At 48.7% G+C, this 144,179-nt stretch overlaps 2 protein-coding genes across 4 annotated transcripts; both read left to right on the forward strand.

The window, feature by feature from the left end:
* Positions 1–5,535: 5,535 nt before the first annotated feature.
* clptm1 (CLPTM1 regulator of GABA type A receptor forward trafficking) lies at positions 5,536–65,815 on the forward strand. Of its 2 annotated transcripts, none has more exons than XM_085973456.1 (14): positions 5,536–5,643; positions 20,286–20,413; positions 22,114–22,237; positions 27,296–27,454; positions 31,985–32,102; positions 32,356–32,441; positions 32,535–32,655; positions 42,403–42,647; positions 49,164–49,257; positions 51,298–51,488; positions 52,457–52,552; positions 55,544–55,679; positions 58,410–58,577; positions 64,937–65,815. In XM_085973456.1, exons 1-14 carry the CDS (start codon positions 5,602–5,604, stop codon positions 65,098–65,100), a joined length of 1,872 nt encoding a protein of 623 aa, XP_085829582.1. In that variant the 5' UTR covers positions 5,536–5,601; the 3' UTR covers positions 65,101–65,815. The 2 variants fall into 2 exon arrangements, with proteins under 2 accessions (XP_085829582.1, XP_085829583.1); XM_085973457.1 differs by lacking the exon at positions 5,536–5,643 and adding an exon at positions 16,213–16,326.
* Positions 65,816–98,389: 32,574 nt separating this feature from the next.
* Positions 98,390–109,162, forward strand: LOC147096814 (potassium channel subfamily K member 13-like). Of its 2 annotated transcripts, XM_085973459.1 has the most exons (3): positions 98,390–98,993; positions 107,045–107,442; positions 107,569–109,162. In XM_085973459.1, the coding sequence occupies exons 1-3, from the start codon at positions 98,639–98,641 to the stop codon at positions 107,932–107,934; spliced, it is 1,119 nt and encodes a 372-aa protein (XP_085829585.1). In that variant the 5' UTR covers positions 98,390–98,638; the 3' UTR covers positions 107,935–109,162. The 2 variants fall into 2 exon arrangements, with proteins under 2 accessions (XP_085829585.1, XP_085829584.1); XM_085973458.1 differs by having other exon boundaries at positions 98,391–98,993; positions 107,045–109,162.
* The last annotated feature ends 35,017 nt before the right edge of the window (positions 109,163–144,179 follow it).

Consider the following 144,179-nt stretch of genomic DNA (forward strand, 5'->3'; position numbering starts at 1 on the left):
GATGTGGGCATCGCTGGCAAGGCCAGCATTTATTGCCCATCCCTAATTGCCCAGGAGAAGGTGGTGGTGAGCCGCCTTCTTGAACCGCTGCAGTCCGTGTGGTGAAGGTGTTCCCACAGTGCTGCTAGGGAGGGAGTTCCAGGATTTTGACCCAGCGACGATGAAGAATCGACTGATATATTTCTAAGTCAGGATGGTGTGTGACTTGGAGGGGAACTTGTAGGTGGTGGTGTTCCCATGCGCCTGCTGCCCTTGTCCTTCTAGGTGGAAGAGGTCGCGGGTTTGGGAGGTGCTGCCGAAGAAGCCTTGGCGAGTTGCTGCAGGGCATCTTGTAGATGGTACACACTGCAGCCACGGTACGCCGGTGGTGGAGGGAGTGAATGTTTAAGGTGGTGGATGGGGTGCCGATCAAGCGGGCTGCTTTATCCTGGATGGTGTCGAGTTTCTTGAGTGTTGTTGGAGCTGCACTCATCCAGGCAAGTGGAGAGTATTCCATCACACTCCTTACTTGTGCCTTGTAGATGGTGGAAAGGCTTTAGGGAGTCAGGAGGTGAGACACTCGCCACAGAATACCCAGCCTCTGACCTGCTCTTGTTGCCACAGTATTTATGTGGCTGGTCCAGTTAAGTCAATGGTGACCCCCAGGATATTGATGATGGGGGATTCGGCGATGGTAATGCCGTTGAATGTCAAGGGGCGGTGGTTAGACTCTCGCTTGTTGGAGATAGTCATTGCCTGGCACTTCTGTGGCGCCAATGTTACCTGCCACTTATCAGCCCAAGCCTGAACGTCGTCCTGGTCTTGTTGCATGCGGGCATGGACTGCTTCATTAAAACTATGAACGATGAACTTTCAAGCTTTGGGATATAGTACATGAGGGTTTTATTGTAAGCTGTTAGCTGGGGAATTTCACAATGAATTCTCACACAAGTTGGTGATAGTTACTCGAACCCCAGGTCACATGTGAATAGAGCATGTGGATGGAGTTGGTTCCAAGTAACAGAATGGATGGCAACCTGGCTATGTAACAGAAAACATAGCAACATAGAAGATAGGAGCAGGAGTAGGCCATTCGGCCCCTCGAGCCTGCTCCGCCATTCAATGAGATCATGGCTGATCATCCAAATTCAGTACCCTGTCCCTGCCTTCTCCCCATATCCCTTGATCCCTTTAGCCTTAAGAAGTGTAGTGGGTTAAAGGTAGTTACTCCGACAGGCGGAAGGTGAGAAGTGGTGCTCCACGGGGAAAGGTGCTGGGACCACTGTTGTTGACCATTTACGTAAATGATTTGGACTCGGGAATCGGAAGTACAATTTCAAAATTTGTGGATGACACCAAATTGAGGGGTATTGTTAATACTGAGGAGGACACAAAATACAAGAAAATATTAACAAACTTGCAGAATAGGCGAGTAAATGGCAAATTAATTTCAATATAGATAAGTGTGAGGTGGCGCATTTTGGTAAAGGAATAAGGAGGCTACTTACACCTTGGAAAATAAGAGACTAAATGGGGTAGAGGATCAAATCGATCTAGGGGTACAGATACACAAATCACTAAAAGTAGTGACGCAGGTTAATAAGGCCATAAAAAAAGCAAAAAAAACACGGGTCATATTAGAGGGCTAAAACTGAAAAGTAGAAAAGTTATGTTAAACTTGTATAGAAACTTGACACCACACTTAGAGTACTGTGAACAGTTCTGGTCTCCATATTATATAACAGATAGAGGCACTGGACAGGGTACAAGGATGATACAGGAAACTTTCTGCTATCCGGCACCGACAGGACCGAGCTGGTGCCGTTAGATCAAAACTGCCGTAGAAACCAGCGCTAATGTTAAAACATACGGAGCTCAGAGCTCCGTGTGAAGCAACAAACCCTGTTGCTTAGCAACAGCTTCAAAACAGTCGGCGCAGCTTGCAAGCGTCTAGCTGAAGCTGTTGCTTAGCTACAGAGACGCTTGCAGAGCCAGGACTGGAGAAAAGAAGCAACGAAAAGAAAAAAAACTTATCTGAACCGACTCCTGAATTTTGCCGGTAGCTAGACCTTTCCGGACATTTAACCTCCGGATAAACGAAAGTTTCCTGTACTACCTCTCAGAACAAGCTGGTACTCTTTTCTAGAACAGAGAAGGCTGAGGGGGTAACCTGATGGATGATTTTAAGATTATGAACAGGTTTGATAGGGTAGACGTAGAGAATGGAAGACTGCAACAAAATACAAGAAGACATTAACAGATAGGCGAGTAAATGGCAAATGAATTTCAATATAGATAAATGTGAGGCGGTGCATTTTAGTAGAAGAAATAAGGAGGCCACCTGCCCTTGGAGGAGACCAAACCTAGGGGACATAAATATAAGATAGTCACTGATAATAGGGAATTCAGGAGGAACTTTGTTACCCTGAGCGTGGTGGGAATGCGGAACTCGCTACCACAGGGAGTGGTTGAGGTGAACAGCACAGATGCATTTATAGAAACATAGATAGAAGATAGGAGCAGGAGTCGGCCATTCGGCCCCTCGAGCCTGCTCCGCCATTCAATGAGATCATGGCTGATCATCCAAATTCAGTACCCTGTCCCTGCCTTCTCCCCATATCCCTTGATCCCTTTAGCCTTAAGAAATATATCCAACTCCTTCTTGAATATATTTAATGAATTGGCCTCCACCGCCTTCTGTGGTAGAGAATTCCACAGGTTCACCACTCTCTGGGTGAAGAAATTCCTCCTCATCTCTGTCCTAAATGGCTTACCCCTTATCCTTAGACTGTGACCCCTGGTTCTGGACTCCCCCGCCATCGGGAACATCCTTCCTGCATCTAGTCTGTCTAGTCCTTTTAGAATTTTATAAGTTTCAATGAGATCCCCTCTCATTCTTCTAAACTCCAGTGAGTATAAGCCCAATCGACCCAATCTCTCCTCATACGTCATTCCTTCAATGGACGGTCTGGTCATTTACCTCTTGGCTGTTTGTCGGACCTTGCTGGGACCTTGGTCCAGAAAAGGGTAAGAGAAAAGAAAAGTTCTTGAACTGATGGCTTTTAGACTATGGGGAAAGAGCGGGGGAGTGGGGCTAACTGGATCGCTCTTCAAAAGAGCCGGCGCAGACTCGATGGGCCGAATGGCCTCCTTACGTGCTGTACTAATTTATGATTCTATAAGTGGCTATTGAGGCAGAGACAACAGCATCATTTCAAAAGGGAAAGGGTAAATATCAGCGAGTTAAAAGATGACTAATTATAGATAGGATATTGGGGTGTTACATCTATTACTATCAGTTACTGCAGACTATTAATATTTCACCACCAGACATCCCAAAGCACTTTACAGCCAATGAAGCACTTTTTTTGAAGTGTAGTCGCTGTTGTGTTGTGGAGTATTTTAAACCAACACTCGACACAAGGTTTTAGATCGTTATTCAAATGATCTCTATTATACCGGTGGGGAGACGATCTCTACTGGCGCACCAGGAGACTTCTCCGCTGTTACAAATTTTAAGCAATCTTTCATACACTTAATCATACAAGCTCAGCCTTGTACACTGTGATGAAATATATTCCATTCATCACTGCCTGTTTTCTGTGTCTTGTAACTGCCTGCTTTCTGTGTCTTTTCCCTTCCCCCAGTCCTCATGTATTATGTATTGGAATGTGCTGGAATTGGTTGTGTGCAGGGCTCCGCCCATACCTGGCTCCTTTGTAATCTAAGTTCAGTCGGGCATCAGCCTCCTGAAGGAAGACATCTCTCTATTTTACGTGTTATGTTCTGAGTTAATAAAAGCCTTACTTTTGTTCTGCTAACTTCGAGTCTCGGAATAATTGAGGCACATCATACACGATTCTGTTACACAGTTTTAATTAGCCTAAGGCTGATTGGCTAATTCCCTGTCTCGCGTCACATAACCGTTCGCCTATATTTTTTTCTAACTTGTGTCACATGATCTCACCTGTTGTTTTATTTTGTAACCTTTAGTAAAACCACATGTCTGCATTTCTGTCTCGCTGTGTCCCATGTGGTTTTACTTATCTCCAGGTTCCACAGTTTGTGGTTAATTATAGATAGTGCTTCTGAGCTAATTTCATCTAATCTTGAAAAGCATTGAGACCTTGTGGTCAGCATGTCTGAACTATCTCCGCCATTGCTGCTTAGTGAGCAAGCTGCATTGTTAACCCCTTCATTTCTGAAGGACACCGATGTCCCACTTCAGTTGTAATGTAGGAAATGCGGCAGCCAATTTTCACACAGCAAGCTCCCACAAACAGCAATGTGATACTGATCAGAAAATCTGTTTTAGTGATGTTGACTGAGGGATTAATATTGGCCCCAGGACACCGGGGAGAACTCCCCTGCTCTTCTTCGAAATAGTGCCTTGAGATTTTTTACGTCCACCTGAGAGAGCAGAAGGGGCCTCGGTTTAATGTCTCATCTGAAAGGTGGTACCTCCGACAGTTCAGCACTGCACTGGAGTGTCAGCCTGGGTTATAGATTGTGAGAAGGGGAAGTGCAACGAGACCTGGGTGTCCTTGTGCACCAGTCGCTGAAGGTAAGCATGCAGGTGCAGCAGGCGGTTAAGAAGGCAAATGGTATGTTGGCCTTCGTAGCGAGAGGGTTCGAGTACAGGAACAAGGATGTCTTGCTGCAGTTGTACAAGGCCTTGGTGAGACCACACCTTGAGTATTGTGTGCAGTTTTGGTCGCCTTATCTGAGGAAGGCTGTTCTTGCCATGGAGGGAGTGTAGTGAAGATTCACCAGACTGATACCTGGGATGGCAGGAATGACGTATGAGGAGAGATTGGGTCGATTGGGCTTATACTCGCTGGAGTTCAGAAGAATGAGAGGGGATCTCATTGAAACTTATAAAATTCTAACAGGACTAGACAGACTGGATGCAGGAAGGATGTTCCCGATGGTCAGGGAGTCCAGAACCGGGGGTCACAGTCTAAGGATAAGGGGTAAGCCATTTAGGACAGAGATGAGGAGGAATTTCTTCACCCAGAGAGTGGTGAATCTGTGGAATTCTCTGCCACAGAAGGCAGTGGAGGCCAATTCATTAAATATATTCAAGGAGTTAGATATATTTCTTACGGCTAAAGGGATCAAGGGATATGGGGAGAAGGCAGGGACAGGGTACTGAATTTGGATGATCAGCCATGATCTCATTAAATGGTGGACAGGCTCGAGGGGCCGAATGGCCTACTCCTGCTCCTATGTTTCTATGTGATTAAGTATATCTAGAGTGGGACTTGAACCACACAACCTTCTGACTCAGTAAGCAACTGATCCACTGGCTGCCACGCTGTTTCTCTGCACCCTTATATGATTGAAGCAAGCAGGAGGTTAACAATTCCTGCTAACATGCCTGGTTGCATGAGCTTTCAGCTGCTCCTCATTTAACTGCGAAAGGGATGACTTGCTGCTGGACACTGGGTGGTTTCCGCCAGTATGAAAGATGGCGGCGGGGAGGGGGCGGTCCCTAACTGCGCACACGGGAGGTCATGTGACAGGAGATCCCGTTTGACCCGCCGCCGAAAATCCCGTTTAACCTCCCGCAGCAACCGAGATCCCGCAGTTAGTTTGCGGCGGTGGTTGCGAGGGGCGAAGATGGCGACGCTGGAGAGCGAGGCGGCGGCGGCGAACGGCGAGGTGAGGAGAGGGTGGGCGGGCTCCGGCCGGCTTCCCCCTCACCCTCGACAGTCTCGGCTCAGGGTAGGGAAGAAGCCGGCCTCTGGTAACCAAGGGCCCCGGGGTGACGGAGTGAGTGAGTGAGTGAGGGAGTGAGGGAGTGAATGAGGCCTCGGCTTCTCCCAGGCAGCTGGGCCGGGCCTGGCCTGTGGACACTCGCAGCCTGCGATTCCGGCCCTTCACCTCCAGCCCGGGATGATGATGATTTTTTTTGTGTTGGGAAGGGAAGGCCGGAGCTGTCGGGTTTGCCTCCCCCCCCCCCCCCCCCCCCCCCCATCCATCCCTTGTCTTAATTCTAACAGGACTAGACAGACTAAATGCAGGAAAGGATGTTCCCGATGGCTGGGGAGTCCAGAACCAGGGGGTCACAGTCTTAAGGATAAGGGCCACGATGTGGAGATGCCGGTGTTGGACTGGGGTGGACAAATGTAGGCAGTCTCACAACACCAGGTTATAGTCCAACAGCTTTATTTGAAATCACAAGCTTTGGCAGCGCTGCTCCTTCGTCAGGTGAAGTGAAGAGAAGCATATAGGCACAGCATATATAGTCAGAGAATACTGCCCGATGATTACAGTGTTCTCTGACTATATATGCTGTGCCTGTATGCTTCTCTTCACTTCACCTGACGAAGGAGCAGTGCTGCGAAAGCTTGTGATTTCAAATAAAGCTGTTGGACTATAACCTGGTGTTGTGACTTCCTACATAAGGATATAAGGGGTAAGCCATTTAGGACAGAGATGAGGAGGAATTTCTTCACCCAGAGAGTGGTGAACCTGTGGAATTCTCTACCACAGAAGGCAGTGGAGGCCAGTTCATTAAATATATTCAAGAAGGAGTTGGATATATTTCTTAAGGCTAAAGGGATCAAGGGATAAGAGGAGAAGGCAGGGACAGGGTACTGAATTTGGATGATCAGCCATGATCTCATTAAATGGTGGAGCAGGCTCGAGGGGCCGAATGGCCGACTCCTGCTCCTATCTTCTATGTTTCTATGGTCACCTGTCCTAATATCTCTTTATAGGTTTGGTGTCAAATTTTGTTTTGTTTTATAACACTCCTGTGAAGCACCTTGGGATGTTTTATGTTAAAGCACTATATAAATACCAGTTGTTGTTGTTGTCGTCTGTGCTGAACTAGCACCTCAATCAGCTGGAGCTGCAGCTTCTGTGGACTACGGATAAGGGGTAGGCCATTTAGGACAGAAATGAGGAGGAAATTCTTCACCCAGAGAGTGGTGAACCTGTGGAATTCTCTGCCACCACCTTTGATGGCCTAGTCCATATTAAAACAAGGCAGTTGAGGCCAGTTCATTAAATATATTCAAGAAGGAGTTAGATATATTTCTTAAGGCTAAAGGGATATGGGGAGAAAGCAGGGACCGGGTACTGAATTTGGATGATCAGCCATGGTCTCATTAAATGGCGGAGCAGGCTCGAGGGGCCGAATGGCCTGCTCCTCTCTTCTATGTTTCTAACTCGCACCGAGTCCCGTTCACCCATCGCCCCCTGTGCCCGCTGACCTACATTGGCTCCCGGTTAAGCAACGCCTGGATTTTAAAATTCTCTTCCTCGTGTTGAAATCCCTCCATGGACTCGCCCCCTCCCTACCTCTGTAACTTCCTCCAACCCCTGAGATCTCTGCGCTCCTCTAATTCTGCTCTCTTGAGCATCCCCGATTTCCATCGCTCCACCATTGGCGGCCGTGCCTTCAGCTACCTAAACCTCTCCTCCTTTAAGACGTTCCTTAAAACTGACCTCTTTGACCAAGCTCTGCCCTAATACCTCATGTGGCTCGGTGTCTGATAACGCTCCTGTGAAGCGCCTTGGGATGTTTCCCTACGTTAAAGGCGCTATATAAATACAAGTTGCCGTTGTGGCTATTCTTCGTGCGTGAGACTATACAGTGAGGGTAATTCATGAGAAGGGAGGAGCGCTAACACTGGTCCAGTCTTCACCCAGTAACCACATGTTAATGACGCTTCTATAAGCATACAAGTTGTGAAAAGGTGACTGAGGCGAGGAGGCCACCGCAGCCACACTGCTCGGGCTGAGGCTGCTGAGGTGAGAGGCCCTCCATGAGTCCCGAGTAGGACAGGTACCCGAGTAGCTTCAGTGTCAGTCGTGGCTCACTGGGTAGCACCCTCGCCTCTGAGTCAGAAGGGTTGTGGGTTCGACTCCCACTCCAGACACCTGAGCGCAAAAATCTAGGCTGACACTCCCAGTGCAGTGCTGAGGGAGTGCTGCACTGTCAGAGGTGCCGTCTTTCAGATGAGCCATTAAACCGAGGCCCCGTCTGCTCTCTCAGATGGTCTTAAAAGGGAGGGAGAATCAACAGCACCCCGTGAAAAATATGTGAATGTACATGGCATCATTGGATTTTACATTCTGCGAAAGGTAAATGTTATATTAAAAAACACCTGTACATTCACCAGCGCTGTGTGTATTAGAGGATAGATTATGAATCCCGTCAGTTGGATTTTATCTCATTCAAACATAAAATTCTAACAGGACTGGACAGACTAGATGCAGGAAGGATGTTCCTGATGGTCGGGGAGTCCAGAACCAGGGGTCACAGTCTAAGGATAAGGGGTAAGCCATTTAGGACAGAGATGAGGAGGAATTTCTTCACCCAGAGAGTGGTGAACCTGTGGAATTCTCTACCACACAAGGCAGTTGAGGCCAATTCATTAAATATATTCAAGAAGGAGTTGGATATATTTCTTAAGGCTAAAGGGATCAAGGGATATGGGGAGAAGGCAGGGACAGGGTACTGAATTTGGATGATCAGCCATGATCTCATTGAATGGCGGAGCAGGCTCGAGGCCGAATGGCCTACTCCTGCTCCTATCTTCTATGTTTCTATGACGATGACTTATTTATACTCCACACCATCCATGGGTTGCAAATAATATCCCAAAGTGTTGATAATCTGTTGTTTATTTGTTTTGAAAGCAACAAGATAAAATCGTTTATCAAGATCGTTTACCAGCTGTGGCTCAGTTGGTAGCATCCTCGCCTTGGTGAGGCCTCGTCCAGGTGGATGTAAAAGATCCCAAGGCACTATTTTGAAGACGAGCAGGGGGAATTCTCCCCGGTGTCCTGGGGCCAGTATTTATCCCTCAATCAACATCACTAAAACAGATTATCTGGTCGTTATCACGTTGCTGTTTGTGGGAGCTTGCTGTGCGCAAGTTGGCTGCCGCATTTCCTACAGTGACTACATTTTGAAAAGTACTTCAAAGTGCTTTGGGATGTCCGGTGGTCATAGAGGCATAGAGTACAAAAGCAGCGAATTGATGCCACACCTTCAGAAACAGAAACACAGAAGATAGGAGCAGGAGTAGGCCATTCGGCCCTTCGAGCCTGCTCCACCATTCAATGAGATCATGGCTGATCATCCAAACTCAGTACCCTGTCCCTGCCTTCTCCCCATATCCCTTGATCCCTTTAGCCTTAAGAAATATATCTAACTCCTTCTTGAATATATTTAGTGAATTGGCCTCCACTGCCTTCTGTGGTAGAGAATTCCACAGGTTCACCACTCTCTGGGTGAAGAAATTCCTCCTCATCTCTGTCCTAAATGGCTTACCCCTTATCCATAGACTGTGACCCCTGGTTCTGGACTCCCCGACCATCGGGAACATCCTTCCTGCATCTAGTCTGTCCAGTCCTGTTAGAATTTTATAAATTTCAATGCGATCCCCTCTCACCTAGTTAGGCCTCAGCTGGAGTATTGTGTCCAATTCTGGGCACCACACTTTAGGAAGGATGTCAAGGCCTTGGAGAGGGTGCAGAGATTTACCAGAATGGTACCGGGGATGAGGGACTTCAGTTATGTGGCGATTCCAGAGAGCTGGGATTGTTCTCCTTGGAGCAGAGAAGGTGAAGGGGAGATTTAATAGAGGTGAGTGGTTTTATTAGAGTCAATGAGAAACTGTTTCCACTGGCAGGAGGGTCGGTAACCAGAGGACACAGATTTAAAATAATTGGCAAAATCTGAGGAGAGATGAGAATTTTTTTTTAATGCAACAAGTTATCTGGAATTCACTGCATGGAAGGGTGGTGGAAGCAGATTCAGTAATAACTTTCAAAAGGGTACTGGATATATACTTGAAAAGTAAAATTTTCAGGACTGTGATCAGAGCAGTGAGAGTGGGACCAAATGGATCGCTCTTTCAAAGAGCCGACATAGGCACGATCTTCGACATGATCCCAGCGCAGAGTTAAATGACTGATATTACAAGAGGTCCTGCACAGCCTCAACCAACAAACCCCCAGATACAAACCGGTTGTACTCAAATGTGCTAAGTGAGATTAGAGTGCAGCGCCGACAGTCACGAGTGAGTGAATGAATAAACAAGAGTTCCTCGATTGGAAGTGAGCCAATGTGGTAAATATTTCAGATAAGGTGAGAAAACAAAGCCAGGTAACTATAGATCAATCAGTCCTGGATCAGTAATTGGCAAAATAATGCAATTGATTGATTTTTCTGTATGGAAGTAGGAACAGGAGGCGGCCATTGAGCCCCTCGCGCCTGTTCCGCCATTCAGTGAGATCATGGCTGATCTGCGAGCTAACTCCATGTACCCGCCTTTGCCCCATATCCTTTAATACCTTTGGTTAACAAAATCTATCAATCTCAGATTAAAATTAACAATTGATCCAGCATCAATTGCCGTTTGCGGAAGAGAGTTCCAAACTTCTACCACCCTTTGTGTGGAGAAGTGTTTCCTAATTTCACTCCTGAAAGGTCTGGCTCTAATTTTTAGATTATGACCCCTAGTCCGAGACTCCCCAACCAGCGGAAATAGTTTCTCTCTACCCTATCAGTTCCCCTTAATATCTTGCAAACCTCTTAACCTTCTAAATTCCCGGGAATACAACCCTAGTTTGTGTAATCTCTCCTCGTAACTTAACCCTTGGAGTCCGGGTATCATTCTGGAGCTGCACTCCCTTCAAAGTAACCTGGTAAATGGCTGAATGGGGAATCCTGCCTGATTTCATTGAGAATGTGACATGTTGGAAAACACCATGCTGTGGTATCGGTAATCTTTTCAGAGAGAGGTTTTTTTGTGAAAGGCTGCTACACAAACAAGACAGTGGCAAGGCTTGGAGGTAGATTAGGAATTGGCTGACCGCAAGGAACCAGTTGGTACTAATTCGGGAAAAAAATGTAATGTGTCGAGTGCCCCGGGACTGAGGCTAAAGCCCCCGCTGTTTCTAGTTTACATAGACAACCTGGTTTCCGAAATAATGCCAAGTTTGGACAATATTCACAAGTGGGCAGAACTGTGGCAGCTGAAATTCAATACCGCCAAGTACAAGGCCTGGCGAAGTAGAGGAATTAAGTGTGGGTTAGACTTAATGAATTGGGTTGAACTAACTCGGGGAGAAGCTGAAAGATCTGGGAATGGCCGACTCAACATCTATAACGTCCAATCCATAGCAGAGCAGCAATCAACAGGGCAAGTAGAATATTGGGTGAAGTTGCCAAAATCTGTAGCGTGTACAAAGCTGTGTGGCTCTTCAGTCAGGCTGCACCTTGATTGCTCAGCTTAGGCCACATAACAGTGGAAGTGCTGTGGTGCACAGCGTCCCCACCGAAAGCACGACGTTCAGTTTGATACGTACGCTGCTCTACCTCACCACCACCTCGCTCAAACCCTCCACTGCCTCGGATTGTCCGACATCCAGTGTTGGATGAGCAGAAGTTCCCTCCAATTCAATATGGGGGAAAGTCGAAGCTATTATCTTCAGTTCTTGCCATAATCTCTGTTCCTCAGCCACCGACCCCCCATCCCTCTCCCTGGCCACTGTCTGAGGCTGAAGCAGACTGTTCACAACCTTGCCGTCCAGTTTGAACCTGAGCTGACCCTATATCCTCTCCATCACCAAGCCCGCCTACTTCCACCTCTGTAACATCGCCCTTCTCCACCCCGCCTTAGATCAGCTGCTGACCAAGCCTGTTTGCAACCTTGGTGTCATTTGATCACGAATTGAGCTTCCTACCTCATATCAGATCTATCTTCACCTTCGTAATCTCGCCCGTCTCCGTCCTTACCTCAGCTTATCTGCTGCTGAAACCCTTATCCATGCCTTTATCACCTCTAGACATGACTCTTCCAATCCACTCCTGGCCGGCCTCCCTAGTTCTACCCTCCAAAACGTGTGCTAACTCGCACCAAGTCCCCCTTGCCCATCTCCCCTGTGCTTGCTGACCTACATTGGCTTCCAGTTAAGCAACGCCTCGATTAAAAAAATCCTTGTTTTCAAATCCCTCCATGGCCTCGCCCCTCCCTATCTCTGTAATCCCTCTAGACCTCTGCGCTCCGCCTATTCTGGCCTTTTGAACATCCCTGATTTTAAATGCTCCACCATTGGCAGCCATGCCTTCAGCTACCTAGGCCCTAAGCTCTGGAATTCCCTCCCTAAACCTCTCCACCTCTCCTCCTTTAAGACGCTCCTTAAAACCTACCTCTTCGACCAAGCCTTTGGTCATATATGGCTCAGTGTCAAATTAATTTTTTGATAAAACTCTTGTGAAGCGCCTTGGGATGTTTTATTACATTAAAGCCGCCACATAAATACAAGTTGTTGCTGCTGAAACCCTCGTTCACGCCTTGGTTACCTCTGGACTCGACTATTTTAAAGCCCTCCCGGCCAACCTCCCACCTTGAGCTCATCCAAAACTCAGCTGCCCGATTCCTAACTCGCACCAAGTCCCGTTCACCCGTCACCCCCTGTGCTTGCTGACCTACAGAGGCGGAGGCTGTGTCTCGCTCCGATTACTTGCAGGACAGGTACCCATTGCATCCTAATTCAGTGGGCGCTAGGGGGCTATGGATTTTACACCGGGCTGCAGACCGCTTAACGGTGTACGTGGCTCGTGAACAGAGAGCGGCTGCCTCCGAGAAGAGAGTTGCTTCTTTTGTGCCAAACGCTTCTTTCCCTCTCTCAACAACTCATCCCACCAAGATGTTTCAAAACTGTGGAACTCGTTCATCCAATCTTTCCTCCTCCAGAAACCTGCAGGCTTTTAAAATTCAAACTCGACATCACCTAATCTGATGAAGGGTCCCAGACCTGAAACATTAACTCTGTTTCTCTCTCCACGGATGTTGCCGGGCCTGCTGAGTATTTCCAGCATTTTCTGTTATTTCAGATTTCCAGCATCCGCAGTATTTTGCAATTATATTAGTGTTTGGTTCACTGCCACCTCTCTACTTGGAATGCCTACCTTGAAGAAGTTCTGCTCTTCTCTCCGACGGGAGTTCCGTTTATCTATTCAACCTTGTTCATCTTCATTGCTTTCAGTTTCCCTTCTCGTTTTTGACCAGGTATCTGCCAAGACTCGGTTTCACAGCCACATCTCTCTTCTCAGTAACTGTCTCTGGTTCAGAGTGGTTCTGACGAAGGGTCCCAGACCTGAAACGTTAACTCTGTTTCTCTCTCCACGGCTGTTGCCTGGCCTGCTGAGTATTTCCAGCATTTTCTGTTATCACCTAATCACTTCCTGATTTGACTTATCTTCTCTTTCTCTCTTCAAGCCTCGGTCCTGACTGTAATATGGGGCCCAGCCCTTGAGCTCAAGCCCGTGAAAAATTGCAAATTACTTGCACGTCTCTTGGACAGAATACTGTCTTATGATAGACAATCATCTCTCATCTCTAGCCGTCAACCTCTCTCCATTGCATTCTCATCTCTGTTCTATCAATAATATTGTGGCCGTGCATTATGTTCTGCTGAGTTTTCCCCTCTTGATGTCCCCTAAGCTCTATCCTATACACTTCATTCTCGCTGCACCCTAATTGTGTTGAAATTAGGATTTGTTGCAGTTTCATCAGAACATAGAATTAGGAGCAGGAGTGGGCCACACGGCCCCTCGAGCCTGCTCCGCCGTGCGGCCCTTCGAGCCTGTTCCGCCATTCAATAAGATCATGGCTGATCTTTGACCTCAACTCCACTTTCCCGCCCGATCCCAATATCCCTCGATTCCCCTAGAGTCCAAAAATCTTTCGCGCTCAGCCTTGAATATACTCAACGGCTGAGCCTCCACAGCCCTCTGGGGCAGAGAATTCCAAAGATTCACAACCCTCAGTGAAGAAATTCCTCCTCATCTCAGTCCTAAATGGCCGACCCCTTATTCTGGGACTGTGACCCCTGGTTCTAGACTCTCCAGCCAGGGGGAAACAACCTCTCAGCATCTACCCTGTCAATCCCCCCCCCTCAGAATCTTATGTTTCAGTGAGATCACCTCTCATTCTTCTAAACTCCAGAGAGTATAGCCTCAATCTCTCGTCATAGGACAACCCTCTCATCCCTGGATTCAATCTCGTTAACCTTCGTTGCACCGCCTCTAAGGCAAGTATGTCCTTCCTCGGATAAGGGGAACAATACTGTGCACAATACTGTGGGCTCACCAAAGCCCTGTACAATAATAGTCAGACTTTCTTATTCTTGTACTCCAACCCTCTAGCAATAGAGGCCAATGTGCTAATTGCCTTCCTAATTGCTTGCTGTACCTGCGTGTTAACTGTGTTTCCTGTACGATGACACCTAAATCTCTCTGAACACCAACACTTAATATTTTCTCACCATTTCTATTCTTCCTACCAAAGTGAGTAACCTCACTTTGTTTTCTCTCTCGCTGTTTTCAATGCTGGTGGTTTCTACAAGATGATTTCTCTCCAGACAGTAAAGCGATATGGTCTATTCTCTCTCATTTTTAGCAGCGAGACCAGAGTTTCTGCGCTGGTTTTCTGGGAGTTGTTATGACCGAGTGAAAGTCGAGCTGGAACTTTCACCTCCACTTCGCACACGTTGCCAAGGCTGTCGACTTCCATCCTGGCAAGATTCCACCCTTCCATCCCTGCCTCGATCCTTCTGCTGGACGCGTCATCCGTGCTTTCACCGCCCCGAGGATTGATTCCTCAAACTGTCTCCTCCCTTCCGTCAATCACAGAGCTCAACTAATCCAGGGCCAGGCCGTCTGCTTTCTCCCCTCCTTGTAATCTGAGCACGTGTCGCATGTATCCACACCGTCCTACATTACAACAGTGGTGACACTTCAGAAGTCCTTCATTGGCTGTAAAGCGCTTTGGAACGTTCTCGGTCGTGAAAGGCGCTATAGAAATGCAAGTCTCTCTCTCGGGTCTTTTTCCATTCCTCTGACTCTGGACTTGCGCTCCAAGCCTCTGCTCCCAACATTGGAGCTCGTTGGTGTTGCTTTTTCAAATTCTTTTCTAGAAACACATTGCTACCTTTCGATCACTCTCCCTCCCTTCAAAAGCCTTCTGAAAACGTACTTCTTGGATTGTGTCCTTGGTCTCTCTTTCCTGCTTCTCACCAGTTGCTTTTACTTCCTGCTCCCCGTGTGAAATTGAGATGTGAGGAGTGCTGTATAACAACTTGCCTTTATAAAGGAGACATTAGGACAAGTGACCTAAAGCTCGGTCAAAGATGTAGGTTTTAAGGAGCGTCTTAAAGGAGGAGAGAGGGGCGGAGAGGTTTAGGGAGGGAATTCCAGAGCTTGGGGCCTAGACAGCTGAAGGCACGGCCGCCAGTGGTGGGGCGAAGGAAGTGTGGGATGCACAAGAGGCCAGAATAGAATAGGAGGAACGCAGAGTTCCTGGAGGGGGTGTAGGGCTGGAGGAGGTTACAGAAACAGGGAGGGGCGAGGTCATGTACGGATTTGAACACGAGGATGAGAATTTTAAAATTGAGGCGTCAAGTGGACCGAGAGCCAATGTAGGGCGGTGAGCACGGGGCTGAGGGACGGTGCGATTTAGGACACGGGCAGCAGAGTTTTGGATGAGCTGAAGTTTATGGAGGAAGGGAGATGGGAGGCCATCTGGGAGTGCGTTGGAATAGTCAAACCTGGAGTTAACAAAAGCATGGATGAGGCTTTCAGCAGCAGATGGGGTGATAAATCCAAGAATCTACATAGAATGCACAGCACAGAACCAGGCCATTCGGCCCAACGGGTCCATGCCGGCGTTTATGCTCCACTCGAGCCTCCTCCCACCCTACTTCATCTAACCCTATCAGCATAGCCTTCTATTCCGTTCGCCCTCATGTGTTTATTTAGCTCCCCTTAAATGCATCTACGATTTGCCTCAACCGCTCCCTGTGGTAGCGAGTTCCACATTCTAACCACTCTCTGGGTAAAGAAGTTTCTCCTGAATTCCCTTTTGGATTTATTAGTGACTCTCTTATATTGATGGCCCCTAGTTCTGGTCTTGCCTGCAAGTGACAACATCTCTATGTCTACCCTATCAAACCCTTTTATAATCTTAAAGTCATAGAGGGTCAGCCTTCTCTTTCTAGAGAAAAGAGCCCCAAACATTTTAATTAAAAGATTAAATATAATTTTATCCATTTAATTCTGGACCTTTTTAATACATACTGGATCACTATCAGTGACATGAGTGCACTGCCATTATTGAAAGAATTCACACTGATTTATTTTACAAGGCAATACCAAGGGTTCTGAAATCTCTTGTTGATTCTTCAATTTGTAGATCAGTAACACAGGATTTCACCAGAATGATACTGGAGCTCGAGGAGTTAAATTATGGGGACAGGTTACATAAATGCAGCTTGTGTTCCCATGTGTTTGGAAGATTGAAGGGTGACCTGATCAAGGTATTTAATGTCAAAAAGGATTTGATAGAGTCGATACGGAGAAATTATTTTTCTTTGGTGGGAAAATCAAGAATGGGGGGGACATAATCTTAAAATTAGAGCTAGGCCGTGGATCCCTCTATCGTGCAGGGTTGTTCTCAGTGTAGATTCACACTCCCCAGTCCTGCAGGGTTGTTCTCAGTGTAGATTCACACTCCCCAGTCCTGCAGGGTTGTTCTCAGTGTTGATTCACACTCCCCAGCCCTGCAGGGTTGTTCTCAGTGTAGATTCACACTCCCCAGTCCTGCAGGGTTGTTCACGGTGTTGATTCACACTCCCCAGTCCTGCAGAGTTATTCTGAGTGTGTGGTGTATGCGTCCTCTTGTTCTGATTGAGGAAGTAGCATTGTGCAAATCTGATTATTAGAGAGGTTAATCAAAACGCAACTAGACGAGACGGTGGGAGAGCTAGTGCAGTAGAGAGATGTGCTTTAGGCTAAAGAAAAATCTTTCTTTATCCCTGATTTTTCTTGTTAAGTTAAGACCAGAATACAGCCTTGAAATTGCTCCCATATATCTGATTTTACAAACTACTTGCAGCACAGAAACAGGCCCAATAGATCCGTGCCAGTGTTCATGCTCCACACGAGCCTCCTCCTACCCTTCTACATCTCACCCTATCTGCATAACTTTCTACTCCTTTCTCCCTCATGTGTTTATCCAGCTTTCCCTTAAATGTATCTATACTATTCGCCTCAGCCACTCCCCGTGGTAGCGAGTTCCACATTCTCACCACTCTCTGGGCAGAGAACTTTCTCCTGACTTCCCTATTAGTGACTCTTCTATTTATGGTCGCTAGTTCTGGTCTCCCCCGCAGGTGGAAACATCTCTACGTCTACTCTCTCGAACCCCTTCATCACCTTGAAAGGCCTCGATCGGGTCACCCCTCGGTCTTCTCTTCTAGAGAAAAGAGCCCCAGTCTGTTCAATCTTTCCTGATGGGTCTGACCCCTCAGTTCTATATTTTGTTGTATACAGAGAGTTCCTGCAAAGAGTTTGATTTCCTCTTTTGCCCTTTATTTGCTGGTTGGTATTGTGGCCTGTGCACTTTGTCTGTCATGACTGGTGAAATGGGCCTGCAATGACTGGTGAAATGGGCCTGCAATGACTGGTGAAATGGGCCTGCAATGACTGGTGAAATGGGCCTGCAATGACTGGTGAAATGGGCCTGCAATTGAACCCAAGCGGGAAGTGATTGATTTTTGGTGGGAAGAATAAGCAGAGGCGATGTAAACTCAATGGTCCCATTTTAAAGGGGGCGGGGTGCAGGAACACAGAGGCCTGGGGGTGTACATACACAAATCTTTGAAGATGGCAGGACAAGTTGAAAAGGCTGTAACAAAAGCTTTATCAACAGTACCATAGAGTTCAAAAGCAAGGACTTTACGTTAAAGCTTTACAAACCTTCTTAGGCAGTCCCTCGGAACCGAGGATGACTTGCTATGAGTTCTCAGGTGACTGATGAGTCCAATGCGGGACCTACAGTCTCTGTCACAGGTGGGGCAGACGGTGGTTGAAGGGGCGGGTGGGTGTGGGGTGCTTGGGTTGACGTGCGCTCCTTGCGCGGGTTGACGTGCGCTGCCTGCGCTTGGCTTCCGCTTGCTCCTGGCGAAGAGACTCGAGGTGTTCGGCGCCTTCCCGGATGCTTCTCCTCCACTTTGTGCGGTCTTGGGCCAGGGATTCCCAGGTGTCGGTGGGGATGTTACACTTTTTCAAGGAGGCTTTGAGGGTGCCCTTGAAGCGTTTCCTCTGCCCACCTGGGACTCTCTTGCCGTGTCGGAGCTCCGTGCAGAGCGCTTGTTTTGGGAGTCTCGTATCGGCAATGCAGACAATGTGACCCGTCCATCGGAGCTGATCGAGCGTGGTCAAAGCTTCGATGCTGGCCTGAGCGAGAACACTGACGTTGGTGCGCCTATCCTGCCAATGGATTTGCAGGATCTTGCGGAGGCAGCATTGGTGGTACCTCTCCAGTGCTTTGAGGTGCCCGCTGTACATGGTCCATGTCTCTGAGGCATACAGCAGGGCGGGTATCACTGCTGCTCTGTAGACCATGAGCTTAGTGCCGGGTTTGAGGTCCTGGTCTTCAAACACTCTCTTCCTCAGGCGACTGGAGTAGTGTGGCCAATGTTCCCTGTAAGCTGCACTTTGTTCTGCGTGACCTGTTTCTTTTAATGCTTGGTCCTTTTAAATTTCTGCGCATGAGCAGTATTTCCAATGTAAAGGCCGGTGAGCAGCCTGCGCGGGACCTTTCCCATTAGTGCGCGGCCTCGCAGCTTAGAGGGAACATTGATTGTGGCCAGTTCTGGGCACCACACTTTAGGAAGGATGTCACGGCCTTAGAGAGGAGGCAGAGGAGCTTTACTGGAATGGTACCAGGGATGCGGGACTTGGAGAAGGGAGCTTTGTTCTCCTTACAGGGGAGACGGTTAAGAGGAGATTTAATAGAGGTGTTCAAAATTCTGCAGGGTTTCGATAGAGTAAATAATGAGAAATTGTTTCCACTGGCAGGAGGGTCGGTAACCAGAGGGCACAGATTTAAAGCAAAAATACTGCGGATGTTGGAAATCTGAAATAAAACCAGAAAATGCTGGAAACACTCTGTATCTGTGGAAAGAGAGAGAGAGAAAAACAGTTAACGTTTCCGATCTGTGACCTTTCGTCAGAACTGGCAAAAGTTAGAGATATAATAGGATTTAAGCAGGGGCAGGGAAAGGGGGGAGGGGAGGAAAGAACAAAAGGGAGAGTCTGTGATAGGCCGGAGAGATTAAACGACAAAAGGGATGATTGTACAAAGCAAAAGGAGATGATAATGGGACAAGTAAAGAAACAAAAGATGGGCCTAGAAGAGGTGTAAATGGGAACGGCAGAATCAGCAGCAGCCGCCCGTAAAAAATGGGAGTAGAGGTTATGGTCTGAAATTGTTGAACTCTGTGTTGAGTCCAGAAGGCTGTAAAGTGCCTAATCGAAAGATGAGGTGCTGCTCCTCGAGCTTGCGTTCCGATTGAACGTAATTGGCAATGAATTTTATTTACTAAAATATTTGACTCATGAATAAAAAATTGCGTCCATCCAAATTTGAGTCTATTCTGAGATGTGAACACCATCCTGTGAATAAATTAAAAGAAACTTCTTAAAGAAAGACTTGTTTATTATATAGGGGTTTTCATGATCTCGGGACGTCCCAACGCCCTTTACTTTTGAAGTTTACTCACTTATAATGTAGGAAACGTGGCAGCCAATTTGTGCACAGCAAGCTCCCACAAGCCACAATTAAATAAATGACCAGATCAGCTGCTTTAGGTGTTGGTTGAAGGATGAATACTGGCCAGGACATCAGGGGGAACTCGCCTGCTCCTCTTCGATTAGTGCCATGCGATCATTTACGTCCACCTGAGAGGGTAGACGGGGGCCTCGGTTTGGCGTCTCATCCGAAAGATGGCCCCTCCGACTGCGGCGCTCCCTCCCGCTGGAGTGTCAGCCTAGAGTTTGTGCTCAAGTCTCCGGAGTGGGACTCGAACCTGCAATCTTCTGACTCAGATGAGAATGCCACCCACTGAGCCACAGCTGACACTACGCCCTTTGTTCCATGGATTTGTGTCAATTCAATTCAATTTTTATTTGTCATATATGCAGCAGACATATGTACTGCATAATGAAATGTTGATTTTTACGAGTAGGGGGGTAGAAGCTGTTTCGAAACCTGCTGGTACGAGACCGTATACTTCGGTATCTCTTACCGGACGGGAGCAGGGCGAAGAGGTGGTGGCTGGGGTGGCTCGCGTCTTTAATGATTCTCAGGGCTTTCCCCCGGCACCTCTCGGGGTAGATATCCTGCACAGCAGGTAGTTTAATTCCTATAGTCTTCCCCTCTTGGTTGAAGGGTAGCCTATTTCTATAACCTGTTGATATTTGTATCCCGCAGGTCAGCAGTGAGGTGGTTGCTGATGGGCAGGTCCAGGTATCGGAAGGTAATCAGGTCGAGGCACAGCCACCGCAGCAGCAGCAGCAACCCCCCAATGCCTGGCAAGTGATAAAAGGCGTTTTATTCAGGTGAGGGCTACATGTTCAGAAATATTTGTGCCACGGAAAGGATATAATGAAGATTCACTGGAACACCACCAGGGCTGAGGGTTTATAGTTATGAAGATAGATTTGTAAAACTAAAAGTTGATGGGGTCGATAGAGAAACTATTTCCGCCGGTGGGCCATGTTCTCTAATTTTTTTGGCGTCACGCAACTCCTTTAAGGGCAGATAGAAACTATTTCCTCTGCTGCGGGAATCCAGAACAAGGGGGCATAGCCCTGAAATTACTGTAGAGCCAGGCCGTTCAGGGGTGAGGTGAGAAGAAGCACATCTTCACACAAAGGGCAGTGGAAATCTGGAACGCTTTCCCCCCCCCCCCGCCCCAAAAAAGCTGTGGAGGCTGGGGGTCAATTAAAAATTTCAGAACTGAGATTGATAGATTTTTGTTGGGTATTAAGGAATACGGAACCAAGGCGGGCAGATGGAGCTAAGATGCCGATCAGCCACAATCTAATCTAATTCAAGGGGCTGAATGGCCTCCTCCTGTTCCTATGTTACAACAGGTTTTGAGAGGCTAAGTCGTTTCTATTGTTTGGTCAGTTGGTAGCAAGGGAGCATGGACTCATCAGCAGAACGGCGGCGCAGGAAACATAGAAACAGAAGATAGGAGCAGGAGTAGGCCATTCGGCCCCTCAAGCCTGCTCCGCCATTCAATGAGATCATGGCTGATCATCCAAGTTCAGTACCCTGTCCTTGCCTTCTCCCCATATCCCTTGATCCCTTTAGCCTTAAGAAATATATCCAACTCCTTCTTGAATATATTTAATGAATTGGCCTCAACTGCCTTGTGTGGTAGAGAATTCCACAGGTTCACCACTCTCTGGGTGAAGAAATTCCTCCCCATCTCTGTCCTAAATGGCCTACCCCTTATCCTTGGACTGTGACCCCTGGTTCTGGACTCCCCGACCATCGGGAGCATCCTTCCTGCATCTAGTCTGTCTAGTCCTGTTAGAATTTTATAAGTTTCAATGAGAACCCCTCTCATTCTTCTAAACTCCAGCGAGTATAAGCCCAATCGACCCAATCTCTCCTCATACGTCATTCCTGCCATCCCAGGTATCAGTCTGGTGAATCTTCGCTGCACTCCCTCCATGGCAAGAACATCCTTCCTCAAATAAGAAGTTAAAGGACATTTTGCACAGAGGCCATTGGAACATGGAAGGCTTTACTGCTAGTGGCTGTATAATTTGAAAGGGAATGGCATAGCAATTGAGAAGGATGAATGGAGGACACCTGGAAAGAATATGACCTCCTACCTGAAACAGCGGTAGAAGCAGAATCCCTCATAGCTTTTAAAGGGGAAGTAATTAAATATTTGACGGTTAAAGGGAAAGGGCAGGAGACTGGGCTAAAGTGCTCTAAGAGCTGGCACTGGCAAGATGGGCTGAACAGAGACGTTTCCTTTCTCCTATTTAGCGGCCCACAATATACTCCCCAGCAATGCTCCCTTTTAAGCTGTGTAGTCATCTGGAGCTCCCACACAGCCGGCTCACTGGCTTTTAAGTGCAAAAACCGCGCATGTGCGGATTTCTGAATGGGCCGCACGTTGCTCCCCAGTGATGTGACTGATTGTAGAAATGCAAGCTATTGTAGGAGTGGTGTGTTGAAATTCTATTTTTATCCCTTGTTTTACTGAATAGCTTTTTAAAAAAAAATTCTATTTCAGGATTTTCATCATCTGGCTGATCAGCAGTTGGTTCCGTCGTGGAAGTGCGCCTCCGGAGCAGAGCGATCCGACCACAACAGTGCGGCTTCCCAGCCGCAATCTTTTCCCAAAAGACACACTTATGGTAAACGGCAATTATTTTCTGAATCGTTCCCCCCCAAAAAGAAAATAACCGTATGCAGAAAATGCTAGTGCCCGCATCTGAAAGAAAAAGCGGAATCTTTCTGCTGAAGAGCTCCACTTGAATTCTTGACCCTATCGTCTGGGTGCTTATTTCCACCATTCTCTGCTTTTAGTTCTGATCTCAAAGGGGAAAAATGGAAGACCTGCGATTTATGCCGCACCTTTCATGACCCCAGGACGTCCCAAAGCGCTTTAACAGCCAATGAAGCACTTTTGGAGTGTAGTCACTGTTGTAAAGTAGGAAACGCGGCAGCCAATTTGCGCACAGCAAGCTCCCACGAACAGCAATGTGATAATGACCAGATCGTGGCCAGGACACCGGGAAGAACTCACCTGCTCTTCTTCGAAATAATGCCACGAGATCTTTTACATCCTCGTGAGAGCGCAGACGGGGCCTCGGTTTAACGTCTCATCCCAAAGACGGCACCTCCAACAGTGCAACGCTCCCTCAGCACTGCACTGGGAGCATCAGCCTAGATTTTTGTGCTCAAGCCTTGGGAGTGGAGGCTTGAACCCACAACCTTCTGACTCTGAGGCGAGAGTGCTGTCAACATGAGCTATGGCTGCACCTGGGCCTTGCTGTTTGCCATTTACGTGTTGATGTGTGGGTTCTGCAGGGGAACAGTGTTTGGACCCTAAATAACAACAGAAAATACTGGAACAACTCAGCAGGCCAGGCAACATCCGTGGAGAGAGAAACAGAGTCAACGTTTCAGGTCGAAACCCTTCGTCAGAACTGAGAAACACAGGAAATGAAACAGATTAAAAGGCCAGTTTGGGGGCTGGGAAATGGGGATGAAAGAACAAAAGAGAAGTGAAGAGACATTTAAGAGGTATTCAAAACCAGACGAGATGGTGATAGGACTAGTGGAGACAAAAGCCGGCTCTAGATTAGGTGTGAAATGCGCTGGCAGAATGGGAGACAGCTGCCATGTGGAGAGAGAAAAAGGGGGAAGGGCCAAAACAAAGGTGTGGATAAAAAATATATAAAAATGTAATAGGGGCCGAGGTTATGATCTGAAATTGTTGATTCTAATCTACCCGTGATAAATGTCCCGGAAACCAAAAACAAATGAACGATCCCATTCGTTTTTCTTGCATGCTGACTCCTGTTTACCAGACCGTGCCTATCTAGGTTTTTCCAGAATGCCTTCTAATCCTTTACCCACAACAGATGTGGTGATGTTGAATTTGTACAAGGCATTGGTAATTGGTAGAAGGATTAGAGGGACGTTGAGACCTTGTTTCACCCAGAGGGTGGTGGGGGTCTGGAACTCACTGCCTGAAAGAGCATCTCCACACCATGAAAGAGTGCTAGAGGCAGAATCCCTCCTCGCATTTGAAAAGTACAGGAAACTTTGGTTTATCCGGAGGTTAACTGTCCGGAATGCTCGAGCCACCGGCAAAAATCAGGAGCCGTTTCATTAAGTTTTTTTTCTTTTCGTTGCTTTTTTTTCACCAGTCAGGCTCTGCAAGGTCTCGCTGAAGCTGTTGCTAAGCTACAGAGATGCTTGCAAGGTACGGCCAACTGTTTAGAAGCTGTTGCTAAGCAACAGGGTTTGTTGCCAGATACGGAGCTCAAAATCTCCGTATGTTTCAACATTAGCACTGGTTTGTCCGGCAGTTTTGAAGAGACGGCAACAGCTCAGTGCCGGATAGCGCAAAGTTTCCTGTACTTGGATATGCACTTGAAGTGCCATAACCTACAGGGCTACGGACCAAGAGCTGGAAAGTGGGATTAGGCTGGATAGCTCTCTTTTGGCCTGCACAGACGCAATGGGCCGAATGGCCGCCTCCCGTGCAGGCTGAAAGCGAGCTCTCCAGCCTATTCCTATTCCTGTGATTGATTGGACCACAGTTGGAGTACTGCAGTTCTGAACGCCACATTATATTCCAGCTGTGGAAAGGGTAGTGTTAGATTCACTCAATTGAAACCGGTTGTGGGAGGTGGAGTATTTCTTGGTTTAAAGTTGCGCGTGTCACTGCACACCAGTACTGCACTGGTGTGTCAGTCTCGTTGATATACTGATGTCCTGGAGTGGGGTGTGATTCCAAGGGAAGAGTGCGACCAACTGAATCAAACTGACACTGCAGGAGAAAGATTATACACACTGCGCATAACCTGGAAGTAAAAACCAGTAATAAAAAAACAGAAAATGCTGGAAATACTCAGCCCGTCAGGCAGCATCTGTGGAAAGAGAAACAGAGTTCACGTTTCAGGTCGATGCCCTTTCGTCAGACCTGCTTTTTGCCACTGTCGGGCAAGAGAAATTAAAGCTATAATTAAACAAGAGTAGAAACAGAAAGCTGAGACAGCTCGCTAACATTCTTCAGCCAAGCATCTTGCATATACAGTACTAAGCCCAAGTTCACAATGGGGGAAAAATGACAAAGTCTGTATCTCCATAAGTTGTCAATGATGCCTCAATAGCTCCCATGTGACCTCTTCCGTACCATTCCAGGTGCCTTGCTAGGCGAATGGGTTGGTCTTTTTCCCCACCTCAGTCTATTTTTACATTAGTTTATGAGTGATTAGTGTTAGTAGTCAAGCTCCTTCCTCCTCTGGTTCACAACATGTTTCGAGTAAGCACGAAGAAGTTGCAGTGGGTACCATAGAAACATAGAAGATAGGAGCAGGAGTAGGCCATTCGGCCCCTCAAGCCTGTTCTACCATTTAATGAGATCATGGCTGATCATCCAAACTCAGTACCCTGTCCCTGCCTTCTCCCCATATCCTTTGATCCCTTTAGTCTTAAGAAATATGTCTAACTCCTTCTTGAATATATTTAATGAATTGGCCTCAACTGCCTTGTGTGGTAGAGAATTCCACAGGTTCACCACTCTCTGGGTGAAGAAATTCCTCATCTCTGTCCTAAATGGCTTACCCCTTATCCTTATCCTTGGACTGTGACCCCTGGTTCTGGACTCCCCGCCATCGGGAACATCCTGCATCTAGTTTGTCCAGTCCTGTTAGAATTTTATAAGTTTCAATGAGATCCCCTCTCATTCTTCTAAACTCTAGCGAATATAAGCCTAATCGACCCAATCTCTCCTCATACGTCATTCCTGCCATTCCAGTATCAGTCTGATGAATCTTCGCTGCACACTCTCCATGGCAAGAACATCCTTCCTCAGATAAGGTGACCAAAACTGCACACAATACTCAAGGTGTGGTCTCACCAAGGCCCTGTACAACTGCAGCAAGACATCCTTGTTCCTGTACTCGAATCCTGTCACTATGAAGACCAACATACCATTTGCCTTCTTAACCACCTGCATGCTTACCTTCAGCGACTGGTGCACAAGGACACCAGGTCTCGTTGTACTTCCCCTTTTCCCAATCTATTGCCCTTCAGATAATAACCTGTCTTCGCCACCGAAGTGGATAACCTCGCATTTATCCACATTATACTTGATTTGCCATGCATCTGCCCAATCCCCCAACCTGTCTAAATCATACTGGAGTTTCTCTGCATCCTCCTCACAGCACACACGCCCACCCAGCTTTGTGTCGTCTGCAAACTTGGAGATATTACATCTAGTTCCCTCATCTAGATCATTATATATAGTGAATAGCTGGAGTCCTAGCACTGATCCCTACGGTACCCTACTAGTCACTGCCTGCCACTCGGAAAAAGACCTGTTTATTTCAACTCTTTGCTTCCTGTCTGCCAACCAGTTCTCTATCCAAGACAGTACCTTACCCCCAATCCCGTGTGCTTTAACTTTGCACGCTAATCTCTTATGCGGGACCTTATCGAAAGCCTTCTGAAAGTCCAAATACACCACATCCACTGGTTCTCCCTTATCTATTCTACCAGTTACATCCTCAAAAAATTCCAGTAGATTAGTCGAGCATGATTTACCTTTTGTAAATCCATGTTGACTTTGTCCGATCCTGTCACTGTTTTCCAAGTGCTCTGCTATTACATCTTTTATAATGGACTCTAGCATTTTCCCCACTACTGATGTCAGGCTTACCGGTCTATAATTCCCCATTTTCTCTCTACCACCTTTTTTAAATAGTGGGGTTACATTAGCTATCCTCCAAGCCATGGGAAGTGTTCCAGAGTCTCTAGAATTTTGGAAGATGACCAGCCATGCATCTACTATTTCTGGGGCCACTTCCTTAAGTACCCTGGGATGTAGATTATATGGCCCTGGGGATTTATCGGCCTTCAATCCTGTCAATTTCCCTAACACCATTTCCCTACAAATACTGATTTCATTCAATTCCTCGTTCCCATTAGACCCTATGTTCCCCGACATCTCTGGGAGATACGGAACAGATTTTATTGATCAGCCCTAACTGTATACAGAGAGTGGCGTTTTTTGGTTTCTGCATCGTTCGACTCTGACATACTGTTGAAAACAATGATCCGTTAACCACCATATTTTGACTCCACCAAAGGAAAATGTCATCGGTAAGACTGCATGATGTATCTATTCCCAAACCCTTTGAAAACACACTATTCATGAAAGCAGTTTGCAGTTGTTTAGTTCAGAGCCCCAAGACTTCCTGACGACCGTAATGAACATCTTTGAAGTAAAAACATCGCCAACTGCTATCTGTAGCTAATGGATTCCCTCCTACCCCTGTTTATTACCCTAAAACTAAAGTTACATTTTATTACCTCAAAACTACACATTAACCACTCATGGGTGACATCATTACTAACACTTATTCCCTTCCGCAAGTACTTTACATCTCAGAAAACAGGCAATGCATTTTTTTTGCGACACTTCAGCATCATCCTGTTTATATGGGAAAGCCTGTTAATTCAAGTCGCAAAGAAGTTTGACTGTTAACCCTTAACTCCCCAAGATGTCCAACATGCATCTCTCCAGGATGTCCAACAATAATAGTTCAGTGGTGACCGGCAGTTTAGATGTATTGCACAAATGTCTAGATTTTGTTTAACGGATCTGAGTTAACTGATTTTTATCATTCCTTGCACTTTACATTAATCCAAAATGCCTCCTTTTTTTATCCTTGCAGGACCTGCGTGTTTATATCACAGAGAATGAGCACTTCACAGAATTTAACAACACTGTTCCGCTTTTCTGGGAGCACCTCGATCTGGTGTACGGAGACTGGACGAGTGGAGAGTCCGGGACTGGATGTTACGAGCATTATGGAGAAATAGAAACAACGGAGGTATGAAAACTCTGCGTTTGGATATTTCACGGCAATCTATTTTAAAGTAAACTCGAAAGCCCCGGGAATGACCAAATTGCCTCTGTTCTTGGGCTAGTAACGCTTGAGCCTAGCGTTCACTGTCGATGATACCGGCAGGTGAATGCATTGTAAACTGGAGGTCATCCAAAGCTCTGCCCGTGTCCTAACTCGCACCAAGTTCCGATCACCCATCTCCCCTGTGCTCGCTGACCTACATTGGCTCCCGGTTAAGCAACGCCTTGATTTTAAAATTCTCATCCTTGTTTTCGGATCCCTCCATGGCCTCGCCCCTCCCTTTGAGGTGTACAAAATTATGAGGGGCATAGATAGGGTAGATAGAAAGGAACTTTTCCCCTTAGTAGATGGGTCAATAACCAGGGGGCATAATTTCAAGGTAAGGGGCAGGAGGTTTAGAGGGGATTTGAGGAAAAACTTTTTCACCCAGAGGGTGGTTGGAATCTGGAACTCGCTGCCGGAAAGGGTGGTAGAGGCAGGAACCCTCCCAACATTCAAGAGGCATTTAGATGAGCACTTGAAACGCCATAGCATACAAGGCTACGGACCAAGTGCTGGAAAATGGGATTAGAATAGACAGGGCTTGATGGCCGGCGCAGACACGATGGGCCGAAGGGCCTCTTTCTGTGCTGTATAACTCTATGACTCTATCTCTGTAATCTCCTCCAGCCCCACAACCCCCCCGAGATACCTGCGCTCCTCTAATTCTGCCCTCTTGAGCATCCCTGATTTTAATCTCTCCACCATTGGTGGCCGTGTCTTCAGCTGCCAAGGCCCTAAGCTCTGGAATTCCCTCCCTAAACCTCTCCGCCTTTCTTTCCTCCTTTAAAACGCTCCTTAAAACCTACCTCTCCCTGCCCTAACTTCATATGTCGCTCGGTGTCAAATTTTGTTTTATTACGCTCCTGTGAAGCACCTTGTGACGTTTTACTATGTTAAGGGTGCTATATAAATAGAAGTTGTTGTTGTAAGGTTTTTGGACATTTTAGCGAAGAGTTTCCTCATGCTCACCACTAACGATCGCTCCAGTCAGCAAGCTCTCACTCCATGAACCAGAATGAGCCTTTAAATTCCATATATGGATAGATGTGGTGAGGACAGGGGCCAATAAGAAACCCATGTGTCCTTGTATTCAGTTGACTGGATATAGAATGTGCCCATATGCGATCCCCTAAACTTTGGAAAGCAGTGGAATAAGTGTTCTATTAGCCTCTAAACTACCAAACCGATTTATCAACAAACTAGCCCTAATTAAATGGACATAACAGCAAATTTACTGTAATGTACAGAACATAAATATTCCTGCATGAAATTTACCCCTTTACAATTCGAGATGCTTTTGGACAGTGTAACGCTAAATGCTTTGTACTTGAACAGGCATTAACGTATTTAAGACCAACCATCGTTTCATTTGCAGCAAGCTACAGACATGCCATCTTTGTTCCTGTACTGATGTGTATCAGCCAGACCAGATCCAAAGTACAATAGATGCACACAATTACTTCTAATAATATTTAAGCACAGAAATTAAAAAAGCATATGGGATCCTGGGCTTTTATAAATGGAGGCATAGAGTCCAAAAGTCAGGAAGTTAGGCTAAACCCACATAAAACACTGGTTTGGCCCCAGCTGGAGTATTGTGTCCAATTCTGGGCACCGCACTTTAGGAAAGTCGTGAAGGCTTTGGAGAGGGTACAGAGGAGATTTACTAGAATGGTTCCAGGGATGAGGGAATACAGTTCTTGGATAGACGAGAGAAACTGAGGTTCTCCTTAGAGCAGAGAAGGCTAAGAGGAGATTTGATAGAGGTGTTTAAAATCATGAAGGATTTAGATAGAGTAAATAAAGAGAAATGGTTTCCAATGGCTGAAGGATAGCGAGAGGACATAGATTTAAGGTGATTAGGTGACATGAGGAAAAACTTTATTACGCAACGAGTGGTTAGGATTTGGAATGCACTGCCTGATAGGGTGGAGGAGACAGATTCAATCATAGCCTTCAAAAGGGAATTGGATAAATACTTGAAGGAGAAAAATTTGCCGGGATATGGGGAAAGAGCAGGGGAATGGGACTAACTGGATTGCTCTTCGAAAGAGCCAGCGCAGACTTGATGGGCCGAATGGCCTCCTTCTGTGCTGTACTATTCTATGAAATTAATATTGGCAATATCTGCAGATGAATGTTCAATGCATTCACATGACTTTACTATGTCCTACCTTAAAACAAGATTTTAACTGAGCTTACGCCTTCACTACAATATTGGAAAGCGCTTTCCTTCCCGAGTGTGGCTTTCACTTTGTCTTGTGTCTTGCCTGCGTTTAGTTTTTCTCGCTTCCTGTTGCTACGTAGATACATCAGTTTTCTTCCATTTAGTCTCCCTTATGTGCATTTTCTCAGAGAGCGAGAGAGGTTGAACGGAGTTGGAGGTGATGTGCACAGCAAGCGAGTGAGATACAAACTTGAACCTGGGGTTAACAGCAACTGCTGCTGTACGACCAAGAGTTTCCTATTCTACGTACATAGGAACAGGAATAGGCCATCCAGCCCCTCGAGCCTGCTCCGCCGTTCAATTGGATCACGGCTGATCTGCACCTAAACTCTACTTTCTCGCCAATGTTCCGTATCCCTTGATACTCTTACCTAACAAAAATCTATTGATCTTGATCGCGAGAGTTCAGAATGCCCTGGCATCCTCAGCTGTTTAGGAGAGAGTTCTAAATTTCTACTACCCTTTGTGTTTAAAAAAAAAAAAAAAAAAAATCTTCCTGATTTTCGCTCCTAAATGGCTGTCTCTAATTTTAAGATTGTCCCCTTGTTCTTGATTTCCCCCCCCCCCCCCCCCCCGTCAGAGAAAATTGTTTCTCCGTATTTACCCTATCGAATCCTTTTTAACATTTTAAACCCCTCGGTCAGGTCACCCTTCAATCTCCTATACTCGAGGCAATACAAACCTGCCCTCAAACACTTTGAAGATGTGGTACTAATTCCCCATTGTGTAGCAATGTATTATGGTAATGCAGGTTATTATGAACCCTGTTAAAAACGTTCCATCAGGAATCTGCAGCATTCCTTTAGAGACTTTCGGCAGTTTGAGGATTGATTGTTATAGTTAAGAAGGGTTTAAAATGTTGTTACTTTTAATCTAATCTCCAAATATATTTGCAAATGATGGAGAATGTAAAAGAAAGACTTGCATTTCTATAGCGCCTTTCGCGACCACTGGGCGTCCCAAAGCGCTTTACAGCCAATGAAGTACTTTTTGAAGTGTAGTCACTGTTGTAATGTAGGAAACGCCAATTTGCGCACAGCAAGCTCCCACAAACAGCAATGTGATAATGACCAGATCATTTTTTTTAGTGATTGAGGAATAAGTATTTTCTAGGACACCGGGGAGAACTCCCCTGCTCTTCTTCGAAAGAGTGCCTTGGGATCTTTTACGTCCACCTGGACGGGGCCTCAGTTTAACGTCCCATCCGAAAGTCGGTAGCACTGCACTGGGAGCGCCAGCCTAGATTTTTGTGCTCAAGTCCCTGGAGTGGGACTCGAACCCACAACCTTCTGACTCAGGCGAGAGTGCTACCAACTGAACCATGGTCGACACCCATCTTGATAAACCAGTTTACCTTGTTGCTTTTAAACTGAATGAGTAATAGATTATCAATGCGTTAGGATATTATTTGCATCCCATGGCTGGTGTTGAGCATAATATCAGCCAACTGACCGGGACCTTGGAGTGCACGTCCATAGATCCCTGAAGGTCGCAGGTGGTTAAGAAGGCATATGGGATACTTTCTTTTATTAGCCGAGGCATAGAATATATAAGAGCAGGGGGGTTATGCTTGAACTGTATAAAACACTAGTTAGGCCGCAGCTAGAGTACTGCGTGCAGTTCTGGTCACCACATTACAGGAAAGATGTGATTGCACTAGAGAGGGTACAGAGCAGATTTACGAGGATGTTGCCAGGACTGGAGAGTTTTAGCTCTGAGGAAAGATTGGATAGGCTGGGGTTGTTTTCTATGAAACAGAGGAGGCTGAGGGGAGACTTGATTGAGGTGTATAAAATTATAAAGGGGCCTAGATAGAGTGGATAGGAAGGACCTATTTCCCTTAGCAGAGAGGTCAATAACCAGGGGGCGTAGATTTAAAGTAATTGGTAGAAGGATTAGAGGGGAGTTGAGGAGAACACTTCTCACCCAGAGGGTGGTGGGGGTCTGGAACTCACTGCCTGAAAGGGTGGTCGAGGCAGAGACCCTCATCACATTTAAAAAGTCCTTGGATGTGCACCTGAAGTGCCGAAACCTGCAGGGCTCCGGACCAAGAGCTGGAAAGTGGGAGTAGACTGGGTAGCTCTTTTTTTCAGCCAGTACGGACACGATGGGTCGAATGGCCTCCTCCTGTGCCGTAAAATTCTATGATTTATAATCTATCCTCTTGGTGCTGGTGAAGATGCAGGTGTTTTTTTATTAAATAATTTACTCTTTTCTTTGTACAGAATGTAAAATCCAATGGTTCCATGTACATTCACATATTTTTCACCAAGAGTGGGTTTCATCCAGACCCCATGAGGAAAGCAGAGTACAGGCGCCTGGCCACCGTGTCCACAACAAGAAGTAAGCAAAAGTACCACTTCAGTTATTCTCTTTCTAGTGCTGTTGCCCCGACGTCACTGACTTCTGGTTAGTCCTGGGCCCTGCTGGGATCGATGAATGCCGACTGATCCCGGATTTTTCCTGGGTTTGTTACTGTTACTGGAGTAAGAAACCCAGGAACTCTTGCAAAACACTGTACTGTTCACAAGCTGGTGCTGTGCATAGCACTCGTAGCCGTTGTTCCTCAGTTAAGTGTCTGTATGTTTCACAATAGTGTTGAACAAATACAAGAGGAGGAAGTTTCAAAAGACAAAAAATCTTCTGACTGGGCAGACAGAGGCTGATCCTGAAATAATTAAGGTACATTTGAAAGGTCTTGTGGTCGATTTAGTGAAAATGACCAACATTCGATGCTGTGTAATGACGTTATCCACCCATGTTCTTTTTCTGCAGCGAGCTGAAGACTTTGGGCCCGTTGAGATCATTTCCCACTGGCATCCAAACCTCACGGTCCATATCGTGGATGATCACACAGCATGGGCAATGGGTGCAGTGCCACCTCCTCTCGACCAGTGTAAGTGACTAATCCTCGCCTCGCGACTTTCTCGTGGTTCGTTCTCCGAAAAGAAAGACAGACTTGCGTTTCTATATCGCCTTTCACCACCACCGGACATCCCAAAGCGCTTTACAGCCAATGACGAACTTTTTGAAGTGTTGTCACTGTTGTAATGTAGGAAACGCGGCAGCCATTTTGCGCACAGGCAGCCTTCGAAACAGTGCCGCGGAATCTTTTACCTCCACCCGAGAGGGCAGACGGGGACCTCTGTTTAACATCCCCTCTGAAAGACGGCACCTCCGACAGTGCAGCACTCCCTCAGCATTGCACTGGGAGCGCCGGCCTAGATTTTTGTGCTCAAGTCTCTCGAGTGGGACCTGAACCCACAACCTTCTGACTCGGGCGAGAGTGCTGCCCACTGATTCACGGCTGACACTATGCTCATTATGGTTATCAACCATGTGGTGGCGTAAAGATCGTTTTGCAACTGTATCCTGCAGCTCAGTTATGCTGTGTTTTTGCGCCACCCTCGATTTATGTTTCAAGGGACACGCCTCTATGAAATAAACCAGTGTTAAAGAAATAGTAATGTGGAAAGAGCATGGAAAACTGCAATGTCCAGAATGTTCAGTTCCTGGAACAACTCTGCGCCTGGTTTTAATGGTGATTTCCCTCCTAGTAATTTGAGTTCAGGGCACTGAAAGATGGGATTTGACTTTTTTTTAAATTTGTTTATGGGATGTGGGCGTCGCTGGCAAGACGAGCATTTATTGCCCATCCCTAGTTGCCCTTGAGATGGTGGTGGTGAGCCACCGCCTTAAACCGCTGCAGGATCACCGAGGCGAGCAGTGGGTCTGCGGGGTGCAAAAGTGCGCTGTGAAGGTACTCCTACAGTGCTGTTAGGGAGGGAGTTGCAGGATTTTGACCCAGCGACAATGAAGGATCGGCCGTTATATTTCTAAGTCAGGATGGTGTGTGACTTGGAGGGGAACTTGGAGGTGGTGGTGTTCCCGTGCGCCTGCTGCCCTTGTCCTTCTAGGTGGTAGAGGTCGCAGGTTTGGGAGGTGCTGTCGAAGAAGCCTTGGTGAGTTGCTGCAGTGCATCTTGTAGATGGTACACACTGCAGCCACGGTACGCCGGTGGTGGAGGGAGTGAATGTTTAAGGTGGTGGATGGGGTGCCAATCAAGCGGGCTGCTTTGTTCTGGATGGTTAATTGAGCAGCTGCAAGCACTGGAGTCAGCAGTACAAATTACATTCAACAACAACAGAGGACTTGCATTTATAGAGCACCCTTTAACGTAGGAAGAAGTCCCACGGTGCTTCTCGGAGGCAAAAATATTTTTTTTAATTGTTGCTGGGCCGAAGAAGCAGAGATTAAGGGTGGTGAGCAAAAGTGCAGACAGAGGTGGGCTTCAAGGAGGGTTTCGAAGTCGAAGGTGGAGCGGCGGAGGTGTTTAGGGAGGGAATTCCAGGGCATTGGGGCCTAGGCTGCTGAAGACAGTCCGCCAATGGTGGGATGGAGCGAGGATGGGTGGGATACACAAGAGGACAGGGTCAGGAATGGAGAGTTTAGGGTAGGGCTGGCGGAGGTTACAGAAGTCAGGAGGGGCAAGGCCACGGAGGGATTTGAAGACGGATGAGATTTTTAAATTTGATGCGATGGTGGACTGGGAGACAGCGGGTAAGTATCGGAATAGTTGATTGTGAAGGTGACTGAGGCTCGGATGAGTCTTTGAGTGGCGGGGGGGGGGGAAAGAGTGGAGGCAGGTGATCTTACAGATGTGGGAGTAGGCGGGCTTTGTGATGGGGAGGATAAGCAGTCAAGAAGTTCAGTTCGGGGTCGAATAGGATGCCAAGGTTCAGTCTGGTTCAGCTTGCGATAGTGGCTGGTGAGCTGGGTGGAGCTGGTGGCAAGGGTGCAGAGTTTCTGGTGGTTGGTGGGGGGGGGGGGGGGGAGGTGGGTGGTGATGACGAGCAGAATGGCTTCACTCTCCCCAATATTTAGCTGGAGCAAATTGTTGCCCATCCAAAACTGGATGTTTGACCAGCAGTCTTGACGGCACAGAGCTAATACAGGAAACTTTGTGCTATCCGGCACCGACGGGACCGAGCTGTTGCTGTCCCATCAAAACTGCCGGACAAACCAGCGCTAATGTTGAAACATACGGAGATTTTGAGCTCCGTATCTGGCAACAAACCCTATTGCTTAGCAACAGCTTCTAAACAGTCGGCCGTACCTTGCAAGCGTCTCTGTAGCTTAGCAACAACTTCAGCGAGACCTTGCAGAGCCTGACTGGTGGGGAAAAAAAAAAGGAAAAAAACCACGGCTCCTGATTTTTGCCGGTGGCTCGAGCATTCCGGACAATTAACCTCTGGATAAACCAAAGTTTCCTGTAGAAGGGAGGAGAGGTAGAACTGGGTGTCCTCAGTGGGTGTGTGTGGGAGAGCTGGCACGATGTCTGCAGATCATCTTGCCAAAGAGATGCCCAAGGGAGCCTCCCAAGGTGGTGATGCAGATGCGGGAAGAAAAGCCATTGGTGCAGGTTATAATTGGATAGATAAAAGAGCAATCACACGAGGGCTGGACAGTGGAGGAGGATAGTCTAGTTGACCGTGTCAAAGGCTACAGAGCAAACGAGGAAGGATAATGCACGTTGGATACAGTCACGGAGAATGTCGTGTGTGTGACTTTAGTTGGGGCTTTTTCAGTGATGTGGAAACCTGATTGCAGAGATTAAAACAGGAAGTTGCGGTAGATAATGATGGCAAATTAAAAATAATTTTGGAGGCATGGTACATTTGGATAATTATATTCTGGTTTAAGTTTAAAACTTTTTTTAATGTAATTGTAGGGTTCTGCTTTTGTAGCTCAGTGGGAAGTGCATCACTCATTGTGAAACTGAGCCATGCAGATCAGTAAGGTCCCGTGCATGATAAACCCATCATCTGGTCATCATCACATTGCTATTTGTGGGGTCTTGCTGTGTGAAAATTGGCTGCTGCATTACAACAGTGACTTGACTTCAAGGTACTTAGATCGGCCATGAACATAAGAAATAGGAGGAGGCGTCGGCCCTTCGAGCCTGCTCCGCCATTCAATGAGATCATGGCTGATCTTCTACCTCAACTCCATTCACCGGCCCTATCGCCATATCCCTTGATGCCCTTACTAGTCAGAAATCTATCGACTTCTGTTTTGAATATACCCAATGACTGAGCCTCCATAGCCCTCTGGGGTAGAGAATTCTAAAGATTCACCACCCTCTGTGTGAAGAAATGTCTTCTCATCTCAGTCCTGAATGGCCTACCCTTTATCTTGAGGCTGTGACCCCTGGTTCTAGACTCCCCAGCCAAGGGAAACATTCTCCCAGCATCCACCCTATCAAGCCCTGTAATAATTTTGTATGCTTCAATGAGATCCCCTCTCATTCTTCTGAATTCAAGAGAATACAGGCCTAGTTTACTCAATCTCTCCTCATACGACAGTCCCACCATCCCAGGAATCTGTCAAGCGCTTTGGGATGTCCTGAGGTCGTGAAAGGCGCTATATAAGTTCGTTCTTTCGTTCTGTTTCATCCCAAATCTGTGCTGAGTCAATTGATCTCGGCTCGGCAGCAGTGGAATCCTCCAATTAGCAGCACAGAAGGCACAGATTTGACCCGTTGCACCTGTGGCCCATCTTAGGCCCTCACCTCATTTGTTTTATTTTTTTATTTATCTAATTCCTTTTAAACGCTACAGGAAACTTTGTGCTATCCGGAGGTGAGCTATCCGGCAAACTGGAGCCACCGGCAAAAATCAGCAGCCGTTTTTTATTCTTTTTGGTTTTTTTGCTTTGTTTAAACAGTCAAGCTGTGCAAGGTCTGTAGCTATAGCAACAGCTTCAGCTACAGAGCTTGCAGGCCACACCCGAGTGTTTAGAAGCTGTTGCTAAGCAACAGTGTTTGTTGTCAAATACGAAGATAAGAATCTCCGTATCTTTCAACATTAACTCTGGAGAGTACGGCAGTTTTGAGGCAACGGCAGCAGCTCGGTCCCGTGGGTGCCGGATAGCGCAAAGTTTCCTGTATTATGAATTCTGCCTCCCAACGCTCTTTCTGATGGGGTGTCCAAGGCATTGCATTTATATATTTTAAAAAATCCTCTTAACCTCTTCTTTTTGCTGATGATCTTAAAGTTGTGCCCTCTAGCTCCCATCTCGCTGACCGATGGAAATGGTTTTTCCCTATTTACCGCATCAAAACCCTTCATAATATTGATCACCCCTATCAGATGTCCTGCTAACCACCTCTGCTCTAATGAAGAAGTGCCACCGTTTCTCTAATCTCTCCTCTATAACTAAAGCCTCTCCTCCCTGAAATCATTGTGGTGCCTCCTTTCTGCACCACCTTCACGGCCTTGGCACCCTTCCTAAAATTAGGGCACGCAAAACTGGACACTGTATTCTAACTGTATGATTCGGACAGGTTGGGCGATAGGGCAGATGCAGTTTAATGTGGATAAATGCGAGGTTATCCACTTTGGTGGCAAAAACAGGAAGGCAGATTATTATCTGAACGGCAATAGATTGGGAGAAGGGGAACTGCAACGAGACCTGGGTGTCCTTGTGCACCAGTCGCTGAAGGTAAGCATGCAGGTGCAGCAGGCGGTTAAGAAGGCAAATGGTATGTTGGCCTTCGTAGCTAGAGGGTTTGAGTACAGGAGCAAGGATGTCTTTCTGCAGTTGTACAGGGCCTTGGTGAGACCACACCTTGAGTATTGTGTGCAGTTTTGGTCACCTTATCCGAGGAAGGATGTTCTTGCCATGGAGGGAGTGCAGCGAAGATTCACCAGACTGATACCTGGGATGGCAGGAATGACGTATGAGGAGAGATTGGGTCGATTGGGCTTATACTCGCTGGAGTTTAGAAGAATGAGAGGGGATCTCATTGAAACTTATTAAATTTTAACAGGACTAAACAGACTAGATACAGGAAGGATGTTCCCGATGGCGGGGGAGTCCAGAACCAGGGGTCACAGTCTAAGGATAAGGGGTAAGCCATTTAGGACAGAGATAAGGAGGAATTTCTTCACCGAGAGTGGTGAACCTGTGGAATTCTCTACCACAGAAGGCAGTAGAGGCTAATTCATTAAATATATTCAAGGAGTTAGATATATTTCTTAAGGCTAACGGGATCAAGGGATATGGGGAGAAAGCAGGGACAGGGTACTGAATTTGGATGATCAGCCATGATCTCATTGAATGGCGGAGCAGGCTCGAGGGGCCGAATGGCCTACTCCTGCTCCTATCTATGTTTCTATATTCAATGATTTGCATAGGTTTAGTATTTTTTTTGTACTTGCCGCCCCTGTTTATGAAACCTAGGAATCCCATGTTTTACTGCAGTTTTAACAACTTGTGCTCCCACTTTTAAAGATTTGTGCATCTGTTCCCCTAAGTTTCCATGCACTCAGTGTTCCTGGGCTGGGGTGGGGGGGAGAAGGCAGCCAGCGTTCCTGTTTCATATCACTGTCCCGTGATCTCATTGAAACATGTAAGATTCTGCGGGGGATTGACAGGATAGATGCTGAGAGGTTGTTTCCCCCTGGCTGGAGAGTCTAGAACTCGGGCATAGTTTCAGGATAAGGGGTCGGCCATTTAAGACTGAGATGAGGAGGAGTTTCTTCACTCAGAGGGTGGTGAATCTTTGGAATTCTCTGCCCCAGAGGGCTGTGGATGCTGAATCGTTGAGTATATTCAAGGCCGAGATCTTTTTGGACTCTAGGGGAATCGAGGGATATGGAGATCGGGCAGGAGAGTGGAGTTGAGGTCGAAGATCAGTCATGATTTTATTGAATGGCGGCGCAGGCTCGAGTGGCCATATGGCCGACTCCTGCTCCTAATTCTTAGTCACAAGCTTTTCAGCAGGGATCGTATCGATACCTTCTCTGGTCGAGAGGCATCAGTCGCTCCATTAAGCACTTATTAATTGAAGTTGACTCCCACTGCCCTAAATCTACTTGTGCGGTTGTGGGACCCAGGAGTGTAAGAATGAAACTCCCTTATGACCTGGGCTGCATTTCGGTGCCTTAAGCACATGTATGCCTTCAATCTTTCCGAAGGGGGCTGTGTTAACACTGGATGAGGCAAAGTTTGGTTCGAATGATAAACTGCTTTATTCCACAGTAGGTAAAATGCACCTAATAATGAGATTGATGAGAGCACCTTGGATATAATTGGTACAGCTTTAGTTCACTTACTGTTAACATCAGCAAAGCGAGAGTGCGTGCACACTCCGGTGGGTAAGCTAACTAATCTAACTAACTAATTCCCAGTCGTTTGCCTACTGACACACAACCCAGCACGGGGCTATTTTGGTAAGCAAACCTTCTTTCAACAAGATTTAGCTTTTTATATTTTTAAAAAACTGCATCTTGGCATCGCTTACGTTGAAGTCCTTTCCGTGACCAAAGAAACCCAAACAGTGATGGGCTCGGTTGAAAATTCTGCCAGCACTTGCTATCGAGGCTCACATGTAAATGACCACTTGGGTAGGTCAGTGCCTTCAGGAGAGGAGGGAGGGGAAGTGTTACTGTGTTGTCAGAACCCTGGAGAATGGTACCCAAAAGGCTAGAGTTGTGGAGTGTTTGCTTTGAGTAGTTGGTGTACACTACAGTCAGAGTAAAGTTTGTTTGTTTGTTGGTGTCTGTACAGCATTCGGCCAGTGTCTCACCTCCTGACTCCGCAAAAGCCTTTCCATCACCTACAAGGCACAAGTCAGGAGTGTGATGGAATACTCTCCACTTGCCTGGATGAGTGCAGCTCCAACAGTACTCAAGCTCGACACCATCCAGGGCAAAGCAGCCCGCTTGATTGGCACTCCATCCACCACCTTAAACATTCACTCCCTCCACCACCGGCGCACTGTGGCTGCAGTGTGTACCATCTACAAGATGCACTGCAGCAACTCGCCAAGGCTTCTTCGGCAGCACCTCCCAAACCCGTGGCCTCTACCACCTAGAAGGACAAAGGCAGCAGGTGCATGGGAACACCACCTCCAAGTCACACGCCAATATGCCTTGTAAATATATTGGCCGTTCCTTCATCATTGGGTCATAATCCTGGAACTCCCTCCCCAACAGCACTGTGGGAGTACCTTCACCACAAGGACTGCAGCGGTTCAAGAAGGCGGCTCACCACCACCTTCTCGAGGGCAATTAGGGATGGGCAATAAATGCTGGGCTTGCTAGCGATGCCCACATCCCATGAACGAATAAAAAAAAAAAAAAAAAAAAAAAAAAAAAAAAAAAAATTCACACATTAGCACGGGACAGCAATGTTAAGTAAAAGGTTGGTCATTCCTACTCGGGCTACAGAACGACGTCTAATATGGTTTGTACTAAATGTTAACTACAGTACTGCTTTCAAAGAAACATTGATTTTTCCTGCATGACTGAACTGTCCTTTGGACTCTGAGTAGAATAACAACATTCAGCTGATGTGGCAGACCATGCATTGGTTGAAAAATATATTCAAATACAGCTCTGATGGCCCACAGCACCGAATCAATCAAATCGAAAACTCTCCGACACCCGAGGGAGTGGCCATAAAAAGCATATCTTAAACTGAGAGAGGTTTTCTCATGATGTATAAGTATATGTACCATAAGTGATGTAAAAAGACTACTGAGCCCTTGGTTTGCATATAGAACAAGGCTTTAATCAACTGTTTCACAACCAGGAGATTCTAGTTACATCACTAGTTCCTGGTTACAGAAACATCCTGAGCAAGCTGGGCCCATGCCCGAGTATTTATACTTTCCTTGGACGGCGCCACCAGCTGGCCACCCAGTGTTACTTCATGAGTCATGATAAGGTTCATGACAATAAGTATATATTCTCCTTTAGAGCAGCGAAGGTTAAAGGGAGATTTAATAGAGGTGTTCAAAATCATGAAGGGTTTTGATGGTTTCCACTCGCAGAAGGGTCAGTAACCAGAGGACACGGATTTAAGGGAATTGGCAAAAGAACCAGAGGCGAGATGAGAGATTTTTACAGAGCAAGTTATGATGATCTGGAACACACTGTCTGACAGGGCGTTGGAAGCAAATTCAATAATAACTTTCAAAGGGAAATTGGATAAATACTTGAAGGGGAAAATTTTACAGGGCTATGGGGAAAGGGCAGGGGAGTGGGACTAATTGGAGAGCTCTTTCAAAGAGCCGGCACGATGGGCCGAATGGCGGCCTCCTGTGCTGTATCATTCTGTGTCTGAAATTGAGTATATAACACCGTGACCGATTTGGTAAGTCACTTGAGCATGATGCGGCTTGTGCTACTGAATAGCTCATTTTTCCATTATAATGTCACAGTTGGCCCTTTGTCTCTACTTCCGCACAGAAGATGCAGAATGCTAATCTGTAGTTTCAGTGAAACAATTTGGCTGTCCTGTACAGGCAAAAATAATGTATATTTGCAAACAAACTTGCATTTATGTAGCGCCTTATCACATCCTTGGGGTGTCCCTAAGTGCTGCACAGCCAATTACTTATTTTTGAAGTGTAGGCACTATTGTTATGCACGTAGCTTAAGTTCTACAAATAGCACATGAAATGGATGACCGATTTAATGTGATGGTTGAGGAAGAAAGATGCCAGGGGAACAGCTGCTCTGCTGTAGGCAACGTCTTTCCCCCCCCCCCCCCCCCCCCAAAAGCTGCGCTGCCTGCCTCCCCCAGTGCGGGGCCCATTCAAAGTTTTGCGCACGTGCGCTATCTACAGTGGAAAAGCCGATGAACGGCATGCGCGGGACCTTGCAGATGACTGCGCGGTCATGCAGCTTAGCGGTAACATTGGCCGCAGGATCTTTTGATATCCAGCTGACCAGGCCGACGGACCTTGGTTTAATGTCTCATCCGAAAGATGCCATCTTAACAATTTAGCGCTCCCTCAGTGCCAGCCTAACTTGACCCACACCCGTCCGACTAAAGGGCAAGAGTTTTACTAGCTGAGCCAAGGTGACCCTTGCAAGCTTATTTCCTGTCCCTGTGACAAGTTCCAAAGTGCTGTGCATTAAGCCTGAATTGTTCCAATTGATTGGGAAGTAATAATATCACATGTTTGTGTATGTGTCATGACTTGAATGGAATCCAAATGCAGTAATTATATCTGTTGCCTCTGCCGGCTTATTCCTGTTTCATGTGTTTGAATGGAATTTATAGCTGGGATAGCATTTTAAGACTTGCATTAGCCATTTTTTTATTCATTCATGTGGGTGTGGGTGTCGCTGGCAAGGCCAGCATTTATTGCCCATCCCTAATTGCCCTTGTGGTGGTGGTGGTGGTGGTGAGCTGCTGCCTTGAATACAACTGGGTGGCCATTTCAGAGGGCAGTTAAGAGTCAAACACATTGCTGTGTCACATATAGGCCAGACCCGGTAAGGACAGCAGATTTCCTTCCCTAAAGGACATTAGTGAACCGATCCGATCGTTTCATGGTCACCATTACTGATGCTAGCCTTTTATTCCAGATTTATTCAGATTAATTGAATTTAAATTCCCCAGCTGCCGCGGTGGGATTGTGAACTCATGTCTCCGGATCATTAGTCCAGGCCTCTGGATTACGAATCCAGTAACATAACCACTCTGCTACTGTTCCCCTGATGGTGAGCCTTTTTCATATAATGTGTGAGCGTTAGTGCAGTGAATCCAGGGATACCTGGAGTCTGTGTTCTATGGAGTGACGTTTCATTTGGGACCTGTTTTAATTTTTTTTTATTCCCCACAGACGTGAAGTTTGACCCCGTCAGCGGTGATTATTATCCAATTATTTATTTCAACGATTACTGGAACCTGCAGAAGGACTACTTCCCCATCAACGACACCCTGGAGAAGCTCCCTTTGCGTATGACCTACTGCCCTTTGTCGCTGTGGAAATGGCAGCTGTACGCTGCGCAGAGCACCAAGTCTCCTTGGAATTTCTTGGGAGAGGATCTGTATGAACAACCAGATGAGGAGCAGGATTCAGTGAAGGTTTCTTTTTTCCCCCCCCCCCCCTCATAATATCCAATATAAGTGATGTTGATCTCCATTCTATTCGTCAGCCTGATTGTGGAGAACCTGGAGTATCTGTTGCGATATCTAGCCCAGTAGCTGCATAGGAGCGTAGAAACACGAATAGGCCATTCAGCCCCTTGAGCCTGGTCCCGCCCTTCTCTTAGATTGTGGCTGATCTGTACCTCAGCTCCCATTTACCCGCCTTCTCTCCATATCCCTTGATACCCGTACCTAACAATAATCTATCGATCTCAGTCTTGGAAAATTTCAGTTGACCCACAGCCTTTTGGAGAGGAGAGTGCCAGATTTTCGCTACCCTTTGTGTAGAAAACGTGCTTCCTGATTTCACTGCTAACTAGCCCAGCTCAGATTTAAGATTATGCCCTCTTGTCCCCCTGCCCTGAGGAAATAGTTTCTCTGTAACTACCCTATCAAATCCTTTGATCATTTTGAAGACCTCTATTAGATCACCCCTCAACCGTCTAAACTCCTGGGAATACATTCCAAGTTTATGCAACCTGCCCTCATAATTTAACCCTTGAAGCCCCAGTATCATTCTGGTGAATCTGTACTGCACCCCTCCAAGGCCATTAGCTTTTAGCAATTTATATACATGGGCGCCTAAATTCCTTTGCTGCTCCTCCTCGCCATCAAGAAAAAATTCTGATTTGTCGGTCTTGGATCCAAAGTGGATGACCTCCCATTTCCCCACATTGAACTCCACCTGCCATAGTATACTGCTACTCACTGAATCTGTCTGTATCCCTTTGTAATTTTCTGTTCCCATCTGCACAACTTTCTGTGCCGCCTTCCTTGGTGTCATCTGCAAACTTGGATATACAGCTCTCTTTTCCTTTAGCCAAGTTGTTAATGTGGTGAAAAGCCGAGGCCCCGGTACAGATCCCTGAGGAACTTCACGTGCCACATTCCACCAATCAGAGAATGTTCCCTTTATCCCGACTCTCTCCTACCTCCCAACCAATTACAGGAAACTTTTTTTTATCCGGCACCGACTGGACCGGCGTGGTGCCGGTTGATCAAAAAGTCCGGATTACAGAGAGGTATACTTACTAAGGTACAAGAGCCCCGTACACGGCCACAGATCCAGGCGTCCCTGTTGCATGGTCACTAATATGAAGTAAAACTTACCTGAACCTACTCCTGAATTTTGCCGGTTGAGAGATTTCCGGTTATTTTAGGTGCCGGTAAAGAGAGTTTCCTGTACCAGTTTTGGTTGCTACTGTCGGTATATTATTTTGAAACTAGGCCTGGTAGATGCTCGTGGCTTCGATGGGGAATACACCATTTGGTGTAATACTGTGATGAGCAGAGTAATCGGAGATTCGATCCCCAGTCCGGACAGAACTCCATACGGATCAATTGACCAGAGCATTCCTGAACTGCTGAAGAGTAGCAAAAGATCACTCCGGATCCTCGTTTGCAATCACTATCCAATGAGCACTCTTATTATTTAAAAAAAAAAAAAAAAGCACTTGTGCGCAATGTTCCCTATAAGCTGTGCTTTGTTCTGCGCGGCCTGTTTCTTTTAGTGTGCGACCTCTTTAAATTTCCACACATGCGTGGTATTTACAATGGAGAAGCCGGTGAGCGGCCTGCAAAGGGACCTTTCCCATTAGAGGGAACTTTGCTTGTGTGGTTATTGGGTGAAGACTGGATCAGGAGTAGCTCTCCTCCCTTCTCACTCCTCATGAATGACCTAATTACCCTCACTGTATAGTCTCGCGCATGAAGAATGGCCACAACCACAACTTATATTTATATAGTGCTTTTAATGCAATAAAACATCCCAAGGCGCTTCACAGGAGTGTTATATAAAAAAAATTGACAGTGAGCCATATCAGGAGATGTTGGGGCAGATGACCAAAAGCTTGGTCGAAGAGGTAGGTTTTAAGGAGCGTCTTAAAGGTGGAGAGGTTTAGGGAGGGAATTCCAGAGCTTGGGACCTAAGCAGCTGAAGGCACGACCACCAATGGTGGGGCATTTAAAATCGGGGATGTTCAAAAGGCCAGAACAGGCGCAGTGCAGAGGTTTAGGGGGGTTATAGAGCTGGAGGAGATTACCACGATAATTGGGCAAGAGTACTGCAGTACCCCTCTGTACTTGTACCACAGTATGAGTTGGTGCTTTGAGGAGGAGGGTGGAGAAAAGGAGGGGAGAAAACTCTCTTTCTGGCCCATTCACCACACCACCAAAGTCTAGATAATTCCAAGACGTGGCCATAAAAGCAGCTGCCTCCAGAGATATTTGTAATTCTATCACTTTCCCCGTCTGTGGAGACGTATCATTTTGGAGCTCTGCCCACAGCAGAGAACAACTCCGCTCTTGCAGCCATGGGACTGTGGGCTCCATTCAGCATTTTGTGCATTGACATCTTTACTGGGCCTGGATACTAATTGCAAAGCATCTGAGCTCCAGTGCCAGCTGATGCTGCAGCAGCCCCTAGCTAGTACTGAATACAAATGAGATGGTTTCCCCAGCAAGGTTCTTTTAAATGGAGAAGGGGGTGGAGGGATTATCATTAAATGATTTGCTTTCATTTGCTTTTCAATTCCTTTCCAAAAGAAACCACTAATTGATTGGACAAGGTGTTGCCTCAGTAACGTAAATACCAGGAATTGATGGGGAACTTCCCTGGTCTGTGTTTTGGTATCTTTGCTATAGTTATGTTTACTATTAGATAACTTGGAAAATGCTTAACGGCATAGATTTAAAGTACAGGAAACTCTCTTTTTACCGGCACCTAAATAACCAGAAATCTCTCTTAACCGGCAAAATTCAGGAGTAAGTTCAGGTAAGTTTTACTTCATATTAGTGGCCGTGTAACCGGGGTTCCTGCACCTGTTGCCGTGTAACCGGGGTTCCTGCACCTGTTGCCGTGTAACCGGGGTTCCTGCACCTGTTGCCGTGTAACCGGGGTTCCTGCACCTGTTGCCGTGTAACCGGGGTTCCTGCACCTGTTGCCGTGTAACCGGGGTTCCTGCACCTGTTGCCGTGTAACCGGGGTTCCTGCACCTGTTGCCGTGTAACCGGGGTTCCTGCACCTGTTGCCGTGTAACCGGGGTTCCTGCACCTGTTGCCGTGTAACCGGGGTTCCTGCACCTGTTGCCGTGTAACCGGGGTTCCTGCACCTGTTGCCGTGTAACCGGGGTTCCTGCACCTGTTGCCGTGTAACCGGGGTTCCTGCACCTGTTGCCGTGTAACCGGGGTTCCTGCACCTGTTGCCGTGTAACCGGGGTTCCTGCACCTGTTGCCGTGTAACCGGGGTTCCTGCACCTGTTGCCGTGTAACCGGGGTTCCTGCACCTGTTGCCGTGTAACCGGGGTTCCTGCACCTGTTGCCGTGTAACCGGGGTTCCTGCACCTGTTGCCGTGTAACCGGGGTTCCTGCACCTGTTGCCGTGTAACCGGGGTTCCTGCACCTGTTGCCGTGTAACCGGGGTTCCTGCACCTGTTGCCGTGTAACCAGGGTTCCTGCACCTGTTGCCGTGTAACCAGGGTTCCTGCACCTGTTGCCATGCAACAGGGACGCCTGAATCTGCGGCCGTGTACGGGGCTCTCGTACCTTAGTAAGAATGTCTCTCTGTAATCCAGACTTTTTGATCAACCAGCACCACGCCGGTCCCGTCGGTGCCGGATAATAAAGAGTTTCCTGTAATTGGTAGAAAGATTACAGGGGAGTTGAGAACTTTTTTCCACCCAGAGGGTGGTGGGGGTCTGGAACTCGCTGCCTGAAAGGGTGATCGAGGCAGAAACCCTCATCGCATTTAAAAAGTACTTGGTAATGGCCCTTTTCCCCCCACCCCCCCCCCCCCCTCCCAGCCCGACACTGGTCTTCAGCACGTCATATCAACGGCAGAAAAGCAATGAAGTGGAAGTGAAAATATTGGGGGTAACTTCGACTTTGGGCGATAGCGTATAACAGCCGATACTGAATCAGTCGCCCATTTTACACCTCTCCTGACTTTCATTTTCATCGACTTCAGTCGGGAGAGATGCATAACGATGTGGCTGATCCCAATGTCGCCCCTTTTACTAATAAATCCAATAGGGAAATCAGGAGAAATTTCTGTTAGAATGTGCAACTCGACAGGAAGTGGTTGAGGCAAATAGTTTGGATGCTTTCAAAATGAAACTAGACGAGTACATGAGAGAAAAGGGTATAGAAGGAAATGCTGAAAGGCTGAGTTGAGCCAGATGGAATGGGAGGAGACTCGTGTGGAGCATAAACCCCAGCAGAGAGTAGTTGGGCCGAATGGCCTGTTTCTGTGCTGTATATTCGATGTAATGTGCACTTGAAATGCTGTAACCTACAGGGCTACGGACCAAGAGCTGGAAAGTGGGATTAGGCTGGATAACTCTAGTTGGGTCGGCAAAACAGGATGGGCCGAATGGCCTCCTGTGCCATAAATGTCTATGATTTTCCCTTTAACATTGACTTACGGCTAAATCCTCCAACCTTAACTAAACCTGTAAGTAACTTTGGGCATTAACTCTATTGCAAAGATTAGCGTGATCAGAATCTTGTGAGCTACTGTAAACTCACAGCATGCCAACAGATCGCCAGACGCTTTGCCCAATGTCGTATTTCCACACGACAAGTTTAAAAACTGCAGCAAAAATAGTAACTGCATTTTTTATTTTAACACATTGTACCAGAGGAGAAATTTGCAGCGCTATGGGGGAAAGAAGCAGAGGAGTGGGACTAATTGGATAGTTCTTTCAAACAGCCGGCACAGACACACTGGACTGAACGGCTTCCATCTGTGCCGTATGATTCTTTGATGTTTGCATGTCTGGAGTTGGTCAAAAAGCAGTCAGAATTTAATGCATTCTGCCATCTCTTGTCAGTTTGTTTCATGATGAGAAAGAAAGATAAGGATTTGTTCAGTGACTTTCTGTTGCAATTACGCTCCCATTTTTAATAATTTTTTTTGAAACCGTCAATGTTGTATCCATGTTTCTTGGCTCTGCTCTACTCATTAGAAAAGGCTGGGGCTCTTTTTCTCCCTAAAGGAGAATGCTGAGGGGTGACCTAATGGAGGTCTTTAAAAATTCTGAAGAATTTTGATAGGATAGCCGTTCAGATGTTTCCACTTGTGGGGGGAGACCAAAACTAGGGGCCATAAATGTACGATAGTCACAAATAAATCCAATTGGGGATACAGGAAGAGCTTTTATTTTAACCCAGAGAGTGGCGAGAATGTGGAACTCGCTACCACAGGAAGTAGTTGAGACGAATAGCAGAGATGCATTTAAGGGAAAGCTAGATACAGGAAACTTTTTTTTTTATCCGGCACCAACCGAACCGGCGTGGTGCCGGTTTATCAAAAAGTCCGGATTACAGAGAGGTATAGTAAAAGGTACGAGAGCACCGTACACAGCAACAAATCCAGGCTTCCCTGTTGCTTAGCAACAGGTGCAGGAACTCCGGCCACAAGATCCAAGCGTCCCTGTTGCTTAGCAACAGGTGCAGGAACCCAGCCACAAGATCCAGGAACGGCCACTAATATGAATTAAAGCTTACCTGAACCTACTCCTGAATTTTGCCGGTTAACAGAGATTTCCGGTTATTTAGGTGTCGGTAAATCGAGAGTTTCCTGTAAGTACATGAGGGAGAAGGTTATGCTGATGGGGTCAGATGATGTGGGTGGGTGGAGGCTCGTGTGGAGCATAAATGCCGGCATGGACCAGCTGGGCCGAATGGCCTGTTTCCGTGCTGTACATTCTATGTAACATAACTATATCCAAGTGTGAATATCAGCTCCATAATAAATGTATATAGTTAGGATTTGGTTCCCTTTCCATCTGAAAATGTTACCAGCTTCTATTATTTCCGATGACGCGTATAACTGCGAGGTGCCAGCCCTGGCTCAGTGGATAGTCCTCGCTCCGAGTCAGAAGGTTGTGGGTTCGAGTCCCACTCCAGAGACTTGAGCACGTAATCCAGGCTGACACTCCCAAGTGCAGTGCCGAGGGAGCGCTGCACTGTCTGAGGTGCCGTCTTTCGGATGAGACATTAAACCGAGGCCCCCTCGGCTAGACGTAAAAGATCCCACGGCACTATTTCAAGAAGAGCAGGGGAGTTCTCCCCGGTGTCCTGGGCCAATATTTATCCCTCCACCAACAGCGCGAAAACAGATTATCTGGTCATTATCACATTTGACCTTGCGGTCACTGCACTTCAAACTCCACTTCAAAAGCACTTGATTGACTGTAAAGTGCTTTGGGACATCCTGAGGTTGTGAAAGGTGCTATAGAAATGCACATTCTTTCTCTAGATTGAGGAATTAATGCAGTTGTAATTTGGGTTTGCAGTGGTAAATTATTCTTAATAGTTTGTGACTTTGAATAGCGGGGTAAACATGTTAAATTACAAAATGACACATCTTGTATTGTTAGGACAGTTTTCTATTTAATTTCTAATTTATTATTTGATTTTTTTCCCCCTCTATTCTCTATTCTCTAATGACAGGTTGCCTTATTGGAAACCAACCCGTATCTCCTCGCAGTGACTATTATTGTGTCAATTGTACACAGTGTGTTTGAATTCCTGGCCTTCAAAAATGGTGAGACATAACTGTAATTGTTTTACACTTATTTCCTAATTACAGTCTAACCTGCTTGTCCATTTGAACGCTATCCAGGCAACAATGTCCCTCTCCGTTCACTCAATACAACGATGACCTGAAATGCTCGCCTTTTGCTATTGCCCACCAGCTGTGTTTGTGCTGTGCTTTTGCAGCACTCCATCACATCTGTTTTGCAGACCTCCTTTGTCTTGCCTTTACAGGGTTTGGACATAGAAACATAGATAGGAGCAGGAGTAGGCCATTCGGCCCCTCGAGCCTGCTCCGCCATTCAATGAGATCATGGCTGATCATCCAAATTCAGTACCCTGTCCCTGCCTTCTCCCCATATCCCTTGATCCCTTTAGCCTTAAGAAATATATTCAACTCCTTCTTGAATATATTTAATGAATTGGCCTCCACTGCCTTCTGTGGTAGAGAATTCCACAGGTTCACCACTCTCTGGGTGAAGAAATTCCTCCTCATCTCTGTCCTAAATGGCTTAACCCTTATCCTTAGACTGTGACCCCTGGTTCTGGACTCCCCGGCCATCGGGAACATCCTTCCTGCATCTAGTCTGTCTAGTCCTGTTAGAATTTTATAAGTTTCAATGAGATCCACTGTCATTCTTCTAAACTCCAGCGTGTATAAGCCCAATCGACACAATCTCTCCTCATACATTATTCCTGCCATCCCAGGCATCAGCCTGGTGAATCTTCGCTGCACTCCATGGTATTATGTCCGTGTGTAATTGAGACACGGACTGCAGGAGTTGGTTACAACAGGTCTTTACTGAGTGGAGACAAAACTGGAACTACTATCCAAAGTTACTACACAGGCTTATATACAGGGGTGGTCACTACTGGTACTGCAGTATACAGGGGCTGCAGAATATAGTTCCTTCTGCAAAGTACATACACTACACATGGCAAGAACATCCTTCCTCAGATAAGGCGACCAAAACTGCACACACTACTCAAGGTGTGGTCTCACCAAGGCCCTGTACAACTACAGCAAGACATCCTTGTTCCTGTACTCTAACCCCCTCGCTACGAAAGCCAACATACCATTTGCCGCCTTAACCGCCTGCTGCACCTGCATGCTTACCTTCAGCGACTGGTGCACAAGGACACCCAGGTCTCGTTGCACTTCCCCTTCTCCCAATCTATTGCTGTTCAGATAATAATCTGCCTTCCTGTTTTTGCCACCAAAGTGGATAACCTCGCATTTATTCACATTATACTGCATCTGCCATGCATCTGCCCAATCACCCAACCTGTCCAAATCATCCTGGAGTTTCTCGGCATCCTCCTCACAGCACACACATGTTTGTATTCCGATTACCATAGATACATGGTGAAACATCACGCACCTCTACCTCTGCCCCAGCAGAGATCAGCTAATTCATACCAGAGATCAAAGCTAGGACCTTCCTAGAATGTAGGGTTCAGGCAATCATTGGAGAGAATCGCTTAACCTTTGGAGTAGCTAAGAAATCCTAAAAGTTGCAAACTCCTGATAAAGCTGCTGTCTTTTTCTGCCCCTAGCTTGTGACACTACTTCGTTGTATTAAAAGCTCACTGTCTGCAGACTCTTAAATTGACACGAATGATGTCGGAACTGAGGCGACAACTATCAGGAAAGACTGAACAGGCTGGGGCTCTTTAGGGGTGATCCAATAGAGGCCGTCAAAATTATGACGTGGTTTAATTGGGTAGACGTAGAAAAGATGTTTCACTTGTGGGGAAGACCAAAACTAGGGGCCATAAATACAAGATAGCCACTAATAAATCCAATCGGGAATTCAGGAGAAACTTCTTGACCGAGAGTGGTGAGAATGTGGAACTCGCTACCACAGGGAGTAGTTGAGGCGAATAGCATTTAAGGGAAAGCTAAATAAAGACATGAGGGAGAAAGGAATAGAAAGTTATGCTGATGGGGTGAGCTGACGAAGGGAGAAGGCTCGTGCGGGGCTGAATGGCCTGTTTCTCTGCTGTACATTCTCTGTAAATTGACCCATGCGACCTATTTATTTCTCAGACATTCAGTTCTGGAACAGTCGTCAGTCCCTGGAGGGGCTTTCTGTGCGTTCGGTGATTTTTGGTGTCTTCCAGTCTGGCGTGGTCCTGCTGTACATCCTGGACAATGAAACCAACTTCGTGGTCCAGGTCAGCGTCTTCATCGGCCTCTTGATCGACCTTTGGAAGATCACAAAAGTCATGGACGTGAAGGTAAGAATATTCTCTTCCACTCCAGGGAAGAGTTTTTAACCGCTGCTTTGCGGAAACACTATTTCAGGGAGCGAGTTGTCAGTCTATGGAACGGGCTCCCGAGAGAGACGGTGGAAGCCGTTTAGTGTTGATGCATTCAAATGCAAATTCGATAGAATTCTTTCAGAAAGCAATATTTTGGGATGCAATCGATGAGTAACTTGGGACATGACAAGTTAAGTGTGGCAGGCTCGGGGGGGACAGGTGACGGGGATTTTCCTTGCGTCGTGTCTGGGTCTGTTGTAGACTAATTGATAAAGATTGATTGCTGTGATTGGTCAACAGCTCCATTGTCATTGTAACGTGTGACTACCAGGATGGTCGAAGGCGAACTCGATAGACCGTGGTCACCTCGCAATCCAGATTCTTTTGAAACCCATGGCAATGTTGAATTATATTGCAGCACGTTTAATCCAGTGTGTGTTTTAATATTTTGTATTTTATAATAAGCCACGAACTATAATGAGATTATTCAACTGTAAGAAATTAAGCTGATAGCAGCCCATCGTGTGAACCATCATTATCCAAAGAAGCGGTACAGATATTGCAATGATCCCCGACAACATCCCCAATCTAATTAACTCTCCAAGGAAGATGGTGAAAGAACCAGCAAATGAATGAAACGAGTGCTCTGCAACATCCCGTTGTTGTGGCTCCCTCGTGTTCCCTGGTTGTGAGAGAGCGCGAGAGCTCGGGTCAGGTTGTAATCCTATTCAGAGCAGTGGCTCAAACGATTGCTGTTTCTTTCTCGCGCGTGTAGAAGTGGTTTGTAGTTCTACACGGTCCTAGAATTCTGCACGCAAGGATTGGTGAGAGCTTAACCATGTTTGGACAAAGTGCTCGGAGAACAACTAGCTTTCCTCCTCTTTAAGACTCTTGTATCCTTTTGAAGTTATTGTAGGTAATGGGATCAACTTTTTTTTTTACAGTTTGACCGAGAAAATAAAGTGGCAGGAATCTTCCCACGCTTGACGATAAAGGACAAATCGACATACATACAGTCCTCGACTAAAAACTATGACGATGTGAGTATGAAGCAGGGCTTGAAGCTGTTGAATGTAATTTAAGAATATACGAACTTCCAGAGTGAAGTAAGGCCCATTTACATTCTTACCTTGGTAACCTGTTCCCAACTCTATCCCCAATAACTTGTTTTAAATGCGGGAGAGTCACCTTGGAAGAAAATACAGATTCTTGGTAGATGCTGAGAGGTTGTTTCCCGTGGCTGGAGAATCTAGAACCAGGGGGCACAGTCTCAGGATAAGGGGCTGACCTTTGAAGACCGAGATGAGGAATTTCTTCACTGGAATTCTCTACCCTAAAGGACTGTTGAGTATATTCATGACTGAGATCGATCGATTCTTGGACTCTAGGAGAATCAAGGGATATGGGGATCGGGCGGGAAAGTGGAGTTGAGGTTGATGATCAGCCATGATCTTATTGAATGGCGGAGCAGGCTCGAGGGGCCGTACGGCCGACTCCTCCTAATTCTTGAGTCCAGTTTGCAGAAATGCAGAAGCAAGTGCTCTGGGTCAGATCGAGAATTAAGTGGAGAACGTTGGTCTGGTCTGAAGACTGTTGCTTGTTGAAATTGTTGAACAAGTTGCTTTGCCTGGAAACTGACGGAGTTGGGGGAAGAGGAATGTGGAGCTCCTACACGCTCAAAACAACCTCCTGCTGAAACTCTGCAGTACCAACCAGCTTGCTGCCATGTGGCGTGGGAAGTGGAAGCCACAGTAATCGGCAGTGTCAGTATCGAAATATATCTAGCGCCTCATCCAGGCAAGTTGAAACTGATGCATCATCTGGACCAGGCGTGCCCGTCGAGAAAGAGACGGGTGCCCTTCAGCATCCCAGGGTGGACCCAGTGTCTCCTGTTATGGCTCCCTCGTGTTCCCTGATTGCAGGAGAGGGGTGAGGTTGTAATCCTGTTTAGACCGGTGGCATTGTCTTGACACTGCAAAGAACTGATTTGAGGCTCTTGACAATTGTGGCCATTTCTGCCTCCGAAGTGAAGAAGTTGGCTTTGGCCTACACCAGTTTACGTCAAAGTAGTTCCAGCAAACTGGGACAGTTTCCAGGGTTTGCTGTTCAATCCTCCCTCTCTACCTCGCCAATAAATCCAATAGTGGATTCAGGAGAAGCTCCCTTCCTCAGAGTGGCGAGTGTTCAACTCGCTACCACGGGGGGGTGGTTGAACCGAAGAGAACCGATGCATTTAAAGGGAAGCTAGATCGGTACATGAAGGAGAAGGGAATAGAAGAATATGTTGATTGGGTGAGGTGAAGTAAATCGAGTGGGAGAAGGCTCGTGCGGAGCATAAACACCGTTACAGCCTGTTTCTGTGCTGTAAATTCTATGTACAGGAAACTCTTTTAACCGGCACCTTAACCGGAAATCTCTGTTAACCGGCAAAATTCGGGAGTAGGTTCTGGTAAGTTTTACTTCATATTAGTGGCAGTTCCTGGATCTGTGGCTGTGTAACTGGGGTTCGTGCACTTGTTGCTAAGCAACAGGGACGCTTGGTCTGTGGCCGGAGTTCCTGCACATGTTGCTAAGCAACAGGGAAGCCTGGATTTGTTGCTGTGTACGGGGCTTTCATACCTTTTAAACTATACCCCTCTGTAATCCGGACTTTTTGATAAACCGGCACCACGCCGGTCCTGTTGGTGCCGGATAATAAGAGTTTCCTGTACTTTTTTTTTTTTTTTCCCCCCCCCCCCCCCCCCCATTTAGTGTTGTAAATGTATCTTGGGAGAATAATAGATCTCCCATTTCCCCAAGATGATTGGATAAGGTGAAGAGTTATTGTAAACAAGCAGCGTAGGTTTTCTATTCATGCTGTGGATTTTCAGTGATGTTCCACGCCAAGAGGGATTTGGCAAATCTCCCGTTCTCCTTTTTGTATCTAAAAGAAAAGAAAAGCCTGGATAGTAAGATTTCCTTTCTTGTGCCCGTTTGTAAAGCTCTTGTCATTTGGGGTTCATAGAACCATTGAATAGTACAGCACAGGAGAAGGCCATTCGGCCCATCGAGTCTGCACCGGTTCTTTCAAAGCGCAATCCAGTTAGTCCCGCTCTTCCCCCAGATCCCTGCAGTTTTTTGTCCAAGTATTTATCCAATTCCCTTTTGAAGGCCACTATTGAATCTATCCTCCGCCCTCTCAGGCAGCGCATTCCAGATCCTAACCACTCGCTGCGTAAAAAAGTTTTCCCACATGTCGCCTCTGGTTCTTTTGCCAATCACCTTAAATCTGTGCCCTCTTATTGATCCTTCAGCCATTGGAAACAGTTTCTCTTTATTTACTCTATCTAAATCCTTCATGATTTTAAACACCTCTATCAAATCTCCTCTTAGCCTTCTAAGATTCAATGCAGATCCACAATCCTTTAAGGTACACCAGTTTTTGTTTTTTTAATTCATTCATGGGATGTGGGCGTCGCTGGCAAGGCCGGCATTTATTGCCCATCCCTAGATGCCCTGGAGAAGGTGGTGGTGAGCTGCCTTCTTGAACCGCTGCAGTCCGTGTGGTGAAGGTACTCCCACAGTGCTGTTAGGGAGGGAGTTCCAGGATTTTGACCCAACGACGATGATCGGTGATATATTTCCGAGTCAGGATGGTGTGTGACTTGGAGGGGAACTTGGAGGTGGTGGTGTTCCCATGCGCCTGCTGCCCTTGTCCTTCTAGGTGGTAGAGGTCGCGGGTTTGGGAGGTGCTGCCGAAGAAGCCTTGGCGAGTTGCTGCAGTGCATCTTGTAGATGGTGCACACTGCAGCCACGGTGCGCTGGTGGTGGAGGGAGTGAATGTTTAAGGGGTGCCAATCAAGCGGGCTGCTTTGTCCTGGACACTGTCGAGCATCTTGAGTGTTGTTGGAGCTGCACTCACCCAGGCAGTTATTGTCACCGATTATAATTGTGCTACAGATAGCTTGCAAAACTGCTCTACCCAAAGGCAGTTAGTTTGTTTGACGAGGTTATTAGATGATTAACAGTGGATACTTTAATGTTCTTTTCAGATGGCTTTTAAATATTTGTCCTGGATTCTGTTCCCACTGTTGGGCTGCTATGCTGTCTATAGCCTATTGTATATGGAGCACAAAAGCTGGTATTCCTGGGTATTGGGTATGCTCTACGGTTTCTTACTGACGTTTGGTGAGTAAAAATGATTTGCAAAAACTTTCTCTCGTAGCTGTAACAGACTGTAGAAAATCTCTGATTTATCTCATTGAAACATAAGGTTCTGAGGGGGATTGACAGGGTAGACGTTGAGAGGTTGTTTTCCCCCTGGCTGGAGAGTCTAGAACCAGGGGGCACAGTCTCAGAATAAGGGGCCGGCCATTGAGGACTGAGATGAGGAGGAATTTCTTCACTCAGAGGGTGGTGAATCTATGGAATTCTGTTCCCCAGAGGGCTGTGAATGCTGAGTCGTTGAGTATATTCAAGACAGAGAGCGATAGATTTTTGGACTCATGGGGAATTGAGAGATATGGGGATCGGGCGGGAAAGTGGAGTTGAGGTTGAAGATCAGCCACGATCTTATTGAATGGCGGAGCAGGCTCGAGGGGCCGTGTGGCCGACTCCTGCTCCTATTTCTTATCATTTAAAACAAGTTTAGCTTGAATTACTGATTTCAACTCCAATCTATCATCCAATCATAATTGGTGAGTTAATGCTACGACTGACGACCAATGCTGAATCCCACATACGGATTATCATTTATTAACCACTTTCCAGTGTTTAATGTTGCGTCTTGAGGGTGGGGGAGGGAAAGAAAGAACTCGGAGGTGTACACACTATATGGAGAGAAGCAGCTTATTTCAATTTGTTTCAGTCGAGTCTTGTGTCACTCAAGTGTTGGAATCTTGTACGGTTTGAATACAAGACTTGAAACGTTATAAAATAAATGGGGTTTTATAGAGAATATTGCTGAGGTAAAGTTGGTAACTTGCGTTGGTAAAGTGCAGCCTAGCATGCAAGTAAGGCGTAAGAATAGGAAGGTCCCAGATTCTGATCCCAGTCTGCATTTCCTGATCGTGATGGGATGTTGAGTGGCCTCACAGGTACCTGGGATAAGGAGGGAAGAATCGGCCAGAGGCCTACACTTGCTGAAAAACCTGTTCCATCTCCAACTTTTTCCAGTTCTGCCGAAGGGTCATCGAGCCGAAACGTTAACTCTGTTTCTCTCTCCACAGATGCTGCCCTGACCTGAGTATTTCCAGCGTTTTCTGTTTTTATTTCAGATTTCCAGCATCCGCAGTATTTTGCTTTTGTCTTGTACCGATTGCTGTCCAGTGACCTATGCTGGGAAGTACACGAGACGCAATCCATGGTATCGGCACTGTTTATAACAGACAGGCATCAATAGCGCTGTGTACAAATCTACATTCATTACTCCCTGTGTAAATGTAGAGCTGAGGCTGGGTCCGGTCTAAGAGCAGCTTGTGGTTTTTGTTTTCACCTTCTATACAACATAAATATGTCAGGAACACCTCGTTTGGAGGATGTGAACAAGACCCAGCTGTGGATTACAGAACCTGGTCATGAGGTTCCAAACTCTTTAAGCCATTAATGTGTCCAGCCATTTTGAAAGGCGTAAAGGTGCATTTAAGAGAAATATGGAGGGGAGGGATAGATCATGAAAGCATGGTGGTCCTGGATGAAACCGAACTGAAAGTGCTGGAGCATTTTACAGACGGTCGCTGAAGAGATTCTGTCAAAAGGCAGCGAGCAGCTTGCTTAATGTATCCGGTTAGTTAATTTGCAATCTGAGCCCAGCTTGGGTTTGGTATGTTGATAAATTCCTGGTGTGCAGCAGCTCTAGGACAGAGAGTCCTGAAGGATATGAGGCCTCTGCAGGAGCAGAGAACAGCCGGACTGCAACTTTTGGTTCGTAGGCTGGGTGGGGCGGGGTGGTGGGGTGAGAGAAGAAGGTTAAGGGAAGATTTAATAGCAGTGTTCAAAATCATGAGTTTTGATAGAGTAAATAAAAAGAAACTGTTTCCAGTGTCAGATGGGTCGGTCACCAGAGGACACAGATTTAAGGTCATTCGCGAAAGAACCAGAGGGGAGATGAGAATTTTTTTTAACGCAGCGAGTTGTTGTGATCTGGAACGCGCTGCCTGAAAGGGCGGTGGAAGCAGATTCAATAGTAACTTTCAAAAGGGAATTGGACAAGTACAGGAAACTCTTTGGTATCCGGCACCAACGGGACCGGCGTGTTGCCGGTTGATCAAAAATTCCGGATGACGGAGAGGGTTATCTACCGAGGCTATTTTTAACAGAGAAATTTTTAAAAATCAAGAAATGTGCAGTATACAGTAATTGGGTACTCGCCTACAGAATGTTGTGTTAAATGGATGGTGGAAGATGCTTGATTAAGTACAGTACTGCCAGTTGAGGGTAATGCAATGCAGTGACTACCAGCAGCGTGGGAGACACACAGTACCCCTGTAAAATGGCGGGTCGGAAGAGACTCCCGGCAGCGCGGGAGAGTCAGACTCCTGTTACAGGGGTATTGAGGTGTTCCGACTTCCGACAGCGCCAAGAAGCCGAGTAGTGGCAGTTTGGAGAACTACCCCCACTGACTAACTCGGCCACCGCGGGAGACTCAGACTCGGTAATATTGCCGGTTATTGAGGTGTTGTTTTCGGCGCGAGAATTTTGCCGGTTAATAGAGAATTCCGGATATTTAGGTGCCGTTTAAACGAGAATTTCCTGTACTTGAAGGGGAAACATTTGCAGGGCTGTGGAGTAAGCGGGTGAGTGGAGCTAATTGGATAAAGATCTGACACAGGCATGCTGGGCCGAATGGCCTCCTTCTGTGCTGTATCATTCTATGATTCTAAAGGTCGTAAATATCTATTTTGTGTTTCCTTCCTCCAGGGTTTATAACGATGACACCACAGCTATTCATTAATTATAAGCTGAAGTCAGTAGCCCATCTCCCGTGGAGGATGCTCACCTACAAAGCATTAAATACCTTTATTGATGATCTCTTTGCATTTGTTATCAAAATGCCAATGATGTACAGAATAGGATGTTTGAGAGATGGTAAGTGGTTGAATTAAAATCTATAAATGAATTCATTGAATAGCCAACCCTTTTACACCCCCCTCCCACCACACAGACTGAGAAGGTGAGAAAGTCTCGTGCTGTCCCAACTAACGGGCATTAATGTCACACCTGGAGTACTGTGTGCAGTTTTGGTCTCCTTACCTAAGAAAGGATATACTTGCCATAGAGGGAGTGCAGCGAAGGTTCACCAGACTGATTCCTGAGATGGCAGGACTGTTGTATGAGGAGAGATTGGGTCGGCTAGGCCTGTATTCACTAGAGTTTAGAAGGATGAGAGGGGATCTCATTGAAACGTATAAAATTCTGACGGGGCGAGACAGACTGGATGCAGGGAGGATGTTTCCCCTGGCTGGGGGGTCTAGAACGAGGGGTCACAGTCTCGGGATATGGGGTAGGACATTTAGGACTGAGATGAGGAGAAATTTCTTCACTCAGAGGGTGGTGAACCTGTGGAATTCTCTACCACAGAAGGCTGTGGAGGCTCAGTCACTGAATATATTTAAGAAGGAGATAGATAGATTTCTAGACACAAAGGCATCAAGGGGTATGGGGAGAGAGCGGGAATATGGTATTGAGATAGAGGATCAGCCATGATCATATTGAATGGCGGAGCAGGCTTGAAGGGCCGAATGGCCGACTCCTGCTCCTATTTTTCTGTGTTTCTAATGCAAGTTTCACTTGTGTGGCATTACTTTCAGTGTGAAGTAAAACACCCCTTGTGATTTATCGGCAGGAGGGTCATAGAATTCCCCGCTCTATGACTAGATGTACAGACTGCTGATGAGCTACCTTTTGGTATTCGAGTGCTGGAGGAGAGAAGTACTTCAGTGATGACATAGTGTCCTTTTAAAATGAGGTTGATCGTGTTGGTGACTCGGGCTTGCGCTGGTTTGCTGAGGAAAAAACAAGGATGCATTTTTGCTTGGGGTGTTCAGACTTTAGAACCTTGCTGTACTAGTACATAGGTCTGGGTACCACGTATTTAAAGGAAGTTCACCAAATTGATTCCTGGGATGAGAGGGTTGTCCTATGAGGAGAGATTGTGTAGAATGGGCCGATACTCTCTGGAGTTTAGAAGAATGAGAGGTGATCTCATTGAAACATACAAGATTCTGAGGGGGGATTGACAGGGTAGATGCTGAGAGGTTGATTCCCCCTGGCTGGAGAGTCTCGAACTAGGGGGCAGAGTCTCAGGATAAGGGGTCGGCCATTTCAGACTGAGATGAGGAGGAATTTCTTCACTCGGAGGGTTGCGAATCTTTGGAATTCTCTACCCCAGAGGGCTGTGGAGGCTCAGTCGTTGAGTATATTCAAGGCTGAGATCGATAGATTTTTGGACTCAGGGAATCAAGGATATGGGGATCGGGCGGGAAAGTGGAGTTGAGGTCGATGATCAGCCATGATCTTATTGAATGGCAGAGCAGGCTCGAGGGGCCGTATGGCCGACTCCTGCTCCTAATTCTTATGACAGTAATTTTAAGGTGGAGGAATTCGAAACTTGGCTCAGAATAACGCACAACATAAATTTTAAAACCACGTCAAATGATATAGGGGCAGATCACATGACAGCACAAGTGACCTTTGCCACCCATTCTGAAAATAATTCTTTCCACCCCTATTTTCAAGCTGATCTTTTATACTTCTCTCGAACTTCCAACTCCCTCTCGTTTGACCCTCCACCCGCCATGACACCTCTGCTGCTGTTGACCTGATTAAACCATTCACTTACCCTCCACCTTCTACCTGCAGAACAGTCACCATCTCCCATTCCCGTTGCTTCCCTCAGTACATCCCGTATCTCGACTCCCTTCAATCTGAAGGATGCAAACTGAAGCATAGCTGGCGCATAACCCGCCTTATTAATCGCTAGACCCAGATCGACCATATCTAGCTTTACTGCGCCTCGCATTCTTCTGCTAAAATCACCTACTATTCCAAAAATATCCTGGGGGTGGAAGGACAACACTAGGCTTCCCTCCATGACTAACCATCTCCTCGAACCCCATTCTGACCACCCCGCCATTTGCCTCCAATACCACTGAGGAAGTCACGGCATATTTTCTGTAGATCTACACTCCTTCCTGCACTCATAGAAACATAGAAGATAGGAGCAGGAGTAGGCCATTCGGCCCCTCGAGCCTGCTCCGTCATTCAATGTGATCATGGCTGATCATCCAAATTCAGTACCCTGTCCCTGCTTTCTCCCCTGATCCCTTTAGCCTTAAGAAATATATCTAACTCCTTCTTGAATATATTTAATGAATTGGCCTCAACTGTCTTCTGTGGTAGCTCTGATGAGGTGGAATCTGTATGGGTAGAATTGAGAAATACTAAGGGGAAAAAAACATTAGTGGGAGTGGTATATAGACCTCCAAACAGTAAGGCGGAGGTTGGGGATGGCATTAAAAGGGAAATTAAAGAAACGTGCAATAAGGGCACAGCAGTCATCATGGGTGACTTTAATCTACATATAGATTGGGCCAACCAAATTAGTAACAATACTGTGGAGGAGGAATTCCTGGAGTGTTTACGGGATGGTTTCCTGGACCAATATGTCGAGGAACCAACCAGAGATCAGGCCATCTTAGACTGGGTATTATGTAACGAGAGAGGATTAATTAGCAATATTGTTGTACGAGGCCCCTTGGGTCGGAGCGATCATAATATGATCGAATTCTTCATTAAGATGGAGAATGAAGTAGTTGACTCAGAGACAAGGGTCCTCAATTTAAATAAAGGAAACTACGATGGTCTGAGGAGCGAGTTGGGTAGGATTGATTGGGGAATGTCACTCAAAGGGTTGACGCTGGAGAGGCAATGGCAAACATTCAAAGACCGAATGGATGAGCTACAGAATTTGTTCATCCCAGTTTGGCATAAAAATAAAACAAAAAAGGTGACTCAACCGTGGCTAACAAGGGAAATTAGGGATAGCATAAGACCCAAGGAGAGGACATATAAATTGGCCATAAAAAGCAATAATCCTGAGGATTGGGAGCAGTTTAGGAGTCAACAAAGGAGGACAAAGGGATTAATTAAGAAAGGGAAAATAGAATATGAGAGTAAGCTAGCAAGGAACATAAAAACTGACTGTAAAAGCTTTTATAGATCTGTGAAGAGAAAAAAATTGGTGAAGTCAAGCGTAGGTCCCTTGCAGTCAGAATCAGGGGAATTTATAATGGGGAACAAGGAAATGGCAGACCAACTAAATACATACTTTGGTTCTGTCTTCACAAAGGAGGACACAAATAACCTCCCAGAGATGCCGGGGAACATAGGGTCTGATGAAAGGGAGGAACTGAAAGAAATCAGTATTTGTAGGGAAATGGTGTTGGGAAAATTGATGGGACTGAAGGCTGATAAATCCCCAGGGCCTGATGGTCTACATCCTAGGGTACTTAAGGAAGTGGCCCTAGAGATAGTAGATGCATTGCTGGTCATCTTCCAGAACTCGATAGACTCTGGAACAGTACCCATGGATTGGAGGGTAGCTAATGTTACCCCACTATTCAAAAAAGGTGGTAGAGAAAAAGCGGGGAATTATAGACCGGTAAGCCTGACATCGGTAGTGGGGAAAATGCTAGAGTCTATTATAAAAGATGTAATAGCAGAGCACTTAGAAAGCAGTGACAGGATCGGACAAAGTCAACATGGATTTACAAAAGGTAAATCATGCTTGACTAATCTACTGGAATTTTTTGAGGATGTAACTGGTAAAATAGATAAGGGAGAACCAGTGGATGTGGTGTATTTGGACTTTAAGGCTTTCGATAAGGTCCCACATAAGAGATTAGCGTGCAAAATTAAGGCACATGGGATTGGGGGCAAGGTATTGACTTGGATAGAGAACTGGTTGGCGGACAGAAAGCAAAGGGTTGGAATAAACGGGTCGTTTTCCGAGTGGCAGGCAGTGACTAGTGGGGTACCGCAAGGATCGGTTCTAGGACCCCAGCTGTTCACAATATATATTAATGATCTGGACGAGGGAATTGGATGTAATCTCTCCAAATTTGCAGACGACACAAAGCTGGGTGGGAGGGTAAGCTGTGAGGAGGATGTCGTGAAACTCCAGTACAATTTGGACAGGTTGGGTGATTGGGCAGAAACATGGCAAATGCACTATAATGTGGATAAATGTGAGGTTATCCACTTTGGTGGCAAAAACAGGAAGGCAGATTATTATTTGAATGGCAATAGATTGGGAGAAGGGGAAGTGCAAAGAGACCTGGGTGTTATTGTGCACCAGTCGCTGAAGGTAAGCATGCAGGTGCAGCAGGCGGTTAAGAAGGCAAATGGTATGTTGGCCTTCGTAGCAAGAGGGTTCGAGTACAGGAACAAGGATGTCTTGCTACAGTTGTACAGGGCCTTGGTGAGGCCGCACCTTGAGTATTGTGTGCAGTTTTGGTCGCCTTACCTGAGGAAGGACGTTCTTGCCATGGAGGGAGTGCAGCGAAGATTCACCAGGCTGATACCTGGGATGGCAGGAATGACGTATGAGGAGAGATTGTGTCGATTGGGCTTATACTCACTGGAGTTTAGAAGATTGAGAGGGGATCTCATCGAAACCTATAAAATTCTGTCAGGCCTGGACAGACTACATGCAGGAAGGATGTTTCTGATGGCCGGGGCGTCCAGAACCAGGGGTCATAGTCTAAGGATAAGGGGTAAGCCATTTAGGACTGAAATGAGGAGGAATTTCTTCACCCAGAGAGTGGTGAACCTGTGGAATTCTCTACCACAGAGGGTGGTGGAGGCCAGTTCATTAAATATATTCAAGAAAAAGTTGGATATATTTCTTGAGGCTAAAGGGATCAAGGGATATGGGGAGTAGGCAGGGACAGGGTACTGAATTTGGATGATCAGCCATGATCTCATTGAATGGCAGAGCAAGCTCAAAGGGCCGAATGGCCTACTCCTGCTCCTATCTTCTATGTTTCTATGTAGAGAATTCCACAGGTTCACCACTCTCTGGGTGAAGAAATTCCTCCTCATCTCTGTCCTAAATGGCCTACCCCTTAGCCTTAGACTGTGACCCCTGGTTCTGGACTTCCCCGCCATCAGGAACATCCTTCCTGCATCTAGTCTGTCTAGTCCTGTTAGAATTTTATAAGTTTCAATGAGATCCCCTCTCATTCTTCGAAACTCTAGCGAGTATAAGCCCAATCGACCCAATCTCTCATACGTCATTCCTGCCATCCCAGGTATCAGTCTGGTGAATCTTCGCTGCACTCCCTCCATGGCAAGAACATCCTTCCTTAGATAAGGCGACCAAAACTGCACACAATACTCAAGGTGCGGTCTCACCAAGGCCCTGTACAACTGCAGCAAGACATCCTTGTTCCTGTACTCGAACCCTCTCGCTACGAAGGCCAACATACCATTTGCCGCCTTAACCGCCTGCTGCACCTGCATGCTTACCTTCAGTAACTGGTGCACAAGGACACCCAGGTCTCATTGCACTTCCCCTTTTCCCAATCTATCGCCGTTCAGATAATCTGCCTTCCTGTTTTTGCCACCAAAGTGGATAACCTCGCATTTATTCACATTGGGCAGATGCATGGCAGATGCAATATAATCACCCAACCTGTCCAAATCATACTGGAGTTTCTCGGCATCCTCCTCACAGCACACACGCCCACCCAGCTTTGTGTCGTCTGCAAACACTCCTTCCTGCACTCTAGTCTTTAAACTCTCTGCACCCTACCAGTGGTGCCAGAGATTTCAGCTGCCTCGGCCTTGCCCTTTGGAACTCCCCACCCGAGACATCTCTACACCTCTGTCCCTCTCTAACTTTCTCAAGTCCCGCATTTGCTCCCAAACCTTCAATCATCCCTCCAAAGCTCTCGTTACTGCTCCTCTTGCAAGCATTCTGTAAAGTGCCGTAGGCATTTTGTACGTTAAATGCAAGTTTGTCATAATGCAAACTGCAGCTTGTTGCATCAGTATGATCTTCCCTGTGAAGTCTTGCATTTCTGTAGCGCCTTTCACAGCCTCAGGACGCCCCAAAGCGCTTTACAGCCAGTGGATCACTTTTGAAGTGTAGTCACTGTCGTAATGTAGGAAACGCGGCAGCCAATTTGCGCACAGCAAGCTCCCATAAACAGCAATGTAATAATGACCAGATAATTTGTTTTTATGGTGTTGCTTGAGGGATGAATATTGCCCAGGACACCGGGGAGAACTCCTCTTCAAATCGCGCCGTGGGATCCTTTATGCCCACCCGAGGGGGCCTCGGTTTAACGGCTCAATCCGAAAGACAGGTCAAATCCCATTGTGGCTTTTTGAGTTTTATCACCGTCCGAAATAAAATGCATTTCTCCTTTCTTTGAAATTAGACGTGGTATTCTTCATCTACTTGTATCAGCGCTGGATCTATCGAGTAGATCTCAGTCGAATGAATGAATTTGGGACAAGCGGAGAAGAGCCCGTGATGTCAAAAGATAATAGTTCCCCGAAAGCTCTAATGGAGAAACCGGAGGAAGAGAAAAAAAATGATTAAATGAAAATCTTTGTATTGTCATGATTTTAACGTTTCACTGACGAGGCAAGAGTGAGACCATGGACTGTAATAATCAACTTCCTGATTTTTGTATTGATATAATCCTGTTGCAGATGAGTGAATTGGAGTCCAGGTTAATGTGCTGTACTGTATTTGTTCTGAAACATATCTGTATTTAAGTATGATAACTTTGTAATCATTGTATTCCATTGTGGAATATTTGGTACATTTAAATTGCTAATAACGTTTAAATTGCAGCCATTTGTCGAAAGGCAGCCTCCGTTCACTTAGGGGTGGGGGGGAAAAGCTTAACAGATTCTAGAAATAAAGATTCTATTCCATTCATCCGAAATTCCGATTCCTGTTTCAATAAACACGCGCGTACGTTCATTTATTAGCTGTGGCACTAATTTTGAAGCACGATATGTTAGACTCGCCAGTGAATATTTGTTAATGGTTTAATCCAATTGCATTAAAAAAGAAGTTTTCGAAAAAGTGTTGGTTCCAAAGCCATGTAATGGCTGCTGCCTCTGACGTCGGAGGGCGTTCCTGTGCAGAATGCCCCATTGTGAATATGGTGTTTATTTCTAACAATAGAATCCATTCAAAAAAAATGTTTGTTGGAAACTACTCTGCCGGTGCTCGCACTTCGATATTTACTTGTGTCCAAATTGCAGCACCGTAATAAACGTAGCGGTTAGTTGATTTAAAAACACTTCCTGCCTCTGGTACTTTTTTCCATCGCCGAAGAGTTTTCTTTGAGACGGCTGCATGGGAGCCGCACGGGATCAGACCCCTTCTCTTCCCCCCCCCCCCCCCCCACCCCCTTCAAGCTTGAGCGTTGGGACCAACCCTCCCTTTCCCACTGCCCCAAGCGAGGGAACCCTCTTCTACTTTCCCTCCCACTGTTCTCCTCCGACTGCGCACAAGACCGACCCGAGAGAGGGACCACCCTCCAGTCTGATTTGGGAAAACGGTCCACTCCACCGCAGCCTGAACGAGGGACCACCGCCCCCATCTCTTACACTCAGCCTGAGCACGGGACCACCCCATTCTGCCCCTGGGATGGGGCAACGTTGGAACAACACATTCTACCCTTTGGCTGTGCTGGGTTCTGGATAACCCTTATCCTTCACTTTTAATACAGGCTTGTGGACTCGCGATAGAGACGTCTGATAATTATATATAAACACATGAATACAACCCACTACATGCAGTGTTTGAGATCAACATCAAATCTACTCGTGAACCAAGAACTCATCGGACATCGTAATCACATTCTCGCAGTAGTCTCATCAAAACTACTTGGAGTTCCTAAAGGGTAGTAGCTTTTATTTGGTTATTTACATAAGGTACACACATTCTGTGCAGTTGTATGAATAGAACTGCGTTTATGTGTTCAACCATAAATGTATTTTGATGCTTTGGCAACATAAGATGTACCTTATCATGCCAATAAAGCGATTTGAATTTGAATTAATGCGTGAGTATTCGTGGTTAATATTTAAGTGCGTTCGTCATCGCACAGATCACTGCCCCTTCGCACATGCTCATTATTGTTTATTCTCCAGACATTCCACACGCATGAATAGCCATGATTGTCCTGCAGAATCTTCACTCCTTTATCGCTTTCAATGTTTACCACAGAGCGGCCTAGTCTTCAGTCTCATTCCTGCTGTTCACCAGATGTTCTGACCTTGGTCCAGCAATTATATACATTCCATTCTCAGCCATCCTACTAACTACTTGGTCCAGTATCTTTGTGTGTCCAGTGTGTGAGTTAATCTAATTTATCCCTTAACCACTGTCAGTTTCTACTTAAATGCCTACATGCTTCTAACTAGCTTACTGATCCTTACACATTTGTTTTTTCATTTGTTCCTGGGATGTGGGTATCGCTGGCAAGGCCAGCATTTATTGCCCATCCCTAATTGCCCTTGAGAAGGTGGTGAGCCGCCTTGAACCGCTGCAGTCCGTGTGGTGAAGGTGCTCCCCACAATGCTGTTAGGGAGTTCTAGGGTTTTGACCCAGTGACTACAAAGGAACGGCCAATATATTTCCAAGTCAGGATGGTGTGTGACTTGGAGGTGGCGGTGTTCCCATGTGCCTGCTGCCCTTGTCCTTCTAGGTGGTAGAGGTCGCGGGTTTGGGAGACGCTGCCGAAGAAGCCTTGGCGAGTTGCTGCAGTGCAACTTGTAGATGGTACACACTGCAGCCACGGTGCACTGGTGGTGGAGGGAGTGTATGTTTAAGGTGGTGGATGGGGTGCCAATCAAGTGGGCTGCTTTGTCCTGGATGGTGTTGAGCATCTTAACTGTTGTTGGAGCTGCACTCATCCAGGCAAGTGGAGAGTATTCCATCACACTCCTGACTTGTACGTTGTAGATGGTGGAAAGGCTTTGGGGAGTCAGGAGGTGAGACACTCGCCACAGAATTCCCAGCCTCTGACCTCTTGTAGCCACAGTATTTATGTGGCTGGTCCAGTTAAGTTTCTGGTGAATGGTGACACCCAGGATGTTGATGAAGGGGGATTCGATGATGGTAATGCTGTTTAATGTCATGGGGAGGTGGTTAGAATCTCTCTTGTTGGAGATAGTCATTGCCTGGCACTTGAGTGGTGCGATGTTACTTGCCACTTATCAGCCCAAGCTTGAATGTCGTCCAGGTCTTGTTGCATTCGGGCATGGACTGCTTCATTATCTGAGGAGTTGCAAATGGAACTGAACACTGTGCAGTCATCAGCGAACATCCCCATTTCTGACCTTAGGATGGAGGGAAGGTCATTGATGAAGCAGCTGAAGATGGTTGGGCCTAGGACACTGCCCTGGGGAACTCCTGCAGCGATGTCCTGGGGCTGAGATGATTGGCCTCCAACAACCACAACCATCTTCCTTTGTGCTAGGTATGACTCCAGCTAATGGAGTGTTTTCCCCCTGATTCCCATTGACTTCAATTTTACTCGGGCTCCTTGATGCCACACTCGGTCAAATGCTGCCTTGATGTCAAGGGCAGTCACTCTCACCTCACCTCTGGAATTCAGCTCTTTTATCCATGTTTGGACCTAGGTTGTAATGAGGTCGGGAGCCGAGTGGTCTTGGCGGAACCCAAACTGAGCATCGGTCAGCAGGTTATTGGTGAGTAAGTGCTGCTTGATAGCACTGTTGATGACACCTTCTATCCCTGTGCTGATGATTGAGAGTAGACTGGTGGGGCGGTAATTGGCAGGATTGGATTTGTCCTGCTTTTTGTGGACAGGACATTCTTGGGCATTTTTCCACATTGTTGGGTAGATGCCAGTGTTGTAGCTGTACTGAAGCAGGCTGGCTTGAGGCGAGGCTAGTTCTGGAGCACAAGTCTTCAGCACCTGCCCCTGGGGTAAGGTTCAGTCTCGTGTTGCCCGTGGGGTGAGGTTCAGTCTCAATATGCCCCCGGGGCAAAGTTCAGTCTTATTCTGCCCCTGGGGTAGAACAGGGTTCTGTCACCTGCCGGCGGCCGGAGTTGGGGCGGGGTGGCAGGCGCGGGGTGGGGGAGTGGGAGGTGCAGGCGGGAACGACCTGATTGGCGCCACTGAGCTGCCGGCAGGACCAGGCCTCACCATGTGGGGCGCCAGGGAGGGAGCAGCAATCAGGAGAAAGCCTTCGAGTCTTTTCGAAGGCAGGTCAATGTCATGGGGCAATAATGATGTTTATCTGGTCTGTTATTTCATAGGATTACACCGGATATACGGCACAGAAACAGGCCATTCGGCCCAGCCAGTCCGTTCCGGTGTTTATGCTCCACTCGAGCTTCCTCCCGTCTTTCCTCATCTAAATCTATCAGCATAACCCTCTATTCCCTTCTCCCTCATATGCTTGTCCAGCCTCCCCTTAAATGCTCTTCGCCTCAACCACTCCCTGTGGTAGCGAGTTCCACATTCTCCCCACTCTCTGGGTAAAGAAGTTTCTTCTGAATTCCCTATTGGATTTCTTGGTGACTATCTTATATTGATGGCCTCTAGTTATGCTCTTCCCCACAAGTGGAAACATTCTCTCTGTATCCACTCTATCAAAACCTTTCATGATTTTTAAAGACCTCTATTAGGTCACCCCTCAGCCTTCTCTTTTCAAGAGAAAAGAGACCCAGCCTGTTCATCCTTTCCTGATATGTATACCATCACATTTCTGGTATCATCCTTGTAAATCTTACCCTCTCCAGTGCCTCTATATCCTTTTTATAATAGGGCGACCAGAATTTCCTCAGTAAGGCAAGACAGAACCCAGTGATTTTCTACCTTTAATAGGACACTTGTCCCAGTGTTCACGTGTTGTGGCTTTGTCATCAATTAGCAGGAAAGCACTTCCATAAACCTTGGAGCCCTTTAAAAGCGTTTCACCTGCATTGAATTATTTTGAGAGAGATTTATAAGGAGACGGTTGGTAGCGGAGAAGAGAAGTCGGGGGGGGTTACCTTTGCTCTGCGGAGTGATCCTGGAGCAGTGAGCAGTTTGAGCAGCGGGAGAGCAGGGCTTGACGTGCTCCGGCCGGACCTGGCGACGAATGGCTAAACCAGTTGTGTGCCATGTACGTCTGAGTCGGCGCCCCCTTGGACTTAAGGGAGCGAAAATGGGGACCGTGCTGAGGGGAACGATCAGGTGGGAGAGAGTTGTTTTACTGAAGACAAGGGCATCAAAGGCAGAGGTGACTGATTGATGGCTTCGGAAGTATCATGGCAAACAGAGAGCCAAAGGCCAGGCAGTTGGGAGTTTTACCACGTTACAGGCGCTATATAAATGCAAGTTGTTGTTTGAAAGTGCTGTTGTAAGGGACTTGGGGGAGAGGGTTTTTCCGGGGGCAGATGCAGAAGGAAGTGGGGTTGGAAATGGGGAAAGAGCCGCAAGGAAGAGATCAGAGATGGCCTTGTCTGTGATTGGAACGATGGGAATAGAGAGGCCACGTGAGATCGAGGGGGGGGGTGGCCGTCAATATGGCGAGGAGAGTTTATATGGAGGGAGAGGTCAAGTGAGGACAGGAGGGCAGTGAACGGAGACGAGAGGGCAAGGTGAGTTGAGATGGAGGTTGGAGTTTCCGAGGATGAGGAGTGCCGAGGTTGAGGGAAGGAAGGAGTGAGGATATTTCAGGGTGGGGCTTGAGTGGGCGGTAGAGAATAAGGATTTTAAAGAACAGGCAAGAGGGGTGGAACAAGGTGAGGTACCGAAAGCAGGACAAAGTGCCAGAGGAGTAGAGGGGGAGACCAAGGTGTGATTTGGTGATAAGGGCCACATCACCAATGCGGCAGTTTGTGCGGGGAGGCAGTAGATGTAAGGATCAGTAAGCTACGAAAGCTTCTTAGTTATGATTTATTCCTCAAATCAATAAGGTTCATAAACATTGTACTCTGGTGCCATTAGTTTATTAAGCTTACAGTATATGCAGAAGTGCCTAAACCATACACTTAATAGGCAATACTTACTGTTATAAATCTCATCATCATGAAGAAACTACTCATGAAATAACACTGGACGGCCAGCTGGTGGCGCCGTCCAAGGAGTATAAACACTCGGGCGTGGGCCCAGCTCGCCAGGGACATTTTGTAAGACAAGGAACTAGTGAAGTACAACTAGACCTCCATGTTCTGAAACAAGTTGATTAAAGCCTTGCTTTATGCTCCAACCAAGTGTGTAGTGAGGTTTATTACATCACTTACAACTGAGCTGGGGTTCTTTTCTCTAAAAAAAAAGGAAAGGCTGAGGGGTGACCTGATAGAGGTCTTTAAAATGATGAAGGGGTTCGACAGGGTAGATGTAGAGAAGATGTTTCCACTTGCGGAGGGAGCAAAACTAGAGGCTATAAATATAAGATAGTCGCTGATAAATCCAACAGGGAATTCAGGAGAAACTTCTTTGCCCAGAGAGTGGTGAGAATGTGGAACTCGCTGCCACAGGGAGTGGTTGAGGTGAATAGTGTAGATGCATTTAAAGGGAAGCTAGATAAACATTCGAGGGAGAAGGGAATAGAAGGTTATGCTGATAGGATGCGATGAAGAGGGGCGGGAGGAGGCTCGTGTGGAGCATAAACATAGAAACATAGAAGATAGGAGCAGGAGTAGGCCATTTGGCCCTTCGAGCCTGCTCCGCCATTCAATGAGATCATGGCTGATCATCCAAACTCAGTACCCTGTCCCTGCCTTCTCCCCATATCCCTTGATCCCTTTAGCCTTAAGAAATATATCTAACTCCTTCTTGAATATATTTAATGAATTGGCCTCCACTGCCTTCTGTGGTAGAGAATTCCACAGGTTCACCACTCTCTGGGTGAAGAAATTCCTCCTCATCTCAGTCCTAAATGGCTTACCCCTTATCCTTAGACTGTGACCCCTGGTTCTGGACTCCCCAGCCATCAGGAACATCCTTCCTGCATCTAGTCTGTCTAGTCCTGTTAGAATTTTATAAGTTTCAATGAGATCCCCTCTCATTCTTCTAAACTCCAGCGAGTATAAGCCCAATCGACCCAATCTCTCCTCATACGTCATTCCTGCCATCCCAGGTATCAGTCTGGTGAATCTTCGCTGCACTCCCTCCATGGCAAGAACATCCTTCCTCAGATAAACACCGGCATGGACCAGTTGGGCCGAATGGCCTGTTTCTGTGCTGTAAATTTTACATAATTCTATGAACCTGAATTCTATGAATCCAAATGTGTTGCACTTCTGAGCTCCACATAGAATCATACAGCACAGAAAGAGGCCATCCGGCCATGTGGCCCTGTGCCGGCAGCTTATCTTAGTCTTATCAACATCTTAGACCGTTACTAATCCAAATACGCTGACAAACTGACAACTTTTTTGCCTCGCTCCCTTCTTCGTGACAATCCCCACCATTCTGCGCCTCGGGCCTATCCATTCAGGCTCGGGGATCATTCCCTGCGCGCCCGGTCCAGGCCTGAGAGTTTTAATTGCATTTCCGCCAATGCCTGTAGTACCCACTGTGAACAGCGGATGGAGCACAGCACCAATATTTACTCAGGACTCCCAAGCCTGCAGATCCCCTCTCTGATTATCTGACTGTAGTGTTACTGGGGCCTGTCAGATAGAGGAGTAAAGAGTGAGAGGAACAAATATGGCTAAGGACTGACCACCGCTGTTCTGTTCCCCATTCCCATCTCCTCCCTGTATCTCACTGTTCTACTCTAAGAAAATAAGAACCTAAGAATTAGGAGCAGGAGTCAGCCATACGGCCCCTTGAGCCTGCTTCGCCACACGGCCCCTCGAGCCCGCTCCGCCGTACGGCCCCTCGAGCCCGCTCCGCCGTACGGCCCCTCGAGCCCGCTCCGCCGTACGGCCCCTCGAGCCCGCTCCGCCGTACGGCCCCTCGAGCCCGCTCCGCCGTACGGCCCCTCGAGCCCGCTCCGCCGTACGGCCCCTCGAGCCCGCTCCGCCGTACGGCCCCTCGAGCCCGCTCCGCCGTACGGCCCCTCGAGCCCGCTCAGCCGTACGGCCCCTCGAGCCCGCTCCGCCGTACGGTCCCTCGAGCCCGCTCCGCCGTACGGCCCCTCGAGCCCGCTCCGTCGTACGGCCCCTCGAGCCTGCTCCGCCGTACGGCCCCTCGAGCCTGCTCCGCATTATGGCCCCTCGAGCCTCCTCCGCCATACGGCCCCTCAAGCCTGCTCCGCCATTCAATGAGATCATGGCTGATCGTCGACCTCAACTCCACTTTCCCGCCCGATCCCCATATCCCTTGATTCCTCTAGAGTCCAAAAATCTATCGATCTCAGCCTTGAATATACTCAACAACTGGGATAGGGAATTCCAAAGATTCCAAGAAATTTCTCCTCTTCTCAGTCCTAAATGGCCGATCCCTTAACCTGAGACTGTGACCCCTAGTTCTAGACTCTCCAGCCAGGGGAAACAGCCTCTCAGCATCTACCCTGTCAAGCCCTCTAAGAATTTTATACGTTTCAATGAGATCACCTTTCTTCTCGACTCCAGGGAAGATAGGAGTATTCTACTCAATCTACCCTCATAGGACAACCCTCTCATCCCTTGGCCCTGAGCTGAGCTTCAAGCCCCCACCCCCAAGGTTGCCTATTTCCTATTACCTTCAACTTAAGTTAGAGATAGCCGAATTCCATAAAACGCTTATATGGGTCTAAAGGTTCAGGCTATCTCTCCCTAAAGGAAAGGAATGACTGAAGATGTTACCGTCCTCCAGATAGCACTTTTAACTAGGGTGGTTCATGCATTTCTAGCTATCTCAATTGCATATTTAATCGTGTTTCCTGTCTTCCAAGTTTAACATAAAACTATTTGACCAGCAGGTGTTTCTTTTACTTGATGTCATCTTTTCAAAGATGGTTCTTTTAATGTTTGTGTTTCTGTTCAATGTGTTAGCTTATAACACCTTAAACTGGGTCTTCTCATTGTGTTCCCTCCAAACTCTAGACCCTCTGGAAGCGCCAAACTGCCATTTCAATAGAGTCATTGTTTTAGTATATTTAACTAATTCCCATTTCAAAGCTTGTTTGGTTTTTACAACTTTGTTGTCAAACCAATTCATCTCAGAAGCCTGTTTTCTGTTTGCAGTCTGTGTCGCCAAGGCTTTCCAGACTTTTAAACCCAGTATATCATGTATTAATAAATATCAGAATTCTGTTCATATTATGGTGTATCTTTTTGAAATATGGCTTATTCCCTCACAAAACAACCCCAGCCTATCCAATCTTTCCTCATAGCTCAAATTCCCCAGCCCAGGCAACATCCTCGTAAATCTCCTCCGCACCCCCTCTAGTACAATCACATCCTTCCTGTAATGTGGTGACCAGAACTGCACGCAGTATTCTAGCTGTGGCCTAACTAGTGTTTTATACAGTTCAAGCATAACCTCCCTGCTCTTGTATTCTATGCCTCGGTTAATAAAGGCAAGTATCCCGTATACCTTCTTAACCACCCTATCTACCTGTCCTGCTACCTTCAGGGATCGGTGGACACGCACTCCAAGGGAATCAAGGGTTATGGGGAGCGGGCAGGGAAGTGGAATTGAGGCCAAGATCAGATCAGTCATGATCTTATTGAATGGCGGAGCAGGCTCGAGGGGCCAAATGACCGACTCCTGCTCCTACGTCTTGTGTTCTTATGTACGTCCCTCTGATCTTCTGCACTTCTCAGTGTCCTACCATTTATTGTGTACTCCCTTTCCTTGTTCGCCCTCCCCAAATGCATTACCTCACACTTCTCCAGATTGAATTCCATTTGCCGCTGTTCTGCCCACCTGACCTGTCCATTGATATCTTCCTGCAGTCTGCAACTTTCTTCTTCATTATCAACCACACGGCCAATTTTTGTATCATCTGCAAACTTCTTAATCATACTTCCTACATTCAAGTGCAAATCATTGATATATACCACAAAAAGCAAAGGGCCCAGTACTGAGCCCTGCGGAACCCCACTGGAAACAGCCTTCCAGTCACAGAAACACCCTTCGACCATTACCCTTTGCTTCCTGCCTCAGAGCCAGGAAACCTGGATCAGCTCCCCCATTCCCAAAACACATTGTTTTGGGACACCTCGTCTTCAATCCCCTTCATGCCCTCGCCCCTCTCGAACTTTGGGACCTCCTCCAGCCCTGTGCCCCCACTCTGCTCCTGTGACTCTGGTCGACGGCACATTCCCGCCCCCGCCCCCCCCGCCCCCCCCAACACATCCCACTCCACTATTTGTGGCAGAGTCCTCGGTCATCTCGCCCCGACATTTTGTAACAATAACTTACATTTAAACAGCGCCTAAAACATAGCAAAACATCCCGAGGCACAGCCGGATAAAAATGGAATCCCAAACCGAAGGAGATACTAGATGCACTTACACGCACGGACATGTCCTGTACCTGCCCTGGGAGTGTTTGATGGGACAGTGTAGAGGGAGCTTTACTCTGTATCTAACCCGTGCTGTACCTGCCCTGGGAGTGTTTGATGGGACAGTGTAGAGGGAGCTTTACTCTGTATCTAACCCGTGCTGTACCTGCCCTGGGAGTGTTTGATGGGACAGTGTAGAGGGAGCTTTACTCTGTATCTAACCCGTGCTGTACCTGCCCTGGGAGTGTTTGATGGGACAGTGTAGAGGGAGCTTTACTCTGTATCTAACCCGTGCTGTACCTGCCCTGGGAGTGTTTGATGGGACAGTGTAGAGGGAGCTTTACTCTGTATCTAACCCGTGCTGTACCTGCCCTGGGAGTGTTTGATGGGACAGTGTAGAGGGAGCTTTACTCTGTATCTAACCCGTGCTGTACCTGCCCTGGGAGTGTTTGATGGGACAGTGTAGAGGGAGCTTTACTCTGTATCTAACCCGTGCTGTACCTGCCCTGGGAGTGTTTGATGGGACAGTGGACAGTGTGGAGGGAGCTTTATTGTGTAACTTTTATTTAATTAATTCATCACTGGAAAGGCCAGCATTTATTGCCCATCCCTAGTTGCCATTGAGAAGGTGGTGGTGAGCCGCCATCTTGAACCGCTGCAGTCCGTGTGGTAAAGGTACTCCCACTAACTACGATGTGCCTGACATGCAAGTGCTTGATGTTGACACTGGGGCCCCGATTTTAAAAGCGGGTCGGGGGGATGGGCGGTTACGGTACCCACGAGCACCGAAGTGGGCAGCTCACCCGGGCAGTCCGGGCACGTGGAAGCCTGGACAATCTCAGCGGCCTGGCCTTAACTTCCATAAATATTCTCAGTGACTTGTCCGTACCCATTCTGATCCACTGCCTGGGCCTCTTCTGGCCGACGATCCCCGCTTCCGGGATGTTTGTCCCGACGGGGAAACCGTCACTGCTCCCCCCTCCCCTCCCCCACTGCCCCCCTCCACCCCCCCCCACTGCCCCCCTCCCCCACTGCTCCCCTCCCCCCTTCCCCCCTGCTCCCCTCCCCCCCCACTGCCCCCCTCCGCCCCTCCCCACTGCCCCCCTCCCCCCCAACGGCTCCCCTCCCCCCCTCCACCACTGCTCCCCCACTGCCCCCCTCCCCCACTGCTCCCCACTCCCCCACTGCCCCCTCCCCCCCACTGCTCCGCTCCGCCCCTCCCCACTACTCCCCTCCCCCCCTCCCCCACTGCTCCCCCCCTCCCCCCTCCCCCACTGCCCACTCCCCCACTGCTCCCCTCCCCACTCCCACACTGCCCCCCTCCCCACTGCCCCCCTCCCCCACTGCTCCCCTCCCCCCTCCCCCACTGCTCCCCTCCCCCCCTCCCCACTGCTCCCCTCCCCCTCCCCCACTGCTCCCCTCCCCCCTCCCCCAGTGCTCCCCTCCGCCCCCCCTCCCCCAGTGCCCCCTCCCCACTGCTCCCCTCCCCCCTCCCCACTGCTCCCCTCCCCCACTGCTCCCCTCCCCCCTCCCCACTGCTCCCCTTCCCCCTCCCCACTGCTCCCCTCCCCCCTCCCCCACTGCCCCCCTCCCCCACTGCTCCCCTCCCCCCCTCCCCCACTGCTCCCCTCCCCCCCTCCCCACTGCTCCCCTCCCCCTCCCCCACTGCTCCCCTCCCCCCTCCCCCAGTGCTCCCCTCCGCCCCCCCTCCCCCAGTGCCCCCTCCCCACTGCTCCCCTCCCCCCTCCCCACTGCTCCCCTCCCCCCTCCCCCACTGCTCCCCTCCCCCCTCCCCACTGCTCCCCTTCCCCCTCCCCACTGCTCCCCTCCCCCCTCCCCCACTGCCCCCCTCCCCCACTGCTCCCCTCCCCCCCTCCCCCACAGCTCCCCTCCGACCCCCCTCCCCCACTGCTCAGGCCTCCAGGTAATGTAGCAGATCGAGGCCCGATGACGTCATTGGTACCTGATCTGCATATTTATACAAAGGCCCGCCAGGAATTGACGATTAATCTCCAGGACATTGCCGCCAGCAAAACCCGGGGAGGAAAATCATGGGGGGTGTTCAGAAAATTGAGTTTTTCTTTTATTTTCTTTGAACACCTTAGTTATTAAAATATTGGACATTGGCGGGGGGTGGGGGTGGGGGGGGGAATGGCCGTTTGATTGACAGTCACGAATCATCCAATCGGGTAGCGAAGAGTCTGTTCGCTTTCCGATTGGCCGAGGGGAGGTGGGGGGGGGGGGGCGACGTGTCGGGCGACCAATGGCGAGACGGCTGGAGGTGGGAGGTCATGTGGTGACACCTCCAGGAATACACCCAGCCAGAGTTGGCAACCCAGTATAGCTGCGATCAGTCGCTGCCCTCGGTTAAACCGCCCCGCACCCGCTCCCCCACCCCCACCCACCCTGGCGCACGGTGTCCACCAGGCGGGGCGGTGAGGGGGCGGGCGGTTAAATTCGGGGGTCGGTGGGGGGCGTCTGAAATAGGAAAGCGCTCCACTAACCTCCGGTTGCCTTGACGAGTATAAAAATGGACGATTAATTTATCGCACTTGAGAGCTGCTCCGATCGCTTTGTTACTTCTACAGGCTCTCACTGCCCCTGTATCTCCCCCCCCCCTGCCCCCAGCCGCCCCGTCTCCTCTCCCAGCCCGCCGTGTGTGGGTAAAGGCTGATTGTGAAGAGGCGCTCTAAGCTGTCGATCGTGTGATGTGGAAATGACGGATTTGAAAGCTTTGCCTGAGCCTGTAGCACCACTCGAAGATACCTTGAATTTTAGATTAGAGCCTGGAAGGCCTAGCTTCAGAGAAAAGAAAACCTGAGTGATCCTTGGCCTCGCGCGGACTTCAAAGAAACAGTTGCAATGAGGGGGCCTCTTTAATATGTTTGTGCGCGCACGCGGGCGCAGCTGAGAGTACATTTGTGTCACAGAAGAAACTTTGATCAGTCGTCTATTTACAGAGAAGGTGACTGAAGTGGCTCAGAGGCAAGCTTTCTTTCCCACTTGAGATCCTTCTTCAGTCGAGTGCCTGAGCAACCGTTCCTCGTAGGCCCAGTGCTGCAGCCCAGTGAACCTGGCCAGTAGTTGCATATTAAAGAAGTATAACAAAAGGAAACCCCCCTCTCAACAACCGCACCCCCCCCCCCCACACACCCTCCGCCCCCCCCCCCCCGTCCCACCACCCACAGCCCCACATTGAGTGGGAGTCTGGCGCAGGAGATGCCTTGCTGGTAAATGCAGTCACTTCGCTTGCTTTTTCTCTCAGCCTGCAAACTCTTCCCAGTCTCTACATAATGGGGAACCATGACCCTCTGAAGCCTTTGCTTGTTGGCTTTAGGAGGAGGCCCACGAGGAATTTACACAGAATGTACAGCACAGAAACAGGCCATTCGGCCCAACTGTCGGCCCTGGCTCATTGGGCAGCACTCTCTCGCCTCGGAGTCAGATGGTTGTGGGTTCACAGTCCCCACTCCAGGGACTTGAGCACATAAAGCTAGGCTGAAACTCCCAGTGCGGTGCTGAGGGAGTGCTGCACTGTCGGAGGTGCCGTCTTTCGGACGAGACGTTAAACCGAGGCCCCGACTGCTCTCTCAGGTGGATGTAAAAGATCCCATGGCACTATTTCAAAGAAGAGCAGGTTGTGGGGGGGAAAGTTCTCCCCGGTGTCCAGGCCAATATTTATTCCTCAACCAAAATCACTAAAAACAGATGATTTGGTCATTATCACATTGCTGTTTGTGGGAGCTTGCTGTGCGCAAATTGTCTGCCGCGTTTCCCACATTACAACAGTGACTACACTTCAGAAAGTACTTCATTGGCTGTAAAGCGCTTTGGGACATCCGGTGGTCGTGAAAGGCGCTATACAAATGCAAGTCTTTCTTTTTTTTCTTTAACTGGTCCATGCCGGTGTTTTTTTAAAATTCATTGATGGGATGTGGGCGTCGCTGGCTAGGCCTGCATTTAGTGCCCATCCCTAATTGCCCTTGAGAAGATGGTGGTGAGCCGCCTTCTTGAACCGCTGCAGTCCATATGGTGTAGGTACACCCACAATGCTGTTAGGAAGGGAGTTCCAGGGTTTTGGCCCAGCGACAGTGAAGGAACGGCGATACAGGTCCAAGTCAGGATGGTGTGTGGCTTGGAGGGGAACTTGTAGGTGGTGATGTTCCCATGCGTCTGCTGCCCTTGTCCTTCTAAGTGGTAGAGGTCGCGGGTTTGGAAGGTGCTGTTGAAGGAGCTTTGGCGAGTTGCTGCAGTGCATCTTGTAGATGGTACACACTGCAGCCACGGTGCGCCGGTGGTGGAGGGAGTGAATGTTGAAGGTGGATGGATGGAGTGCCAATCAAGCGGGCTGCTTTATCCTGAATGGTGTCGAGCTTCTTGAGTGTTGTTGGAGCTGCACTCATCCAGGCAAGTGGAGAGTATTCCATCACACTCCTGACTTGTGCCTTGTAGATGGTGGAAAGGCTTTGGGGAGTCAGGAGGTGAGACACTCGCCGCAGAATACCCAGCCTCTGGCCTGCTCTTGTAGCCACAGTATTTATATGGTTGGTCCAGTTCAGTTTCTGATCAATGGTAACCCCCAGGATGTTTATGTCAACACGAGCTTGCTCCCACTCTATTTACTTCATCTCGGCCTGTTGACAAATTCTTCTATTCCTTCCTCACTCATGTGCTTATCTAGCTTCCCCTTAAATGCATCTCTGCTATTCACCTCGAACACTCCCTGTGGTAGCGAGTTCCACATTCTCATCACTCTCTGGGTAAAGAAGTTTCTCCTGAATTCCTTATTGGATTTATCATTGACTATCTTCTATTCGTGGCCCCTGGTTCTGGTCTCGCCCTACAAGTGGAACCATCTTCTCTACGTTTACCCCATCGAACCCCTTCATCGTTCTTAAAGACCTCTCTCAGGGCACCACCCAGTTTCGGAGTTTCAAGTCACCAGAAGATTTCCTGAGATTGGCCACGGGATCGTTTCCTCCGGTTTATTCTCGCACCTCGCAGGCGCTGGTGTTATAGGCGATTGGGGCGCCAGGTTACGTCATCTAATGAGTAGAGTGCGCATCGATGAGCCCGTTGGTCTTGCCTCACACTTCTCTTTGTTGGTTCATACTGAGAGAGAGAGAGATAACGAGGGCAGGGGAGGGGATTGCACAATAACGCCTGGTCATCACACCATGATTTGCCGCTGCTCACCATGATTATAGAAACATAGAAACATAGAAGATAGGAGCAGGAGTAGGCCATTTGGCCCCTCGAGCCTGCTCCACCATTCAATGAGATCATGGCTGATCATCCAAATTCAATACCCTGTCCCTGCCTTCTTCCCATATCCCTTGATCCCTTTAGCCTTAAGAAATATATCTAACTCCTTCTTGAATATATTTAACTAGCTGGGGAGCCCCGCGTTGCGAGGGCAATTTTGGGGCGCTTGGTCTCCCTGCCCCTGTGTGTCCCCCCTCTCCCTGTCATGTCCTCTCCCTGTCCTATCCCTCCCTCCCCTCCCCTCTCTCCCTCCCCTCCCCTCCTCTCCCTCCCTCCCCTCCCCTGTCTCCCTCCCTCCCTCCCCCACCCCCTCCCCTCCCCCACTCCCCTCTGTCCCTCTCTCCGGCCCCTCCCCCTGCCTAGCGCCTGAGGTCCGGAGCTGAGGTCCCCCGCGTATCGCGCGGCTGATGGACGGCCGCTGTGGGCGGGCGGGCGGTGCATGCGCGGTCAGTGCAGGCGGCGCATGCGCGGTCAGTGCGGGCGGCGCATGCGCGGTCAGTGCGGGCAGCGCGAGCCCCCCGCGATTTCCCGAGGCTCGCCACCGCCGCGATTTACCGAGGCTCTCCCCCCCCCGCGATTTCCCGAGGCTCTCCCCCCCCCCGCGATTTCCCGAGGCTCTCCCCCCCCGCGATTTCCCGAGGCTCTCCCCCCCCCGCGATTTCCCGAGGCTCTCCCCCCCCCCGCGATTTCCCGAGGCTCTCCCCCCCCCCGCGATTTCCCGAGGCTCTCCCCCCCATTAAATTGTTATTTAATTCCCTAACACATCATTAAAATATTTACCTTAGTTCCCTAACACACAGAAAGTGTGGGGGGAAAAATTGTGAAAAATCAAGATGGCGGCCACTCACCTCGGTTCAGAAGGATAAGGCCCGCCCACACACGCACCGATTGGTCGACCGGTCAGGTCACCGAAGCGTAGGATTGGTCAATCGTCGAGTCACTCGACACTCAACTGTAGGAAGGAACCCGCCGTCCGATTGGTGGACCTCGACGTCACACGGTCGCTAATGAGATGCTAATGAGCGGAACGCTGAACGTTTTTGGGATACCGCGGGCGGGATTTTTGTCCGGCCGAAACGTAAATACGCCTATGACCGGTCCGGAATCGTAAGCTTTCTTTTGAGGCGACGCGCGCGTCGGTACGCTCTGTAACTTTCAAACGTATAGAGAACGGACAGACAGACATCGGGACAGACAGAAGAGCCGCTTTATATATATAGATGAATTGGCCTCAACTGCCTTCTGTGGTAGAGAATTTCACAGGTTCACCACTCTCTGGGTGAAGAAATTCCTCCTCATCTCTGTCCTAAATGGCTTACCCCTTATCCTTAGACTGTGACCCCTGGTTCTGGACTCCCCGGCCATCGGGAACATCCTTCCTGCATCGAGTCTGTCTAGTCCTGTTAGAATTTTATAAGTTTCAATGAGATCCCCTCTCATTCTTCTAAACTCCAGCGAGTATAAGCCGAATCGACCCAATCTCTCCTCATACATCATTCCTGCCATCCCAGGTATCAGCCTGGTGAATCTTCGCTGCACTCCCTCCATGGCAAGAACATCCTTCCTCAGATAAGGCGACCAAAACTGCGCACGATTATATTTTTTTAATCACAAGTTGACGTCTGGGTTAGACCGCTGACGACTGGCTTTGTCTAGTACTTGCAGCAGAAGCAGCAAAAGCAAGGCTGGCCGTCTGGCTCTCGGGATGTGGGCATCGCTGGCCAGGCCGCCCATTTTTTGCCTGCCCCTGGAAGGTGGTGGTGGGCCTTGGATTGCCCTGGAGCCCCCAGGAATTAAAGACTAATCTCCTGCTCACTGCTGCCAGCAAAACCCGGGAGAAAAATATCATAACGGCATTTAAAAAAATGATGTGTTCTTTACATTTTCTTTGAACATTTGCCGTTATTAATTATTAGTATTGGAGACTGGCCGGGGGGGGGGGGGAGGGGGGGAGGCGGTTTGATTCTAGGCACAAAAGGCATCAAGGGGTGACATAAATCGTGTCATTTATGTAGAAAGGACATGTAATATACTGGGGGGCCTGCTGGTGGCGCTGTCCAGGGAGAGTATAAATACTCGGGCACGGGCCCAGCTTGCACAGGGACATTTTGTAAACAGGAACTAGACTTCCATGTTGTGAAACAGTCGATTAAAGCCTTGTTTAATACTCTGACCAAATGCCCAGTAGTTTTCTTACGTCAAGGGGTATGGGGAGATAGCGGGAATATGGTATTGAGATAGAGGATCAGCCAGGATCATATTGAATGGCGGAGCAGGCTCGAAGGGCCGAAGGGCCGACTCCTGCTCCTATTTTTCGATGTTTCTATGTTGTTCATTTGCAACATCACCGTGACTCCTCTCCTCAGTTTGATTAACTTGTAAGAGCAGGTTGCAAGTCAGTAGGTTGTTTTTTTTAACTATTTATTTGTAAGATGTGGGCATTGCCCACCCCCAGATACCCCTTGAGAAGGTGCTGGCGGGTCTTCATCCTTGAACCGCCGCAGCCCGCGCGGTGAAGGTGCTCCCGCTGTGTCGTTATGCGGGGAACTCCAGGATTTTGAACCGAATGGCCTACTCCTGCTCCTATTTTTCTATGTTTCTATGATTGGGCGGGGCAGTTGGAATCGGGAGGCCCGGAGGACACCTCCAACCAGAGTTGGCAACCCTCGAGATGGGAGCAGTGTTCAGGTCTTGGATGGACCTGCCGTTTATGGGTAGTTATGCGCCATTGGGGAAATGGGGGTGGGAGGGGAAATGTTTGACACAGAAGTGGAAAGCGGGCTCCCTGAAGGCAGCTTTGGTGATGGAGAAGATGTGAGAGTTCCATTTGAACTGAAGAGTCGGAATTTTAAACTTTGCGTTAGTAATGTAGGTCGTGTGATTTACCCGAATTAGCTTGAAACAAGTCTGCAGTCAAACTTGATGAGAAATTTTTTGTCACAGGAGGGTCGTGAGTCTTTGGAACTCTCTTCCTCAGAGGGCAGTGGAAGCAGAGTCTTTGAATATTTTTAAGGCAGAGGTAGATAGATTCTTGATAAGCAAGGGGGTGAAAGGTTATCGGGGGTAGGCGGGAATGTGGAGTAATCGGATCAGCCGTGATCTTATTGAATGGCGGAGCAGGCTCGAGGGGCCGTGTGGCGGAGCAGGCTCGAGGGGCCGTGTGGCGGAGCAGGCTCGAGGGGCCGTGTGGCGGAGCAGGCTCGAGGGGACGAGTGGCGGAGCAGGCTCGAGGGGCCGTGTGGCGGAGCAGGCTCGAGGGGACGAGTGGCGGAGCAGGCTCGAGGGGCCGTGTGGCGGAGCAGGCTCGAGGGGCCGTGTGGCGGAGCAGGCTCGAGGGGACGAGTGGCGGAGCAGGCACGAGGGACCATGTGGCGGAGCAGGCTCGAGGGGCCGTGTGGCGGAGCAGGCTAGAGGGGACGAGTGGCGGAGCCGGCTCGAGGGGCCATGTGGTGGAGCAGGCTCGAGGGGACGAGTGGCGGAGCCGGCTCGAGGGGACGAGTGGCGGAGCCGGCTCGAGGGGCCGTGTGGCGGAGCAGGCTCGAGGGGACGAGTGGCGGAGCCGGCTCGAGGGGCCGTGTGGCAGAGCAGGCTCGAGGGGCCGTGTGGCGGAGCAGGCTCGAGGGGACGAGTGGCGGAGCAGGCTCGAGGGGCCGTGTGGCGGAGCAGGCTCGAGGGGACGAGTGGCGGAGCAGGCTCGAGGGGCCGTGTGGCGGAGCAGGCTCGAGGGGACGAGTGGCGGAGCAGGCTCGAGGGGACGAGTGGCGGAGCAGGCTCGAGGGGCCGTGTGGCGGAGCAGGCTCGAGGGGCCGTGTGGCGGAGCAGGCTCGAGGGGCCGTGTGGCGGAGCAGGCTCGAGGGGCCGTGTGGCGGAGCAGGCTCGAGGGGCCGTGTGGCGGAGCAGGCTCGAGGGGTCGTGTGGCGGAGCAGGCTCGAGGGGCCGTGTGGCGGAGCAGGCTCGAGGGGACGAGTGGCAGAGCAGGCTCCAGGGGACGAGTGGCGGAGCCGGCTCGAGGGGCCATGTGGCGGAGCAGGCTCCAGGGGCCGTGTGGCGGAGCAGGCTCGAGGGGATGAGTGGCTGACTCCTGCTCCTATTTCGTATGTTTGTATGTTCAGAAGCTCTGTCCTTTGAGAGTACCTCAGGCCTTGACAGCACTACTCACAGTGCCCCTTAACTGTTTGAAAGAAGAATTTGACCAGATACTGTGACTTCTTTTCTAATCATTTTGGTAACAGGAACCTCGTGACATGATAGAATCAGAGAATTGATACAGCACAGAAGGAGGCCATTCGGCCCATCGTGCCTGTGCCAACTCTCTGACAGAGCGATCCAATGAGTCCCACTCCCCTGCTCTTTCCCCATAGCCCTGCCAGTTTTTCCCCTTTAAGTATTTATCCAATTCCCTTTTGAAAGTTATCATCGAATCTGCTTCCACCGCCCTTTCGGGCAGCGCATTCCAGATCACAACTACCTGCCAATGTAGTCGGGGGAATTTACCGTGCGTCGCTGTTATCCTTCTTTTATCTCATGTTCCAGGGGCTTTTCTTTGCCCCGTGTCTTTGGAATTGTCTCTTCACCCCCGAGGTGCGGGGGTTCCCCTTTCCTCCCCTACATGTTGTCGGGGGTCTTAGGCTGCTGGAGTTTCCCCTTTTCGCCTGTGTTGATTGGCTCTCTTTACCCCGGTGTCTCTCAGGCTCCCCCTCCTTTTACCCCCAAGTTGAAGACGCAGGTTACCAGCTGAACCCCGGTCGAATCCCCCATCGCGCGTTTCTCGAGACCGCCTTGCTTTTCGTGAAATGATCGAATTCCTGCCAAAGCCGCCGGCAGCTGCTTCCAACCTTTGGACTGTGTGAGCGTTGCTATGCCAACCTGAAGAAAAGACACTCGGCATTTTCGCGCGGCTACTTGATCCTAATGTGATCATCGCAGTTACGGACTGTAATGAGCCCCCTCTCCGACCCCCCCCACCCCCCAACCCACAAACCCCTTTCCTCCAGGGAAATTTTAACTACGTTGGTTGTTCAAAGCATTCGACAACTCACCTGAGAGTCTGGGCCAGAATAAGGAAATAAACATCAACAGAAAGACGGCACCGGTTTCTGTGGTTAATAAAACCAACAACCCTTCACACAGAGAGTTCTCCCCGGTGTCCTGGCCAACATTTATCCCTCAACTAATATCATTAAAGCAGATAATCTGGTCATTTTATCACATTGCCGTTTGTGGGAGCTTGCTGTGTGCAAATTGGTTGCCACATTACAACAGTGACTACTCTTCAAAAGTACTTCATTGGCTGTAGAGCGCTTTGGGACGTCCTGATGTCATGAAAGGCGCTGTGTAAATCCAAAAGTGTCCTTTTATTCGTTCTTTAGGATGTGGGCATCGTTGGAAAGGCCAGCATTTATTGCCCATCCCTAATTGCCCTTGAGAAGGTGGTGGTGAGCCTCCTTCTTGAACTGCTGCAGTCCGTGTGGTAACTAAGTGGCTTGCTGGGCCATTTCGGAGGGTAGTTAAGAGTCAACCACATTGCCGTGGGTCTGGAATCACATATATGGGTCCTCTACCAACCTGCCCCCGCCACACAGTACTGCCCCCCTGATTATCAAAATCCACGACAAGGCTTTGGACAACGTGGACCACTTTCCATACCTTGGGGGCCTACCGTCAACAAGGGCAGACGTCGACGACGAAGTCCAACACCGCCTTCAGTGTGCCAGTGCAGCCTTCGGTCGCCTGAGGAAGAGAGTGTTTGAAGACCAGGACCTCAAACCCGGCACTAAGCTCATGGTCTACAGAGCAGCAGTGATACCCGCCCTGCTGTATGCCTCAGAGACATGGACCATGTACAGCAGGCACCTCAAAGCAGAGGTACCACTAACGCTGCCTCCGCAAGATCCTGCAAATTCATTGGCAGGATAGGTGCACCAACGTCAGTGTTCTCGCTCAGGCCAACATCCCCAGCATCGAAGCTTTGACCACGCTCGATCAGCTCCGAGGGACGGGTCACATTGTCCGCATGCCCGATACGAGACTCCCAAAACAAGTGCTCTACTCGGAGCTCCGGCATGGCAAGAGAGCCCCAGGTGGGCAGAGGAAACACTTCAAGGACACCCTCAAAGCCGCCTTGAAAAAGTGCAACATCCCCACTGACGCCTGGGAATCCCTGGCCCAAGACCGCACAAAGTGGAGAAGAAACATCCGAGAAGGCGCCGAACACTTCGAGCCTCTTCGCCGGGAGCAAGCGGAAGCCAAGCGCAGGCAGCGCAAGGAGCGCACGTCAACCCAAGCACCCCACACCCACCCGCCCCTTCAACCACCGTCTGCCCCACCTGTGACAGAGACTGTAGGTCCCTCATTGGACTCATCAGTCACCTGAGAACTCATCTTTAATGTGGAAGCAAGTCATCCTCGGTTCCGAGAGACTGCCTAAGAAGAAAATCGGCCAGACCGGGTAAGGACGGCAGATTTCCTTCTCTAAAGGACATTAGTGAACCAGGTGGGTTTTTATGACAATCCGGTAGTTTCATGGTCATCATTACTGATACTAGCTTTTTATTCCAGATTTATTTAATTAACTGAATTTAAATTCCCCAGCTGCTGTGGTGGGATTTGAACTCATATCTCCAGAGGCCTCGGGATTAGTAGTCCAGTAACATAACCACTATACTACCGTTCCTGTAAACATCAGGGTGTCACTGACTCCCAATCCACCAACATCTCAAATTTATCATTCTTGACTTTGGCTTTGTTCCTCCATGGCCAACCCATGGTATTTTGTGACCTCCTCCTGCCCAAATAAGCCCTTCCAAGCTCTACGTTCCTCTAAAATCGCTTCTTGTCAGCCGTGGCTCAGTGGGTCGCCCTCTCACCTCTGAGTCACAAGGTCGTGGGGTCAAGTCCCATTTCAGAGACTTAAGCACAAAAATCTAGGCTGACACTCCAGTGCAGTGCTGAGGGAGTGCTGCACTGTCAGAGAATGCCGTCTTTCAGATGAGACGTTAAACTGAGGACCCGTCTGCTCTCTCAGGGGGGATGTAAAAGGTCCCATGGCACTATTTTGAAGACGAGCGGGGGAGATCTCCCCGGTGTCCTGGCCAAAATTTATCCCTCAATTAACATCACTAAAACAGATTATCTTATTGCTGTTTGTGGGAGCTTGCTGTGCACAAATTGGCTGCTGCGTTTCCTACATTACAACAGTGACTACACTTCAAAAGTATTTCATTGGCTGTAAAGCGCTTTGATAAGTCCTGGAGTCGTAAAAGGCGCTGTAGAAATGTCTTTCTTTGTGCATTCCTGGCCCCTCAGCCCCCTGCTTCCTTCACCCCACCTTTGGTGGCCATGCCTAGGCCACAGGCTCTGGAACACCCTCACCAAACCCTTTCCCCTGTCCTCCTTAAAAACACCTCTTTGCCAAAGCCTAGTATCTCTCTCTTTGGTACGGTGTCTGTTTCTCACCACACCTCCATGTTAAAGAAGCTGTAGGAATCCAGATTGATGTTGTTGCTGGTCTGGATGCGAAAACCCAACAGCAAGATTCACTTCCATCCTGTGCACGAGATGGAGAGCGGCTTCCGACGCAGAGGGCAGTTCATGTTAGAGTCTCTATTTGTGAGCAAGCCACACACAATGTCCATTATATCGGAGATTTTGAACTGTGAGCTCATGAAATCCTCTATTACTGGCCTTGCCATTACCTGATATTTCTGCTCTCCAAGATTAACAGTAATGATTACATATTGTCCAGTTCTCACTCAGTCTTCCTATTTACTTTCACAGGGACACTGGTTCAGCAATATGGTACAGAACATTCCACAGTTACAAATAGTGCTGTGAGACAGTGATGACTGATACAGTCACAGGTCTCCTTGCCCACTTGTATAATAGAAGGACGTTGTTCAATATGATGGACGTTTCTTTTTTTTGGACACTACCCTCCTCTTCTTGCTGGGACGCTGGCAGCCCCAGAACTTGATCAAGTGGTCATTTTTCATGTGTAAGTGTACATGGGCCGATTTTAACCCGACTCGCACAGCAGGAACCTGGCGGGCGGGCGGTTAAAATCGCCCCTGGCTCTTGCCCGTCTGAAAGCCACCGCGATCGCAACATCTGCAATTTTAACCTGCTCTCCTGAGCAGACGGCAAGGACACACGCCCGGAGCCAGCAGGGTCCTTCTTTACATAGGCATACAGCTTTATAAACCGTTCGTCACCTTTATAAACCGTTCGTTACCTTTATAAACCATTCGTTACCTTTATAAACCGTTCGTTACCTTTATAAACCGTTCGTTACCTTTATAAACCGTTCGTTACCTTTATAAACCGTTCGTCACCTTTATAAACCGTTCGTTACCTTTATAAACCATTCGTTACCTTTATAAACCGTTCGTCACCTTTATAAACCGTTCGTTACCTTTATAAACCATTCGTTACCTTTATAAACCGTTCGTTACCTTTATAAACCGTTCGTTAGGCCACAACTGGAGTATTGTGTCCAGTTCGGGTCACCACACTTTAGGAAGGATGTGAAGGCCCTCGAGAGGGTGCAGAGGAGATTTACCAGAATGGTTCCGGGGATGGGGGATCTTAGCTACAAGGACAGGTTGGAGAAGCTGGATTTGTTTTCATTAGAGCAAAGGAGGTTGAGGGGTGATTTGATCGAGGTGTACAAGATCATGACGGGTTTGGATAGGCTAGACGGGGAAAGGCTGTTCCCACTAGTTGATGGTACAAGGACTAGGGGACACAGATTTAAGGTTTTGGGCAAGAGATACGGGGGGGATGTGAGGAAAAACATTTTTACGCAGCGAGTGGTGAGGGCCTGGAACTCGCTGCCGACGGAAGTGGTGGAAGCGGAGACACTCAATGTTTTCAAGGGGAGACTGGATAGGCACTTGAGGGAAATAAACTTGGAGGGCTACGGGGAGAGAGCGGGGGAATGGGACTGACTGGATTGCTCTACAGAGAGCCGGCACGGACTCGATGGGCCGAATGGCCTCCTTCTGTGCCGTATGACTGCAAGGGGGCTAAATTCGGTTGATTTGTGCCTCCCGTTAGCGCCCAAATCAACTAGCGCCTGGGCACGGCGCAGCTAACGCCTCCCGCGAAATTCAGCGGGAGGTTAGTGGCGGTGCTGCGCACGGCGATGATGTCATCGCCATGCGCAGCGCCCCGCTCACACCCTGGCTGTAACATTGGGTGGCGCGCCCCGACTTACCACCGGACGCTATGTCCGCCGGGGTCAGGGGGGCCTACCCGCGGCCAGGGCGGCGCTAGTTAAAGGGGAGTTGGCGGGCGGCCATTTTTGTTGCTGGCCGCCTGCCAGCACCTGCCCCTCGTTGCCGTCCCCGACCCCCGTGAAGCCCCCTCCGCGGGGTGCAGATTGCTCTCCGTGAGCCCGACACTCCTCTCGAGCGCAGGGCTCATTTGCCGGCACTCCCTGATCCCCGGTGGCCCAGCTGGGCGCCAGGACACGCTGCGCCAGGTCCCTCCCCTTTAATACGGGGAGGAAGGCCTGCAGTACCGCGGCACGTAGCGTCGCGATATTGGCATGCAGCGCCCCAAGAGGGACACGGGGCGCTTCCAGTAGCGCCCCTCCTCCATCTCGGGGCGCTAACGTTTTCGGGGCACAAAGGTAACGCCCCAAAGGTGGGCGCCACCCAATTTTTACCCCATGACTCTATGACGATTGTCATGAATCTTATCTTTCATGAAGAAATGACTCATGAAGTAACACTGGGCGGCCAGCTGGTGGCGCCGTCCAAGGAGTATAAATACTCGGACGTGGGCCCAGCTTGCTCAGGATGTTTCTGTAACCAGGAACTAGTGATGTAACTAGAATCTCCTGGTTGTGAAACAGTTGATTAAAGCCTTGTTTTACACTCAAACCAAGTGCTGAGTAGTTATTTTACATCAACTATGTTATGGCCCGATGACATCATTGAGACCTGACTGTAATTTTTACTCAGGCCTGAGCGGGGAATCCACCCAGAGTTAAAATCGGGGCCAAGAGTGTTGCCTGGCTATTTGACCATGGAAGGCACCATAGTTACACTTACAAGCACAGGCCACTGGACAGTGTTGAGGAATGGTATTCCTAACTGATTTATTTCCCCTCCCTATGCCAGATGACACTGAGGACGATTGTAGAGTCCCCTACTATTTTGATGGCTCCACTCTTAGTCCTTCTTCATCTTAGAATCATATAATCTTAAAGCACAGAAGCAGCCTATTCGGCCCATCATGCCTTAAATCTGTGTCCTCTGGTTATCGGCCCTTTGCCAGTGGAAACAGTTTCTCCCTATCTACTCTATCAGCACCCATCAGAATTTTGAACTCCTCGATTAAATCTCCCCTCAATCCGCTCTGCTCGAAGGAGAACAACCCCAGTTTCTCCAGTCTCTCCACATAACTGAAGTCCCTCATCCCTGTACCATTCGAGTAAATCTCCTCTGCACCCTCTCCAAGGTCTTGACGTCCTTCCTAAAGTTCTGGTGGCCAGAATTGGACACAATACTCTAGCTGAGGCCTATCCAGTGATTTATAAAGATTTAGCATAACTTCCTTGCTTTTGTACTCTATGAAGATTCTTGGCCTATCTTTTCTGATCTTAAGTTCAACACGCCATCTCCTCCATCGCTAAAACTGCCTTAATGTCCGCCCTGGCTCAGTGGGCAGCACTCTTGCCTCTGAGTCAGAAGGTCGTGGGTTCAAAGTGCCCACTCCAGAGACTTGAGCACAAAAATCTAGGCTGACACTCCAGTGCAGTACCGAGGGAGCGCTGCACTGTCGGAGGTGCCGTCTTTCAGATGAGACGTTAAACTGCTCTCTCGGGAGGATATAAAAGATCACACGGCACTATTTCGAAGACGAGCAAGGGGGAGTTCTCCCCGGTGTCCCAGCCCAATATTTATCCCTCAATCAACATCACTAAAACAGGTTACCTGGTCATTATCACATTGCTGTTTGTGGGAGCTTGCTGTGTGAAAATTGGCTGCCGCGTTTTGTACATCACAACAGTGAGTCCACTTCAAAAAGTATTTAATTTGCTGTAAAGCTCTTTGGGACGTCCGGTGGTCGTGAAAGGCGCTATAGAAATGCAAGTCTTTCTGTCTTTCCAAGAAGTTCAACTACTTGTCTTGTGCCAAACACCTTGTTTCCCCATACCAACTTAGGGGTCACCCTTGACCGATGCCTCACCTTCAAGAACCACATCGAGAAGACAAAGGCAAAAGTGAGCGCACGAAACAACATCCTGAATAAGCTCACTAACACAAGATGGGGAACAAGCCTGAAAACATTGCGAACCAGTGCACTTGCTCTTTGCTATTCCACTGCCGAATACGCCTGCCCTGCATGGGAAAGGTCTACTCATGCCAAGAAGATGGATGCCGTTCTGAATGCAAGCTGCCGATTTATCACAGGTTGCTTAAAACCAACAAACACCAACAGCCTATATATCCTGGCGGGTATCGCTCCCCCTGATATAAGAAGAACGGTAGCCAACAAGAAAGAGCGACTCCGTCAAACATCAGATGAGAGACACCCTCTGCGTTGTCATACACCTACACCCAGCCGCCTAAAGTCAAGGAAGAGCTTCATGAACAGTATTGTTCCATTACAATCAACCTCATCTGAAGCCCGCATCGCCTTGTGGAAAGACCGGCTCGCCAGTCTTGAACAACCCCCAGCGATGGAAATTTTACCTGATGAAAGCCTTCCCCCAGGAGCTAATTGCAACTGGGCAATCTGGAAGTGCCTTAACAGACTTAGGACCGGTGTAGGTTGCTCAAAGGTGTCACTAAGCAAATGGGGATATTCAACCAGCCCGACAACTTGTGAATATGGAACTGAGGCACAGACTATGCAACATCTCCTGCAATGCCCATCGTTAGAGGAACCCTGCACTGTTGCAGATCTTGCCAAATCCAACAACAAGGCGCAAAAATGTGTCCAGTTCTGGCTGGGCTATGTATAGACTGTCCGTGGACACGATAAGAAGAAGACCAACTCTTCGCTCTCCATAAGCCATCAAAGACTTGAACATCTATATCAAGGAAAGATCTTCCAATACCTCTCTCACACTTCTGGACAGGATTCAAGTGAAACTTGTCATCTGATAGGCAGTCCATCCTTCATCTCCAGCCCCCATCCCCTCTCTCTCTGTCACAACCTTCCTCACCTCCCTCCATTTTATCAATTCTACTCTGGTCAGCGATTCTCTGAGCTTCCCTCTTGTCTTTCTCCTGAGCTCCAAAGACATAAGAACATAAGAAATAGGAGCAGGAGTAGGCCATTCGGTCCTTCGAGCCAGCTCCGCCATTCAATGAGATCATGGGTGATCTTCTGCCTCAACTCCATTCACCGACCCTATCGCCATATCCCTTGATGCCTTTACTAGTCAGAAACCTATCGACTTCTGTTTTGAATATACCCAATGACTGAGCCTCCACAGCCCTCTGGGGTAGAGAATTCCACAGATTCACCACCCCCTGAGTGAAGAAATTTCTTCTCCTCTCAGTCCTGAATGGCCGACCCTTTATCCTGAGGCTGTGGCCCCTGGTTCTAGACTCCCCAGCCAAGGGAAACATTCTCCCAGCATCCACCCTATCAATACACTGTCCAACAAACTCATACTCCTCCCTGTTTAGAAATCACGTCTCATCGCAGTTCTTCCTTCTCGAACCCATTCTTTCCCATATCCTTAAAACATTGGAGCGCTTTCTCTCCCTCAGTCTTCATTTCACGTCCCACCGTTACAGTTTGTCGAGCGAGGAGGCAGTTCTCCTCATCAATCTTGGCTGTGTTGTAGCCTAGGTCCTAGGGGTGAAAGAATGGCACGCTGAATCAGGCTTCAACATTCAAAATGGGAACAAAGTAAAATAAAAAGTCATATTTTTGGGCTCTGGATGTGGTTTGACATGAACTAGATTTAGCACTTTATTCAAATAGTCTACGTAATTAATGTGGTGAAAGAAGACCTACTATCCAATCCATATTGGGCATCTGTACAGCTTTACAAACATAAGAACATAAGAATTAGGAGCAGGAGTTGGTCATTTGGCCCCTCGAGCCTGCTCCGCCATTCAATATGATCATGGCTGATCTTCGACCTCAACTCCACTTTCCTGCACTATCCCCATATCCCTTGATTCCCTTAATATTCAAAAATCTATCGATCTCTGTCTTGAATATACTCAACGACTGAGCCTCCACAGCCCTCTGGGGTAGAGAATTCCAAAGATTCACCACCCTCCGAGTGAAGAAATTTCTCCTCATCTCAGCCCTAAATGGCCGACCCCTTATTCTGAGACTGTGCCCCCTGGTTCTAGACTCCCCAGCCAGGGGAAACATCCTCCCAGCACCTGACATACTCCGAAGTGCAAAAGAATCATTCCGCTGGCTGCAAGACTTTGCAAAGGCATCAAGGTGTGGCTCGGTGGGTAGCCCACTCAACTCTGAGCCAGAAGGTCATGGGTTCAAGTCCCACTCCAGAGACTGGTAGCACAAAATCGAGGCTGACGCTTCAGCGCAGTACTGGGGGAGTGCCGTCTTTCGGATGAGATGTTAAACCAAAGACCCTGTCTGACCTCTTGTGCGGATGTAAAAGATCTCTTGGCACTATTTCAAAGAAGAGCAAGGGAGTTTTCCTTGGTGCCATGGCCAATATTTAGTCCTTATAAAAATGTAATTCACTTGAAAAAACAAGATGATCTGGTTAGTATCTAATTACTGTTTGTGGGAGCTTGCTCTGCGCAAACTGGCTGCCGCATTCCCTACATTACCACAGTGACTACACTTCAAAAAGTACTGCATTGGCTGTAAAGTGATTTGGGACGCACTGAGGTTGTGAAAGGCGCTATATAAAGGCAAGTCTTTCTTCAAATCCATGTTAACATTCTGGATCAGCCCTTTCAAGATGTGTTCATGTTATTGCAGTTGAATACTAGATGTAATAAAAAATAGATAAGGGAGAACCAGTGGATGTGGTGTATTTGGACTTTCAGAAGGCTTTCGATAAGGTCCCGCATAAGAGATTAGCGTGTAAAGTTAAGGCACATGGGATTGGGGGCAAGGTATTGACTTGGATAGAGAACTAGTTGGCGGACAGAAAGCAAAGAGTTGGAATAAACAGGTCGTTTTCCGAGTGGCAGGCAGTGACTAGTGGGGTACCGCAAGGATCGGTCCTAGGACCCCAGCTGTTCACAATATATATTAATGATCTGGACGAGGGAATTGGATGTAATATCTCCAAATTTGCAGACGACACAAAGTTGGGTGGGAGGGTATGCTGCGAGGAGGATGTCATGAAACTCCAGTACAATTTGGACAGGTTAGGTGATTGGGCAGAAACATGGCAAATGCACTATAATGTGGATAAATGTGAGGTTATCCACTTTGGTGGCAAAAACAGGAAGGCACATTATTATTTGAATGGCAATAGATTGGGAGAAGGGGAAGTGCAAAGAGGCCTGGGTGTTCTTGTGCACCAGTCGCTGAAGGTAAGCATGCAGGTGCAGCAGGCGGTTAAGAAGGCAAATGGTATGTTGGCCTTCGTAGCAAGAGGGTTCGAGTACAGGAACAAGGATGTCTTGCTACAGTTGTACAGGGCCTTGGTGAGACCGCACCTTGAGTATTGTGTGCAGTTTTGGTCGCCTTATCTGAGGAAGGACGTTCTTGCCATGGAAGGAGTGCAGCGAAGATTCACCAGGCTGATACCTGGGATGGCAGGAATGACGTATGAGGAGAGATTGTGTCGATTGGGCTTATACTCACTGGAGTTTAGAAGATTGAGAGGGGATCTCATCGAAACCTATAAAATTCTGTCAGGCCTGGACAGACTAGATGCTGGAAGGATGTTCCCGATGGTCGGGGAGTCCAGAACCAGGGGTCATAGTCTAAGGATAAGGGGTAGGACATTTAGGACTGAAATGAGGAGGAATTTCTTCACCCAGAGAGTGGTGAACCTGTGGAATTCTCTGCCACAGAGGGCGGTGGAGGCCAGTTCATTAAATATATTCAAGAAAGAGTTGGATGTATTTCTTGAGGCTAAAGGGATCAAGGGATATGGGGAGAAGGCAGGGACAGGGTACTGAATTTGGATGATCAGCCATGATCTCATTGAATGGCGGAGCAGGCTCGAAGGGCCGAATGGCCTACTCCTGCTCCTATCTTCTATGTTTCTATGTAACGTAGATGCAAGACTGAATCAAAATCATTTCTTTTAATTAAATAATTAACTTTGATTTATTCCTCATTTACATCATTAATAAACTTGATTCTCGCTTCCCCATTCAGAGTTTTAAAGGTGAGGGCCCTAACAAGGATAGGACAAATACACTACACTACACTGTCCCATCAAACATTCCCAGGGCAGGTACAGCACGGGTTAGATACAGAGTAAAGCTCCCTCTACACTGTCCCATCAAACACTCCCAGGGCAGGTACAGCACGGGTTAGATACAGAGTAAAGCTCCCCCTACACTGTCCCATCAAACACTCCCAGGGCAGGTACAGCACGGGTTAGATACAGAGTAAAGCTGCCTCTACACTGTCCCATCAAACACTCCCAGGGCAGGTACAGCACGGGTTAGATACAGAGTAAAGCTCTCTCTACACTGTCCCATCAAACACTCCCAGGGCAGGTACAGCACGGGTTAGATACAGAGTAAAGCTCCCTCTACACTGTCCCATCAAACACTCCCAGGGCAGGTACAGCACGGGTTAGATACAGAGTAAAGCTGCCTCTACACTGTCCCATCAAACACTCCCAGGGCAGGTACAGCACGGGTTAGATACAGAGTAAAGCTCTCTCTACACTGTCCCATCAAACACTCCCAGGGCAGGTACAGCACGGGTTAGATACAGAGTAAAGCTCCCTCTACACTGTCCCATCAAACACTCCCAGGGCAGGTACAGCACGGGTTAGATACAGAGTAAAGCTCTCTCTACACTGTCCCATCAAACACTCCCAGGGCAGGTACAGCACGGGTTAGATACAGAGTAAAGCTCCCTCTACACTGTCCCATCAAACAATCCCAGGGCAGGTACAGCACGGGTTAGATACAGAGTAAAGCTCCCTCTACACTGTCCCATCAAACACTCCCAGGGCAGGTACAGCACGGGTTAGATACAGAGTAAAGCTCCCTCTACACTGTCTCATCAAACACGCCCAGGGCAGGTACAGCACGGGTTAGATACAGAGTAAAGCTCCCTCTACACTGTCCCCTCAAACACTCCCAGGGCAGGTACAGCACGGGTTAAATACAGAGTAATGCTCCTGCTATACTGCCAATGTGATAATACAACCCCAAAACTGGGTCTTGATTTGACTCCAGATGGAATGGGTACAAGAACCCGGGGCGCGGGTAGCGGGGCGCGGTGGGCATTGGGGGCGGGAGGAGGAATGTTAGGAGAAAGCACTGCTTGACTTTGACACTAACTGCATTATTACTCCAGTTTTTTAGCGAAGGCAAGTTTGCGAAGAGTTGTGTGTCCTTGGACATTTTAAAATTGCCACAGGCTTCATTTGAAATGATTTGAGAATGAAAGACCTTACAACACGTTTAAAATTTAGCATCTGGTACAGGAGCTGTGCCCAGAGATATGAACGTGCGGGCACACAGCTCTCTGCTGAGCAGTGGCAGCTTGGATCGGAGCCACTTAAATATGCTACTGAAACCTGTACTGAGGCTATCCAGCGCCCCCCCCCCTCCCCGACCCACAGACCAGCTGCTGCGGAATAAAAGCACCCTTTCAGCATCTAATGCTTTTATTACCCAATCCATCACTATTTATGTATCTGGCCATCTGTGGGTAACATTTCTGCACGAGTTCTCCCGATTTTCTGCTGCAACTCTTGTCCCTGAGTCAGAAGGTCGTGGGTTCAAGTCCCCACTCCAGGGACTTGAACACAAAAAATCTAGGCTGACGCTCCCAGTGCAGTGCTGAGGGAGTGCTGCACTGCCGGAGGTGCCGGCTTTCCGGATGCGACGTTAAACCGAGGCCCCGTCTGCCCTCTCAGGCAGACGTAAAAGATCCCGTGGCACTAATTTCGAAGAAAAGCAGGGGAGTCCTGGCCGATGTTCCCTTTAATCTTTTGGGGGGTGCGCGGCCCATTCAAATTCCCCGCGAATGCCCGGTTTTTTTTTCCTATCGTAGAGCCGGCAAGGGGCCTCCGCGGGAGCCCCAGACAGCTGCGCGGCCGCACTGAGAGGGAACGCTGGGCCTGACCGATATTTATCCCTCAACCAACATCACCAAAGCCGATTATCTGCTCGTTGTCACATTGCTCTGTTTGTGGGATCTTGCTGTGCGCAAATCGGCTGTCGCTTCTCCTACATGACAACAGTGACCACACGTCAAAAAGCACTTCATTGATTGTAAAGCGGTTTGGGACATCCTGAGGTCCTGAAAGGCGCTGTACAGTCGGCCAAATCCACTCATTTCCATTTTATCTTCAGGGTAGGGTCTTCCATAAGAGGAGCATCGTCACCACGAGCGCTCTACTCAGAGCTCCGACACGGCAAGAGAGCCCCAGGTGGGCAGAGGAAACGCTTCAAGGACACCCCTCAAAGCCTCCTTGAAAAAGTGCAACATCCCCCCCGACACCTGGGAATCCCTGGCCCAAGACCGCACAAAGTGGAGGAGAAGCATCCGGGAAGGCGCCAAACACCTCGAGTCTCTTCGCCGGGAGCAAGCGGAAGCCAAGCGCAGGCAGCGCAAGGAGCGCACATCAACCCAAGCACCCCACCCACCCGCCCCTTCAACCACCGTCTGCCCCACCTGTGACAGAGACTGTGGGTCCCGCATTGGACTCATCAGTCACCTGCGAACTCATTTTTAACGTGGAAGCAAGTCATCCTCGGTTCCGAGGGACTGCCTAAGAAGAGAAGACCGTCACCACAAGGACAGGAGCAGTTCAAGAAGAGGGCCCGCCACTCCTGGGTGACCTAGTCAACCGACGCCTAAAACCGATGGCCTGCTCATCAACACATTGCGGTTTGTGGGAGCTTGCTGTGCGCAGATCGGCTGCCGCGTTTCCCACATTACAACAGTGACCACACTTCAAAAAAAAAGTACTTCATTGGCTGTAAAGCGCTTTGGGAGGCCTGTAGAAATGCAAGTCTATCTTTCATTGGGTGGGGTCCTTGGAGAATGGCCACTAAACCATTTTTGGGGGGGGAGAAGTTTTATTTTAAAGTAAGCTTTCTGATTCAGCTTCTCGGAATGGAAGCCCTGGTGCTGTCAGTCAAGGTTGAACACCAGCTTTAAGAGTTGGGGAGATTCCCCTTTGTTCCATATATGGAATCGCAAGAGGCTGCTAGCGCTCAAGTGGCGGTGCTGGTTGGCAGGCGAGTGCGAGGTCTGAGCGTAGCCAAGAAGCCAATGCGTTTGGCCAGCGAGGAGTCAACATGCAGCCAAGCCTCTCTCCAGCCTGTGACAAGTGCTGAGCCATGGCAGGGAGGGGAGCAGGAGGAGGAGGCAGAGGCTGTTGCCCCACATCCCTCAGGCTCAACGAGGACAACGCCCGCTTCGCGCTGCTCGCCCTCTTCATCCTGCTCTACCTGCTGGGCGGGGCGGCCGTCTTCTCGGCCATCGAGCGACCGCTGGAGCTCCGGGCGCAGCGGGCGTGGAGCCGGAGGCTGGCCAACTTCAGCCGGAGCCACAACCTCAGCCGCGGGGAGCTGGGCGCCTTCCTCCGGGAGTACGAGGAAGCCAACGCGGCGGGGATCAGGGTGGACGCCCTGCGACCCAGGTGGGACTTCACAGGAGCCTTTTACTTTGTCGGGACGGTGGTGTCCACCATAGGTCAGTGTGTGTCTCTTTTACTGATTCCCTGCAACAGGTTCCAGAGCAGCCACGAGTGGAAGGAGCCCTGTAGACTAGACACCAGACTCCAGGAAAGAATTTCTATCACCCCTTTCAAACCTCCCAAAGCGCTTTGCAGCCAATGAAATAATTTCTGAAGTGTGGTCACTGTTGCTATGTAGGAAACGTGGCAGCCAATTTGCACAGCAAGCTCCCACAAACAGCAATGTGATAATGACTGGATGATCTGTTTTTTTTAGTGATGTTGATTAAGGGATAAATATTGGCCAGGGCATAACTCTCCTGCTCTTCTTCGAAATAGTATCTTTTACGTCCACCTGAGAGGGCAGACAGGGGCCTCGGTTTAACGTCTCATACGAAAGACGGCACCTCCGACAGTGCGGCACTCCCTCAGCACCGCACTAGAAGCGTCAGTTTGGACTTTTGTGTTCGAGTCTCTGGAGTGGGGACTTGAACCCACAGCCGTCTGACTCGGAGGCGAGGGTGCTGCCCACCGAGCCACACAACTGTGTTCTGTGCTTAATGCATTTCATTCGCAGGTTATTTCCCTGAACGAATGTTTAGCTGAAATGATTTACAAGGTTGATGTTGATTTTAATATCCCCTGAAGCATGTTCTCCAAGTGAAAACGGAATCTGCAATTGATTCCACCGGAATGAAAAGCCTTTTAATTGGTGTGATACTGAGACAGTCTCTAAATTGAATTTTCCAAACTTTTATCGCCCTGTAATTTCCTGAACTGCTTTACAACACAACAGCACAAACACAACGAAGATTAACACACTCAATTCTGATTTTTTTTTTCTTCCTGATTTTTTTGCTGTCTCTACTTTTTTAACTCCTTCCTCCTCCATCTCTATTCTTCCTACAAGTCTTCTTCCCCATCTCTCCTGAAAGTGCTGGCCCGGGTCGGGGGCAACGTTCGAGTTTCCACGAGACCCCACTGCTCCCCGGTACCTTCCAGTGGGCATTGTTCACCTGTGTGTGGGCAGGCTGGTCAACAACGGGAGGCATCACATCCCCCGTCGCCAGCCTCCCCACCCGACATTCACATGCGTCCACTTTCCACCAGGAGTTGGAACCATTGAATGATGCAGCACGGAAGAAGGCCATTTGGCCCATCGTGCCTGTGTCTGCTCTTTGAAAGAGCTTTCGAGTTAGTCCCACTCCCCTGCCCTTCCCTCATAGCCCTGCAAAACAATTTTCGGGGAGTCACTGGATAGTGAGCAGGAGCAGGGAACCCCCCCCCCCCCCAACACCGGACCCCTAGCTCAGGGACGCAGAGACCAAGTAGACCACCGGTGCCGCCTCCCCAGGTTGATTAGCTAACAGACCATAAATTGAACCATATGCTGGGTGGTGCATTTAGCAACTGAGTCACCGAGAGAGGGCGAACTGCAGCTTTCAAAATACATGCAGTTATTTCTACCAGAGGCTATTAGCCAAAAGACTGACTGGGTGTAACCCTCGCTAAACGCATTGCACCATTTTATTTTGTATTTGCACCTTGCCGTTCCTCCCTCCGTCGCACACACTTTTCTCGGCTGATGCTCTGCTCCCGGACCCTGACGTGGCCACTCTTCTGCCCAATCTACTCCCCCTTCCACCTTGCTGACTTGACTCTTCACCTCCTGCCTCCCTCCCCTCTGTCCCAAGGCAGCCCAGAGAAAACTAGACACGCAGGCAGGGTGAGGTCGCAATCTCTGATATTAGTGGACAATGACTTAATAGATTCGGACAAAATTGTTTTGGCCACCTTTTCAAGAATAACAACAAGAATGCCAACTTGTATTTATATAGCGCCTTTAACGTCCCAAGGCGCTTCATAGGAGCATTATCAAAACAAAATTTGACACCGAGCCACATAAGGAGAAATTAGGGCAGGTGACCAAAAGCTTGGTCAAAGAGGTCGGTTTTACGGCGCGTCTTAAAGGAGGAAAGAGAGGCGGAGAGGTTTAGGGAGGGAATTCCAGAGCTCGGGGTCCAGGCAGCTGAAGGCACGGCCGCCAATGGTTGAGCGATTATAATCAGGGATGCTCAAGAGGCCAGAATTGGAGGAGCGCAGATATCTCAGTGGGGGTTGTGGGGCTGAAGGAGATTACAGAGATAGGGAGGGGGCGAGGCCATTAATCTGCACTAACATTTCAGCCCAACTATGTGAGGTTATTTTTAAAATCATAAACCTTGCTCAAGGAGGGGGGGGGGGTACAGCAGTGTGCGAGTTTATACAGCATCTCTAACATGAAATAATGCCGCAAATAGACAGAATGTTGGAGGAAGAAAGCAAGACTTGCATTTCTCCAGCGCCTTTCACGACCTCCGGACGTCCCAAAGTGCTTCACAGCCAATGAAGTGCTTTTTGAAGTGTAGTCACTGTTGTAATGTATGAAACGCAGCTGCCAATTTGCGCACAGCAAGAGCCCACAAACAGCAAAGGATAATGACCAGATAATCTGTTTTTTAGTGATGTTGGTTGACTGATAAATATTGGTCAGGACACCAGCAATGTTTCCCCCTAATTTTATTTTTGGGTGGGTGGTCCCTCTTAACGGTTTGTACATGCGCATGCGCGAAATGTCCCATTTAAATGCCAGTGTGTCGGCTGCGCAGGACCTCCAGGCAGCTGTGTGGATTAACGGGAACATTGGACGCCAGGGAGAACTCCCCTGCTCTTCTTCGAAATGGCGCCATGGGATCTTTTACATCCAACTGAGAGGGCAGACGGGGTCTCGGTTTAACGTCTCATCCGAAGTCAATGGGAATCGGGGGGAAAACTCTCCACTGGCTGGACTCCTACCTAGCACAAAGGAAGATGGTTGTGGTTGTTGGAGGTCAATCATCTCGGCCCCAGAGCATCGCTGCAGGAGTTCCTCAGGGCAGTGTCCTAGGCCCAACCATCTTCAACAGAAGTGGGGATGTTCGCTGATGATTGCAGAGTGTTCAGTTCGCAACTCCTCAGATAATGAAGCAGTCCATGCCCGAATGCAGCAAGACCTGGACGACATTCAAGCTTGGGCTGATAAGTGGCAGGTAACATTCACGCCACAGAAGTGCTAGGCAATGACTGTCTCCAACAAGCAAGAGTCTAACCACCTCCCCTTGACATTCAACGGCATTACCATCGCCGAATCCCCCCACCATCAACATCCTGGGGGGTCACCATTGACCAGAAACTTAACTGGACCAGCCACACACATACTGTAGCAAAAAGAGCAGGTCAGAGGCTGGGTATTCTGCGGCGAGTGTCTCACCACCTGACTCCCCAAAGCCTTTCCATCATCTACAAGGCACAAGTAAGGAGTGTGATGGAATACTCTCCACTTGCCTGGATGAGTGCAGCTCCAACAACACTCGAAGCTTGACACTATCCAGGACAAAGCAGCCTGCTTGATCGGCACCTCATCCACCACCTTAAACATTCACTCCCTCCACCACCGGCGCACCGTGGCTGCAGTGTGTACCATCTACACGATGCACTGCAGCAACTCGCCAAGGCTTCTTCGGCAGCGTCTCCCAAACCCGCGACCTCTACCACCTAGAAGGACAAGGGCAGCAGGTGCATGGGAACACCACCACCTCCAAGTTCCCCTCCAAGTCACACACCATCCTGACTTAGATATATATCGGCCGTTCCTTCATCATCGCTGGGTCAAAATCCTGGAACTCCCTCCCTAACAGCACTGTGGGAGTAACTCCACCACACGGACTGCAGCGGTTCAAGAAGGCGGCTCACCACCACGTGGGGCAATTAGGGATGGGCAATAGATGCTGGCCTTGCCAGCGACGCCCACATCCCAGGAAGCAATAAAAAAAAAAAACCCTCCCACAGTGCTGCGCTGCCGTGTCAGCCTAGACTTTTGTGCCCGAGTCTCTGGAGTGGGACTTGAACCCACAACCTTCTGACTCAGAGGCAACAGTGCCACCCACTGAGCCACGGCCAACACAGACTGCAGACAAGACAAATCTAGGATGTCCTGATGCCCAGCTTGAGTTTTAAGAGCCTGTAGATTGTAGGAGGAAGGAGAGACCAAGGGGTCTGTTAGTGACTATCTTATATTTATGGCCCCTAGTTCTAGTCTCCCCTGCAAGTGGAAACATCTTCTCTATGTCTACCCTATCAAACCACTTCATAATCTTTAAAGACCTCTATCAGTTCACTCCTCAACCTCTTTTCTAGAGAACAGAGCCCCAGTCTGTCCAGCCTTTCCTGATCAGTATAAGCTCTCAGTTCTCCTGATCTCCTGCTGTAACCTCAGTGCGAGATCAATGGAAATTGCCAACAAATGGTGTGAAGCGGCCAACTCCTGACCAATCTCCCGACAAAATATCCCCATTATTCGTATATGTTAATGAAGACTCTGGTTGAGTGAAATAATGAACGAATTCGCAATGCCAAATCCTCTTTCGTGCAATTTCTCCAAAATGGTCCCCACAATGGGATTTGATTTGCTCTAAATATGGGAGCCCTGTGAGCAAACGTTTCTGCGCACTGGGGTATTGAGGCGTCCAGCCCGGGGGCGTCGCCGCTTTGACCCCCCCCCCCCCCAACACCCCATCTGTGCTGAGTTAGCTGTTCTCAGTCAGTTTGGCATTTGGTGCTGAAAGTGGGCCAAACATCCCTGGGGTGGAGGGAAGAATCCGCCAGGGTTCCTGCCCCTGATTATAGCCAATGGACATTGCTGTGGGTGCGCGAGTGTGTGTCTGTGTCTATGTCTATGTGTGTGTGTGTATCAGTGTCTGTGGGTGTGTGTGTTGGGTGAAGGCAGGATTGGGCTCTGCTAAGATCGCTGCCATGGTGAATATCCTGCCAACATTCACTGTAACGACTCGCGCAGATGGTACAATCATGGAGTGCAGCAGCAGCAACATACACACAGAGAGACACACCCCAGAGGGGTTGGGGGGGTGGTCACTGGATGCAATCCTGGATGATTTTCCCCTCCCTAACCCAGGGGCTCTGAAGATAGTTACAGTGGCCTCCATCCGCTGCACTAACTGAGATTGGTTAACTCAGACCAGAGATTGAACCTGGCTCCTCGCTGTTGCTGTGTGCCTCAGTACCACACCGGGTGGTGCAGTTACCCACACAGCCATGAGTGGGCAGTACACACCCGTGCCGGCTCTTTGCTCTGGGCCAGCATACGTATTTCTTTAAACTGCAATAACTCGAGGAGGCGTGGGCAGGAAACATGCCGTTTGATTTTTTTCCGTTACTTATCAGAACCTCAGGTCTATAACGGAAGTGAATAATTAACTCCAGTTCTGTCGATCTGCCTTTTCTGCGGCACTCATATATTCCACAGTATCATCAAATGATGCATTAATAGCAGAAAGGAATTAAAATATGGTCCATTAGCAATACCCGAGTACCACGGGTGCGAGGAATTCAAACAAATCGACAGCTGGGGCCATAAAGCAAAAGGTTATATCGAACGTCATTAATTAGTATTTCCACATAAAAGTTTCTGCAAATGGAGAACCAGCTCTTAATGCTGATTTAATACGAGGTGACGACACTTGCACAACTGTCGGGGACTTTGAAAAATACACCCTTGTTCAATCTGCGACTGCAAACCTCTCCGCCCCTTGCCTCAGCTCATCCGCCGCTCAAACCCTCATCCTTGCCTTTTCTTTACCTCCAGACTCGACCGTTCCGACGCACTCCCGGCCGACCTCGCACCCTCCGTAAACTTCAGCTCATCCAAAACTCTGCTGCGCCCGTGTCCTAACTCGCTCCGAGTCCCGTTCGCCCGTCACCCCCCCCCTGTGCTCGCCGAGCTTCACTGGCTCCCCGTTCGGCAACGCCTCAAATTTAAAATTCTCATCCTTGTTTACAAATCCCTCCGTGGCCTCGCCCCCCCCCCCCCCCCCCCAAAAGATCTCTGTGTTCCTCCAATTCTGGCCTCTTGCGCTTCCCTGCTTTTAATCGCTGCCTGGGCCCTAAGCTCTGGAATTCCCTCCCTAAACCTCTCCGTCTCGCTCTTCCCCTTTTTAAGACGTTCCTTAAAACCTACCTCTTTGAGCAAGCTTTTGGTCACCTGTCCCGATATCTCCTTATCTGGCTCCGTGTCAAATTTTATCTGATTATGCTCTTATGAAGCGCAATGGGGCGTTTTACTATGTTAAAGGCACTATATAAATACAAGTTGTTGTTGCTGCACTCTACAGCACGAGTTTCCTGGATTTTTTTCCTTCCAGTGTTCGGCCGGACCTCTCCTAAGCCACTGGTTCAACGTGCAGCCGACTGCCTTCCAAAAGAGGCCCATTATTTACGTGACATTCAGCAGCTGTTCCACTGCAGTGTGCATCACACACAAGCCTAATTCTGGCCTCGGCTGACACACACACACACACACACACACACACACACACACACACACACACACACACACATTCTTCCCAGCAAGGAGTCGCAGGACAGTGATCAGGAACGGGGTGGGAATCCTGGCTCATTGTCTCCTCTCCTTGGCCCCGGGGGGGGGGGGGCGGGGGGGTGCTGAGGCCAATTGTGGCACTCGGGCTGGAGTCCCAGTTGACACCAGCTCACTCCGAATAGACCAGGGGTGGAAGCTGGGATCTTATTGGTCTCGATGACGCAGCACAGCATTGGGACATGGATTTAGCAATTCATAGAAACATAGAAGATAGGAGCAGGAGTAGGCCATTCGGCCCCTCGAGCCTGCTCCGCCATTCAATCAGATCATGGCTGATCATCCAAATTCAGTACCCGGTCCCTGCTTTCTCCCCATATCCCTTGATCCCTTTAGCCTTAAGAAATATATCCAACTCCTTCTTGAATATATTTAATGAATTGGCCTCCACTGCCTTCTGTGGTAGAGAATTCCACAGGTTCACCACTCTCTGGGTGAAGAAATTCCTCCTCATTTCTGTCCTAAATGGCTTACCCCTTATCCTTAGACTGTGACCCCTGGTTCTGGACTCCCCGGCCATCGGGAACATCCTGCATCTAGTCTGTCTAGTCCTGTTAGAATTTTATAAGTTTCAATGAGATCCCCTCTCATTCTTCTAAACTCCAGCGAGTATAAGTCCAATCGACCCAATCTCTCCTCATACATCATTCACCAGACTGATACCTGGGATGGCAGGAATCTTTGCTGCACTCCCTCCATGGCAAGAACATCCTTCCTCAGATAAGGCGACCAAAACTGCACACAATACTCAAGGTGCGGCCTCACCAAGGCCCTGTACAACTGCAGCAAGACATCCTTGTTCCTGTACTCGAACCCTCTCGTCCACCAATTCCTATCCTGGACCTCTTGTCCTGAACTCTGCCATTACAGACCTCCCACCGTACTCGTCTCTTATGACAAACCTCCCGATGGAAACTCTTATTTCAAGCCTCTCATTACAGAAATCGTGCTGTCAGAGGAAGCTCCACTGTGAGCAGCAGAGGAGCAAAAAAAAAAGAAAAAAGACTTGCATTTCTATAGCGCCTTTCACGACCACTGGACATCTCAAAGCGCTTTACAGCCAATGAAATACTTTTTTTGAAGTGGAGTCACTGTTGTAATGTGGGAAACGCGGCGGCCAATTTGCGCACAGCAAGCTCCCACAAACAGCAACGTGATAATGATCAGATCATCTGTTTTTGTTATGTTGATTAAGGGATAAATATTGGCCCTAGGACACCAGGGGGTAACTCCCCTGCTCCTCTTCCACCTGAGAGAGCAGACGGGGCCTCGGTTAAACATCTCATCCGAAAGACGGCACTCCCTCAGTACTGCACTGGGAGCGTCGGCCTAGATTTTTGTGCTCGAGCAGGACCCTTGGCCAGTTTTATTCCCCAGTTATAGAAAGGTCTGTCCGCAGTTCACACCCTCTGATCAATACTCTGATAATCACTTTACAGCCTTTGTTTCGCTATGTTAATGTTCAGGGAGTGAACTGGTTGTCGAGGCCTGAACTGGCTCCAAAGTGGAGCGGACTGAGACGCAAGCGGCCCCAGTTGCAGCGGAGATACGAAATACTTTTTTGACGCTTACAATCCTCATTTGATCTCCCCCCCGCAGGGTTTGGGATGACCACGCCGGCGACGATCGGTGGCAGAATCTTCCTCATCTTCTACGGCCTGGTCGGCTGTGCCGCCACCATCTTGTTCTTCAACCTGTTCCTGGAGCGGATCATCACGCTGCTGGCCTACATCTTGCGGTGGTTCCACGAGAGGCAGTTGCAGCAGAGTGGGCTGGCGGAGCCGCCCGACCGCAGAGGCTCCCGGCACTCTGGAGAGGTGGACAGCTTGGATGGCTGGAAGCCCTCTGTCTACTACGTCATGCTGATACTGGGGATGGCGTCGATCGTGATCTCCTGCTGCGCGTCGGCGATGTACTCGCCCGTCGAGGGCTGGACCTACGCCGAGTCCCTGTACTTCTGCTTTGTGGCGTTCAGCACCATCGGTTTCGGTGATTTGGTGAGCAGCCAAAGGGCGGCCTACGCCCACCAAAGCTTGTACCGGGCGGGGAACTTTCTGCTCATACTGATGGGCGTGTGCTGCATCTATTCCTTGTTCAATGTCTCCTCCATTGTCATCAAGCAGTTCCTCAACTGGATCCTGAAGAAGATGGAGTGTCGGTGCTGTCGGCGGTGCCAGAGCAAGAGGACGGCGAGGGGGCACTGGAACGCCGTGCATCCGGCAACTGTCAAGGCCAGAAGGCACGAAGTCTCCGTGGAGACGGTGTGCGACAGCGAGACGGACGGGCGCCGGATGTCGGGGGAGATGATCTCCGTCAAAGACTTTTTGGCTTCCAACAAGGTCTCCTTGGCTATAATGCAGAAGCAACTCTCTGAGACTGCCGTCGGCGGGCCCCGGCAAAGCTACTCGCGCTACAACGGCTTCTCTGGTGGCGTCGGCGCCTTGGCGATCATGAACAATCGGTTGGCAGAGACGAGTGTGGATAGGTAGCCTCGTGGCTGGGATGCCGTATCAGTAAACGGAGGCGAGGTCGGTGGTGCAGCTGACTGACACACTCAGTCTCTCGCTCGTCACCTTTGCTGAATAGTAAAGGGTACTGCCAGGACGGTCCAAGACTTGATCGGCCGCTTTGCGCTGAGGTAGTTGATCTCGAACCGGGGCAGTGGTGGTAGGGGGGGGGGCCGCTTAGACCTGCCTCAGCGAGTTGGCCAAAGTACCAGACAAATCAGCCGGGGGTCCCCTGCCGCTGATTGAAGCCCAGCCCCTCCGCCTGCTGGTTAAGTATAGCCGCGGACTTCATCTTCAGTCGCTCCTGAGATGGTCTCCCAAAGCAAGCATGCACAGCCAAGGCTCGCGCTCAATAGGAACAGCCGGGTAGTCGAAACAGCTGAGGGTGCCCGCACTTCAGGAAAGGAGGGGAGATAACTGGGCTTTCTCCTAACAACAACGTGCATTTATATAGCGCCTTTTAATATAGTAAAACGTTCCCGAGGCGCTTCACAGGAACGTTACCAATCAAAATCAAACACCGAGCCACATCAGGAGACATTAGGACAGGTGATCAAATGCTTGGTCAATGAGGTCGGTTTTAAGGAGCGTCTGAACGGAGGAGAGAGTGCTGGAGAGGTTTAGGGAGGGAATTCCAGAGTTTAGGGCCCAGGCCAGCTGAAGGCACGGCCGCCAATGGTGGAGCGATTAAAATCGAGGATGCTCAAGAGGCCAGAATTAGAGGAGCGCAGATATCTTGGAGGGTTGTGGGGCTGGAGGAGATTACAGAGGTAGAGAGGGGCGAGGCCATGGAGGGATTTGAAAACAAGGACGAGAATTTATTGGGGCAGGTGACCAAATGCTTGATCAAAGAGGTAGGTTTTAAGGAGTGTCGTAAAGGAGGAGGGAGAGGCGGAGAATTTAGGGAGGGAATTCCAGAGCTTGGGGCCCAGGCAGCTGAAGGCACGGCCGCCAATGGTGGAGTGATTAAAATCGGGGATGCTCAAGAGGCCAGAATTGGAGAGTGCAGAGATCATGTACTTAATACAGCCAGTAACACCGAACTATGTGGAGCTTGCTATATATTCTGGGAACCACTTGAATTACACAGGGAGATGGCTCGTATAAGTCATGCTCAACCTACAAGGTCGTGTAAAATCTATTACAAGACTGTAGAAGGCATCTGTAAATGTTTTTACTACTGTAAATAAAACATATATCTGTTCGAAAATGCCACATTAATATCGTCCAATATAGTTTTAGCAACTGAAATGTCAGCTTTTATTATCAAGATGAATATTTTCTTGTGAAAGAATTTGAAGATTATAGGAACATACAATAGGGTTCCCATACTGTGAATAGCAATGCATAACTGTAGGAGAATAGAAAGAAAGTCTTGCATTTATATAGCGCCTTTCACGACCTCGGGACGTCCCAAAGTGCTTTACAGCCAATGAAGTACTTTTTGAAGTGTATTCACTGTTGTCGAAGGTTGTTTTTGTGACTGGAAGCCTGTGTCCAGTGGTGTACCGCAGGGATCGGTGCTGGGTCCTTTGCTGTTTGTAGTGTACATTAATGATTTAGATATGAATGTAGGAGGTATGATCAGTAAGTTTGCAGACGACACGAAAATTGGTGGAGTGGTAAATAGCGAGGAGGGAAGCCTCAGGCTATAGGACGATATAGACGGGTTGGTCAGATGGGCAGAACAGTGGCAAATGGAATTTAACCCTGAAAAGTGTGAGGTGACGCATTTTGGGAGGACTATCAAGGCAAGGGAATACACAATGAATGGTAGGACCCTAGGAAGGACAGAGGATCAGAGGGACCTTGGTGTGCATGTACATAGATCCCTGAAGGCAGCAGGACAGGTAGATAAGGTGGTTAAAAAGGCATATGGGATACTTGCCTTCATTAGCCGAGACACAGACTATAAGAGCAGGGAGGTTATGATGGAGCTGTACAAAACGCTAGTTAGGCCACAGCTGGAATACTGTGTGCAGTTCTGGTCACCACACTACAGGAGGGATGTGATTGCATTGGAGAGGGTGCAGAGGAGATTCACCAGGATGTTACCTGGGCTGGAGCGCTTCAGCTATGAAGAGAGACTGGACAGACTGGGGTTGTTTTCCTTAGAGCAGAGAAGGCTGAGGGGGGACCTGATTGAGGTGTACAAAATTATGAGGGGCATAGATAGGGTGGATAGAAAGGAACTTTTCCCCTTAGTAGAGGGGTCAATAATCAGGGGGCATAGTTTCAAGGTAAGGGGCAGGAGGTTTAGAGGGGATTTGAGGAAAAACTTTTTCACCCAGAGGGTGGTTGGAATCTGGAACTCACTGCCTGAAAGGGTGGTAGAGGCAGGAACCCTCACAACATTCAAGAAGCATTTAGATGAGCACTTGAAACGCCATAGCATACAAGGCTACGGACCAAGTGCTGGAAAATGGGATTAGAATAGACGGGGCTTGACGGCCGGCGCGGACACGATGGGCCGAAGGGCCTCTTTCTGTGCTGTATAGCTCTATGTAATGTAGGAAACGCGGCAGCCAGTTTGTGCTCCCGCACACAGCAATGAGATAAATGACCAGACCATCTGTTTTTAGACGCTGGTATATTGGCCAGGCCACCGAGGAGTGGTGGGCCCTCTTCTTGAACTGCTGCAGTCCTTGTGCTGATGGTGCTCCCCTCATGTAGGAGGCCCGGCCCTGAGGATGAATGGAAATGAGTGGAGTTTGCCTGCTGCCCAGTTCAAAGCTGCTTTATTCGAACGACCAGATTGACAGGAATAGACTGTAGTTGGGAGATCTGACACACACACCGTACAACAACTCCTGAAGACCTGCACAATTTAAATAACACTTGGGATGGTACTTCTATTTATTCTCTCGATGTGGGCGTCGCTGGCAAGGCCGGCATTTGCAGCCCTTGATGAGCTGGTGCTGGGCCTCCTTGAACCACAAGCGCTTCGAAACAACTGCCTGGCTTACTGGGCCACTTTAAAGGACGGTCAACCGTGTTGGTGTGGGACTGGAGACACATAGAGGCCCAGACTGGGTAAGGATGACAGGCTTCCTTCCCTGAAGGTCAGTGGTGAACCGGTTGGGATTTTTAATTACAAGAGAAACGGAGTGGCGGATCAGACCAGCAATGATCTAATTGAATTGTGGAGCAGGCTCGAGGGGCTGAATGGCCGACTCCTATTCCTAATGTTCCTGTGATGGTGTCGCAACCGAAATTGCAAATTTAAACTCTGGCCCAATACGCTGTATTAAATAAATGGTCTCCCCTCATGTAGGAGGCCCGGCCCCGAGGATGAATGGAAATGAGTGGAGTTTGCCTACTGCCCAGTTCAAAGCTGCTTTATTCGAACGACCAGATTGACAGGAATAGACTGTAGTTGGGAGATCTGACACACACCGTGTGCACAGAAAATACAGCAACTTTTGAGTGTTAACACCCTGCCTGTAACCCAAACTAATGGACTGCACAGCCTGAAAAGGATGTGGAAGCACAATAAGGAGATACTAGGACAGGTGACCAAAAGCTTGGTCAAAGAGGTAGGTTTTAAGGAGCGTCTTAAAGGAGGATAGCGAGGCGGAGAGGTTTAGGGAGGGAATTCCAGAGCTTAGGGCCTAGGCAGCTGAAGGCACGGCCACCAATGGTGGAGTGAGTAAAATCAGGGAGGCGCAAGAATATGCTGCCCCAAAAAGCTGTAGAAGCTACATCATTACATAAATTTAAAACAGAAATAGACAGTTTCCTAGAAGTAAAGGGAATTAAGGGTTACGGGGAGCGGGCAGGAATTTGGACGAGTCTAGGTTCGGATCGGACATGGCCCTGTGGGTAGTGGAGCGGGCCCAGGGGCCATGTAGCCTGATCCTGCTCCTATTTCGTGTGTCTAAGTCTGTTAGATTCAGGAGATGGTTCTGTGATAGTAGATTGGCGGTTAGGATCAGATCAGCCATGATCTTATTGAATGGCGGAGCAGGCTCGGGGGGCCGATTGGCCTTCTGCTCCTATTTCTTATGTTCTTATGTTCTAATTGGAGGAGTGCAGAGATCTGGGAGGGTTGTAGGGCTGGAGGTGGCCACCAGAGATAGGGAGGAGGGGCGAGGCCACGGAGAGATTTGAAAACAAGGATGAGAATTTTAAATTTGGGGCGTTGCCAGACCGGGAGCCAATGCAGGTCGGTGAGCACGGGGGTGATGGGTGAACGGGATATGGGTGCGAGTTGGGACAGGACACGGGGCAGCAGAGTTTTGGATGACCTCAGGAGAGCATTGGAATAGTCGAGTCTAGAGGTAACAGAGGCATGGATGAGCACATTCAATAGTAACTTTCAAAAGGGAATTGGATATTTTGCTAGAAAAGGGGGGGGAAAAAAGTGCAGGGCTGTGGGGAAAGAACGGAAGTGGGGTGGGGGTAGTGGGGCTAATGGGATCGCTCTTTCAAAGAGCCGGCACAGGCACGATGGGCCGAATGGCCTCCTTCTGCGCTGTATGATCCTCTGAAAAGTGCAGAGCTTCCTTACACGGTTAAACTCTCACCTCTCCGCCCACCCTATTAAATACTTTCACAGCCGAGGTTCATTTCTATTGCGCGGAGATTATATTTGGATATTATTTAAATTTATTTTTCATCAGGAAAGCAATTTACTGACTGGGCTGGAGTCATTCTGGATGAAGATGCCGTGAGTGGATGGCTGGTCACTGTGATTACAGACTGGCGTCAGAAGTGAGCACTGATTTGTCGAGGACACTTGCAGTCACCTCATCGGCAGCAATAATTGCCTCTCAGTGGTCTCATTCTCAAATTTGATTTTTTTTTTTAAAAGCTACCTGGAGCCAAAAGCACCATTTCCCCCCCCCCCCCCCCTTTAATATCATCACTAGAAGTCTCAATCAAACTTCGAAATCGGAGAGGAAATCTAAAAACATTGCAAAAATAATTACCTGAAAATACTAATAAATATTTATATGGGCGAGTCACAGAAAGCATTCTGAAAATGCAGGCCATTATAAAGAAATATGCCAACCATGACATCCCAATGTTTGCTATTCTCTCCCATTCGCTCCAGCTCCCACTGACGGAGCTATCGCTTCATTCCCATTGTTTAACATCCTACTTGATTAAACCCCCTTTCCATAACTCTATCGTACAGAATCCCACTGGAATAAACAACTTGCTATTTAATCTACTGGACAGACAGTTCAAAGGGAAAAAACTCACATTTATGTAGCGCCTCGGAACCACTTGAATTACGCAGGGAGATGGCTCGTAAAGGTCGTGTAAAATCTATTACAAGACTTTGTAGAAGGTATCTGTAAACGTTTTTACTATAAATAAAACATATATCTTTGAAAATGCTGCATTAATATAGTTTTAGCAATTGAAATGTCAGCTTTTATTATTAAGATGATTATTTTCTTGTGAAAGAATTTGAAGATTATAGAAACATACAATAGGGTCCTCGTACTGCGAATAGCAATGCATAACTTGGAGAATAGAATGAAAGGCTCGCATTTCTGTAGCGCCTTTCACCACCTCAGGACGTCCCAAAGCGCTTTACAGCCGATGAGGTACTTTTTGAAGTGTAGTCACTGTTGTGATGTAGGGAACGTGACAGCCAATTTGCGCACAGCAAGCTCCCACAAACAGCAATGTGATAATGACCAGTTCATCTGTTTTAGTGATGGTGGTTGAGGGATAAATATTGTCCAGGACACCGGGGAGAACCCCCCGCGCCCCCCCCCCCCCCCCCCACCCCCGCTCTTCTTCGAAATAGTGGCCGCGGGATCTTTTACGTCCGCCCGAGAGAGCAGACGGGGCCTCAGTTTGACGTCTCATCTGAAAGACAGCACCTCCGACAGTGCAGCACCGCACTGGGAGTGTTGGCCTAGATTTTTGTGCTCGAGCGGAACAGGGTAGAAGGTCGCAGCGGGGGACCACTGGAGACTGTCCACGACAATCGGAGAAGATCAGGTGTCGATGGGATGGTGTGGGGGTGGCAGGCAGGGGCTCAGAACGTGGCGGCGAGGAGGGGTGGGGGGGACCGGGAGAGAGCCCAGGGTGGAGAGATCGCGGGGAAGGTAGAGAGCGCAGAAACACAAAACTAGGAGCAGGAGTTGGTCATTCGGCCCTTCGAACCTGCTTCGCCATTCATAGAAATATAACATAGAAACATAGAAGATAGGAGCAGGAGTAGGCCATTCGGCCCCTCGAGCCTGCTCCGCCATTCAATGAGATCATGGCTGATCATCCAAACTCAGTACCCTGTCCCTGCTTTCTCCCCATATCCCTTGATCCCTTTAGCCTTAAGAAATATATCTAACTCCTTCTTGAATATATTTAATGAATTGGCCTCCACTGCCTTCTGTAGTAGAGAATTCCACAGGCTCACCACTCTCTGGGTGAAGAAATTCCTCCTCATCTCTGTCCTAAATGGCTTACCCCTTATCCTTAGACTGTGACCCCTGGTTCTGGACTCCCCGGCCATCGGGAACATCCTTCCTGCATCTAGTCTGTCTAGTCCTGTTAGAATTTTATAAGTTTCAATGAGATCCCCTCTCATTCTTCTAAACTCCAGTGAGTATAAGCCTAATCGACCCAATCTCTCCTCATACGTCATTCCTGCCATCCCAGGTATCAGTCTGGTGAATCTTCGCTGCACTCCCTCCATGGCAAGAACATCCTTCCTCAGATAAGGCGACCAAAACTGCACACAATACTCAAGGTGTGGTCTCACCAAGGCCCTGTAAAACTGCAGCAAGACATCCTTGTTCCTGTACTCAAACCCTCTCGCTACGAAGGCCAACATACCATTTGCCTTCTTAACCGCCTGCTGCACCTGCATGCTTACCTTCAGCGACTGGTGCACAAGGACACCCAGGTCTCTTTGCACTTCCCCTTCTCCCAATCTATTGCCGTTCAGATAATAATCTGCCTTCCTGTTTTTGCCACCAAAGTGGATAACCTCGCATTTATCCACATTAAACTGCATCTGCCATGCATCTGCCCACTCGCCCAACCTGTCCAAATCATTCTGGAGTTTCTAGGCATCCTCCTCACAGCACACACGCCCACCCATTCAATATGATCATGGCTGATCTTCTATCTCAATGCCATTTTCCCGCGCTCTCCCCAATAGAACAGGGGGGAGAGATCACTGGGGGGGCGGGGGAGGCCGATCACGGCTGATGGTTTGTTTGAAGGACCGGGAGTGGGGGGGAAGTACTCCTCCTCCGTCAGGTTCACAAGCAGTGATGGCAATTTACTTGCTGAATTTGGCGGCCCTCATGGGTTTCCCCGAGCCCGTGGGAAATCCGGCCCGCATCCGTTAAATTCAAATGGCTTCCAAAATATGCGGAATGGCGCCTCATTTAAATATTATGGGGAAAAATTCAGTATCGCCCCATTTGGGGCGCCATTATCGGCCGTGCGCAAATTTTAGCGCCTGGCGGTAATTATCGCCTCCGGCAAACTTGGCTTTTATCGCCCCTGGAGGTGATTGGAGCGCTAAATCAGGCACTTCACACCTGTCCTAAGGCGCAAAGGCCGAAGAGCGAGGCGCTACCTCAGAGCGCGGGCAAAGCAAGGAAGGGCAAATCAAAATTGACCTGCAAAGTGCTGCTCAGTACTCAAAAACTCCTTCACACAGCGTTGAATCTCTCCAGAAGTCTCTCTCTCTCTCTCTCTCTCTCAGACTGGGCGGTGCAAAAATGTCACCGACAAAAAAAAAGGCAGGAAGCGGTCGCCTTTAAATAGCGCTCCCCCCAGTCCCTTTCTGACAGCAAAATACTCCCCTCAACCTGTCGTTGCTAGCGGCAGGCGGTAAGGCAGGGGACGCCACTCAATGTACAGTCCAGGGCGCTAACGGGGCGTTGCGCACTCGACTGACGTCACAATCTGCCGGCGCAGGAGATCGTGGCGGTAGTGTTTAGCGCCGCTGCAAAATGTCTAGTTAATTTCGCGAGCGGCGCAAACATCGCCCCCCCCCAAACCTGCCACGGATTTGACATATTTACCAATTTAACTCCCGACCCCCCACCCCCGACCCTCTCTGGGGAGGCGGCTAAAAGTCCCCCTGTTATGACTGAAGAGGTCAGAGTTTGAGAGGAGAGCTTCCATTGCGTTGGCTCTGTGCCGGTCTCCGGGCAAGAGCTATCCCCCCTGGAGCGGACTGACCTCAGGCCAGGACCAGAAATCAGTAGGCCGGGAATGGGCAATCACTGCGCGCCCAAAAGATTGCACAGAGTCGGAGGTCCAATCAAGGCCAGGCGAGGAGCTGATTGGAAAGCTTAATTCTCATGAATCAATATTGATTTATTCAGTCCCGATTACGTAAATTAGATCCATCGCATCTCATCCAAGTCTTGAGAAATCAAACCTGTCGGACTGAATTAATGCCAGTCGCATTATTTCCCCCTCCGACAAGGGGCTTCCAAGTGCCAGGAGCCCAGCTTGGATAATTGCCTTCCTTCTGCCTCAGCTGCTTGTATTAAGTCTGAAGTTTGCTGCCACGATTACAATCAGGAGTCTCTTGCACTGCTTTGCTGCTCGAAGGTGATTAATCTGATTACTCGACCTTCCTCGCAACCGTGACAGAAGTCGCAATGTATTCCAAAAATCGCTCTGGGACAGGAGTTGTAGTTCGTCTTCTCATCGCTTTCTATTTTTTTCTTGCGAAGCTTGTGCCCATCAGCCGTGGCTCAGTGGGCAGCACTCCCCCCCCCCCCCCCCCCCCCCCCCCCCGAGTCCCGCCCTAGAGCCTCGAGCACATCATCGAGAATAACACTCCTGTGCTGCACTGTCGGAGCTGCTGTCTTTTGGATCATACAATCATCGAATAGCACAGCACAGGAGGAGGCTATTCGGCCCATCGAGTCTGTGCTGGCTCTTTCGAAGAGCAATCCAGTTAGTCCCACTCCCCTCGCTCTTTCCCCATATCCCGGCAATTTCTTCTCCTTCAAGTCTTTATCCAATTCCCTTTCAAAGGCCACTATTGAATCTGTATCCTCCGCCCTATCAGGCAGCGCGTTCCAAATCCTAACCACTTGTTGCGTAATAAAGTTTTTCCTCATGTCGCCTAATCTGAAGAAGGGTTCGACCCGAAACGTCAACTCAAATTTTTGTCCACGGATGTTGCCTGACCTGAGTTTTCCAGCATTTTCTGCTGTTCTTTCACCTTAAATCTATGTCCTCTCGCTGTCCTTCAGCCATTGGAAACCATTTCTCTTTATTTACTTATCGAAAGCCTTCATGATTTTAAACACCTCTATCAAATCTCCTCTTAGCCTTCTCTGCTCTAAGGAGAACAACCTCAGCTTCCATCGCCTATCCAAGAACTGTATTCCCTCATTCCCTGGAACCATTCTAGCAAATCTCTTCTGCAACCCGCTCCAAAGCTTTCACGACCTTCCTAAAGTGTGGTGCCCAGAATCGGGCACAATACTCCAGAGATGAGACGTTAAACCGAGGCCCCCGTCTGCTCTCTCAGGTGGACGTAAAAGATCCTGTGGCCACTATTTCGAGAGGAGGTGGGGAGTGCTCCCACGGTATCCTGGCCAATATTTCTCCCTTAAGCAACATCACTAAAAAAAAACATATTATGTGGTCATTGTCACATTGCTGTTTGTGGGAGCTTGCTGTGCACAAATTGGCTGCCACTTTTCCTACATTGCAACAGTGACCACACTTCAAAAAGTACTTCATTGCCTATAAAGCGCTTTGGGACATCCTGAGGTCATGATAGGTAGGAGCACAGGGGTCACAGTCTAAGGATAAGGGGTAAGCCATTTAGGACAGAGATGAGGAATTTCTTCACCCAGAGAGTGGTGAACCTGTGGAATTCTCTACCACACAAGGCAGTTGAGGCCAATTCATTAAATATATTCAAAAAGGAGTTAGATATATTTCTTAAGGCTAAAGGGATCAAGGGATATGGGGAGAAGGCAGGGACAGGGTACTGAGTTTGGATGATCAGCCATGATCTTATTGAATGGCGGAGCAGACTCGAGGGGCCGAATGGCCTACTCCTGCTCCTATCTTCTAAGTTTCTATGTAACATAGGAATATAGGAACAGGAGGAGGCAATTCAGCCCCTCGAGCCTGTTCCGCCATTCAGTGAGATCATGGCTGATCTGCGCTCTAACTCCATATACCCATTGATGTAAAAAGACTACTGAGCACTTGGTTTGCGTATAAAACAAGGCTTTAATCAACTGTTTCACAACCAGGAGATTCTAGTTACATCACTAGTTCCTGGTTACAAAAACATCCTGAGCAAGCTGGGCCCACGCCCGAGTATTTATACTCCTTGGATGGCGCCACCAGCTGGCCGCCCAGTGTTACTTCATGAGTCATTTCTTCATGAATGACGAGATTCATGACACCCGTCTTGGGCCCTATCCCTTAATACCTTTGGTTAACAAAAAGGTGCTATAGAGATGCAAGTCTTACTTTCTTTTCAAGGTCGGGGGGGGGGGGCAACTTTAAGAGGAGCTGACACATGACCAATTCGGGTGAAGATTCCAGGGGCCGGCAGTTCTCCCGGTATCCTGGCCAACATTCCTCCCTCAACCAACGCCAGAAGCAGATTAACTAGTCACTCATCGCTCAGTGATGTTTGGGATCTCGCTGTGCACAATTTATTTGCTGCATTTGGTCCACACCGCTGAGTACAGTTCAAAAATAATTCGTAGGGTTTGAAGCCCATTTGAACATCCTGAGGACGTGACAAGACCCTAAATGACAATGACCAGATCATCTGTTTTTATGGTGATGTTGGTTGAGGGATAAATATTGACGAGGACACCAGGAATAACTCTCCTGCTCTTCTTCAAAATAGTTTCCTGGGATCCTTTGCGTCCACCTGAGAGAGATCAGACAGTGCAGCACTCCCTCAGCACGGCACTGGGAGTGTCAGCCTAGCTTTATGTGCTCAAGTCTCTGGAGTAGGACTATGAACCCACGACCTTCTGACTCAGAGGCGAGGGTGCTGCCCACTGAGCCACAGCTGACTGCGACATTACATCACTTCAAAAGTACTTCATTGGCTGCAAAGCGCTTTGGGCCATCCTGATGTTGTGAAAGGCGCTATATAAATGCAGGTCTTTTTAAATAAATACCGGTTTCATTCTTGCTTTCTAACTGGAACACTGCCCACTGAAAGAGGAGATGGCTGTAATCAAAAGTTCCTGTAACAGTCATAACGGCACAGAAGGAGACCATTCGGCCCATCGAGTAAACCTCACAGAAATCACTAAGACACAATCTCATTAGCCCCGATTTTAATTCCCCACGCCTGGTGGAATCCAGGTGGGGTGAATGAATTCCCCACGCCTGGTGGAATCCAGGTGGGGTGAATGTTAAAATAAAGGCAGTGAGAGTGACCCAGGCCCCTGTGAACCAGCTGCCTTTGTGTCGTGTCCCGCTGTTAACCTGCTCTTTTGAGCGGGCGAGAGGGACGTGTGCAGGAAGGTGGCGGGGTCCCCTTTAACTATGCAGGCCGGGTTCCAATGACATCCTCAGGACCCGGTCTGCTATTTTAACTGGAGGCCTGAGCCGAAGGAAGCGGTGACGGAGGGGGGGGGGGATCGTGGGTTAGAAGAGGCCCAGGCAGGTAAGATTACATTAATTTTTTTAGGTTTCCTTCTGGGCCAGGAGGAGCCCCTCTGGGCCTCACCAGGAAGCCTTGCGCCTCCCTTGCCCCGAGCATCCCCGGTCGTGATGGGCCCCCCCCCCCCCCCCCCAACTTAACCTGACTGTCGGGGACTTTCCCTACAGCCTTCGACTACCCGAATTCCCGTTCCCGCCCACTGGCCGGATTCAGGCGGGAGTCCGGCGAGATTTATGCAAATGAGGCCCGGCTGTTAAAATCGTCTGGGTCAACAGGTTATTCAGCTGCATGGGGCATCACAGGCAAACGCCTTTAGGAGTTCACGACGGAGCTGTTGATTTCAGGCTCTCTCCTGACACCTGGTGGTCACTTCAGGCCAAGCCACTGGTTGAACAGCTTGGCCCAGAAATTCCCTACCTTATCGCCACGAGTTAGCACCGCAATCCTGGCGAAAATTGACGGCCGCCACTCTAGCCCCCTTCTCTGGCACAGGATTCGGCGGCCGCTATTTTGGTGAGGGCCTTAGTGCTGCCGATAGCAGCGCTGGCCCTGGAGATGCAAACGTAGAGAGCGCGACATCAGTCGGCGTGCACACTGACTTAACGTCACGTTCTGCAAACTTGGACCTTAGCGCTGAGTTCAGCGCTGGGTCCTAAGCTCGCTCTGAAAAGCGAGCGTGCAGCAGCCTGAGAGAGATGCTGTCAGCACTTCTTAAAGGGACACACCGATCTTTCAGGTAAGTTTGCATTTAAGCTTCTGGGTTGGGATTTTTAAATGTTTTATTGAAGTAGCGGTTTGGTGCAATACATGTTAAAAGTTTTTTAAGTGCGCAGGGAGTGCTGCTGGACGCTTGCAAGGCCTCGGATGGTAAAGGAAGGCCCCTGAGAAGACAGAAAATGCTGGAAATACTCAGCAGGTCAGGCAGCATCTGTGGAGAGAGAAACAGAGTTCACGTCTCAGATCGAGATGCTGCCTGACCTGCTGAGTATTTCCAGCATTTTCTGTGTTTATTTCAGATTTCCAGCATCCACTCGCAGAGGGAAGAGGAAGACGCAGAAGAGGAGGAAGCAGAAGAAAGAAAGAAGCAACCAAGACAGTCCCTTTCTGGCCGGGATATCCGGGGTGGAATTATTCGCCTGCGGTACCAGTGACCATAACCCCAATTCCCCTTTCAACATTAGTCCCACACCTTACCTTCCCTCTGTTACTGACCATCACAACATCCTCTTGGCCACAAGGCTGAAATAAAAGCCACCACAAAGCAAACTTTCCAATCCAACTTTATACATCTATCCATCCACTATGACTTCAAGAAATCAACTCATCACCCTTATGCATTCTCTTAGTGCCTGTCTTGAGTGTGTCTTTGCCTATCCTACTGATGTCACACAGTGCTACCCCAGTGGCTGCAGCATGGCTGGTGGAAGGCTGCTGACTTTCAGTGGGGGACACTGCAGATGGCCTTGCTGGTCGACCTTGAGGAGTTGGTGGCTGGGAGTGTCAAATCGAGTGACGGTGTTTCTTCTTGTTCTTCTTCACCCTCATCTCCCTCTTCTTGGTCACCCACTGGCTGGGCAGGCTGCATTTCTTGGGTGTGTGAAATGAGGAAGGCACAAGGGTGGAGTTGTGGTGAGGGGAGGACGGGAAAGCAAGAGGTGCATGCGAGAAGGAGGATAACGTGTGAGGATACCAGCATCTTGTATCCTTTCAGCCCCACCGGTGGCCAAGGGCCCTGCCATGCTCCTGCCAAGAATGGCCTGCACCGTCTCCTCTAAGGGGATGAGATGGAGCTAGGAATGGGAGATGTGCTTTGTGTTTGGAACAGATTGTTGGTAGGTGATTCCGCGGGGGGGGAGTCGTGCATTGAGAAGTGTGTGAGGCTAGTGGTGCGGTTGGTAGGAGACGGCTTTTGAAGATGCATTCACTGACCTTGACCAGTGGTCTGAGGTCATGAAGCTTCTTTGGGCACTGGAGCCAGGTGGTTGGGGGGGGTGGGGGTGACACACTGCTGGCGGTAACCGCCTCAGTGATCTGGTCCCACATCGCTCTTTCTGGAGAGCCTCCTGGCCCCTGTGGGTAGAGGACCTCTCTTGCAGTGTTGACCCCAGCACAAAGCTGGAGTGCTGTGTGCGAGACCCTGGGTGCCCCTCCCCTGGCTTGCTGAGCCATTTGTGTTAGTGTTGAAGCACTGTTTAGCATTTTTCTAGGTGCGGAAGGGAATTCAGCTTTAAGAGCGGAAGACTCCCATTTCGGAATTCTTTTTAATTTTTTTTTCCAGAGGGCAGTTGAGCTGCGAGGGCTAAAAACGGTCTATTTTTACATGATTTAAAAAAAATTTCATTTCAGAAGGCAGTTCCCCTTTAAGTGACCGACTGCTTTCTGAAATGACAGCCTCGCTTTAAGAGAAGGCTGTTCTTGCTACGGCCACGCTACACTGGGGCCTCCTGACGGGACAAACACCACCAGAACGGCCTTGCACGATAAGTTTAGCGTTGGGCTAGTGTTAATTAGCAACCAGCGTCAATTTACCGGCCCTGTCACTGCCATCAATTTCGGCAGGCGTTAGCACCGGCTCACGGTGGCATTGGCAGGTTTTTAGCGATGTGGAATTTCTAGGCCTCTGTGCTTCAGATGTATCTTAAGCCAAGGCCTCGTCTGCCTTACTTCTCCCTCAACCGATGCCACTAAAAATACTATGTCCTCTATTCCATTCCCCTGTTATGACCACGCAACCTCGTTCATGCCTTCCCTGGCAGATTCATTAGAAAACTCAGGCTTCATGAAGTGTGAGCTCCTGTAGATGTTCGCCTACTTTGAATAAAAGAAAACAATTGATTCCTGTCTGGTACTGTACGGCCTGTGTGTGTCTCAATGTGAGCTCCTGTACATGCACAGCGCACAGCGGGTAAAAGGAAATGATTCACTCCTGTCTGGTACCGTATGGTCCATGTGTGTCTCAGTGTGAGCTCCTGTACATGCACAGCGGGTAAAAGGAAACAATTCACTCCTGTCTGGTACCGTATGGTCCATGTGTGTCTCAGTGTGAGCTCCTGTACATGCACAGCGGGTAAAAGGAAACGATTCACTCCTGTCTGGTACCGTACGGTCCATGTGTGTCTCAGTGTGAGCTCCTGTACATGCACAGCGGGTAAAAGGAAACGATTCACTCCTGTCTGGTACCGTACGGTCCATGTGTGTCTCAGTGTGAGCTCCTGTACATGCACAGCGGGTAAAAGGAAACGATTCACTCCTGTCTGGTACCGTACGGTCCATGTGTGTCTCAGTGTGAGCTCCTGTACATGCACAGCGGGTAAAAGGAAACGATTCACTCCTGTCTGGTACCGTACGGTCCATGTGTGTCTCAGTGTGAGCTCCTGTACATGCACAGCGGGTAAAAGGAAACGATTCACTCCTGTCTGGTACCGTACGGTCCATGTGTGTCTCAGTGTGAGCTCCTGTACATGCACAGCGGGTAAAAGGAAACGATTCACTCCTGTCTGGTACCGTACGGTCCATGTGTGTCTCAGTGTGAGCTCCTGTACATGCACAGCGGGTAAAAGGAAACGATTCACTCCTGTCTGGTACCGTACGGTCTGTGTGTGTCTGTGTCAGCTCCTGTACATGCACAGTACATATCAGTCCAAAGATGTGCAGGTTAGGTTGATTGGCTATGATAAATTGACCCTTAGTGTTAGTGGGATTAAATATGTGGTATTACGGGGATAGGGTGGGATATGTGTCGGTGCAGGCTCGATGGGCCGAAATGGCCTCTATCTGCACTGTGGGGTTTCTGTGATTCTGTGATTGTGATATGGTTATCAGACTTGTATTTAAACAGTAACCTCAGTAAGGTGTATATGCAAACCGCCTGATATTTGGGAGCATGACAAGGTGTGTTCAGGATGAAGCAGGCTGTGGGCAATAGTCTGCTAGATCAGAGAAGGTTTGATTGTGCAAATAAAATATAAGAGAAATTTAAAAAGCTGCTCTCAGTTAAAGTGACCATGAAGCTGTCGAATTGTTGTAAAAACCGAACTGGTTCACGAATGTCCTTTAGGGAAGGAAATCTGCCGTCCTTACCCAGTCTGGGCCTGTATGTGATTCCAGCCCTACAGCAACATGGTTGACTCTTAACTGCCCCCTGAAATGGCCCAGCGAGCCCCTCAGTTGTATCAAAGCTTCAGGAAGAAGGCCCACCACCACCTTCTCAAGAGGCAACTAGGGATGGGCAATAAATGCCGGCCTTGCCAGTGACACCCACATGCCATGGATGAATTTAAAATAAAATAGTGTAGGACTCCTATAAGAACAGGTGATCCAGGGCTGACTTCACTCCATAGTTAACCAGTTAGCTGAGATTCTGTGAAAGGAGAAACCTGGATATAGCGAGTGATTTCTTTAACTTCAAAAGACAGAAAGATAAAGGCCTAGAAATTCACTATAGCCCCGTTTGAGGCGCCAGCCTGGCCAGGGCGCTAAAAGTAGCGCCCCGGAAGCAGTCGCGGCCGCCCACCGGAAATTCAGTTGGAGCGCCCCAGAGGGAAGCGCGGCGCTACTGGAGGCGCCCAGCATCCCTCTTGGGGCGCTGCAGCTGAATATCGCTGCGCAACGCGCCACAGCGCCACACGCTGCGGCACGCCGCACTGCGGTACTGCAGGCCTTCCTCCCCTACTTAAAGGGGAGGGGCCTTGCTCACCGCGATCTGGGGCCCAGCTGGGCCCCCGAGGATCGCGAGTGCCGGGAAAAGAGCCCGGCACCGAGGAGAAGTGCCGGGCTCTTGCTACCGCCGCAGGTAGGCCTCCCCTGAACCGGTCGCACATAGCGTCCGGCGTTAAATCAGGGGGCGCTTCTAAATATCGCGGCCGGGGCGTCAGCGGGATGCTGCGCACACCGATGACGTCATCAGTTGCGACGCAGCGCTAACGGCTAGCGCCACCACTAGCGTCCCGCTGAATTTAGCGGGAGGCGTGGCCAGTGGCTTGCGACCCACTTAGCGCCCTCTTAAGGCGCTAACGGGTGGCGCAGCCCACTGAATTTCTAGGCCAAACACTCTTACAAAAAGAAAATACTGCAGATGCTGGAAATCTGAAATAAAAACAGAAAATGCTGGAGATACTCAGCAGGTCAGGGCAGCATCTGTAGAGAGAAACAGAGTTAACGTTTCAGGTCGATGACCTTTCGTCAGAACTGTAATGATCAGTAACATGTCATTCTGTCCATGCGAACTCATTTGTTTTATGTAGCAGGTCTCGCAGACAGGCTGTCTTGACTGACAAGTTAGGAATGAACTTTCCAATGAAGTTTATCATCCCCATGATGCGTAGCACTCCTTTTTTGTCAGTGGGTCAGGGCATGTTGAGTATGGCGTTTACTTTTTCCATATCTGGCTCTATTCCTTTACCAGATAGATTATCTCCTAGGAAAGTGACTTCCTGGACGCCAATCTGACACTTGGCTTTGTTGAGCTTCAGTCCATTCCGGCGTATGCTCTGTAGCACTTTAGTCAGTCTCTCATTGTGTTCTTTCAGTGTGGAGCCCCAGATGATGATGTCATCAACATAGACTCGAACTCCTTCCAGACCTTCAATTATGTGTTCCATCGCTCTATGAAAGATTTCAGATGCAGATATTATCCCGAAAGGCATTCTGAGGAAACAATACCTGCCAAATGGTGTGTTGAAGGTACAGTATTTAAAATTAATATTGAACGTACCAAATGAAGTACAAAGACTGTTTAAAATTAATACTGTTTAAAAGTAATATTGTATGTACCCAACAAATGTCAAATCGATTGACACCTACAGAATGTTAGAAAACTGTACCTTTTTGCAATGTAAGCTTTGGCAATATGGTTCTCTGTAAACTTTCATGCCAATAAAGCATTTGAATTGAATTGAATTGAATTGGTGCTTTCTTCATCCAGTTTTAGTTGCCAAAATCCTTGTGAGGCATCGAGCTTTGTGAAGTATCTGGTAGTGTTCACGTTTTATGTTTGCATTTAAGTCCTTTGGATCCATGCATATTCTTAGATCATTGTTCTTTTTCTTTACACATAGTATGTTACTGATCATTACAAGAACTGAAAAAAAGCTGGAAAAGGAACAGATTTTTAAGCAAGTGTAGGGGCTGGGAAAGGGGGGGAGGGTTTCATAACCCCGGCCACTATCATATATATATTTTTTATCCACACTTTTTGTCTGTCTTTTTTTCTTCTCCCCCACAGGGCAGCTGTCTTTCATTCTGCCAGCGCAATTCACACTTCATCTCGAGCCATCCTTTGCCTCTGAACCTGTCCCATTACCATCTCCTCTTGCCTTGAATATCTCTTAATGTCTATTAATCTCTCCAGCCTTCCATCCTATCATAGACCTTCCCCTTTGTTCTTTCATCCCCTCCCCCCTTTCCCAGCCCCTACAGTTGCTTAAAAATCTGTTCCATTTCCTGCTTTTTTCCAGTTCTGACGAAAGGTCATCGAAACATAGACGATAGGAGCAGGAGTAGGCCATTCGGCCCCTCGAGCCTGCTCCGCCATTCAATGAGATCATGGCTGATCATCCAAATTCAGTACCCTGTCCCTGCCTTCTCCCCATATCCCTTGATCCCTTTAGCCTTAAGTCATCGACCTGAAACGTTAACTCTGTTTCTCTCTTCACAGATGCTGCCTGACCTGCTGAGTGTCTCCAAGATAAACACTCTGTTAGACTATGACACAGACAGCAAACTACTAAAGAGGTTTAATTGAATGGTAAAGAGTTAAAATGGGCTGTAGCAAGAACAAGCCAAAGATTTATTGTAATCATATACGTACTTAACTATATCTCCTCAGGATATAGAAAACAATAAAATTGCTTCCCCCGCACTTATATCGAACTGGACCTTATATCATTGAGCCTTGATTAGTCCCACATGACGATTTGCTACCTCAGGGACTTCTGCAGTTCAAGGATAAGAACCACCGCCGCCGTCTCATGGCAATTGGGGATAGAATCATAGAATCATAGAAAGTTACAGCACGGAAGGAGGCCATTTCGGCCCATCGTGTCCGCGCCGGCCGACAAAGAGCTATCCAGCCTAATCCCACTTCCCAGCTCTTGGTCCGTAGCCCTGCAGGCTGGAGCATCCCAAGTGCACATCCCAGTACTTTTTAAATGTGGTTAGGGTTCCTGCCTCTACCACCCTTTCAGGCAGTGAGTTCCAGACCCCCACAACCCTCTGGGTGAAGAAATTTCCCCTCAAATTCCCTCTAAACCTTCCCCCAATGACTTTAAATCTGTGCCCCCTGGTTTTTGACCCCTCTGCTAAGGGAAATAGGTCCTTTCTATCCACTTTATCTATGCCCCTCATAATTTTATACACCTCAATAAGGTCTCCCCTCAGCCTCCTCTGTTCCAAGGAAAACCGACCCAGCCTATCCAGTCTTTCCTCATAGCTAAGATTCTCTACTCCTGGCAACATCCTTGTAAATCTCCTCCGAACCCTCTCTAGTGCAATCACATCTTTCCTGTAATGTGGTGACCAGAACTGCACGCAGTACTCTAGCTGAGGCCTAACTAGTGTTTTATACAGTTGAAGCATAACCCCCCTGCTCTTGTATTCTATGCCACGGCAAATAAAGGCAAGCATTCCGTATGCCTTGTTAACCACCTTATCTACTTGGCCTGCTACCTTCAGGGATCTGTAGACATGCACTCCAAGGTCCCTTTGTTCCACTACACTACTCAGTGTCCTACCATTTAATGTGTATTCCCTTTCCTTGTTAGCCCTCCCCAAATGCATTACCTCACACTTCTCCGGATTGAATTCCATTTGCCACTGTTGTGCCCACCTGACCAATTTATTGATATCTTCCTGCAGTCTGCAGCTTGCTTCCTTCAGTATCAACCACACAGCCGATTTTAGTATCATCTGCAAACTTCTTAATCATACCCCCTATATTCAGATGGCAGTGTCGCCCCTGCCCTGCGAACAAATAACAAATAAATGATTTCTGACCTTCCCCTTTGCTGTCAGCTCCAGAATAACCATTGTTTTAGAGGAGGTCAGCCCGAGAGCGACGACCAAAACCCTTTGAAGATGTGTAGGAGCAAAGGAACTTTTATTAAAAATTGCATCTCACACAGTCCATTAGAGCTGCAATCAAACATAAACCTTCAGACGATCCATGGGCTACAGGAAACTTTCTTTTATCCGGGACCGACGTGGTGCCGGTTCATCAAAAATTCCGGATAACCGAACGCTATAGTAAAAGATACGGAGCTGAGAGCTCCGTATAAAGCACCAAACCCTGTTGCTTAGCAACCGGTTCAGAACAATGGCCACAAGTTCCAAGCGTCTCTGTAGCTTAGCAACAGCTGCAGCCACACCCTTGCACAGCAACTGATGGAGGAAGGCAAGTAATAAAACTTACCTGAACCTACTCCTGAATTTTGCCGGTTAACCGAGATTTCCGGTTATTTAGGTGCCGGTAAATCGAAAGTTTCCTGTACTTGTCTTTGAATTCAATGACTTGGCTCCCTTGCTGTGATCAATCTCTAAACAGTGTCAGCTGTGGCTCAGTGGGTAACACACTTGCCTCTGAATCAGAGTGTTGTGGGTTCATTTATTTCATATATTAAATAAGATCTATTTCTTAAGGCTAAAGGGATCAAGGGATATGGGGAGAAGGCAGGGACAGGGTACTGAATTTGGATGATCAGCCATGATCTCATTGAATGGCGGAGCAGGCTCGAGGGGCCGAATGACCTACTCCTGCTCCAACGTCTATGTTTCTATGATTCACATCCCACTCCAGGGACTTGCGCACGTAAAGCTAGACTGACACTCCCAGTGCAGTGCTGAGGTAGTGCTGCACTGTCGGAGGTGCCGTCTTTCGGATGCGACGTTAAACCGAGGCCCCGTCTGCTCTCTCAGGTGGACGTAAAAGATTCCATGGCACTATTTCGAAGAAGAGCAGGGGGAGTTCTCCCTGGTGTCCTGGGGCCAATATTTATCCCTCAATCAACATCACAAAAACAGATTATCTGGCCACTATCACATTGCTGTTTGTGGGAGCTTGCTGTGCGCAAATTGGCTGCTACATTACAACAGTGACTCCACTTCAAGGAGGATTTCATTGGCCGTAAAGCACTTTGGGACGTCCTGAGGTTGTGAAAGGCACTATATTTTCTTTACCTCAATGATTTACGCCTCACACATCATGGGACGCAGAAGGAAGAGACAATAAAATATTTTAGGAATCAAATTCTTAGCGCTCGGTTTGCTTTCAGACAGGCTGCCCCAAAAAACCGGAAGATAAAATAAGAAGGTGACATAGAATGTGGCAAAGGTCACAAATTTCACCTGGGCCAATCGCTGGCCATTCCACTCTAGAGCTAAGGAGGATTTTGCTGATGATACAAAGCTGGGTGGGAATGTAAGTTGTGAGGAGGATGCACAGAGGCTGCAAGGGGATATAGACAGGCTCAGTGAGTGGGCAAGAACATGGCAAATGGAATATAATGTGGAGAAATGTGAAGTTATCCACTTTGGTAGGAAAAATAGAAAAGCTGAGTATTTTTTAAATGGTGAGAGATTGGGAAATGTTGGTGTTCAGAGGGACCTGCTGAAAGTTAACATGCAGGTACAGCAAGCATTAGGAAAGCAAATGGTATGTTGGCCTTTATTACAAGAGGATTAGAGTATAACAGTAAAGACGTCTTATTGCAATTATACAGGGCCTTGGTGAGACCACACCTGGAGTATTGTGGACAGTTTTGGTCTCCTTACCTAAGGAAGGATATACTTGCCATAGAGGGAGTGCAGCGAAGGTTCACCAGACTGGTTCCTGGGATGGGGGGATTGTCCTATGAGGAGAGATTGAGTAGACTAGGCCTATATTCTCTAGAGTTTAGAAGAATGAGAGGCGATCTCATTGAAACATACAAAATTCTTACAGGGCTTGACAGGGTAGATGCAGGGAGGATGTTTCCCCTGGCTGGGGAGTCTAGAACCAGGGGTCACAGTCTCAGAATAAGGGGTCGGCCATTTAGGACTGAGAGGAGGAGAAAGTTCTTCACTCAGAGGGTGGTGAATCTTTGGAATTCTCTACCCCAGAGGGCTGTGGAGGCTCAGTCGTTGAGTATATTCAAGGCAGGGATCGATAGATTTTTGGATATTAAGCAATATGGGGATGAGTGCAGGAAAGTGGAGTTGAGATAGAAGATCAGCCATGATATAATTGCATGGCGGAGCAGGCTCGAGGGGCCGAATGGCCGACTCCTGCTCCTATTTCTTATGTTCTTATGACTACCCTTCAAAAAGAAGTACTTCATTGGCTGTAAAGCACTTTGGGACGTCCGGTGGTCATGAAAGGCGCTATATTAATGCAAGTCTTTCTTTCTTTCTGGGTCAGAAGGTAAGTTTGTAAGCTCTGTCCCACTGCACCTTCAGTGTACTCTTCTTGTTGTGCACTCTTAAAACAAATAAATTGTAACTAATAAAACTTTAAACGAACCTTAACAAATTAAATTAAAATGTTGTTGGCCGGGGGTGATGATGCACTCCAGTCCCTGCGGCGCTCAGCGGTCGCGGAAGGCCTCGAGTGTGCCGGTGGACACCGCGTGCTCCATCTCCAGGGCCACCCGGGCGCGAACGTGGCCGCGGAAGAGAGGCAGGCAATCGGGCCGAATGGCGCCCTCGACCGCCCGCTGCCCGGACCAGTTAATGGCCACCTTGGCCAGGCCCAAGAGCAGTCCTACAAGGAGGTCCCCCGGCCTGCCCGCTCCCCTCTGCACCGGGTGACCAGGAGCGTGGGACTGAAGTGCAGCCAAAAATCGAGGAGCAGCCCCTTCAAATAATGGAAGAGGGGCTGCAACCTCTCGCACTCCACGTGCACTTTCAGTGTAATTACTTCTTTCTTTTGAACTCCAAACCATCGTCAACACCTTCACCGAAGCGTACGAGAGCATAGGCCTTGCACTAAACATCCGTAAGACAAAAGTCCTCTACCAACCTGCCCCGCCACACAGTACTGCCCCCCCGATTATCAAAATCCACGACAAGGCCTTGGACAACGTGCACCACTTTCCATACCTCAGGAGCCTACCGTCAACAAGGGCAGATGCCGATGACGAAGTCCAACACCGCCTTCAGTGTGCCAGTGCAGCCTTCGGTCGCCTGAGGAAGAGAGTGTTTGAAGACCAGGATCTCAAACCCGGCACTAAGCTCATGGTCTACAGAGCAGCAGTGATACCCGCCCTGCTGTATGCCTCAGAGACATGGACCATGTACAGCAGGCGCCTCAAAGCACTGGAGAGGTACCACCAACGCTGCCTCCGCAAGATCCTGCAAATCCATTGGCAGGATAGGTGCACCAACGTCAGTGTTCTCGCTCAGGCCAACATACCCAGCAACGAAGCTTTGACCACGCTCGATCAGCTCCGATGGACGGGCCACATCGTCCGCATGCCCGATACGAGACTCCCAAAACAAGCGCTCTACTCGGAGCTCCAGTACGGCAAGAGAGCCCCAGGTGGGCAGAGGAAACGCTTCAAGGGCACCCTCAAAACCTCCTTGGAAAAAGTGCAACATCCCCACCGACACCTGGGAATCCCTGGCCCAAGACCGCACAAAGAATGAGAGGCGATCTTATCGAAACATATAAGATTGTGAGGGGGCTTGATCGGGTGGCTGCGGGGACGATGTTTCCACTGATGGGTGAGACTAGAACTCTAGGGGGCATAATCTTAGAATAAGGGGCTGCCCTTTCAAAACTGAGATGAGGAGAAACTTCTTCACTCAGAGGGTAGTAAATCTATGGAATTTGCAACCTCAGAGAGCTGTGGAAGCTGCGACATTAAATAAATTTAAAACAGAGATAGACAGTTTCCTAGCTAATAAGGGAATTAGGGGTTACGGGGAGCGGGCAGGGAAGTGGACGTGAGTCTAGGTTCGGATCAGCCATGATCCTATTGAATGGCGGAGCAGGCCCGAGGGGCCGTATGGCCTACTCCTGCTCCTACTTCTTATTATGTTCTTATGTTCAAAGTGGAGGAGAAGCATCCGGGAAGGCGCCGAACACCTCGAGTCTCTTCGCCGGGAGCAAGCGGAAGCCAAGCGCAGGCAGCGCAAGGAGCGCACGTCGACCCAAGCACCCCACCCACCCGCCCCCTTCAACCACCGTCTGCCCCACCTGTGACAGAGACTGTCGGTCCCACATTGGACTCATCAGTCACCTGAGAACTCATTTTTAATGTGGAAGCAAGTCATCCTCGGTTCCGAGGGACTGCTGAAGAAGAAGACTTCTTTCCACATGTCACTGGCCTGTAATCAAGGCCACTTGGAGGAGGGGTTATGGTTGCCATGGGCAACCCCGCCACATAATTTATCATAATTTATGCAGAATTTAACGTCATGACGTCTGTCCAGCGTCCAGCATCCTCCATCTAAAACTGAGGGAAGCATTGAAGCTACCAGCTCTTATTTATCTATTATTTATCTTTCTCTGGTGGACATTTCCACACGAAATGTATATTTCTCACATATTGTTCAGTAGCGATTCATAATTATAACTAATATTAGGGATTAAGATTCATTTAAAAGAAATGTGTTCCCCCTTTCGCCCTACCTGCGGCGCAGTGGTACGTCCCGAGCTAGACGCGTGGTGGTGGTTGGCGCCAGCCAACCAACACGCACGTCTCATCCGGTGCTGCGCGCCACGCCCAATCAGAAGCGGAGTGACAGCGGCCGTGCCGTTTAAAAAAATAAAGCCGCCGGCTGGTTGGCTGAGTGCGGCAAAAATCCCTGCGCGCTCGAAAAAAAAGTCCCCGAGCTAGATTTGAATGGGAGGGGAAAAAAATCCTTTCTCGAACGAGTTTAGAGCCGCGCGTTTAATTTAAAGCAGATGGCCTTTAAAGCGAAGGAATAGTTTTGAGGCGCTGTGCTGAGGGGGTCGGATACGGGTTGGGAGGTGAGAGGGGCCCCGGGGAGAAAGTAGTGTGAGCAGTCGTCTCCATAGCAATGGGTAGGAGAGGCCTAGCAAGGCTGGTGAAGCCTGGGGAGGGGCAAGTGTGGGCATGGAGAGCAAAGACATGGCATCCAGAGGGCCATCTACCCCCAGAAATGTAAGAAGTCACACAACACCAGGTTATAGTCCAACAGTTTTATTTGAAATCACAAGCTTTCGGAGCGCTGCTCCTTCGTCAGGTGAAGTGGAGAGATGCATAAAGACACAGCTTATATAGTCAGAGAATAATGCCAGATGATTACAGGTAATCTTTCTAACTGCAATTTATCACACCTCGGCAGAGAGATAATCACAGCAATCAAAGGTGTGAATGGTGTCCAAACAGGTTAGTCAGGAAAACATAACATCAAAGAACAATGAGGTGGGGTCACAAGGGGTCAAATGTTGCAGATGCTGGGGTCTGTATGAAAAACAAAAAACAGACAAAAAAACTTTTTTTTTTGCTGGAAATCACAGCAGGTCCGGCCGCATCTGTGTCGAGAGAACAAGCCAACGACGACTCGAGTCTGGGTGACCCTATTTCAGGTGGGGTTACATGTAGCGTAACATGAACCCAAGATCCCGGTTGAGGCCGTCCTCATGAGTGCGGAACTTGGCTATCAGTTTCTGCTCTACGATTTTGCGTTGTCGTGTGTCTCGAAGGCCGTCTTGGAGAATGCTTACCCGAAGATCGGAGGCTGAATGTCCTTGACTGCTGAAGTGTTCCCCGACTGGGAGGGACCACTCCTGCCTGGCAATTGTTGCGCGGTGTCCGTTCATCCGTTGTCGCAGTGTCTGCATGGTCTTGCCGATGTACCATGCTCTGGGGCATCCTTTCCTGCAACGTATGAGGTAGACAACGTTGGCCGAGTATGTACCATGTACCTGGTGGGTGGTGTCCTCATGTGTGATGATGGTATCTGTGTTGATAATCTGGCATGTCTTGCAGAGGTTGCCGTGGCAGGGTTGTGTGGTGTCGTGTTCTTTGATGTAACGTTTTCCTGACTAACCTGTTTGGACACCATTCACACCTTTGATTGCTGTGATTATCTCTCTGCCGAGGTGTGATAAATGGCAGTTAGAAAGATTACCTGTAATCATCTGGCATTATTCTCTGACTATATAAGCTGTGTCTTTATGCATCTCTCCACTTCACCTGACGAAGGAGCAGCGCTCCGAAAGCTTGTGATTTCAAATAAAACTGTTGGACTATAACCTGGTGTTGTGTGACTTCTTACATTTGTCCACCCCAGTCCAACACCGGCATCTCCACACCATACCCCCAGAAAGGAAGAGGGGAAGCATTTGCACAAGAACATAAGAAGTGGGGGCAGGAGTTAGGCCATTCGGCCCCTCAAGCCAACTCCGCCATTCAATAAGATCATGGCCGACCTTCGCCCTCCACTTTCCCCACCCCGATTCCCCCCCTGGAGTGCCAGCCCTCGGCCCCCTGAGTCAGGAGGCTGCGGGTCCACGGTACGGCCCCACTTCGGAGACCTTGAGCGCAGTAAACCTCGGCTGACACTCCCAGCGCGGGCGCCGCAACTTCCGGAGGCACCGTCTTTCAGATGTGACCTCAAACTGAGGCCCCCGTCCGCCCTCTCGGGTGGACGTGAAAGATTCCCGTGGCCACTATATCGAAGAAGAGCAGGGGGGAAGTTCTCCCTCGGTGCCCTGGCCGGAATTTATCCCTCAATCAACATCACTAAAACAGGTCATTATCGCATCGCTGTTTGTGGGGGCTTGCTGTGTGCAAATTGGCTGCCGCGTTTCCTACATTAGAACAGTCACTACACTTCAAAAAGTACTTCATTGGCTGTAAAGTGCTTTAGGACGTCCGGTGGTCATGAAAGACACTATATAAATGCAAGTCTGTCTTTATTTTCTTTCTTAGAGTCCAAAAATCTATCGATCTCAGCCTTGAATACGCTCAACGATTCAGCATCCCAAACCCGCGGCCACCACTGCCCAGAAGGACAAAGGCAGCAGGCGCATGGGAACACAACTTCCCCATCAAGTCACACACACCATCCCAACTTGGAAATATATCGCCTGTTCATCGTCGTCGGGTCATAATCCTGGCACTCCTTCCCTAACAGCACTGTTGCTACCTTTACCACACAGGGACTGCAGCGGTTCAAGAAGGCGTCTCACCACCACCTTCTCAAAGGGCAATTAGGGATGGGCAATAAATGTTGGCCTTGCCAGCGAGGCCCACATCCCAGGAACAAATAATTTTTTTTAATCCACTGCCCTCTGGGGTAGAGAATTCCAAAGATTCATGTAGTGTATGTACCTTTAAGAGGAACTATGTTTTTGAAGCCCCTGTGTACTGTAGTACCAGTAGTGACCACTCGGGTATATAAGCCTGTATAGCGTCTTGTGTAGTTAGTTCACCTCCAGACTTTGTTCAATAAACACTTGGTAAATCAACTCCTGCATTCCGTGTCTCCATTAACACACGGATCTAACAGTGGCGACGAGTTAGAAACGAACTTGCCTGCAATTCGGCAGCACCTCAAGGAGATCGATTCCTCAGACGAAGGTCGAAGCAAGAAAAAAAAAACTGTGGTTTCACCAGCTAAACGAGCTGGTGGCAGGTAGTGCACTGGTCCTTCCTGGGCTGCGGCGGGCTGGGGCTCGATCGGGTGGCTCTGCAGCGGGGCCGGGCAGCGAGTCGGAAAGCAGAAGCAAAGAGAGACAGAGGGTGGAACACTCAGGAGGCGGCCGGTGCTGCAAAGCAGGTCGGCGTTCGGACCGAGCAGAGGGGGGGGGGAAGTCCCAGAGGGTCCGCTCCACGACGGGAACGGTTCTCCAAGTAACGGAGAAACTATTTAAAAGATATATAAAAAAAAATAGAAATACTGCGAAAAGCTGCAGGTCGCAACGGGAACCGTGGAGAACAGCGTTGGCAGCAGCGGCAGCGGCGGGAAAGCGCGGGAGGCGCCATCTTGACTCGGCGGGGAAGAAGGAAAAGCGCGGGAGGCGCCATTTTTGATTTTCAGGATGCCGAAGACTGGCAATATTACTGCTTTCGATAGTGATATAGAGGATTGGACCACATATGTGGAAAGAGTGGAGGTATATTGCAAGGCGAATGAAGTAGCGGATGATAAAAAGGCATCGGTACTTCTAAATCTGATAGGCGCAAGGACATACGGGCTGTTACGAAACTTGATCACTCCAGCCAAACCGATGGACAAGAATTTTAAGGAGATTGTTGATACCCTACAGGAGCACTTAAACCCAACACCGCTGCTGATAGCGGAACGATTCAAATTTTTCAGGAGGAATCAGCACAAGAATGAAAGTAACGCTGATTACCTCACCGAATTACGAAAGCTGTCAAAGCACTGCCAATTCGGGGCAGAACTGGCAGATTCTCTACGAGACAAATTCGTCTGCGGTCTCCTAAGCGAAGGAACACAGAAAAGACTACTTTCTGAGAAAGATTTGACACTGGACAAGGCTTTCAGTGTGGCTGTATCATACGAAGCAGCAGCAAGAGGAGCTGCAGAGATACAGCAAAAGCCACAGGACTTCGGCACCCATGAAATGACACGGGGTTTCGAGAGATGTTATCGCTGCGGCAGATCCACCCATGACCAGAAGGACTGCTGGTTCAAGGACAAAACATGCAGGCAATGCGGAAAGATGGGACACATTGCACGTGTATGCAGATCTGGAAAAAAATCCGCCGACAGTAAAAAGGTCAATAAGGAAAAGTACAGAAAGGTACAAATGATGACGGGCAGTAGCTCCGAAGACCAGAAGAGCGATAGCGACTCTGGAAACAAGAGACTAAGCTGTCTCAAATTACATAATGTAATTGCCAAAGAAGATTACCAGACCATTTGGGTTACCCTCACAATAGCGGGGTCCCCAGTCAAAATGGAGCTAGATACAGGATCAGCTCTGACCATCATAAGTCGACGGGATTATGAGCGGCTATTTCCGCATATACCTTTGAAAGACACATCCATTATCTTGAAGACATATACGGGGCAGAAAGTATACCCCAGAGGGAAAATAAGGGTGCCTGTTGTATACAACGGCAAGGAAATACAGAAGTTGTATTTATACGTTCTGCAAGATGGTGGTCCACCGTTGTTGGGACGTGAATGGATCAGAAAGATACGTTTAGACTGGCACTCCATTCAGGCACTGACGGTGACCAGTAAGAAAAAAAATGATGATGACGTCATACCTGGACAATTAAAAGAAATCTTGGTTAACGCCAAAGAAGTGTTTCAACAGGAACTAGGAACCCTGAAAGGCGCCACCGCCTCAATAAAAGTGGAAGATGCGGCAATTCCCAAGTTTTTTAAGGCAACGCCGGTGCCATACGCAATTCGTCCAGCCGTCGAGGCAGAGCTAGAGAATTTGGAAAAAGCAGGCATGTTATCTAAGGTAGATTGGAGCGAGTGGGCAACACCCATCATTCCGGTCATGAAGAAAATGTTGAATAATGATAAATCTGAAGAACAGAGAAAAATTCGCATCTGTGGGGACTTCAAGGTGACTGTAAACCCGGTTCTTCACACGGTACAGTATCCTCTTCCGAGGATAGAAGATATTTTCGCCTCACTATCCGGAGGGAAACGTTTCACCAAAATTGAATTAGCACAGGCATATCTACAGATGGAGGTTGAGGAGGCCTCTAAAAAGTATCTCACGATAAACACACACAAAGGCCTGTACCAGTACAATCGACTGGTTTTCGGAGTGGCATCAGCTCCGGCTATCTGGCAAAGAGCTATGGAGCAAGTCCTGCAAGGGATTCCGGGGACTCCATGCTACCTAGACGACATCCTTGTAACAGGAGAAAACGACAACGAGCACCTTGCCAACTTAGAGCAGGTGCTCACGAGGCTGAGAGAACGGGGCCTACGAGCAAATCACCCCAAGTGCGAATTTTTCCAGAAACAAATATCATATTGTGGCCATGTCATGAACGAAGAAGGGTTGCATAAGTCACCTGAAAAAATTGAAGCGGTCGTAAAAGCCCCCGCGCCTGACAATGTCTCACAATTAAGGTCGTTCCTGGGATTAATAAATTACTATCATAAATTTTTACCGAACTTGTCAACGGTTCTGCACCCTCTTAACGCACTGCTACAAATGGGAGTCATTTGGAAATGGAGCGAAGACTGTAAACGTGCCTTCCATAAATGCAAAGGCTTGATCACGTCCAGGGAAGTGTTGGCTCATTACAACCCATCACTGCCAATCAGACTGGCGTGCGATGCATCCCCTTACGGCATGGGAGCAGTATTATCGCATAGATTCCCTGATGGCTCGGAGCGGCCGATAGCTTTTGCGTCACACTCATTGAACTCAGCTGAGCGTAACTATGCCCAGATTGACAGGGAGGCACTCAGCCTGGTGTGGGGGGTGAAGAAATTCAACCATTACCTACACGGAGAAAAATTTACCTTGTTGACTGACCATCAACCCCTCGTCTCCATATTCAACCCTAAAAAGGGCGTTCCCATTATGACAGCGCAAAGGCTACAGAGGTGGTCCCTTTTCCTAGGGGCACACCAATATGACATAGAATACAAAGGAACAAAACAGCATGGGAATGCTGACGGGTTATCGCGCCTACCATTGCCAACGGTAGAAGCGGCGCCTACAGTGGACCCAATGGAGATGTTCCACTCGACCATAGTGGAATGTCTACCGGTGACAAATTCTACCATTGAAAAGGAAACGAGAAATGACCCGACTCTCTCACGAGTCTACAATTTAACGGTGAAGGGATGGCCAGCACATGGCGAACCACTGTTGCCAGCATTCTCGCAAAGAAGAGGACAGCTGTCAGTGTGCCGAGGAACCTTGATGTGTGGATCCAGAGTGGTGATTCCACCCAAACTCCAGGATAAAGTGCTAAAGGAGCTTCACGAGGGGCATCTGGGTGGAGTGAAAATGAAGAACTTAGCCAGAGCGTTTGTGTGGTGGCCAGGTATCGATGGAGACATCGAAGAAATGACCAAGAGCTGTCTAGGATGCCAGAAGGTCCAAAACGCCCCACCACAAGCCCCTCTACATCCATGGAAGTGGCCCTCATCTCCATGGCAAAGGGTACATATCGACTTTGCTGGTCCATTTATGGACTCAATGTTCTTAATCGCGGTGGATGCACACTCCAAGTGGCCGGAGGTAATAAAGATGTCCTCCACCACCATGGAAAAAACCATCACAGTATTAAGGACCATATTCGCCAGGAATGGGCTGCCTGAACAGATCTGCTCTGATAATGGACCGCAATTTGTATCCGAAGAATTCAGGAAGTTCTTAAAAAACAATGGGGTTAAGCACTACACGTCTTCCCCATACCATCCCGCCACCAATGGATTAGCTGAAAGGTTTGTCCAGACCTTCAAGAAGGCCATAAAGGCCATGGGTAATGAAGACATAAATCTACAACATAAGGTAGATAACTTCTTGTTTGCGTACAGGAATGCAACACATGTGGTTACAAACCAAACCCCTGCCATGATGTTTTTCAATAGAAGACTAAGATGCCGGCTGGATTTGGTCAAGCCAAACGTCAGAAGGGACGTAGAAAACCGGCAATTTCAAAGCATGAATGAAAGGCCAACTAGAACCTTCCAGATAGGTCAACCAGTTTTGGCCCGGGACTACCGTACCGAGAAATGGCAGCCTGGAACTATTTGCATACGACTAGGACCGCTGATGTATACCGTGGACATTGGAGAAAACATAATAAGGCGCCATGCTGACCAGATCATAGAGTCATCCGAAAAAGGACAACCTACACCACAACTCTATACGCCTAGTGATGAAGCAGAGATACCCATAGTATCTACCTCCGATCCGGTGATACTGGAACCAGATGAACCCGACACTGGCATTGAAGCCGAATCGACCTTGCCAAAAGAACCTACTACACCACCGAAACCTACTACACCACGAGGCGTTATCCGGACCGAGTCAGGAAGCCTCCAGAGAGACTGAATTTGTAATTGATTAACTTCAGCAAATGTGTAGATTATTGTTCTTGTAAAAATGTTATTTAATGATTACTTAAAATGTTATGTACTATTTATCTAAAAGGGGAGGAATTGTAGTGTATGTACCTTTAAGAGGAACTATGTTTTTGAAGCCCCTGTGTACTGTAGTACCAGTAGTGACCACTCGGGTATATAAGCCTGTATAGCGTCTTGTGTAGTTAGTTCACCTCCAGACTTTGTTCAATAAACACTTGGTAAGTCAACTCCTGCATTCCGTGTCTCCATTAACACACGGATCTAACAATTCACAACCCTCTGAGTGAAGAAATTCCTCCTCCTCTCAGTCTGAAATGGCCGACCCCTTATCCCGAGACTATGCCCCCTAGTTCAAGACTCCCCAGCCAGGGGAAACAGCCTCTCAGCATCTACCCTGTCAATCCCCATCAGAATCTTACATATTTCAATTAGATCACCTCTCATTCTTCTAAACTCCAGAGAGTATCGGCCCAATCTACTCAATCTCTCCTCATAGGACAACCCTCTCATCTCGTGAAACTGAGAAAGAACAGAAGACTGCAATGAATCTTGATTTCATTACACTGAGGATATAGGGAGGAGGAAATGTGCGTAGGACCATGTATTTGATGCTTCGGGGTAAAAAAGTTCAGCACTGGCAACAACAAGGATAATGCAGTGGATGTGATATACATGGACTTTCAAAAGGTCTTCGATAAGGTACCGCACATAACACTCATGACTAAGGTCAGAGCACGTGGAGTCAGGGGACAAGTTACAGAATGGATAGCAAACTGACTACAAAACAGACGAGAGATTAGGGGTTAAAGGTAGTTATTCAGACTGGCGGAAGCTGGTAACTGGTGTTCCACAGGGATCAGTGCTAGTGTAGCGGTACCACTGAATGTCTCTTACTTACTGTACATAATTCTCTTTAACGATGTTTATATAGAGTTTGTATGTACGGGGCGTTGCCCCTTTAAGAACATGGGTAAACGCGATGACGTCACGTCGCACATCACATGACCACCCAAACGCGGGTAAACGTGATGACGTCACGTGGCACATCACGTTACTGCCCCAAGCGTGGGTAAACGCGATGACGTCACGACGCACATCACGTGACCACCCAAGCGCGGGTAAACGCGATGACGTCACGTTGCACATCACGTGACCACCCCAAGCGCGGGTGAACGCGATGACGTCATGACGCAAACCACGAGACTGCCCAGCCAGGCTTCGTGGCATCCCCGTTCGGGAAAGACCTGTTCCATGGGCTCTCCTGCATCGATCTTTGTTGTTTTCTGTAATTCGTTAAATCCTACATTAAAGACATGTTGGATTGTTCTCCTGGGTCGACCTCAGTTATTAGTTAGGAATACACCAATACCTACATTGGTGACCCCAATTCCTACATTGGTGACCCCGTTTTTCGTGAACGTTTTTCACAAAAGAAACGCAGCCGGACCCTGATTTTTGTGAACGTTTTTCACAAAAGCAGCACGCCATGGAAGCAACAGCCGTTTCGCTAACGCTACCGCAGTTCTGGGAGCAGCAACCGCCCTCATGTTTTATTCTGGTAGAAGTCCCGTTCGCCCTGTGCAACATCGATGTGGCGCAGACCACGTACCTGTATACGGTTTCCGTACTCGACAGCTCTACCGCCTCTTGGATCGTCCGCCTCCTCGACAACCCCCAACGAAACAGCAAGTATGAAACCCCTCAAAGCGCGGGTACTGCAGGTTTTCGGGCCCACAAGATCGAAGCGCCCCCCCGGTGGAGATGCCACGAGGACTTAGTCCTTGCAAACCACGCCTCGCAACCCATGAGGACTCATCCCTCGCAACCTACGAGGACTCACCCCTCGCAACCCACGAGGACTCACCCCTCGCAAACCACGAGGACTCACTCCTCGCAAACCACGAGGACCCATCCCTCGCGAACCACGAGGACTCTTCCCTCGCAAACCACGAGGACGCATCCCTCGCGAAACACGAAGACTCATTCCCCGCCGACGACGCACCAGCCCGTCAGCCTGCTGGTTGTGTTTTCTGCCACGTGCAGTTCAGCACGAAAGCGAAGCGTTGCCGCTCTCCCGGCAGTTTCCCCCAAGAACGAAACAATAACCGACACTGCGACCAACGAGGTGCGGGTCTAACGGGCCTCCCGCGGCCGCGATCGCAGTCGGCCACGCAGGACAATTGCTGTTCCTCACTGATCACGGCCTCACCCTTGAACCGGCGGCTGATCAACGCAGCAACTGTTTCTTCTCTTCTGTGTTACCGCCGTAACACTACGGCACGCACCGTTTGTGCGTTCCCGATTCCTGAAGAGTTCGCTCGCCTGCTCGGTGAGTTCCTCGACCGGCAAGACCCACGTTCATTTCCTCCTGGATCGCCCGTTTTGGCGTTCCCACCGATATTTCGTTCGACAGGGGACTTCCTAACAACACCGACAGAGCCATGGTCCACATCTACCCAGCCTGCCAGTCACTACGAGGCGGCCAGATTTTTCGCACCGGTGCCCACTTCGAACCACGGGCTGCAGAGGTCACACGTTCCACGGTCCTTCACAAGGCTGAATACGTTTTATTCGCCACGACGCACGTAAGGATCCGCGCACGACCAGCACATTTAGACCTCCACCGCCCCGTCGGAACAGCATAATTGCCGCGATGAGGTCGGACACCCATCGGCGTTACGGCAGACCAAGTGCGACCGCCAGCAGCCTCCACCTCGAAACTACATGGCAGACCAAGTACGATCGCCCGCCAGACCGCCAGCCGCCCAGCAGCCTCCGCCTCGAGACTACAGGAGTCGTTCGGACAGGCTCATCAGACCACTTCACCGTTTGACTTTGTCCGTTAAAGTGAATTCTGGGGGGGCGCATGTAGCGGTACCACCGAATGTCTCTTACTGTACATAATTCTCTTTAACGATGTTTATATAGAGTTTGTATGTACGGGGCGTTGCCCCTTTAAGAACGCGGGTAAACGTGATGATGTCACGTCGCACATCACGTGACCACCCAAACGCGGGTAAACACGATGACATCATGTGGCACATCACGTTACTGCCCCAAGCGTGGGTAAACGCGATGACGTCACGTCGCACATCACGTGACCACCCAAACGCGGGTAAACGCGATGAGTCACGTCACACATCACGTGACCGCCCCAAGCGCAGGTGAACGCGATGACGTCACGTTGCACATCACGTGACTGCCCCAAGCGCGGGTGAATGCGATGACGTCACGACGCAAACCTCGGGACTGCCCAGCCAGTCCTCGTGGCATCCCCGTTCGGGAAAGACCTGTTCCATGGCTCTCCTGCATTGATCTTTGTTGTTTTCTGTAATTCGTTAAATCCTACATTAAAGACCTGTTGGATTTTTCTCCTGAGTCGACCTCAGTTATTAGTTAGGAATACATCAATACCTACATTGGTGACCCCATCCTACACTAGGACCTTTATTGTGGGGTAGGCTTGATGGACTAGCTGGTCTTTACCTGCCTGTCAATTTTGTATGTATGTTTGTAAGTAATAGAGCCCATAAAATAGAGATTTGATAGAGAGAGGTTGGAAGTGAGAGAGGAAGATCGGGAGCTAATGAACCCAGTGTGTTAATGTGCTTTGAACCTCACTAATTCTGTTTTTCTTCTTTCAAAATATGTCCAGAGGATGACAGCAAAGTAAAGACATTTGGCCTGGATGCACCTGGCCTTTTGAATGTTAAAGTGGAAAGCGAAATCACTTGCTCATTCTAACAGTCTGTAACTCGGATCTGTTTTGGGAAAGAAAGGGCACTCTTATGAACAAAACAAAAAGGTATGAAAAGAGTCCTTAGGTATAGTCTGGATTGTGAAAAGACTCAAGGTAAAATCAAGTGGAGGGAGAAATGGGAGGAAAAGGGCTAGCGAAAAAGAAAACCCAGCAACCAATGGTGTCAAGGCTTTGTACCTAAGTGGGCATAACGCACTCGCCCTCTCGTAGATCTGTGAGATGCACATCCTCATCACGCACACAGCTTTTTAAAAAAAAAAGTTAAATACATAATCTAGCTAACGCACGTCGTAGGCTTTGTGGTGTGTGGTTTCGGGTTTCTCTGTCAGTTAGGGCAGAAAAGCAGGGTGATGTTTTACTTTTTAAAAAGAATTGAGAGGGGGTGGGTGGGGTGCAGAATTTCTTCTGTGCCTGCTTTGTATATATGAGCTAAGCCGCTGTCCCATAGAATTCCCAGTCTCCTTGAAGACCTTGCGATTGGGGCAAGGAAGAGCAGTACACAGAATAATAAATGCCAAAGACTGAGTTGTAACTTGGCACAGCTGTTCCAGTCTTGGTAGTTCATTCTTGTTTTTTTTATTCGTTCATTCATGAGATGTGGATTTCACTGGCATTGCTCATCCCTAATTGCCCTCGAGAAGGTGATGGTGAGCTGCCTTCTTTGAATGCAACTGAGCAGCTTGCAAGGCCATTTCGGAGGGCAGTTAAGAGTCAACCACATTGCTTTGTTCTGGAGCCACATATCGGCCAGACCGGGTAAGAGCAGCAGATTTCCTTCCCGAAAGGACATTAGTGAACCCGATGGGTTTTTACGACAATTCGGTAGTTTCACGGTCACCATTACTGACACTAGCTTTTTATTCCAGGTTTTATTTA

This window comes from Somniosus microcephalus, chromosome 34, assembly GCF_052327205.1.
Source record: "Somniosus microcephalus isolate GS21.2 chromosome 34, FLI_Smic_1.0, whole genome shotgun sequence".
In the NCBI taxonomy this organism is placed as follows: Eukaryota; Metazoa; Chordata; class Chondrichthyes; order Squaliformes; family Somniosidae; genus Somniosus; species Somniosus microcephalus.

Coding starts and splice junctions, on each gene's coding strand:
- LOC147096814 (XM_085973458.1), top strand. CDS start 98,639: ATGGCAGGGAGGGGAGCAGGAGGAGGAGGCAGAGGCTGTTGCCCCACA. Junction 98,994..107,044: donor GACGGTGGTGTCCACCATAG/GTCAGTGTGTGT, acceptor TCCCCCCCGCAG/GGTTTGGGATGACCACGCCG.
- clptm1 (XM_085973457.1), top strand. CDS start 16,228: ATGATACTGGAGCTCGAGGAGTTAAATTATGGGGACAGGTTACATAAA. Junction 32,656..42,402: donor GCCACCTCCTCTCGACCAGT/GTAAGTGACTAA, acceptor TATTCCCCACAG/ACGTGAAGTTTGACCCCGTC. Junction 55,680..58,409: donor CGGTTTCTTACTGACGTTTG/GTGAGTAAAAAT, acceptor TCCTTCCTCCAG/GGTTTATAACGATGACACCA.